Raw genomic sequence first — 141,074 nt, 5'->3', positions numbered from 1 at the left:
CTCTCTCTGCCCTCCTGCCACTCATGCTCTGTCTCTCTCTCAAAAATAATAAACATTAAAAAAATTTTTTAAGTGCTTTTATATATGGGTGAACACACACACACACACACACACACACCCCATTCTTATCTTCACAGCCACCTTCCATGGCACCTAAAGTTCACCTGGCATTATTTTATGTGGCTGGAGAAAGCTAAGGTCACACCTTGTTGGCAGCAGGGACAGTGGATACCATCTGGATGCGTGGGCAGTGACATAAAGTTTCTGGTCCCAAGGTACCCTGTGGGTTCTCAGGAAAGTAGTAGGCACTCTGTGCCCACCCCGTACCCAGACCTCAACACCCCCCCACCCCGGCCTCACCCCCCCCCCGCCCAATACCTAGGGCTCATCCTGCAGGTGGCGTGGGTGCCGTTGTTCCCTTGGCACCACCTGGCAGCCTCTTCACCTGGCCAGCCTCAGTGAGGAGCTGTGCCTGTTTCTTGCCTGCCCCGGGTCTCCCGGCTCCGGCGGATTCCCCTGTCACCTTCAATCAGGGTTCGCGTGTTAGACTGTGGGTTTGGAAAAGGGCTTCCCTTCCTCCTCTCCTGCCCCCCTACCCATGGCGGTCACCTTCCCCTGAGGCCAGGGACGCAGCAGCCTCATAGTGGCCCTGGCTAGGCTAGGTCGTTGGCGGCAGTGGGAGGGCTATTGGAGAGGGCGTGTGTATGCATGTGTGTTTCCATTTTCAGCCTCAGGTGACTGGAGGGGGTGGGGTGGGGGTGCTCCTGGAGTGGGATCCCATCCTCCTGGGGTGGGCTGGCCCCTCCCAGCTCAGGCCCAGCCAGCTCAGTTGCATCCCAGAGGCAGAAAAGACTAAGACAGACAGAGGGATGCTGGACGGAAGAAAGATGCCCCAGAAGGAAAACCAGAGCGGGAGGGTGGAGCTGGGCTTCGGCACCGGCGTCAAAGGAAGAAGGCCCGGATGTGGGGTGGGAGCTCCGGGAAGGAGGGAGCCGGGGCGGCAGAGCAAGCACAGTGAAGGATCCAGAGCCACGGAGGGGGGACCCGGGAAGGGGTGGGCCCCTTATTTCTGCCATCACCCCCCCCCCAGGTCTCCCGCTGCGCTTCCCCAGCCGAGAGAAGGCCCCTCTGCTCCTCCAACATGATCTGTAATTTCCGGCAGACATTTGAGGTCCCTGACATCTGCATAATGTGGGCCAGTCTCTTAGCAACGGGGAACAGCTGTCTGGCATTTCCAAGATTAAACTGTAACTATACACGGTCTTTGCCAGGGGGAGGGGGAGGGGGAAGGGGATAAACACTGCCTCCTGGCATTTTCAAACTCATTTAGCTTTTATTCATTTCCTGCCTCCAGTAAAGAGGCCAGGGATTCAGGCTGGGCCAGGCTGTTACTGCCCCTGACTCTGCTGCTGCTGAGATGGCACATTGCGCTTCACCCAGATCTGTTTGCTTGCAGGAGAGGAGAGGGAGAGGGGACAGCACTGGCCCTTTTGGTTTTTATTGTATGTAATTTTTCTAGGTGCAGTGATCCTGGCACACACCTTATAGGTGCAGCTCGGGAAGAAAAGCTGTGTGGTCTAGCGGTCAAAGTCCCCGAGGCAGCTCTAACCTGGTTTAATTCCATTTAGCTCCATTGCTAATAGCTGTGTGACCTTGGGCCAGATCCCTTTACCTGTCTACACCTCCATCTCTCCATCTGTAAAAGGAGATAATTCTATCACCCTGAGGGGTGCTGTGAAGATAAAATGAGCACTCAGGTAATAGATCCAGGATTAATAATCGTGCCTCTCTGTTCCTCTGCTCATGTCCCTGCCCTGGTTCTCTGTGTTGGCGACCTCAGGCTCTGCTATCAGGGCAAAGGCAAGACGCCATCCATTTCTCTGGGAGCCACCACCTTGAACTCTGAGGCCCCAGGCAACGACACTTCTGTCCCGTAGGAATTAAGCAGAGCTCAGCAGTCCCCAGCGGGGCCCTCTCTGCCACGGGGCAGAACATGTCCTATACCTTGACCCGCTCAGGCCTAGGCAGCCCCCCTGTCCCATCCCCTCCACTGCCAGCTCCTGCCATTTGGCTGTAGCTCCTGAACTCGTGAATGCGGTGTTTTGGTTTTGCAGCAAGAAGGAAAAAAAAAAAAAAAAGGGCGGGTGTGGGGAGGGACGGGACGGGGAGAGGGAGGAGGAGGGAAAAACCCTTTAGCCGCCTGTGCTGGCCAGTTCCAGGAATGTGTTCTCGGACATCAGTGCCAAAGCAGTGACCCAGGCGAGGCGGCCAGGCCGGGAGAGGGAGCGGCCGGCTCAGGGGCGAGAGCTCTCCTCCTCCCACGGCAGCCTCTGCTGACTCATGACTGCCCCAGCTGGCAGAAGCCTTTCCTGGGGATGGCTGTTGCTAAGATTCCTGGGAGATGACTGATTGCTTCTCCTTGAGCTTGGTGAAAACATGTTTGTAGACTGCACACAAACACATACGTATACTCCTGTGGGCCCGCACGCCTAGCCTGGATACCTGCACACGCATGTTTGTGTGTCCAAATGCGCGCATCACATGGGACACCGACACATGCTCACAGCTCCGTCGCCCTCGTGACCCTCAGGTTCTAGTGCATGCACACGTGTGTGGACCAGCACTGACCCCGAAGAGGGGCGGAGACGCTCCTGGTCTCCAAAGGCTGAGTAACTCAGGCAGTGGGAAGCTGCCAGTGTCTGGGCCTGCTTTAATCTGAAGGAACTTTCAGGTTGCCTTGAAACATTCTTGGCCTCTGTCCCTCCTCCCCTCCCTCGGTTTCTCGGTTTCCTTCATTCTGCTGTAATGATCTAATCTTGCCTTCTCCCTGGGCCTGCCAGGTTTTTGATGTCTGGTGATCCAGGCACTCAGCTGGAAGCTGGAGTCCTCTAGAGCTGGATTCCTGGCCTGGACGTGACACCCCTGGGGGGCTTCTAGGGAGCCTCAGTGCCTCCGTGGAGGCCTCCGTTCCCCTGGCGAGAGGGGGCTGCCGTGAGGACTCACGGATGTGAAGTGCTGGGCCTTTCTCTGGGCTCTGTGCTGATGTGATTCAGGAAATGTCAGCTCCCCCTGTGTCCCAGGTCTAGAGTCTTGGCTGGGGTGGACCTGACTGCTCGGTGCTCAGCATGCAGCCCTGGAGGCCTGGCCTCTAGATGCCAGCACCATGTGTGACCTTGGACACACTGGGCTCTTGCTGCCTTGGTTTCCCCACCCGCTGGGCTGAAATCGGACTCCTTGCTGAGTCTGCCCGGGTTTTACTGCGACGGGGCTTGGCAAGAGCTTGGGCACCCGGCGAGGTTGTTTGTCACGGGTTCTTGAAGAGGCAGAGGGGCAGATGGCCCCATGCCAGCGCAGAGCCCATACTCCTCTCGCCAGCTCCGCCAGGCTCAGGCTCAAGTGTGGCTGCTTTAAATGCACCCACCCCAGGGGCTGGTCCCATGAGCACTCTCTGCTGTGTTCCAGTGGCGGTTGCTAAGGAAGGCCCGGTACCTGGCCTCAAGGGATACGCTGTGGCCAGCCTGGCTTCAGCGGGCTCGGCAAGGCTCACACCAGCTACAAGAAAAATATCCATCTGTGCTGAGGGCCCTCAGTCCTAAAATGAAGACAAGGCCGGCTCCATGGTTCCTGCTGGTTTTGACACGCAAGGATGTGGGGCGGGGGTGGAAATTAGGAGACTAGAGCAAATGACAAAAATAAAAACGAGCTGCACAAAGAGACAACTCTTTGTGTGGATGTCAACAGCCTAATGTAAGCTCTGACCGCAGGAACTCTCTAGAATGTCTATTTTGTATACTGCCACAAAAGTTCAGCAAAACTCAACAACCCCAAGGCAGAGAATGTGCAGCATCGTGTTCTGAGGACGCCAGCCTCCCTACTTGGGGCACAGCAGTCTGCTGGCCAGCCCCTCCGCTCCACCCATGCCCCCCAGCTCCGGCCACAGGACAAAGTGTCACCAACAGCCTGCCTGCTGTCCTTGTTTTCACCAGGAGGTGGTTAGAGCTTCTGCGTGTGTTGCCTGCCAGTCAGGTTTGGGAACTACAAAGTACATCAGTGAAAAAAGGAAGCACAGGATGGTGAACTCTGGGTTCCAGCGCTGTTTCTGAGCAGAAGTGGGCTTGCTGTAATCCTGCTGACCAGCACGCAAGTGGAGAATGGTCATCGTGATGCACCTCGATTCAGCTTTTCCTCCACGCGAAGCACCTTTCCAAGTGTGTTGCATTTATCCATCCATCTACCTTCACAACAGCCCATGAGGGAGGCAGTGTCACTGTCCCTATTTTCCAGATGGGGAAACCGAGGTGCAGCGATGTTAAGAAGCATCTGGGAAGTCATGGGGTCAGGATTCCAGCCATAGAAATTTGTCTCCAGAGCCCAGCCCTTAACCACTTTCCTCCATTGTCTCCACTGATTATCACGCTCCGGGTTGGCCTCGGTGAGTGACATCAGCTGTCACCACCTTCCCCGCTATTGCCACAGAGTCAGCAGAGACAAGTGTTCTGATATTCCTGTTCCAACACTGGTCCGCCTCTGCCCTCTGGTGAGCTCACGTGTCATTCAAGACAAGCCTCACGGCCAGTTTTATTAACTTGTTCACTTCTGAGTGACCCAAGGCATCACATTTGACCCCTTGGACCTTTTCTTCTCCCCCTCTGTACAAGGAGAAAGGGGCTTATGAAACCTCCCCATTCCTCTTCTTCTCTGACACAGTTCTTAGAAATTTCTTTCTTCCAGGGCTTGTAAGCACAAAGTCACAGATGCTACCTGGTCACACATGCACACATACATATGTACACACATCATACACACAGCATACACACACAAGTGCAAAATCTTGAATAACGTTGTAGACGCTCTATGGAAATTGAGCAGGGCTGCCGGGAGTCTGGCATGTTGCATTTTTCACGGTAGGAATGATCAGGGGCAGCTATGAGCAAACATTTAACAGTTGGGGTTCTCACACATTTGTGCAGTTATCAGCGGGCTTTCACAGCCATTGTTGTGTGGGATGCACGTGCATGTGTGTTCTTGTTCATAAGTCTTGTATCCTTGCCTTTGGCCTGGACTGTAATTAACGCCCATGGGAACAGGGTGTTTTCTGGTGTCTCCCCTATATTGCCCAGTGCAGAGACGCTTCTAGCAGGTGATCAGTTTGTACACGTGCATTGACGAGTAAAGCAAAGACACTGGATGACTTATACTAACGGGACTTAGGGGGTGAGGTGCACCCCCCATCCCTGTGGTACCGTGGGTAGCGGCCGCCCAGACCAAACCCACAAGCTCCTGTCTAAGCCTGCTCCTCGCTCAGCGGTCCCACCCACAACTGCTGATTCTGGGAAAGGTATGCCCGCACCCCCTGCTTCTCTTGTGTCTCTGTCTGTGCCTGACTCTCCTTTTCCATCTTCTACATGGAGCTTTGCAGGTTCTCCCTGAACTACTGCCTTTTCTCAGCCCCTTCACCCCTTTTGATTTTCCTCTCCGGGGAGGAGCCAGATGCAGGCATCTGAGCAGCTGCTGGAGAGAGAAGGACTTGGAGCTGGAGGGACTGGCCTCCCAGCACCACTTCATTTGGACTGTCCTTCCCCTGAGACCCAGCTGCACACCAGGAGTGCCGGGACCCGCGCTGGACCTCTGGGGAGCTGCAGGGTGAGCCCTCAACTGTCCTCAGGTGGGGCGGGCCTGAGGAAAGTCTCTCCACAGCCACGTCTGGGGTCTGCTGTGCACGGAGCTGCAGGGTTTAGGGCTAGAACAGGTGAGTTCCCTCCCTGGGCCTGACAAGGATGGGAAGGAAGCCAGTGTTCAGTACCTGCTGGTTTCCGGGTGACATACCTTCTGGGCTCAGGTTAGGCTGGAAATGACCAGTCTGAACCTCCTAGTCCTGCCTGACCTTGAACCAACTTTGTTGATGAGGGAGGGGCCGGGGCTGGAGCTGATGAAATACCTCCTCGGTCACCGGGCATGGTGGGTTTGCACAGCTCACTGACCCCTTCTGTGGATGGGGCTGGGTGGTGGGAGGGTGTAGCCTGAGGCAGGGCCCCAGGAAGCTGAGCTGAGCTCCTGCAGAGGAGCATGGTAAGGGTGGAGGGGGCCTCGGGGCCCACCCTGTGGCATGCTGGGATGAGAAAGCAAGACTCAGCAGATCGGTCAAGACTTATTCTTTTTTCTCATCCTCACCTCATTTCAGGCCATGGGTGGAGACCTTTGCTGTCCCCAGGCTTGTAGACCAGGACACATGCCTTCCAGGGGTGCTTCTGCTGGCCCTGAGGCTAGGGGGACAGAGCCACTGCTAGGGGGACAGGCCTCCTGCCTTGGCTTCCCAGTCCCCCAGGGTCGGTGCTGGAGAAAAAAACCTCAGCCTGCAGCCTGCTGGCTACACAGCGACACCTGGTGGGCCTTGGGTGTGGTCACAAGAAGATGCCAGAGCCCCCCTTGCAGGCCAAACCCCTGGTTCCAGCATCGCACTGGGCATGTGAGGGGACCAAGCTGCTAGGCTGTTGTCCCAGGCCAATGCCCCAGGGGGCTAACCCCCATTACCACCCCCGGCCCAAAGTCTGGGACGCTGGGGACCACCGGACCCCAGGAGATGAGCCTTGGCAGGATTCAATGCCCCATCACACAAGGACTTTTGGGGGTCTGGCCAAATGGTGAAACCATGGTGCTAGGTCACCAGGGTTGGGTGGGGTTTGGTTGGATGAGAACGGGCTAGGAGGGACTGGGCCCAGGATGGGTCCTCAGCTCCAGTGCCTGGGGACATTTGGAGGTGCAAAGCAGATTCTGCTGCTCTCCTCAGGGCTGAGTCAGAATCCTTGCCAGGCCCTGACCTGGGCTTACAACACGCCAACGGGGACATGCTAGGTGAACCGGTTCTGCACAATTCCCCTGACGGCACCATCCACATGGGGGGCCCCAAGCCTCTGTGTTTTTAGAACCGGACGATGACCAGGAAGGGTTCTGAGCAGCATTGTCACCCACTTCTCACTTTTCGTGATGTGACTCAGGCAAGGTCACCCAACTGAGCGGAAAACAGGCTTGGAGGGCACGCAGTGACAGGTCGCTTCCTGTGGACTGTGCGAAGTGGGGGACCTAGGTCCGCTCCAGAGCACAGCGTTGCCAGGCATCTAGATGCTGAGCTGAAAGGCCACGGCTTCCTTCCCGCAGATTCTCGCGGGTGATGGTGCACAGTATTTTCCCGATCTCTTTTCTCGGTTTCTCAGTGTTGACAGCTACTGGCTTTGGATTTTGGGGCTGGAATTCAGTTTCCTTTTATTTATTCATTTTTTCTTTTTTTTAAAGGTGCTTCTAAAATGTTTTTGAAAGTTTATTCATTTATTTGGCGGGGGAGGGAGGGGCAGAGGGAGAGAGAGGGGGAGAGAATCCCAAGCAGGATCCGCACCGTCAGGAACCCAGATGTTGCAGGAATACCACCCAGTGTCTCGCAGACCCCGTGGTTGGAGCTGGTTTCCCCAGTCAGCAGGTTGAGGCAGTAGAAAGCTTAATTCCAACCTGCCAGGCATCACCCTGGGCTGGCAGGCTGTTCTAAGCCCCAGGCTCCTGTAATTCAGTGCCAGGGGATGCAGACCCCTACGATGGGGTTGAGTATGAATGTAGAACCCCTGCTGATGTGTGCCACACCCCGGAGAACCCCTGCTCCCCATCCCTCCAACCTTGCTGTAGGCTGTGTATTATAGATTCCACTTGCCTATTGCCTGGGGTGCTATATCCTGGGCCAAGGACGTTCTGTTTCAAGGCTGCAGTCAAAGGTCAAATTTGAGCTTGAAAAATGTGCATGGTGGTGTTGGCCATGGATTAGGTTAGGAGAGCTCTCCTCCGAGGCTGAAGCTAAAAGACTGTCAAAGAAGGTGGCAGGAGAGATATGCCGGGGGTATGGGGTATGCCCTGGGCTGGAGGTATAAATTGGTAGATTCTACCCCTCCAATGTGCTCAGTACCTCCCCTCACAGCCTTACCGCTGAAGCGTTGTATCAGTTAAGACTACTTCAGTTGTAAGTTACAGCATTCCAAACCAAACTAGGAAAAAAAGGAAATTATTAACACATTTGGGCATCCAGCCTTCAGGCACAGTTCGATCCAGGGGTTCAAACAGTGTCATCAGGGACTTATCTCTCTCTTGGCTCTCAGCTTTGTCTCATTCTGTGTCCTGGATTTATTCTGCAGAGGGGCTTTCTTCCTGTGTCAGGAATGTGACAGCCAGTAACCTTAGATTCACATTTTTCCAACCTAATAAGTCTCTAGAAACATCTTTTCTGTCTTTCATATCCCAGGAAGGACTCTTAACTGACTTGCTTGGGAGCATGTCCATTAATGAACCCATCCACATAGGGTCCTCTGACTTGGTGGCTTTGGACACTCTCTGACCCTCACATCCCTGGAAGGGGGGGCGGGGGGAGGGCACCATGATGGACAGCTGCATCAGCACCACCTGGGGGAAGGGGGCGGGGAAATGAGTTGAGTATGCAAAGCCACAGCTACTCTTCTCAGAGGGACCTGCCCAGGGGGCTTTCCTCTTCAAATCCGAATGTCAGTGCAGGAGTGTTAAACTTCTCAAGTCCACCCTGGTTCACTTGACAAAGGAGAGAGCTGAGGCCAAGGTAAATGCCTTGCTCAAAGTCATCCTGTGTTCTGCAGAGGCATGACGTCGTTTCTGGTTCCATCTCTAATTATTCTAGTCAAGAGCCAAGTGCAGTGGCCAAAAGGGTTGTCTGAGAATCCCCTCTTCTTCCAGAGACTTAGAGGAGAGCCAGGGGATGAGGACAGTATAGTGGGAGGCTCCTTAGCTCCTTATCCATCAGCCCAAGGGCTTTGTCTCCCCTACTCTTCAGGCTTCTCAGGGTTATAAGGCAGGAGCCCCCCACCCCAAGGAGACGGTCACTGGGCATCAGGACACGAGAAGGTAGGCCTGGGAGGCTGGCTAGGAATGCGGGGAGAGTACAAAACAGAGAGGTGGGTCTCAGTGTGTGGGGGTGAGTCATCTGAGGGTCTAAAAGTCAGGCTAACCTAGGGGATGGAGGCACCTTGGGAAAGCCTGGTGAATTCTGGTCAACACGGGACCCTCAAGCAGAAACATTTTCAGCTGTCATCTTAAGAGAGGACGTGAAGTCCAGTGTGTGTGTGTGTGTGTGTGTGTGGCGGGGGGGGGGGGGGCGGGAACCAGGAAGGAAGGCATCTTCTTCCTCCTTCTGGCCACATGATCAAAGCTCTCTCTTTATTCATGGTCACATGGCCACCCCAAACCGCTTGCACATGTCCTCCTTGTGACCCTCTGCCTGCTGCTGTCACGTCATCCACACCCCTCCCCACAGAACACTGGCCGGCTTTTCTCTAGCCCCTGAAGTTCTACCCCATAGCTCCGGACCTGGCTTGGGTTGTGTCTTCTGTAGGCTAGTGGCCCTCAACTTCAATTTTGCCCCCCAGGGGACATTTGACAAGGTGGGGAGATGTTTTGGTTGTCACCCCCGTCAGGGGGCTGCTATTGACATCTAATGGATAGAAGCCAGGGACGCTGACCCTCTTACACTGCACAGGACAGTCCCCACAACAAAGAATTATCCAGCCCGTCACAGGAATCGTGCTGAGGTTGAAAAGCCCTGCATGTTGGAGTGTCTGGGGCAGTGCTACCCAGCTTTGCTCCTGTCTCCTCAGGCTGAGCCTCCGCCCCAAGCAAAGCCAATGTGTGCTGGTTTAACTCCCAGCTCCCCTGCTCACTGGCTGTGTAATCCTGTGCAACTAACTCAATCTCTCTGGGCCTCTGTTTCTCATCTGTATAAAATAGGGCTAATAACAGTATCCACCTCATAGTGTTATGAAGATATCTTTAGATGGCTTTATACACCCGCCCCCCCCCCCTCCCCCCCCCCCCACACACAGAATTTAGAAAGGTGCTTCACTCAGAGAAAGCACTCACTGTATGTCAGCAATTATTCTAATCAGTGGTCGTTAGGATTGAATCTCCCTTTGGGAAAGTTTTGGAAATTTGTGTGTGCCTTTGGTGGGGAGAGGTCTTCTACTATAGTCATGCCTGAGTATTTGCATATGGAAATATGTGTTGCTTTATTATAAACTATTTTTTAAGTTTATGTATTTATTTTGAGAGAGACGGGGCACGGCGGAGAGGCAGAAACAGGGAAAGACAGAATCCCAAGCAGGTTCCACGTTGCTAGCACAGGGCCCGACATGGGGCTCGAACCCACAAACCATGAGATCATGACCTGAGCCATGACCAAGAGTCAGACGCTTAACCAACTGAGCCACTCAGGTGCCCCTATTAAAAACTATGTTTTTTCTTTATAATACAGTTCAGGTGTTAGATTGATTAAAAAATATTATGTCTATAGGTTGGTTAACAAGTTGACTTTCAGATTTTTAAATTATTACACAATATTTTAAAATAACTTTTAAAAGGAGCGTTGTTGGGGCTCATGGGGGCTGAGAGACACAGTTCTAGATAATTGAATCATAGTGCCTCTCTTGCTATTAAAAAATTTTTTTAAGTTTATCTTGAGAGAGAGAGAGAGAGAGAGCATTAGCGGGGGGGGGGGGAAGGACACAGAAAGAGAGAGAGAGAGAGAGAGAGAGAGAGAGAGAATCCCAAGCAGGCTCTGCACTGTGAGTGCAGACAGAGCCTGATGCAGGGCTTGAACTCACGAACTGTGAGATCATGACCTGAGCCGAAATCAAGAGTCGGACGATTAACTGACTGAGCCACGCAGGCACCCCTACTTCTGCTATTTTTGAGTGAGGGCACGCCCACCAACTGAAAGCTTGGCATAAATGCACACATTTAAGCAATTTTTACCAGCTCTCCCCACCCTTGTACCCACATCCAGGATAGATCCAGTCCAATTCTGCCCTCTCCCACCCTCGCCAGTGCCCAGCTGCCTGGAGCCCCCAGCACTGCCAGTATGGGCCCAGAAGGGTAGAGCTCAGAGCCGGGATACTCACAGTCGGGGCAGGCACCCAGCCTCGCCTGCCAGCTGCCTGATCTAGAGAAAGTCTGATGTTTTCCAAGGAAGGGTGTTGCTTCCCACCACACCCTCTGGCAGGCTCAGCCTAGGGATTCTACAGCTCAGTTCTGGTCTTGACTAGAGCCCCTTCCTCCCCTCCCCGCCCCCCCCTCCCCCGCAGCCTGGGCTCTTTCCATCAGATCTGTCCTTGTTACAAAGTGATCGTTGTAAGAAAAAATGGACAAAGTCACAGAACAGAAATCACACCTACTCCTGTTATCCCAAGAAAGCCCTTGCTAATCTTTTAATTTTCTCTTGGAAATCATGCTTCTGCATTGTATTTTATTTTTTACCACATGCTATTTTGTAACCTGATTTTTTTTACCCCACCCAACTATACATCGTGAACATCTTTCCGGGTCATGAAGTATTCTACTACCAAGAAATGTCAATGAGGGCCCTGTATTCTATAAATAAACCATTATTTATTTAACTAGTTTATTGATTGCTGGAAATTTTGTACCTCGTTTTGACCTTGTTTGAATCCTGGCGCTGCCACTTAGTATCTGTGTGATATCAGGAAAGTCATCTCCTCTTGCTGAGCCCCGGTTTGCTCGCACATCCACTGAGTCGTCAAACGCCCCAGTGCCCTTGGGCGTTGCTTTGAAGACCCCCAAGTTGTTGTGTGATGAAGTGCTTGGCACAGTGCCTGGGACGCGTCCCCAGGAGTGCTTCCTCGATGTGAAATCTTCATCCCTTTCTCTGCTGCGCTTTCTTCTGCTTGTTCGGGAGCTCCATGTGCCTTGGCCACCGTGAAAGATGGCCTTCTCGTGACTATCATTCTCAGGGGAGGAGGCCGTCTGCCTGCTCTGGCTGAAGGAACGAGCTCATCATGGACTCTGGACTGGAAACTAGCAACCAGTGGGGATTGGACTACCAACCAGGCCAACGTCTTCCATGGCTGAGTCTGGATTTCCAAGCAGATCTCTTAGGGCAGAGCCTTTGGAAATTCCCATGATGTAAATTTCCTGGGCTAGCAAGAATGACTCACTACCCACCTCTTCCAAGGTGAGGGGCAGGTCTGCTCAGGTCCCTGGGCACCTGCCAGGCTGTGTGCTCCCACCTTGATGTCCAGAGATGTGACACTCTTGGACAGCAGCCATGGTCCAGGAACCTCACACACCTGCCCCAGGCCACTCTAACCCTGTGTGAAGGTCTGACCGGGCCTGCCTTGAACCAGCTTGGGGGGCCACGTTTCTCCACAGCCAGGCGTCCCCAGGACCTAGCCACTGGTATGACTAATCACAGTGCCCATTTCTACTGCAAAAGGAAATGCCCAGGCCCACACCCCTGACTACAAAAACAGCCTCTCAGCAGAGATATTTGCTTCCAACAACGAGAATGCAGGCCCTAAATAACCCCAAATAGAAAACTTAGGCACAGGCCCTGTGCACGTGCATGCGCGCGCAACACACACACACAACACACACACACTTCTTCACATCCCTCCAATATTCTCACACCCATGTGCACACACACACAACCACCCAATGCAGGTGCCGGACAGCAGTTTATGTAACTTAGCTTGGGCTTGGTCATGATGTTCGGAGGTAAAAGTGGGAAGAATAGGGACTTGAGACCCCAGATGCCAGACTGCAGTACTTAGAAGACGCATGCACTGCAAACAGGAAATGAGACGGCACGCCCACCGTGGCGCCCCATTTGTCCGACCACGTACGGTGCTCTGACTGGGGTAAGAGGTCCTTATCTCCTCTCGACCCACATGGAAAGTAAGCACAGGAGGTCAAAGCGCTGGGAGAGGTGAGGAAGGGGTTGAGAGAGAGGCCCTGGGCAGGGAGGCAAGTTGACCTCAAGGAGGAAACAGGATTGCAGACGATCCTGGAAGTGTTGAGAGGATCTCATCAGAAAAGGTGGGAACCTTCATCCCCCCCCAACAAGCCCCAAACCTTGGGGGTTTCAGTGCAGAAGAGGGAATCAGTGTAGAAACTTTTACAGTGGAGTTTAAGGCAACCAATACTTAGGGAGGTAACAAAAATTCCTTGTGTTCCACCTTCCCAGGGGAAGCACTGTCCCCCACTGGGGGCACAGCCACCCCCACTTTTTCCTGAGACAAGACCTTCTTAAACGGGTTGGGCAGCACCACTCTGCCGCTTCTTGGGGGAGTTTCCGACAGGGAAGATCTGGGCCAGTGGCTCGCTGTGGCCGGGGTAACCGCTCACCACCATGAACTCCGCACCCTTGGGGCGCCTGGGTGGCTCCGTTGGTTCAGCGACCAACTCTTGACTCTTGATTTCCGCTCAGGTCCTAATCTCAGGTTCATGGGTTTGAGCCCCACCTTGGGCTCCACACTGACAGTGCAGAGCCTGCTTGGGATTCTCTCTCGCTCAAAATAAATAAATAAACTTAAACAAACAAACAATGCACCCTTAAGGGTCACAGACAGTTCTTGGTCTCTGCCCCTTGACTCACTGGCCTCAGCTGTTGCACTTTTTCAGTTCATGTGAATATTTTACCTGTTTCTCTGTCTCCTGTACTACTGTGGTCCTCCACCTGGGTGGCCTTGTCTCTGAGAGAGACATGTGGCAATGTCAGAGACCTTTTTTGGTTGACACAGGTGGAGGGGGTCCTTCTGGCCTCTAGTGGGTGGAGGGATGCCGGCAATGTCCTGCACTGCACAGGACAGCTCCCGGTGACAAAGAAATAACTGGCCCCGAACATCATTAGTGCTAAGGTGGAGACACTAGCTTATCAGTTCCAGTCGGATCATTGTGTTTCCTCTGCCAGCATCTCCCCCATTTCTACTGTGGAATTTTTAGTCCACTGTGGGTTGGGGAACTGGTTAACCAAGCTTGCTAGGACCCGTTCTGAAATGAGAATAAAGAGGTGTGGTATTCAACCCCATGGACTTCTCATGAGTCAAGTGCATGAACTTTGTGAACCTGACTTGGGCTGGACTGGGCCTTTGGAACCAAACATAGGACTCAGTGGCTCTAGCAAAGGCAGGGAGGTGCCAGGGACAGGGGTCCTGGGCCTTCGAAAGGGGGGTCCGTAACACACAGAACAGACCTGGCTTTCTCTCTCTGGAAGGTTGGCTTCCTCCCACCTGGTTGGACCTTGGCTCGCTTCTCTTTGGCTTCTGCTCCCCAATGTTCCAATCCACGGCCATCCCCCATGTTTCACTCTGCTCTACAACTTGGCTCCTCCTGGCCCTCGTCCTGCAGCCAGGCAGAGAACAATGGGCCCTCTTTCTTTCTTTTGGGTTTTCCACAGTGTCCTGCATAGGCAAGAGGGTCACACTTGTGACCTCTGGGTAAGTGACATTTTACCGTATTTGGTTTGGGAACGTACCACATGTATAACGTGCCAACACTCTGTTCTTGGCTCAGGCTTGCTAATTCCAGATTTTTTAGGACTTTGGTTGCAAGGAATGGAAATGAACTCTGGCTGGGCTAAGCTAAACAGGAAATCTATTGGAAAGACCCAAAAGGTATCTCAAGAATTCCAGGGCAGGCCTGCCACTGGGCTTCAGGGATGCACTCAACCCAGAGACAGGGCATTGTGGGGGACACGGAGAGTCCTTCCTCCCCTCTCTACCTTCTGCTTCCTGCTCCTCTCTCCCCATGCACAGCCCTGCTTTCTGGAAGTACAGAACTTGGGGTAGAGAATATCCAATAAAAACAGTAGCTGAATCTATGTGTCCTCCACCCAGAAGCAACCAGCTTGGCTGGAACCTCGTGGTCTTGATCCCTGATCTCTGGGGAAGGACTTTGATTGTGGGTGTGCAAATAATATACTAGATATCCATGGTGACATACACATCAATGGCCAAGGCAGGATACTGAAAAACAGCTTGTCAGAGATGCGGGGGAGCTCCTGTTTGGGGTCTGGGCCGGGTTGAAATGAAAGCAGAGATACCAGTAGTGCGTGTCGGGGATGGGGAGGGTCTGGCCTCGTTCTGTTCAGTCTAACACACTTGTAGGAGAAATGGCCGTAGCTGCAATTCCCAAGGAGCTCCCCCTCTGCCGAGGGAGTCAGACAGACGCACAGACCAGGAACGACAATACCGAGTTGGGATGTCCACAATAGTGGTATAGACAGAGTGCCCTGTGCATGCCAGGACAAAGAGACAGCTAACTCTGCCAAGTCAGGTTAGCTCAGGAAGAGCAATGTTTGAGCTGAGCCTTGAAGGATGGAGTGAAGAAGGACACGCCTGAGCTTGTCGAAAGCCCCAGGAGGCCTGGGGACTGGGTGACTTCAAAACAACATCCTTGGGAGGATGTTTTCTCCTTTCCCCACACTCCCCTCCCTTTTCAGCCCCTGGATGAGGGTCCTCTTGCTGCTGTCACAAATTACCCCCTTAGTGGCTTAACACAACACAAACTTATTTTCTTACGGTTTGGAGGCCAGAAGTCCGAAATGAGTCTTACGAAGTTCAAAGCAAGGGGGAGAATCCATTTGGCTCGGGGAGTTTCCTTGCCTTTCCAGCTTCTAGAGGCCTCCTGCGTTCCTTGTCTCATGGTCCCCTTCTTCCAACTTCAAAGCACATGACTCCTGCTTCTCCTGATCCCACCTCCATCCTGCTTTTGACCTTCCTGTCTCCCTCTTATAAGGACCCTTGCAGTTATGGGGCCCACCGGGATCATCTAGGATTTCTCATCTCAAGACTCTTAACTTAATCTCACCAGCAGAATGCCTTTTGCTGTGCAAGGGAACATTCCCAGGTTCCGAGAATTAGGATGCAGACATCTTGGGAGTGTTGGTGGGGGCACCATTCGGCCTACCACAGCCTCCTTCACCGCCTTTCTCCTCCCTGCTGGAGGCAGAGGCACCAATCTGATTGGAGACTGTGACACTCCTGGGGTGGGTGCCTGCTCCCAGCGTTCCAGGTTCTCCAGCTGTGATTGGAGAGTCCATTAGGGTTGTGCAGGGTCAAGATTTCAGGGGGCGGGGAGTTGGAGGCCCCGCCAGCTCTGTGTTAGTAAAGCCAACCTTGTGGGCAGGTCCGTGCTTAGCTCCTTCTGGTTTCTTCTTGATGGTCCAAGAGCCCAAGGGAAGAAGTGAGTGCCGAGCTCCCCATGCCTGCCACAGTAGTGGCTGTTGGCTAGGCGGTACGAGAAATACGGTGCCCCGAGCAAGACACAATGGACTTTGTGTTCCATCCTGGGCCTACAATTTATTTACCTTATTATTTATTTTTAAGAAAAGATTATTTGTAAGTAATCTCTTACACCCACGGTAGGGCTCAAACTCACAACCCCAAGATTAAGAATTGCAAGCTCTCCCAACTGAGCCAGCCAGGCGCCCCTATTTATCTTATTTTTTTTTTTAAGTAACCTCTACACCCAATGTAGGGCTTGAACTCATGACCTGGAGATCAAGAGTCTCATGCTCTACCGACTGAACTAGCCACGTGCCCCTCTAATGTCTCTTTTAAATTTTTTTTTAATGTTTATTTATTTTTGACAGAGAGAGAGAGAGAGAGAGAGAGAGAGACAGAGAGACAGGGGAGGAGCAGAGAGAGAGGGAGTCACAGAATCCGAAGCAGGCTCCAGGCTCTGAGCTGTCAGCACAGAGCCCGAGGCGGGGCTCAAACTCACAGACTGTGAGATCATGACCTGAGCCAAAGTTGGATGCTCAACCGACTAAGCCACCCAGGCGCCCCCTTCTTTAAAAAAAAATTTTTTTTAATGTTTATTTATCTAATGTCTCTTTTAAAAGGTAGCCCCAGTTACCTGGGTGGCTCAGTCAGTTAAGCATCTGACTTTGGTTCAGGTCATGATCTCACGGTTTGTTGAGTTCAAGCCCTGAGTCAGGCTCTCTGTTGACAGCTTGGAGCCTGTTTGAGATTCTGTATCTCCCCCTCTTTCTGCCCCTCCCCTACTCACACTCTGTCTCTGTCTCTGTCTCTCTCTCAAAAAAATAAACATTAAAGAAATAAAAATAAAAGGTAGCTTCGGGGTAGGGGGAGCGGCTGGCTGGCTCAGTCGGTAGAGCGTGAGACTCTTAATCTCTAGGTCATAAGTTCGAGGCCCATGTTGGGTGTAGAGATTACTTTAAAAACTGAAAACATTAGAAGAGACATTAGAGCAGATCTTAGAAGCGTGTTCAGGAGGAAAGGACTAGAAACATGTCATGTGATGAGCAATCACAGGAAGTAAGAGAGTAATTAACATTTGGTGAGTGTCTAAATGTTAAGGTACTTCGCACGGAGGTGCTTTAATCACTCCAGAAACCCTTGAGAAAAGCACACTTATCCTCTTTAAACAAATGAGCAAAGAGGAGCTCAAACAGCTTAAGAACATCTCCTAAAGTGACCCCACTAAGGAAGTAGTGGGGCTGGACTTGGAGTTGGGGGCCTGTCTGACCACCCCTCCCAAGTCGAGACCTGAGCTTCTCCATACAAGAATTTGGTCTAGAGAAAGCTTTTGAAGCAACTGCTGTTGTCTGCCCTGTGACCATTCTCCCTTTTTTCTTTACCAATAGCGCTTGGCATCATTTTATTTTTATTTGAGGCAGCGATGTTCAGATGGAAGCAAATAAACAGAAGACGTCCTCTGCTCCGGTGCAACTTGTGGAGCCCATGTGACACAATTCTGGCCTGTAGGACACGAACAGAAGTCTGCTGGGTCTTTCTGGGAAGGTTTTGTTTCCTTGTTGCTTTTCTTTTTCTTCCTGCTTGGAGTGTAGACTGGAGTCTGGAGGTGCAGGAGCCACGTTGCAACCATGAGGCAACCCCAAGGATAAAAGGTACCTATCATGGACGGTGGAGCAGATAGGTAGAAAGGAATGGGGACACTGAGGTGGTCATGGAGCTGTCGCCCCAGCTCTGGGCCACCCACCCAGCCCTACTGTAATGCAAAGAGCTCTCTCCCTCTGCATTTGGTTAAGCCGCCTTAGTCTGGTTTGTTTCCGTGCAGCTGAACTCAATCCCTACTAGTAAAAAGGGAGATGCCAACTCTCTTTGAACACCTGAAGGACTGTCTTTGGAAGTGGGCTTGGACTTTTCCTCTGTTGCTAGTGACTGCAGAAGGTTTCGGGAAACAGAAACCGGCTTGGGCAGATGGAGGAAGAACCTTCCAGCTCTGCTCTTGGTTCTTGGCTCAATGGAAAAGTTGACAGTGAGTCAGGGGCAGTCCGCACCCAGGGGAGAGTCTGAGCAGAAACTGGATGACCCTAAGTGGGGCCAGATGCGGAAACAACGTTTGGATCAGATAACAGGCAAATCGCTGACGTCTACATATCTGAACATGTGACAGGGTCTGTCAACACATGACCCTCCTAATAATGAGTCTGCAGGATTGTATATATGCACATGTAAGGGAATAAGCTTCCCCTGATAAAACAATTCCCGGTACAGGGGTAGCCCTGGAGGGAGAATCACAGTGGTTGGGATGGTGGCTGGCTTAGATAACCTGGTTATTCTGATTTTGTATTTTCCCTTGGGGGTCTCCCTCTTCTGTCATGTTATTATCTCCCAGGGGGTCTAGCACTCAAAATCTCCGCAGTTACAAGTGGCATAAAGTCCCCCAAAGGATTATTGACCCAATTAAAAAGTCTTAGGGGTTGTGGTTTTCAGGCATGGCTGGATCGGGGTGCCCCGATGCTGTCATCAGGAACTTTTTTCCTTTCCTCTCTCAGTGCCGCTTTTCCCTGAGTGGGCTTCATTCTGAGGCAGTTTCTCACCTGGCAGTGGCCAGATGGCAATGTCACACTTGCGTCACAGCAACCCCAGCAGCGAAACAGTCTTTTTTCTCCAATCATTCAGCAAAAATGCTGACGAGGGCTGTCGTTGGCTCAGCGAGGTCACATGCCCTCTCTTGGCCAATCATGGAAGTCAAGGACACACAGTGCTGCCACTGATTATGTCAGAGTCATGTGCTCCTCGACGGAGTCTGGTGAGATGTCTGCCCTACCTCCACTGAAGGGAGGGAAGGAGGGGGTCCCACCCTGAAGAAGGTCCATCCGTGCTGGTCAGGGTAAAGCAACAGATATCTCTCTAGTGTAGGCATGCAGCCTCCCTTTCACAGTCTGGCTGAAGGCTAGTCCCTGATCTTGGTGTCCATGCACGTGGTCAAAACTGTCCAAGTCTTTCTCTAAGGGAGAAAAGGAGGACCAGTCAAAGACTCATTAGGAAGCATAAACGCAGCCTGGCTCACCAGGTAAAAGTTTATGACTTCAATATCCAGCTCAGCTGGGACCTGGATGCTGTTTGCAGGAACTTCTACCGGCTTTTTCTGCCTTCAGTTCTCCACCTGCCATTGCAAGGCACTGGTAGAACTTCCCCAAATGAAGACGCTAGGCTTTTCGACACGTGGATTTGATGTGACTCAGCCAAGAAGACTTCTAACCCTGCTGCCCACTTAAACCTCGCTCTTGGGGTTCTGGAGACCACCGCCTCTCCAGCCCCTTCACGGAAAAGGAAAGAGGTGCTGCCTTGACTCCCTCATCAGCAGGCCATTCTGGTATGTATGTATGTATTTTTATTGCTTTAATCAGAGTAATAGGTTTTTAAAAATCAAATACACTAGGGGACTTATAACGAAACCTCCAGAGGCAACTATCTTTATTATTTTTTTTTAATTTTTATTTTTTTAACTTAAAAAAAATTTTTTTTCAGTAATTTTTATGCCCAGTGTGGGATTTGAACTCAAAACTCCAAGATCAGGAGTTGCACATTCTGCTGCCCGAGCCAGCCAGGTGCCCCTACATTTCACTTTTTCAGTAATTTGTTATGCTATTTACCTCCAGATTTCTAAATGTACTGTATATTTTTATTTTATTTATTTTTTGATGTCTTTTTTTACACTTTATTTTAGACATAGAGAGTGTGAGTGGGGAAGAGGGGTAGAGAGAGAGAGGGAAAGAGAGAAAGAGAGAAAGAGAGAGGGAGAGAGAGAGAGAATCCTAAGCAGGCTTCACACTCAGTGCAGAGCCCGATGTGGAGCTCTATTTCATGATTGTGAGATCATGACCTGAGCCAAAACCAAGAGTCAGATGCTCAACAGACTGAGCTACCTAGGCTCCCCTAAAGATGTTATATATAATATATAACATTTAATATGTATTAGATATTTTTGTATATTTAGATATTTATAATATTTTAGATATTATCAGTTGACTTTCTATAGTGGAATCTTAGGATTTAGGTCTCTAACTACACACCCTACTCCTCAGCCTAACACCCTGTTCTCTGACATTTTTGCTGAAACCACTATTTAGTGTTTACATTATTACGTGTAAAACTAGTTCACAGCTGAGCCCTGTAGTGCACCATGATTATATTTCCTCTCTTATGCAACTTGGAGTTACTAGATTTGCCTCTTTCTTTCTTTTTGTCTGCTTGGTTAGCTGTTTGGGGTTTTTTTCTTTTTTTTTTTTTTTTTCCTCTCTCTGGGAGCTCTGTCCTGCTTCAAGCTGAACTAGCTAACTCTGCCATCATCCTAGAATGCTCCTTCCCTCCATCATCCTGGGGATCCTTTATTCCTTTCTCTTTTTGGTGGCACAAATCCTTCCTTTCTTCCTGAAAAAGTGTGCCTTAGAAGTAAATATTTTGAGGCCTTGCATGTCTGAAACCTTTGCGTTCTCACCTCACACTGACTGATAGCAGTTGGGCTGGATATAGAATTGTGGGCTGGACACAGTTTTTTCCTCAGCACCTTGAAAGCATTGTTCGTTGTGACTGTTCCAGTGTCACAGTGGCGAGGGCCGATGCAAATGTTTATTGAATGAGTGAGTGACCCCGGGAGTGCTTGTCACATTCAGGTTGGTGAAGCTATAGACCTTGACACCCTGACTTAGCACGTGTTGCTCTGCTCTCATCATTGTCCACCCCTGGCTTCCGTGTTTTGTGAGGGGCAGGGCTCTCACCCTAACTGTTCTCTGGAGGGATAAGTCCAAAAGGTTCTATGGCTGGACTCTGGGAAGCTTTCAGCCTGGTTAGTGCTGGTTCCGTTCCCCGAGCTGCTACAGAGGTCTACTACGTTCAAACACTCCCGGAGACCGCTGGTTGCCTGCCAGCCTCTTCCTTTTTGCAGGTGGAGGCAGTTCAGGCCGCCCCTGCATGTGAAGGGTCCTGTGGCCGAGGCGGCTCCTGCCAACTGGCTCCTGACTCATCACAGTTCCCTGCACCTGTGAGCCAGCCCATAAGAATAACTCTCAAGACACTTCTCCTCTCTGTTTCCACTGCCCCTGCTGTGGCTCAGGCCGTGACATCTCTCTCCTGGAGTACTCCTATAGTCTCCTAAACACGCCCTATGGTCTCTTCAAAACATGTCCACGAATCTTTGACGCTCTTCCTTCCGAAAGGCGGAGGCTGACTCCTCTCCCCTTGAGTATAGGCTGGACTTATGGACTTACTTCTAACAATGGAATTACCCTCCAAGCCACGGCCAAAGTAATCTATCTAAAATGAAAATCTGAGCAAGTACTTAACATTTTTTCAACTTGAAGTATAGGTGAGGAGGTGACATATGATATTAAGTTAGTTTCAGGTGTACAATGTGTAGTGATGCAGCACATGTACATTACAAGATGCTCATCACAATAAGTATCTGACAATATTATTGACTATATTCCCTGTGCTGTGCTGTGCTGTGCTGTACTTCTTAATCCCCTGCACCCGCTTAGCCTATGATCAAGTAGTTTTCCTTCTAAAATTCTGCTGCTGTGCCTACTCACAACTCTCAAGGAGAAATCCTAACTCCTTTGCTTCGCACTCAAGGCCCCCTCTATCCCACCTGGTCTCTTGGCCTCACTCCAGGGCTTTGTTCCAGCAACACTTCTCACGCTCCCACGCGGAACTCGTGGCACTGCCCTAACCGGGCCATGCATATGTCTTTGGGCCCCTGTCCATGTTGTTCTCTCTGCCTGGACTGACCCACATTTCCCTCTTTCTCGAACTAACCAGCTAACTAACTAGCGTCCCAACAAATTAACTAACAAGAGTAGCTTGGGTGCTGGTCGATCGTGAGCCCTACCGACCCTTGGCACCACTGATCCTTCACCTCCTGGGATTTGAACTAACAACATAAACCAAAGGGGGAGGGTGGCGAGAGTACGTAGCAATGGATTCCTGCTCAGAAACCCTTTGTGACTTGTCCTTGAGATAACCAGGAGATACTGGTTGGTTTGGGCATGCTCACGCACTATCCTGTAATTGCTCTCAAGTCAGCGCATGTCTGTGCATCTGACTTCCTTATGACAAGCTCCATGGTGAAACCCATTTATTTTACCCCTTCTTCCTCTGCTGTGCCCATTCTACCCTCTCTTCCCGGTTGGCGCCTGGTACCCAGGGTGTGCCTACCTGGTGAATGTAGAGGGAGAGCTGGGTGAGGAAGGCTGTGTGGCTTGCTGACTCCGGAAGGAGAGCCACCCTCTCTGTTCCCCTCCCGGTCGCACACAGCCTCATTGCCCCACTGTCAGGTTAGGTCAGGTTGCCTAGAAGCAGTGAGGTGGGGATTCTTGCACACGTGAGTTTTTGAGGGAGGGCTCTCAGGTGACTGCCAGGGGAGTGAGGGGAGCAGGAGGGGGCAGGGAAGATCTTGGCATCTTGGTGTGTTCGGCTGAGGTACGGCCTCAGCTGTTTTTTGGGGGAGCTCTGGAGTAGGAGCAGCGCCACGAAATCGGTCACATCGTGAGGCAAGGAGACTGGCCTTTTGTGTCCCAGTATTGGTCAGTCATTGCCTCAGTCAGGAAACAACCAGCATTTCAGGCTGTGCAGCTCCAGTAGGCCGGGGGCAATTCTCAGAAGAAGGGGTCAGCTGTGAGCATCTCACCCCCACAGTGCTTGGGGGTGGGGGGGCCAGCCTGGCGCAGGGATCTGGGTCACTATGCCCAGCAACTTGGGTGCACAGCTCCCGGCCTGAAGGTGCCTCTCTGGGCCCACCGGCACCCAAGATTTAGGCTGCCGGAAGCCTGCGGCTGAGTTGGGGGCTCAAAACAGGCCTCTAGTTTGCCCAAGGAACTGCTTACAAAAGAAGGCTTTGTAGTGGACTGAATAATGTCCCCATCACATTCTCGTCCACCTGGAACCCCAGTATATGAAATAGGGTCTTCGCCGATGTTTTAAGTTAAGGTATAATTTATATAAGGTATAATCTGTCCCAGATTTGGGATGGGCCCTAAATCCAATGGTGAGTGTCCTTATACGAAGGGAAGACACACAGAGACACACAGGAAAGAACCACGTGACAGCAAAGGTGGAGATTGGAGCGATGTGCCTACAAGGCAAGGAACGCTAGGAACCACCAGAAGCTGGAAGAGGCAAGGAAAGATGCCCTCCTGGGGCCTTTAGGAGGAGTATGGCCCTGCCAGCATCTTGGTTTTGGACTTTTGGCTTCTTGAGCTGCGAAAGAATAAATTTCTGTTGTCTTGAGCCATGCGGTTTGCAGTCATGGGATAGGCAGTCCTTGGGAACTCACCCAGGCCCTCAGGCCTGACGCAGGGGCGAATACAACACCCCAGGCTGGGAGTCTCCCTGCCACCAACTTTTGTGTAACCTGGGCAATCCTTTGCCTTCTCTGAGCCTCGCTTTCCTCACTTGTAGGCAATCTGCCAGTCCTAAATCTGGCGTGAGGGCGTGAGGTTCCCCCGAAATTCCCAGGCTGAGAAGTCTTAAAGACACCCCGATTCCCAAGTACCCTCCACTCACCCCTGGTCCGGGGTGCGGGCCCAGACCTGGGTCAGGTGACTCCAACACATCTGCTCTGCTCCCGAGGCCCCACGTGGGCATCCCTGGAAGAGCAGGTTTCTGAGGAAACTTCTAGCTCTAGGTCTGTGAGAAAAGACTGAGAAAAGCACACCAGAATGGGTAGCTGGGCTGCAGGATCTGTTGTTAAAAACGGAACAAACTCCCTAAGTGGCACATTTAACGTACTAAGCTGACGTGAGGGTTTCTAAGACTGAGATGGAAAACATCTGGGGCAGAGTTCTCCAGCTCTCTGTGGTCATGGGCCAATTGTTAAGTGCAGGAGGGCTGTGGTGCCTTCTCATGGGCGCGAAAACAACGCGGTAGATCTTCACTAAAGTGCCCGCAGATGCACGGGACACCCTGGAAAAGGCGGGGTGCGAGCAGTGGTCTCTGGAATGGGGTCCTGGGCTGGCGGGCTGCCCATAACCTTCCTATTGTTCCTCTCTACAGGTTTTGAATTTTTTACCCTCTGCATGTATAACTTAAAGAAAAAAAAAATCAGCATGCTTCAAAGCAAAAGGAAAATGCCCTGGTGCTTGCAAATAAACACGGAAGAAAGAGAAAGGAGTTTCTCGGCCTCCCTTTCCCCACGTGGCCAGCCCTCTCGGCAGTTCCCCTGTGAGTCTATCCATATATGTGCACCTGCCTCCTGCAGCGCCAGGTGCCCAGCAAGGCCAAGCGTTAAGGGTGGGAGGTAGGCTTGGCACCCCTGGAGCCGGGAGCTGGGAGTGCAAGATTCCACACACAGGCAGCCATGCGTGGGCAACAGAGGCTGAAAAGTAGCCACAAGAGGCAACACACGGAGGCCAGCTGGATGGGGCCCATGTTTCATTCCATAGCATAAAGCTTTGTACTCAAAAACTTTTTTAATTAGCGAAATTGCCAAATGAGTGGTGGAGACAGCAAGTCCTGTGGGCTCCAGGGGAGGACAGAGGGCTGTGAACGGACCCCGGGGAGCACTTGTCCAGGGGGAAATTCTGAGCTGGGCAGATCAGGGAGGGGAGGGAGGTGACCGGGTCAGGTATGTTGCTGGGTCCTGGGACTGGGCGTTTTGCCCCATTTGGGCACCCGCTCCCCAAGTGGCACATTTTAACGTACCGCGTTGACGTGAGGGTTTCTAAGACGAAGAAGGAAAAAACATCTGGAGCAGAGCTTCTCCAACTTTCTGTGGTCACGGGCCAATTGTTTTCCTAATGTGTATCAATGACGAGCCGTTTCTTTTGTAAAACATAACACAAAAGAATTGCTGGAAGAAAATGAAATGAACAAGGGACATAAAATACAAGCCAATTTTTTTTGAAGTAGGCTCCATGCCCAACGTGGGGCTTGAACTCACAACCCTGAGAGTGAGAGTCACATGCTCTACCGACTGAGCCAGCAGGCGCCCCCCGCCCCAATTTTTTTTATTAGATTCAACTGACATAAAACCGTTCTGTCGAATTGCTGTGACAGTATCTAAATGCTTGGGGACGGTTCTCGGACTTCTCTCATCCTGGATCTGAGCAAGCAGCGTGCACGGCGTGCCAGACCACGCTTCGAGCAGCCCTGCTCCAGAGAGAGAGAGAGCCTCAGCGAGCGAGGTGGCGAAAGCTTCAGAGAAGACGGCCAAAGAGTGGGGCTTTGAGAGCGCTCCTTCCCAACCGCCCCCAGCCCCTGCCCCTTCCGGGCTTCGCCCACATCCTGGTGTCTGATGCTCCTGCTGGGAGAAGCCCCTGGAGAATCAGGCAGGCCAAGCTGGGATGAGTGGTGTCCTGGCATGTTCATTCTTCAGGATGCCTACACATTGTGTTATTTAAGTACTTGTTCAACATTTGTTCGGAGGAGAGGCTGAGTCCTGCCTGGGGCGCAGGGGTAGGAGAAGGAGGCTGGCAGAGGCTTCAGTTTCTCCTGGACTCTCCTTGGCGCTTTGGTCCTGCCCCCAGGTCGTCGACCCCTCTTCCTCAGTGAATGCCCTGCCGGTGACCAGACTATCCTCTTTGGAAGGTGGCTCGGGATGGAGCATATTCCTTGGTGAAAGTCTCTCCCTGGCCCTAGGCAGCTTGTCCCAGTGGGGCCTGTGGTCTCCTGAGGCTCCTTCCTGGAGAGGTGCTGGAGAAGGCAGCCTGCTCAGTCGTGTTAGGACCCGTGATGTTTTAGCACCCAGAATGTGAGCCTCCTCCTGGTTTAGTATCTGGACAGCTGCCCAGCAGGCCTCCTTTAATGACTCTGTTAGGGGGTAGCTTATTAACCTGTTTCCCTGCCGTGATGGGGCAATGATAATAAGAATAAAAATAACTACCCTTGTCTGACTCTGAGCCAGGCACTGGGCTCAACACCTTACGTGCACTATCTTGTCTGTCTCACAACCCTGGGAGGGTGAGTGCTGCTCCCATTTTACAGATAAGCAAACTGTGGCTCCACTTTTAAGCAACCTGCCGAGGTCACACAGGTGGTGGCTGGGAGAGGCAGGTAAGGCCAAGTCTGTCTGACGCTGAGCCCCCATTCTGCACCAGGGCGTGCAGGCCTCCAATGAGTGGGGAGGAGAAGAACCAGAGTGGGATCTAGGTGTTGGTCTGAAAGGAGCTGGGCCAGCGCAGGCTACGGAAAGCTGAGCAGGGGCAGAACTGAGAGTGACGGTCACCTTCTCCATCTCCTTGGGAGAGGAAGCGGGCAGCCCCCAGCTCCCCCGCCGCAGTGCACACTTGACTCTGGGCTCAGGGGACACTGGCGGGTACTGACCTCTCCGCCTGGCTTCCACAGGAGGTTTTACACTCAGCCCTCTCGCGGGGCTATAAGGTGCCGGGCAAGCGCCAGCTTTAGGGTGATTTTACCCCAGGAATCCTCAGCCAGCCAGCTGCAAGATGAATAAACTTGGGGCTTTTGCATTTGTAAAAGGTTAAAAATAAAATGATTGGGGGATGTGATCAGGCAAGACCCCTTCCTTTGCCCCTTTTCCCAGCAACCCCCCGGAGAGAGAAGGTCTTCAGGTCAGAGGGAAAGAAAGCAGCTGCAGTGAGACAATGAACATCTGGGCTGGGTGTGGGCAGTAACACAACGATACAACGAACATCTGGGCGCTATGCCTGGCCCTTCTCACCTCTTCCCGGCTGCACTGAACCTCAGCAGGGCAGACGCTGGAGGCCCACTTATGTTTGGATAAAGAGCAGGGGGACAACCCCCCTGGTGTCCCCATGTTGCTCCGAAAGCAAAGGGACCTTCTTACAAGGTGAGAAGCTAAGATGTCTCCTGTGATTCTTTTCTGCAAGGTGCAGGGGATCCTTTCTGGTCACCGGGGAAGGAGAGAGTGACAAGTCCGTGGGGGAGCTGCAGTAATACGTCCCTCAATAACGCGCACCTCACGGGGCGCCTGGGTGGCTCAGTCGGTTAAGCGTCCGACTTTGACTCGGGTCACGATCTCTCTGTTTGTGAGTTCGAGCCCTGCGTTGGGCTCTGTGCTGACAGCTCAGAGCCTGGAGCCTGCTTTGGATTCTGTGTCTCCTCTCTCTCTGCCCCTCCTCTGCTCATGCTCTGTCTCTCTCTGTCTAAAAACTAAATAAAAACATTAAAAAAAATTAAAAAAAAAAAGAACCTTGTTAGACTCCACGTCACCTCCATACGTACAGACGATGGATGTTGCGTAGAATATAAAAGTCATGAAGCACGATTGACAAATGCCATGTGTGAACCCACCATGTCACTTGAGGACTATGCACAGCGTTTGCTCCTCACCGTGACCTGTGAGGTCAGTATGATTGCTCCCATTACAGACAACTCAATGAGTCAAGTTCGCAGGAACCAGCGAGGGGCTGAGTCAGGATTTACGCACTGTTGGTCTGATGCCAAAGCCTGTGCCCTTCCTCTTCCCTTGCTCGCTCTCTAGGGGTGAAAGTTTGCCCGCTCCGTCTGTGCCCTCATTTTCTGTAGGACTGTAGACTCACCCCTCCTGAGGTGTCTGTACCCTGCTGAATCACAGAGTTTGAAGGGGCTCCCGATGCTGAGCTGGGTCACCCAGGCTCTGGGTACCCTGTGGTGTCGAGGACGCAGAGGAGCCCTCAACGGTCTTGCTCTGTACCCCCTGAGCAGCCAAATGGCGATGTTGCAGCTGCCAAGAGCTGAAAACACCCACTTTGTCAGCCGTTTCCAGGTTTAGCACCAAAGCTGCTGGCCACAGGGAAAAGACTGGGGTTTGCATCGTCCATTGTTGGGTGACCTGGGCCAGGTGTCCAGAAGCTAAAGTTTGGTCCCCGTCATTTGATTTTCTCTCATTCCCTCCCCCACCCCATGCAAATGGGGTACCGATTGTTCCTGGCAAGCCAGGGGCTCAGTTCACTGAGGGAGGGAAGTCCCCTCCCAAGAGACCTGTTCTAAAGGGGGAGCGGGGTTCTTTTACCCTTGGCTCCCTGGCTGGCATTTAATGGGTACAGCATTGCTGAGACTGAAATACTTACATTCCAGTTGGTACATAGCTGCCCAAACCTCCCCGCCAAACCCCCCACCACTGTCCCAGTCACTCTCCCTGGGAACTCTGGGACATCTCCCAGATCCCACAACTACAGGGACATCTCTGGGGCCTCCAGGACCCTGACCCACTGCCAAGGACAGTGCCCTTCTGAGTGCTGAGGCTGTGCTGCTGGGGTCATTAAAATATTTGAATATCTCCCCTCGTGGGACCTATTGTCTCAGGGTTGAGGAAAGGCCATTTGAGGGAAGTTAGGGGTTCTGGGTTCAAGCTCTGTCTCCAGTAAGCCGCGTGACCTTGGACAACACAGTCTTTCCTCTCTGGGCCTCAGTTTCTTTACCTGTAAAATGAGGGCACTGGACCAGATGAGTCCTAAAGGCTTTGATAGAACCCTGTGATTCCTCCCTCTCTCTCCCAAGCAAGTGTTGGGGAGGGGGTGTAGAGAGGGAGGAAGGAGGGTGGCGGGGGTGGGGTGGGCGAGGGAGAGTGGCAAATCCCCACTTTCCTTGCCACCAAGCCTCATCTCCAAAAGTGACAGGACCTGCTGCCTTCCATGTCTTCAGGCTTTAAATCGAGGTGATCCCTGGTCTGGCAGTGTCTGAGCCCCTTTCTGTGACCCTTCCCCCTTCTGCCCTGCGCAGTTCACAGCAGCATGGGCCTCAGATCCTCTGTCTGCCTGCGGGCTTCCCCAGGCACAGCCAGGCAGGGCCGCTTCGCTCTGAGCAGCTCCCCTTCCTCATTGGCACCCCCCTGCCTCCAATCCTGGTCCTAGGCTCAGCCCTGCCGGTCCCAGCTCCAGAGGCCCAGTGAGGACACAGACTGTGTGCTCCCAAAGCGCAGGCTGAGGTGAGGGTGGGACCAGAGGGGAAGGGCTGGTGTGTGGCAGCTGGAGGGGAAGGGGTTGGAGGGGAGGAGGCAGCCCCTCCCCCCACCCTGCTGAGCTGGCCGTCCTGGGGCGCTGGCGGCAACGTCACTCCTAGCGCCCCCAGTCCCCGAGAGCAAGGCCAGCCAGGTGGTCCTGCCCCCACTTTTTCATCAAAGCCCCAAGTCCCACGGGCCAGGAGGCAAGGGGCTTTCCCATGGGAAGGGGTGGCAAATTATGTGGGCCATGTTGGGTTGCTGATCTGTGATTTGCACCTCGAGGGAAAGAGAGCCGTGACAGATGAATCCTTGTGGATGTGGGAGCTTTTCCGCCCTCTCCAAGGGAATACGGTTGGTCTGTGGATTAGCTGCACCACTTGGGTGCTGTAAAATGCAGATCTCCGGGCCCTCGGACCAAAGGGGAAGGGCTTATTCCTTCACTTTTCATAGGCTTCCCGCCCCTCTGATTCTGATGCACACTGAAGTTTGAGAACTTGGGAGAAAGCTAGTTGCACTCTAATAAGCTTTCCAAGCTTCTCCACTAGAACATCTAGATAGAGATTTTCTTTTTTTTTTTTTTTTTTTTTTTTTAAGAGGGGGCAGGGGCAGAGAGAGGGGGCGAGGAGGGAGAGAGAGAATCCCGAGCAGGGCTCCATGCTGTTAACACGGAGCCTGCCTCGGGGCTCTAACTCACGGAGATCATGACCTGAGCCGAAATCAAGAGTCAGAGGCTTAACTGACGGAGCCACCTAGGTGCCCCCAGAGATGTCTTTTTTTGCAACTACAACCTGGAATTCTCTAGCCCTGCAGAGTCTTCTGGGCCTGTTATCTCCTGCTTTCCTCTCAGCTCAGGGTGGACCCCAAATGCTCAGCAGCACTGCATTCGAACTGTGGCCTCCCCGCCCCAGTGCTGAGTCTAGCTCGGCCAGCCCGTTCCGGCTCCTCCTAGTCCTGTCCATGGACAGTCATGCCGTCCTCCACTACCACCCCACAGTGCTCTGCTTCTCACAGGGCTGGCCTCATGCCCACATTCCTTCGAAATTCCCATCTGGTGTTCTTCCATGGATGATTGTAAGCTGCCCGGAGGATGGATTCCTAATCCTGTGGGCATGTACCCGTGGGAGGTCCAAGGATGGTCTACAGAGGGTCAGCAGAACCCCTGAAATTGCAACATTGGGGAGGCTGCATTTTTCTGGGGCCACTTCATAGTTTTCATAAGAGTCTGTGTCCTAGAATATACTAAGAGACACTTTAAGGATGGGGACTTTTTTCTTTTAATGTTTATTTTTATTTATTTGTTTGTTTAGTTATGTTGTGAGAGAGAGAGAGCAAGCCAGGGAGGAACAGAGAGAGGGGGACAGAGGATCCAAAGAAGGCTCCACGCTGTCAGTGTAGCCCGACGTGAGGCTTGAACTCATGAACCGTGAGATCGAGACCTGAGCCGAAGTCAGATGCTTAACGGGCTGAGCCACCCAGGCGCCCCCAACAGGGACTTTATCTTGGACATCTTTGTGTTTCTTGAGGTGCCACTCACCATGGAGTTTTGCACAGGACGTGTGTAATCATGACATTCACTGGGTTGTTTCTGGTCAGGGGCGACGGGGAAATGCCATTACCATGGTTAAGAAGAGAGCAGTACTTTTCCTTTCCAAAATATCTTTACGTCCGTCATCTTGGGGAGTAAACATACGACGCGGGGCTTGGCAGCAGCAGCGTTTTCCCCGAGACGGGAAGGTGTGGGAATGGATGGACACGAAAGACGCCCCTCGGCAGGCCTCCCATTGAATTCGTGGAAAGAAAGAGAGGTCCGCCAGCCTTACCTCCAGTGCTCCGCGCTCGCTTTTCACCCTGCGCCAGAAGGATGCCATCCAGGAAACAAGACGTGGGAGAGACAAAAACATGGCCAGAGGAGGGTAAAGTGGAATCTGTCAGGCGGGCTTCCGCACGGGTTGTGTTGAGACAGGAGAGGATTATGAAATGTCTCAGATGCGGAAGGATCAAGGACAGGATCTCTTGTAGGGGGGGCACAGTCGGAGAGGAGTGAGTCTCGGGCAGGTGGCGGAGTTTGGTGAGGAGAGGGCACAGCCTTGGAGCCAGGCTGAGCTGACCCTGTGTAGCAGGGTCCCAGCTTCCGCTGAAGACCTGTCTGTGCAGGAAGGCCTTCTAGAAATCTGTTTGCAGGGCAGTGGAGGGGTCCGTGAGTTATGATTCATCTCCAGGGAGAGGGTCATGTCCCAAGTGCTAGGACCTAGAGGCATCCGGGGTGGGGGTAATACGAGGATTCCTGTCACACTTGAGCCATGTAGAAACTAGAGGCAGAAATGGAAGGGAATGTGGAAAATTATAGCGAGAAGAATTCTTATTAAAAATGGTTTGTGTCAGTGGGAGCGCAAGCAGCCCGGCTTTGGGGGCTTTTCCAGAGTGAGACACGGCAAGAACAGAGACATTCTCTCCCTGGAATTGGGTACATGGACAGGAGCATGATTGTAACTCCAGGTAGGGCAGTGTCCTTAAGAATAGGGATGGGGCGGGGCGCCTGGGTGGCGCAGTCGTTAAGCGTCCGACTTCAGCCAGGTCACGATCTCGCGGTCCGTGAGTTCGAGCCCCGCGTCGGGCTCTGGCTGATGGCTCGGAGCCTGGAGCCTGTTTCCGATTCTGTGTCTCCCTCTCTCTCTGCCCTCCCCCGTTCATGCTCTGTCTCTCTCTGTCCCAAAAATAAATAAACGTTGAAAAAAACATAAAAAAAAAAAAAAAAAAAGAATGGGGATGGGGCAAGTGTCACTGGTGCCCACACAGTTAACCCCCAGGTGCACCTGGTGATGAATTGGCCTGGTCTGTGAATGCACTCAAGATGCCCTGAATTTTCCAGAAGTTCCTGATAAGGATTAGGGGGCACTTTGCAGAGGCTTTGGGTCCTGGATTAGTGACTAGGGGTGAAGGTCAGGAAGATCTGGTGAGAGGTGGGAGTGGTCAGCAGGTGTGTGTGTGTGTGTGTGTGGTGTGCAGGGGAGGGGGGGCGTCTGATGTGCAGAGCTCATGGCTGGAGGTCTGGGACCAGGGGTCAGGCCTCAGGCAGGAGCAGAGGCCAAATCAGGAGATGTGCACGTTTAGGGGGAAGATCAGCTTAGGGGAAACTGAGTCAGGGAGCTAGTTGAGGTTTCTAAGCAGGTGGGTGGAGGTGGTGGAGGTCAGAGGACCAGGGGGCCGTAGAAGGCCAAGGATCTTCTGGTCAGGCAAGAACAACTGGCAGAGTTGTCGTCTGGGGTGAGCAGAGGACCGTGCTTTGTTTTCAGACCCTCAAAAGCCCTGCGGATGTGGAGGCCTGTCCAGAGGCGCCCTCCTCTTATTAAAGGAGGTGAGGAGTGAAGATTTGTGTCCTGCAGCTCTTGCAGATTTGAGAGATCAGGACATGAATCAAGGTGCTTAGCATTCTTTCAACAATGGAAGGAGCTCATACTGGGCCTCCAGGGACAGTTGACATTTGATCGGCATCCGTGGTAGCCGGCCTCACTACTGAGGCAAGGCAAGGGAGGGAAACACAACTCACTGTGTTGGTGACCAGAGCTGCAGCCGGGCCTGGGAAGCTCTGGCAAGGACCTGTCCAGATCCCCTTCTAGTTTGATAACACCCTACGTCTGAGAACCAGGCCTGGAATTGACACTGGGCGATGTGGGGGACGCAGCTTGGGTCCGGGGCAGAGTTACCACCATGGAAAGGGCTAGTATCAGTTGACCAAGGGCTTCCCTTGCAGCCAGGCCTGGCGCCAGGCCCCTCATGAGCCTTATTGAGGTTGTGTTCACAGTGACCCCAGGAAGGGGCCGTGCGCTCCTGCTTATAGGGAAGCCAGCTGCAGCTGGGGGTCAAGTGTTTGGCCCGAGCTCCCGAGGCCAGCGAGCGGCAAAGCTGAGATCTGAGTCCAGACCTCCGCTCGGCTTTGGGCCATTGCTGAGCTGTCCAGGGAGGGCCTCCAGGAAGCTGGCAGCAGAGGCCTCGCTCTGTCCTACCACGAGCTGCTGATGTCACCCGGCGTTTCAGTGCTTCTGCTTCCCTATCTGCGAAAATGGAGGGAAGCAGCCCGGGAGCCACAGCGCCAGCCTGAGCCGGGAGAAGGAAGGGGGCAGGAGGTGGTTGTGAGCCTTGAGAACCGGGACTGCTGCTGGGAAGCCCGGCCGGGACCCAAGTTTGAACAGATTAAGTTCATCTACCCTTCTGCCTAGGTTCTTGCCCCCTGACAAAAGCAAATCTTCACCGCCGATTACACCGAATCCCTCCCTTGCCCTTTTCTTGGGGTTTTACTCCAGGTGGGCCAAGCCCGAACTTCCCACAAGTGTGAAGGACAAAAACCTGATGTGAGGGAGGCCGCCCTCTCCAGGCCTCCTGGGACATCTTCGTGGGAGGGGATTAGCCGCCTGGGATCCCGGGAGATGCCAAGGAGGGAGTCTCGGTGGCCTCAGGGACAGAAGGTGGGGATGTTGAGGCAGGCCCTGCCCAGTCTCCTGGCCTCTGCCTAAGTTGGCCAGTCCCTGCCAGGGAGGGCAGACGGCACTGGGCCCAGCTTCTGACAGCCAGGCCAGGCTCCAGGCTGGGCCCTGGCAGATCCTGGAGGTTGAGCCTCCCTCTTTCCCCCTGCACAACACACACAGGGTTGGGCCCCCTCTCCACCCTCTTCTGGGAGCTTGGATTCTCCCCAGCCCTGGCCCAGGATGCAGGGCCACTCCCCTCCGGCCAGCTCTTTCCCGGCACCGTCTGACCCCAGACCAGCTGTGAGTGAGGTAGGGAGGCCGCAGGAGTCCCTGGCAGGCTTCTGGGGGATGGAAACTAGCAGTCTGCCTGGTCCAAGCAGGCTCGGGCGGGGGGCTGGGGGGGGGGGTGGAGGGGGTGGCGGGGGCAAGGCGAGCAGGCCCTGGCAGCATTCTGGAGGAATTTCTGAATTACTTCCTGGCTGGAGACCAGAGGCCAGAGCAGGCCTGGGCTGGTCCTGCTGGCTAAGGACCTAGAGGAGACTTTCTCCTGGTTCTGAGGCCTCACCACCTCCTGCCTCTTTGCCCCACTTCCCTCCGCCTGCCGCCTCAGAACTGAAGCCTCCTGCAATGGCGAGTTCCAGCTGAGGGGGGTCACCAGTGCTCCCCACTACTCATTTGTGCAAGAGGCAACCAGGGCCTAAGGAGGAGGGGCTTGTCCTCTCCTGGCCCCTGCCCTTCTTTCTTCTCGGACTTACGGGCAACCTGTTGAAGTCAGAGCCGTTCTCGATCTCTCCACTCTTCTGAAAACACATACTCCATCTGGCCAAGAGAGGAGGCCCTCTCTAGTTTCTGGATCTTCACTGTGTTGTTGCAGAGAGGATGGTGGGTTGGCTGTTCCCATGCTGACCTTCCACCTGGGAAAACTGAGGCAGCAAGGAGACTGGAGCCTCAGGATCCCATGCAGTCCCACCCACCTGAGACGACGAGGGAGGGCCGGCAGTGATAGCAGGGCTCAGGGGCTCCCCTTAGCTGCCCATGTGCGAGCCCCAGAGCTCTGGGTGGGAGGTCAGGTCCCCGTCAGTCAGCCGTCCTTCCCGAGGGGAGGGAGCAGAGGCCTGCAGGGCTGCTTTGCCAGCTCCAAACCAGGCCTCCACGTGGCCAAGTTGCTTCATTCTTTGTCACCTCTGCACAGTAGCCGGCTCAGCTACCAGCTGGCAGGGTGACTGCCCTTGGGGCCGTGGCGTCCCGAGCCAGGGGAGCGGTGGGACCTGGGTCCAGGAGTGTACTGACTCCGGAATACTGTTTTGACTCCAGGAGCTGAAGTTCGGCCAAGGTCAGGGAAAGCAGGCAGGCCCTGCCCGGGGACTGGAACCCACCCATTGGCTGCGTGACAATGCCCGGCCAGAGGGAAGGTGGGCCTGAAGGGAACAGAAACCAGCGCTGCTCCGCCCTGGCAGGCCCCGTGGGCGCAAGCCTCTGCAAGACCCCCTTTCTGCAGCCTCGTCCCCAGGTTTCCAGGCCTGCAATCAGCCTCCTGAAGTGGAGGCTGATTGTGGCCACCATTCCTCCCATCAGGAGGCACTTAGGGCCTGGTGACGGGCTTAGTGGCCCGTGGGTGGTGTCTCATTTATTCTCAGAGAAGCCACGGGAGGTGGGTCCTATTGTCCCAGTAATGAGAGTCTGATTAACTGAATGACTGGTGCCAGTCCCCACGGCTGCCATGCTGTCCCGGAGCACTACCATGGCGACGTTCGGGTGGCTGTTTGTTTCTGTGAGCCTCCCTGATTGTGGTTTCAGCTCCGTGTCACCCAGTGGAGCTGCTGTGTGAATTCAATCTGGCCGACTGTGATGATTAAGGCTGTCACCCTCCTGCCACACGCAGCACCCAGCACGTAGCAGGACCTCATAGATGGTAAGGGGAGGAAGGAAGAGAGGAAGGGAAGGAGGGAGGAAGGGGGCGGCTGAGTGAGGACTGCGGCATAGGCCAGCCTGACACAAAGCGTGCGCCCTAACCATTGGACGACACTACCTCGCTCTCACTGAGGGCTCCCTGCCAAGCTGACGTGGGTCCTTGTAGCAAACCCAAACGGGGCTCTGCACCCAGTCGAGGCTGGAAAGGGGGCAGGACTGACCTTGGCATCATGGAAGGAGCTTGGGGTGAGGAGGAATGACGCTTTGTCACCCTCGCCACCCCCGGTCAGGGTCCCTACCACTGAGCTCTTGGGAAGACCCCTTCTTCGTGGGAGACCCCATGGGCCAGCTGGTTCCTGGCTGACTTCTTGCCTCCCTAGCCCTGGGAGGCTGGGGTCTTGGCAGGTGGAAGAGTCTATCTCTGTGGGTGGGTAGGGGTGGGTGTCTGCAAGGAGGCCTGTTCTAGAAGAAACATCTGCGTTTACAGCATGTTTCCAATCTGGCCCCATGGAACGATTCAGTCCTCGGATTTCCCCATGCACTTGGAATTTCTGCTTTCGGAGTTGTGCTGGAGCCACAACCTCTGGGCCAATACTTCTGTCATCTCAGGCATCTGTGGGCGTTCACCCCAGACGTGTTTACACACGGGCACTGCCAGGCGGCTGGGATGCTGTGTCCCCCAGAGTGGCTCACAGGAAACCCAACAGCTGGGCTGAGAGCAGGGATCCCTTCACTCCGTCTTCCATTCTTTCAATGTATTCATCAGATATCGCTGAGCCCCTACTCTGTGCCAGGCATGTTGCTAACTACGCGTGGAGATCGCAGATGGGAACACAGTCCCGGCTTCCAGGGGCTCGCAGTCCAGCAGGAGAGGGCCGTGTGTCACCAGACAGTGGTCGCACAGTGATGCTGTGCACAGGAAGCACGGGGAGGGTGATCTGTGTCTCCTAGGATGCTTTGGTACAAGTAACAGGACTCAACTCAAAGAAGCCTAAGACAGAAAGACACTTATTGGTTCATTTCACAGGCGAGTGTGAGGCAGGGTTGCCTAGCAACTTAGTGATGTCATTGAAGTCGGGCGAGTCCCATCTTTCTGCCCTGCTGCCCTCAGCCTTTTTGGTGATGCCCCTCCAGTTCGCACGACGGATGCCACAATGTGAAGCATCACGTCCTCAACAGCCATGCCCAGGAGCAGAGTGGAAGGCAGGCTCTCTCGGTGCCTGTTCCTCTTATCAAAGAGGAAAGATTTTCCCAGAAGCCCCTAGTGGCCTGCCTTTCGCATCTCAGAACCCCATTGGGTCACATGGGCACAGCTCATTGCAAGGGAGGCTGGGAAAGCGAGGGCCAGGCATTGTCAGTTCTCACTAGAAGACAGGGAGGGGCACCTGCCTGCCCCCTGCTCCATTTAGTGTCAGTTTGTTGAGACTGCTACAAAGGAACAGTGTGGACTGGGTGGCGTATAAGCAACAGAAGTTCTCTCTCCACAGTTCTGCAGGCTGGAATAATGAGGTGCCACCGCGTTTGCGGTCTGAGGAGCTGGTCCCTGGTTTACAGATGGCCATCTCTGTGTCTTCACATGGTGGAGGGGCAAGGGAACGTTCTGGGAGTTTCTCTTATAAAGGCATTATTCCCATTCATGAGGGCTCTACCGTCGTGATCTAATCACACCCCAGAGGCTCATCTCCTAATGCTGCCACCTTGGGGTTTAAACACACGGATTTGGGGGAGCACAAACACTCCATCTACAGCGGGGTTCCTGTGTGCATCACAGATTCGGCAGCACCCTTGGCCTCTACCTCCTCGATGCACCCTTCCCCAAGCTATGACGGCCAAAAAACGTCTCCAGACGTTGCCAAATGTTCTTTCGGGGTGAGGGGGTGGGATCACCCCCGGTCGAGAACCATCGATCTAGTCTTCCTTAAGCCATGTTGAGAAGCTAGGGAAGGTTGGCCCTGACTGAACTGAGCTCTGAGAGGAGGGCTTCTGTAGCTGAGTGAAGGGTCCCCTCCCCCCTCCCTCCTCCTCTCCCCGACTCTCCTCCTCCTCACATTCCGGCAAATGCATGTTGATAAACCCTCACATTTGTATACAGCTTTACAGTTCATAATGTGCTCTCGTTTATTTCCTCTTACTTGTTCCTCGGGAGGGGGTGGGGGAGGGGTAGCGGGCAGCTACCCCAGCCGTGGAGACCATGAGGTTTACCACCTCTGGTCCCCTCCCAGCCCAAGAGTCTTTGGCTGGTGTGACAGCACCGAGCTAAGGACTCCTGCGGGGCCCCGATGGGAGATTTGATATTTAGGGCCCCCTCCTGTCCCTTTCTTCCCCTGTCGCTTTTGCCCTCAGCCTGTCCGAGCTCTCCTGTCCTGCCCACCCACCGACACTGTTCCTAGGAGAGGTTTTGGAGTGAGTCTTTGTGGCTTGGCCGCTTTCCCTGCACCCTGGCCCCCCCCCCCCCCATCTCTCTGCTCAGCCCCTCAGGGGCCTCCGCTGGTCTCCTGGCACTAAATGCCATCTCTACCACACCCAGTTCCCCCCAAGCATACACCCCTGTCCCGATGCTTCCCCCAGAGCCCATTCTTGGACCCGTGTGACTCCTCCCTGCACCATCTAATAACCCCTGAATTAATTGATTTTCCTTCTCCCCACCTCCAACACCCGAATCTGCTCCTTCAGAGACTTTTCTGTTTCAGCGATGAAGACTTCATTCTTCCAGGTGCTCGGGGCCCCAAACCTTGGGTCACCTTTGGCTCTCTTTCTGCACAGTCCACATCTTATCTGCTGGGGGAATCTTGTTGGCACCACCTTTAAATATACCCAAGGTTCTGCCACCCCATCGCCTCCACAGGTCCCCCTTCACCTCTGGGTTATTGTAATAGCCTCGCAAGTGACTCTCCTGATTCTGCCCTTGAGTCTCTAAAGTCAGTTTTTTTTTTTGATTTATTTATTTTTGAGAGAGAGAGAGAGAGACTGAGCACAAGCCGGGGAGGGACAGAGACAGAGGGAGACAGAATCTGAAGCAGGCTCCCTGCTGTGCTGACAGCTCAGAGCCAGACGCGGGGCTAGAACCCACAAAATGCAAGATCATGACCTGAGCTGAAGTTGGACACTCTCCAGGCGCCTCCCTAAAGTCTGTCTTCACGCAGCAGCGGCCCAAACACCCTTCCAAAAGATGTCTGAGTATGCCCTCTGCTGCCCAAACCCTGCAAGGGCGCCCTTCACCCAGACCCCGTGTTCTATCCTGGCCTTCAGGGCCCCACCTGGGCTGGCCCTTCCCTCTCACCTCACCCCTCACACCGAGCAGTCTCCTCCCCTCACTCAGCTCCAGCTGCACAGGCTCGTTCACTGGTCCTGCACAGCCGCTCCTGTCTTGGGGCCTTTGCTCTCCCTGGAAAGCTCTTCCTCCAGACGTCCTTCAAGTCACTGTTCAAATACCTCTTTTTACACCCCCAACAATGCACCTCCTGAACCTCCTTCCCTGGCTCCCCACCCTCATAGCTCTTATTATCTTCTAACTTACTGTATGACTCACTTATCGATTGTATTTATTGGTGGGCAGTCTCTTCTTGCTGGAATGTCATCAACTCCATGTAAGGGATGGCTTTTGTTTTTACTAACTGATGTATCCCAACATACCCACAGCAGCCGTGGACACCAGTTAAGCCCCTAATAAATGTGTTGAATTTACTTGAAGTCGTTTACACTTTAGTATAAATAAATGTACGTAATTTCCCCCACCCCATCCCTCAGACTTGCATTCCCCACTAATTTTTAAGAAAAGGTTATTTCCTGCCTCACAGGGCCCTTACGAAAGGCATTTTAGGGGCTGTGAGTTTTACAGTCTTGAAATAATGGCAAGTGGATTGAGAAACCACTGTGAAGCCAGGACTCAAGGAGAAGAGAGAGATCTCCCTGGTTCCTCAAAGGGCAGAGGGGACAGGCTCCAGGGTGTGGCAGAGAGGAAGGGACAGCGTCCTGCACACGTACCTGGTCATGGTGCGGCTTCAACTGGTTACTCCAAGGACTGTGGTGGGGAGAGAGGGGTTGGAGCTGAGTCTTTCTAGCCTGTTTTCATGGCAGGATGGGCTCAGGAGGCAAGCGGGACTCCCCATTCGCAAGGGTCTGGCCGCTGGCGGTGATGCAGGCAGAGGCGGAATCACCTCCACCCCTAAAGACGCTGAAAAGTCTGGAGCTGAGAAGACCGTCACTCAGTGAGACCCTCTACCAAGGCCTGGGCTGATGTTCAGGCCACTGTCAGCTTTTAGAAGATGTGTGGATTTCTCCCCAATTCCAAATAAACATCCACTTACTAACCTCATATTGTATTTGTAATTTTTTATTTCTTAAAGAGGTCCCCCAGATTGCAGAGCTCAGCCACCACAGAACCTGGACGACCCCTGGGTGGAGAAACTTGCTCTCCAGGCAGGTGGAGAGTTCCGGCCCATGCTCCTCCGGTATGACCAGTATCGCTGAAGCCGGTTGCACCGCTGTCCTTTTCGTCTGAATTTGATTTCCTGGAGCCAGTTTGGGGTCCTGCTTTCTTCTCTCTACTCTCCCCAGACCCCCCACCCGACCCCACCCGACCCCACCCGACCCCACCTTAGAGAGCGGAAGCTTTCGGAGGTGGAGGATTTGTGAGGTTGGAGCGCCCTCTGCTGGGAAATCGGAGGTTCAGCCAGGAGAGGTACAAGCCGAGAGTGACCCGGTTTGGCCTTTAGGATGCCTGAAAGTATCCTTTCTTGCTTTCATCCTTTCTGGGGGTTAGTACACAGGTAAGCTCCTCTTGTTGGGCACCGACCCCCTCTTGTTGGTCATGGACATATTAAAACATTTTTTAAAAGTTTATTTTTGAGAGAGAGAGAGCGAGAGCGAGCGAGCATGAGCGGGGAGGGGCAGAGAGCGTGCGAGACACAGAATCCAAAGCAGGCTCCAAGCTCTGAGCTGTCAGCACAGAGCCGGACAAGGGGCTCGAACTCACAAACCGCAAGATCATGACCTGTGAATCATGACCTGAGCTGAAGTCAGACGCTTAACCAACTGAGCCACCCGACGCCCCCTTTCCTGGACGTATTTGGGTACACGCACCATGTCTCCATAATTCAAATGTGAGCATACATTTGTACACACGTGCTCCTTTTCCATCATACCTTGGGCAGCATCTCTAGAGTGAGCTTTGGAGTCCACAGGTGAAGGGCTCAGTCCCCTACAGACTACTTCAGATGCCAGCTGCAATGGGGTCCCCTGGGATATCTGCACTTCTGATCTGCCAGCTACAACGGGGTGAGGGGGGTTCCCAGGACCCCCTCGGGTTTGATAACTCACTGGAACAATCCACAGAACTCGCGGAAAGTGCTATGATCATGAGTATAGTTTTATTAGAAAGGATCTGGCTCAGGGTCAGGCAAATGGAGGTGTGTGCAGGGCAAGCCCTGAAAGGGGGTGCAGAGGCTTCCATGCCCTCCCACCCCAGGACATCCAGGTGTTCACCTCCCGGGAAGCTCCCCTGAGTGGCGCTGTCCAGACTTTCCACTGGAGTTAACTCTAGGGAGGCAGGATTGCACACTGGCTGCGTGCTTGAACTCCATCTCTAACCACCTCTACTCCCAGGTTGGTCTTTCCCAGCTACCAGCATCCCTGAGCGATCTAAGGGCCCACTCAGCCCTCATTAGCATAACAAAGACAGTCTGGCCACTCAGGAAGTTCCAAGAGTTTTTATTATTTTTTTAGTTACTTTTTATTTATTTATTTTTTTTTTTAATTTTTTTTTTTTTAATTTTTTTTTTCAACGTTTATTTATTTTTGGGACAGAGAGAGACAGAGCATGAACGGGGGAGGGGCAGAGAGGAGGGAGACACAGAATGGGAAACAGGCTCCAGGCTCTGAGCCATCAGCCCAGAGCCCGACGCGGGGCTCGAACTCACGGACCGCGAGATCGTGACCTGGCTGAAGTCGGACGCTTAACCGACTGCGCCACCCAGGCGCCCCTTTAGTTACTTTTTAAAATGAGACTCTTGGGGCGCCTGGGTGGCGCAGTCGGTTAAGCGTCCGACTTCAGCCAGGTCACGATCTCGCGGTCCGTGAGTTCGAGCCCCGCGTCGGGCTCTGGGCTGATGGCTCAGAGCCTGGAGCCTGTTTCCCATTCTGTGTCTCCCTCTCTCTCTGCCCCTCCCCGTTCATGCTCTGTCTCTCTCTGTCCCAAAAATAAATAAACGTTGAAAAAAATAAAATAAAATAAAATGAGACTCTTTTCTTTTTGATAAATGTTTATTTATTTTGAGAGACAGAGAGAGAGAGCATCTCAAGCAGACTCCACGCTATCAGCACTCAGCCCCATGAGGGCTCTATCCACAATCCTGAGATCATGATCTGAGCTGAAATCAAGAGCCTGACGCTTGGCGCCCGGTTGGCTCAGTCAGTTAAGTGTCCAACTTCGACCCAGGTCATGATTTCGCAATTTGTGAGTTCGAGCCCCGTGTCAAGTTCTGTGCTGACAGCTCAGAGCCTGGAGCCTGCTTCGGATTCTGTGTCTCCCTCTCTCTCTGCCCCTCCTCTGCTCGCGTCTGTCTCTGTCTCTCTCTCTCAAAATAAATAAACATTACAAAAAAAAAAAAAAGAGCCAGACGCTTAACGGACTGAGCCATGCAGGTGGCCCCCAAGGGTTTTTAAGGCTTGGTAGCAGTCTGGGAGAAAAACGTGGTAGTTGATTTATACTACGACGCGTGTACACATACACACACACACACACACACACACACAGGAGTTTTGTCTTACTCATCCTGGCCACCATGGCAGCCAGCCGGTCAGCCCTCCTCCAGCTGATCCACAGACTCCCTAAGGTGGTGGCCAGACAGCAAAAGCAGTCTTCCCAGGGTCACCATGGACCCTCCTTAAAGGCACCACTGGGCCTCAAGGTGGGCCTCCCAGCCTCCTGGTCCCCCTCTCCCTCCAGGATGTCTGCTTCCTGAAGGAGAACTGTTCCCTTCCTGTAGTTCAAGGCCACTGGTCCGCAGCCAGGATTTAGGTCGCAGGCTTGCCTTGCCAATCATTGTTTTCTTTTGCTTAAAACAAAACAAATCAAAACAAAACCAATCCAGAGCCCCCGCTTGGCAAAGCAGCCTGGTCCCTCGAGGACACTGCAGCTGCCACTGTGGCCACACAGCAACCCTGCAGCTCACCCCGCCGAGCCGCGGGTTCTGTATCCTGGCCCATCCCACCAGTACTGATGTGGAAATGTCGGGGTTTGGAGCTGACGGCCAGGAAATAATTCTTGAGACGTCTTGGGTGCAAAAAGGTGGTTTTATTAAAGCACGGGGACAGGACCCGTGGGCAGAAAGAACTGTGCTGGGGTTGTGACGGGTGACTGAACATATTCCTTCAGGTTGGGAGGAGGTTAGGGATAGAGTAATTCTCCAAGGTATTTGGAAGCAAGGTTTCCAGGACTTTGAGGGGGCTAGCTGCTGTTAGGAAAAGGTCAGTTATTACTGTTTAGTAAACAGTCACGAGGCCCTTCAGATGTCTGTCAGTGGGCCATATGCTTGGAGGATGACGGTTAACATATATTTGGCGGGGGGGGGGGCGGGTAGAGATAAAGGAAGTTTCTAAAGGAATTTTTATATGTTAAAGTAGACTTAGAGGATTCTGGGAAGTAGGCTAAGATTGCCTTTTGCCTTTAGCAAAGTATCGCATTGAGGCAGCAGAGTTCCTGGCGAATGTCACTCTGCCTGTGTCAAGGACTTGTTGATGGGCTGTAGGTCGTAAGGGAACTTAAGTTTTCATTTGCCTGTGTTTCCCGCATCAGTCTCGCCACCGCTCTGAGGCCACGCATCCAGCTGCCGTGTTGCAGCTGTTAGAGAGAATTCACTGTGGCCTTTGGTTTTTGGGGATGCTAGCTCTGGATTCTCGTTCTGAGCGTCTGGTGGAGATGTGATCCTAGGTCCCGGCTGCAAGTCACAGCCACCCCTCCCCCGAGGTGAGGCATTCCCAGCCCAGGAAGGGGTTCGGACCTCAGCAGCCAAGAAAAATGCCAGCTCTTTACCGTGTCCCCTGCGTTGTCCACATGGCGCTGCTAGTCCCTGGTCCCCCTCCTCCCTCTAATTCCTAAGATTCTGGACGAATTCTTTTGATTTGATGCAAGCCTTAAACCAAACCCTGAGATGAGAATACTTCCCGTGATGTTTCAAAGGCCCAGTACTTAGATATTTCAAAGATGGCTGCTTGGTGTGGCCCCTCTTGTGCCCTGCAGGACCTAGGCCTCCCCTCCCCCCACTCTCGGAAAGGAAAGCCACTGTGATGAGGTCATCCTTCTAGGAAGCACTTATTGTATGCTCGGCCTTGGGTTTCACCCGCACAATCTCATTAAATTGTGGGGAGGGGAGACCATTATCATTTCTATTGACGGGTGAGGAAACGGAGATTCAGAAAGGTTGAGTGACTGGCTCAAAGTCACAGAGCTGCTAAGTGGGAAAGCCAGGCGCAATTCAAACCTCAAAATGTCCGGTGCCAGAACCCCGTTTGCTTAACTGCTTTATGACGCGGGTGCACAGAGCTTTCCATGTGCTTCCTTCTGTCTTCCCGTCCCACCTCCCCTGGCACAATTTCTGCTCAATACTGGGAGCAGGGACGGCCTGTCAACCTGACCTTCAGCAATCAGCCACACTAGAACAGTATCTTCCGCCTTTGCCTCCCTCCTGGCCTGCAGCTCGTGCTTGCTTATCAATCTAGTTCCTCACTCTGTTGTAGACACAGTGTAGACAGAGTAAGTGCATTTAAACTCCCCGGTCTGGATGTGGAGCTGCTGCACAGAAGCCGCAGGGGGCAGGGAAGCACAGTGGGTAAGACCCCAGGGAGCCAGAGCTATATTGTTAGGGCCTGAATCTCCGCCTCCCCACTTACTAGCAAGAAAGCTTGAGTGAGATGCTTAACTTCTCCATGCTTCCGTTTCCCCAACTGTAAAACAGGATAATAAAGTCTTCCTGCACCGGGTTTCTGTGAGGAACAAAAAGCTACCACATGACGCTCACCGAGTTAGGGCAGGTTAGGAGGGGCACAGCCAGGTGCTGATTCCCTCGCTTGCAGCCTGACCTCCTTCAGTGCTGGGCACGCAGTCCAATGCCTCTGGGTCATTTTGACCCGCTGGCCTCTCCTACTTTGCAAGATTCCTCTACCTCCACCTTGGGCTTGCAGCTCCCGCCCACCAGCCTCCAGACTGGGCAAGCTGATAGAGGATGAGTTCCTCGTGCAGTCCTATCCAAATGAAACACTGTCTCCTCTTGCGGCTTTGCCGGGCTCCAGGGTGGACTGACTGGGGGAGGGGACTGAATATTTACGGAGTTTTTACCCGCCCACCCCTGATTTTCTGCCTCACAGTACGGGTGCAAAGTTCCCTGTTAGAAACCGCAATTCACAACGAGGACATTGAGCGTTGGAGAGGTTTGCCCAAGTGTCAGGCTGCTGGACACTCCCGGGCTCAGATTTCATGTGTCGGGCTTTTGGGGGGGGGGTGGGCAGAAGTTTGGGAGATCACAGAAAGTACAAAGGCTGCAAAGCGTTCTGTAAGGATCTGGAAGCGGTGTGTTCACCAGGAATTTGAAGCTGACCTGACACCTAGTGGCCACTAGTCGGAATTACTCCAACTTTGGGAAGGTTCCCAGACTATCGCAGGCAGGTTTTGACTCTCGTCCTTCACTTTCTTGGGATTGGTAATGTTGAGGGTTGGCCTGGAGGATTGGGGGCGAGGGGGTGGATTTTAGCTTCCCTGTATCTCCATAATTTCCCCAAAGCTACCCAAACAAAACATAACATTTGATCAGAAAATTGCTGCCTTTCATTTTTATGCAAGAGATGCATTAAAAGCATCTGGAGAAAACTTTGCTGTTTTTATTGATCCATAACATAGTCCACAATTTTTGATACCCCCTGGCTTCATAATCTTCAGGGTTCCACCCAGACACCAGCAGCTGCTGGACAAGAGACTTGGGGGGGAAATTTATAGATATAATAAACCTAAATGACACGGCTCCTGATTTTAAGGGGATTCGATTTATTTGTGGAGTCAAAGACATCTACATACCCTGACAAGTATGAGAGATGTGAGTTTCAGCCCACGAACCCCTTAGTGCATTTCTTTATTTTCTTTTATTATCCTAATTTTGACTCTGAGCCCCTCTGTCACCCAATTAATGGAAATTCAACTTCGGGCTAAGACCTTGAATAAGGAAGGGAAAGGGGAAAATGCACTGCGGGGAGGGGTATAAATTATTTCAAATAATGATTCTGCCACACGGGCAGAGAGGCCTCAGCCTCCGCTCCAGCCCTGGTGAAGCAAAGGGAAAGCCAAAGGCAGTGACTGGATTCCGAGATGCCGTTTCAGCATGCGTCACACATCAGGGCTCTAAAGGGTCGGTTCCCGGTCACCCCCAAACTTTCCCACTTTTCCACCACTTGCCCCCCAAAATTGCCAGGTGAATGTGTTTGTTCACCCCATAGGTCTCTATTGAGCATCTCCTATGTGTCAGGCACTGTGTGGTGGTACAGCGATGTGTGATTCAGTCCCTGCCCTTGTGCATCCACAGAGACGACTGGCGGGGCTAATCAGAACCCGCCAGTTACCCATCCCCGCACCTGCTCAGCGCATGCTGTTCTTGACTATCCCTGCTCTTGTGCTCAGCAATTCGTGTCTCCTTAGCTTCCAAGGAATTTTAAAAAGAAATGTAGAACAGTAGATTCCCAGAACAGATTGGGAAGCCTTAATTTCGGCTGTCCTACTTTTTTCCGATGGAAGCGTAAGGCTCCATGCTCAGGTGGCGAGGTGGCGCCGGGCTATGACTACATGCCAGGTCTCTCTGTCTCCCATCCTGGGCTCTCTCCACATGACCCCTCAGCATTTGCTTCTAAAGCACCCCCCCCCCCCCCCCGTGCCCCACGTCCTTGTTCCTGAGCATCTGCTCCCTCTCCACTGCCTCCTGCGTCTCCAAAATCTCTCTCCTGGATACAGTTTACATTTACTAGGATGACTGCCTTTGTGCACTGATCTCCACCCCCCCCCCCCCCCCCCACTGCTCTTTTCCTGCTGCCTAGCAACGCCATTGCATTCCCAATTTGTCTTCCGGCTCCTACTAAGGCCATCAAGGATGCGCCCCCTGCTGGTCGCCAAAACCAAAGGCGCTGCTCCAGTTGCGGGGGGGGGGGGGGGGGGGGGGGGGGGGGGGGCACGCCACCTGCAGCCCAGAGACGTGGGGACCCAGGCAGACTTTATTGGCTCGCTCGCAGTCTGGCCTTGGTGTTTGTCTACGGAGGTTTCAGAACAGATCTTCACCTCCTGAATGCCACCAATCGACTTGCCAGGACCTCTCCGTCGCGGCGACTTCTTTTCAGACCAGACTTGTTGCTACCGCTTCTCTGTTTTTAGGAAACTGGTTTGAAAGGTAAGGGGATAATGCTGAGTGCCAATGCCGCCTGATTGAAGGGAGTGTTTAGGCAGACTCAAATCCAAGCAGGATCATTTGTAAACCCATCGCAGCAGGAGGGTTGAACATGGGTAAGTTTTGGTGTCGGCCCCGGGGAGGGGGCAGAAGAATCGGTTTTTGCCATTGGCAAGGAAGGGTTTAGCAGTCGACTGAAATTTAGAATGTGCACACCCTTTGGCCCAGCGATTGCCCTGGATCCGCTCCATCTTGTTAGAGAAACATGTGTGGGCAAACACCATCTACAAAAGGATGCTGGTTATAGTTATTTGTAGTAGCAAAACAATGGAAATAATTTAAATGTCCCTAACAATGAGATAAATAAGGAGACTTCTGTGCTATGAAATAGCACGCAGCAGTTAAAAAAGACTGAGATGGATCTAAATGCACAAACACGGAAAGATTGCCAAGACATACTGGAAGGCAGAGCAAATTCAGAGGAACGTGATAGCATGATTCTATTTAGGATAAACAAGAAACCGTGTGTTTGTCAGTGTGAGGGTACAATAATGTATAATAAAACATATGTGCACTCGGAGCCTAGCACATGCCAGGTAATGTTCTAAATGCTTTACAGGCATTAATCCATTTACTCCTCAAAAGCTCCGATGCCATGGGTACTATTATTAGCTCCACGGTACAGATGGGGAAATTGAAGCTTACGGAGATTGGGTAACTTGCACAGGAGTGGAGCTGGGCTTGGAACTCAGGCAGTCTGGCCTCAGAGCCCACGTTTTAAACCACGACACCACACACACTCACGTGTGCACGCACACATGCACACTCGATGGCAAGTATGGGAAAGGCACGGAAATGTGCACCGGGACTGTTCATGGGAGGCAGCATGTACCGTGGAGAAGAGATAAAAAAAGAACCTTCACTTTCTTCTTGCTATACTTCTGTGGATTTAGAATTTTTACAAGTAGATATTATTTGTAACAAAAATGAAAATAAAAAATTCACGCAACAATAAAAATGACCGCTCTGCTCTTCAATGAGAATAGAGCTGAGGGACAATTTGAGGTGCCCACGAGAGACTGCCCCCTCAGTTCCCAAGACACGGGGACCCAGACCCCAGTATTGCCTCTTGATGGCCACTTGACCTCATCTGCAAAGCTGAAGGGTTTGCTGGACCTGGAACCTGGTCTCTTGGCCTCTGCCTGGGCACTTCCCACCAGCTTCCCAAGGACACCAAGCACCACTTTAGGGGGGGCAGGTGGGGAGTTTCAGGACAGAGACGTGGTGTGGGGGACGTGCAAGCCTGAGACATCTTCAGAACGAGCCCTCTTGCTGGGTGACATGTGCCAGCCTCTTAGGCACATTGTCCCTACTCTATCCTTACAAAGCCGCTTGGGTGCTGTGGTTACACCCCATTCTAAAGACTTGGAGACTAAGAGCCCTGTGAAGAGCTGCCCCTCCCTAGAAGCAAGGTGTGCAGATGGGTCCGGCTGCCTTTCCTATCTTTGCCCTGGCTTCTCCCCGTGGCAAGTATTGAAGAGGGCACAGAACAGAGGTACAGGGTGGGGAGGCTCGGGGGGCAGGACCAGGGGGGTCTGATAGAGCTCCCTAAGGACTGGTGTCTAAGACAAGAGGTTGCTGGGTCAGTTGGGAGCCTTCATCCTTCACTGCGTACGGGTGATGACAGAACCGGCACCTGGGCCACATATGGGTCGTGACAGTGCCGGGCACCTGGGCCACATATGGGCGACGACAGCGTCAGGCACCTGGGCAGGTTTGGGGCCCCACAGAGTACTTGGCCCGAGGTAGGGGCTCACAGGTGTTCTTACAGTTCTTACTGTTACACAGGCCCTTTCCTGTCTCTTTTTTTTTTTTATTTTTTTATTTTTTATTTTTGGGACAGAGAGAGACAGAGCATGAACGGGGAGGGGCAGAGAGAGAGGGAGACACAGAATCGGAAACAGGCTCCAGGCTCTGAGCCATCAGCCCAGAGCCCGACGCGGGGCTCGAACTCCCGGACCGCGAGATCGTGACCTGGCTGAAGTCGGACGCTTAACCGACTGCGCCACCCAGCGCCCCCTGTCTCTTTAAGGAATTGAGCCCAAGTCACAACGGCATCATCCCCTAGGCCACAGCAGAGCTGAGTGGCTGCAGTCTCCCAGCCACATGAGGCTCACGCTTCTGCACTTGCTTCTTGCCCGAGTAATCCTCCTCTTTGAGCTACCCAGGCACCTGCCACAGACCTCTCACCACGCCAGGGCCTACCCACGTGCTCTGTTACGTCCCCTCCTACTTGGCTTTGACACTGTGTCCCCAGAATCTGGTCCCACAGCCAACAGCACACGGTTGAGGCTGCAGCTCTGCTGGGAGGGTGAATTGGAAGTTGAGGAGGAGGGCAGACAGTGGGGCCAGCCTCGGAAGCCAGGGAGGGCGCGGCCAGCTGCTTCAGGGGAGGCTGTACCTGATCAAATGTAGACACCACCGGGACGCCTTATAGAGAACTGGGGGCCTGCCTGGGGCAGAAGCAGGATAAGATGGGCGCTGGGCCTAGACTGACCTGAAGTTCACCATGCCTCTTCTCAGCCAGCTTCTTTATCAGCTCCCTGACTTGGTACGGGTTCATAGGGACCTTGTCCTGCTGAAGAAGTGGATGGAACATGCAAAGTCAATGGAGCTCTCTGCCTACCCCTTCCCAGGCCTAAACACACACACACACACACACACACACACACACACACACCCCACACTGCTGTTGCCACTAGGGTTCAGCACACCTGTATCATAGCTTTCCGGAAGTCACCCACAGACATCATCATTCTTCCATTAGGGTTCAAGCTCTTGAAGAAGTCTATGACCGTGATTTGGTGCTGGTCTGCATAGCTCTGAGAGAAACCGGAGACACCAGAAGCAAATACTGACTTTGTAACATCTATTAACAACACCCCACCCCATCCCCACCCTCCACTGCCACCTTCCGCCAAAAGGTTGCCCAGGCTCCCAGACCTGGCAGGCCCAAGGAGGTGAACTTGAATAGAGACCTAGAGAAAGAGTAGGAATGAGTACGACACTGAGGACAGGAAGAAGGGTGTTCCAGGCAGAGGAACCTGCACGTGCACAGGCCTGGAGCTGAGTGAGAGCTAGTGCAGAGAAACAGGGGGAAATCTTGTGGGGCTGTATTTCCGGGAACCAGGGGGGGATGGGTAGGTGGAGAGGGTGGGGCTACAGAAGACCTCCCTGTGGTGGCAGCGTCACCACCTTTATTTTAGTCCCTTGGGCTTGACGTTTTGGAGTTATCATTGGCTCGCTCCTATCATCACAGGCCTCCCTTCTCCCAGCACACACACACACACACACACACACACACACACGCATACTTGCCCACATGCACCATGTGCCCAGCCATTTACCAAATCCTGGAGCTTCTCCATTAGGGGATCCCCTACATCTGTCCCTCCACTTCCACTGCTATCCTCAGGCAAGGCACCATTCTAGAATACTAGTTAGCACACGGAGAATACTACCATAGTGCCTTCATTAGCATTCCCACTCTCATATTTACCCCCTTCAGTTTATTTCCCTCCCCATTGCCTGAAAGGTTACTGTTTGGTCCTACCGGATTCACCTTACCCACCGCTCAGCAACTGTAGCTGGCTCCCGCTCCCTGTGGAATCCAACCCCAGCCCTGAGACTAGAATCTGAGGACTGCCACATCTAGCCCCAGCCTCTCTGGGTAGCCTTGACTTCCAGGCTTTGCAGGAGCCTGGAACCACACGGTCCTGCTGGAGCCACATGGTTCTGTCCCCATCTCCCAAGCACACTGTGTGCACCCTGCTCTGCTCCTCTGCTAGTGGGAACCCTCTCCCCAGAACTCCCTCCCTGTCACTGTCACTGACCTGAATTCTTTCTTGCTCTTCAAGACCCTTCCCCAGGACGTGTCCCTTTCTGTTTGCCTAATCCCACAGTGGCCTCTAATCTGGATTCAGATGGTATTTGTTGCCTTGGTCACTCATTTATTATTTATCGTATGATGCTTTCTATGAGAAGTTACTGCATCTGTCCCATCTTTGCAACCAGATTGTTGCCTGTCCCTTCTCCCCAGAGGGGAAGGACTGTGTTTTACATCGCATATCTGGCTCAGTTTCTAATTGAGATTCCTATGAGATCCCTAGAGATTTCTATGCTGTTTTAAGCAGGGGTGGGGCTCCCGCTTTCCATCCGAGATCTCCATTCCTATTCCCTGCATCTTTCCTCCCCTTGCAAAACAGGTTTCCCCTCGGTTCCATCTGATGTCATCTGACTTGTGAAGGTACTCAATACCCCCCCTTGCCTTCTAGAACTTTCCACACAACAATAATTGCCATGCAGAGCTCTTCTGTTTAGTCCTGGAAACTGAGGCACAGAGCAGACCAACCAAGGGGCAGGAGGTAGCCCCAGCGGCACACGTCCTCTAGAATCTACATCTGCATGGGTATCACCCCGGGTAGCAAGCAGTCTGTATCCAGCTTCCCCGTCAACTCTGCCTTCAGTGAGAGCCAGGCATGGGAACACCAGCCTGGGCTGGGCGCTACTCTGTGAGGTGGTCAGACCAGAGGAGCTCCCTGGCAGCTCTAAAATTGTCTGGGTTTTCATTTCCATGGTTTTACCTGCCTCCTGTGATCTAAGACTAGAGCCAGGGGCAGGTCACCACTAGATATAAAGGATCTGAGGGTCCCACTTTAGCTGGAGCCACCAAACCGCTGTCTTCACCACAGGGGTGTCTTGGCATCCTTACTGGCTATTGGAAAGAGCTGGCATTTGTTGGGCGCTTATTATTGGCCAGGCATTGCTCTAAGCACTTCTTGTGTGTTATAGAATTGAATCTTCACAGCAGCCCTCCCGGGGTGAGTCCTATCGTTATGCCCATCTTCCAGGTGAAGAGACTGGGGCACAGAGAGCACAGCGACTTGCCTTCAGCCGCACATTAACAGGTGGAGGAGCCTGGCTGGTGGAAACCATCCCGTTCCAAGCCCCTCCCTCTTCACCCAGATCCCAGATCCCCTCTTCCTGCTGAGGGGACCCAACATCCACAGGGAATTTCCATGTCTGAGACATTCCTTGTCAGAGAGGACTGTGCAGACACTTCGGGGAGGGGAGACGCTGGTCCTTGGGGTCTCTGAGAGGAAAGCAAGGGCTCACCTGGATCAGTTTCATGGGGTTTGTCCACAAGAGCAGCTCTTTCTTGGCAGAGAGGCCTTGCACCGCCTTGTACGTCACGTCCAGCTGGGGGTGGATGGCACACACCCCATCCAATATTTTTACGAACTGCTCAGACACCAGCACATTCTGAGGAGGGGAGAGAGGGGACCCATCGTGAGGAAGGCATCGCCCGCTGTTGTAACATCTCTACCCCCACGCCCATCCCCCACCCCCCTGCAGACCAGCCGCCCCATCCAAGCCAAAGGCAGAGAGGTTTTTTTTTTTTTTTTTCGTTTTTTGTTTTTTGTTTGTTTGTTTTGTTTGGTCTTTTCCAGCTTGTTCTGCAGTGCTGCTTCTAGACTGGGAGAGTTCATCTTTCCTAGGGCTTGTGATTTGACTTGTAAAGTTTGCACATGAGTGTGATCAGATGTCCTGGTTGAGTGCCAGCAGCCTGTGTCACACACGGTCAGCTCGGCTCTGCTCTTAGATGGCGAGCATCGGTGTCTGCATGTGACAGATGAGACACAGCTATGGGGTTAGGAGACTGGTCCTGAGGCAAATGTCCTAAAATGTCCATTTCTACACCAGTGTTGGTCTTGGGAGCATGTGCCCCGGACGAGGATCCCTCATTCCAACCACCCTGTCCTGGCTCAAAACCCATTGGGAACTCCCCTTTTGGAAGTGCCCTCAGAGCTGGGTTGTAGGCCACAGGAGAAGACATGGTCTATGAAGCAGTGTTTGACCAAACTGGGCCTTCACTGGTTCAGTCAGCCTGCTTCACTCCTCAGATGTGGTTCTGACCATCTTCTGCCACTTCAAATAATGAAACTCATGCTAAAGGGCTGACGGCTTCCCCCATCCTGATTTGTAGATATTCTAGAGAAAGTTCTAGAAGCAGTGAAGGAATTCCAACGCTGTTTAGAGTTACATCAGGAGAGATGAAAAGAGAAAGAAAAGTCTAATTCAGACCTGTCTGTCCTGGTAGGCTTGTAAAATGCCAGTGTGATCCCAGCTTGTGGGTTTCTGTGCCATCTGGGGCCTCAACAGCACCATTTCTAACGTTCCCTCAGACACCAAGAGAGTGACTCCATGCCTTCCAACCTGCCCTGGGGACGGGGGGAAGGAGGGAGAGCAAATGCCAACAAAATCTGGACACATAACTGAGACCCAGAGGCAGGGTGGGGTGGGAGCTAAGGCAGCCTCAGGGGTACAAGGTCAGAGCTGTAGGATGAGCGTAGAGAGAAGCCCCCTAAGGAGAAACCGACTGAACCAGGGGACAGACTGAAAAGAAAAGCAGGTATGTTTTTCTAATGTTTTATAATCTGTGGCAAACCTAAGTCCAAATTTTACTTATTAAGTTCCAAGGTGTTTGGGTTTAAATATTCAAAATATCATCACTGATATAATTGTAAGGCATTAAAATCTTGGCAAAGCGTCATATTTGTGTGGCTTTAAAATAACACAACAAGACTTTAACACTGCACTAGAGTAGGAGGCAGAAGCCTCGGCTTTACTCTTTGTTGTGCTTTTCACTTGCTGTGTATTCCTGGGCAAGTGATCCAACCTCTCTGTTTCAGTTTCCCTGTATGTAAAATGGGAAAATGAGGGAAAGTTCTCGTTATGGGTTGAATTGTGTTCCCATCAAAAACATGCTGAAGTCCTGGGGCGCTTGGGTGGCTCAGTCGGTTAAGCGTCCGACTTCGGCTCAGGTCATGATCTTGTGGTCTGTGAGTTTGAGCCCCGCGTCGGGCTCTGTGCTGACAGCTCAGAGCCTGGAGCCTGCTTCGGATTCTGGGTCTCCCTCTCTCTCTGTCCCTCCCCTGCTCATGCTCTGTCTCTCTCTCTCTCAAAATAATTAAAGATTAAAAAAAAAAAAAAAGATGTTGAAGTCCTAACCCTTGGAAACCTGTGAATGTGACCTTATTAGGAAATAGGGTCTTTTCAGATGATCAAGTTAAGATGAGGTCATTAAGGTGGGCCCTAATCCAATATGACTGTGTCCTTATAAAAAGGGGCATTTGAATACAGAGACAGACATGCACGCGGGGAGAGCGCCATTTGAAGCTAAAGACAGAAATCAAGACGATGCTCCCACCAAGCCGAGGAACACCACAGATTGCCACCAAACCACCAGGAGCTGGCAGGAGCACAGCACGCATTCTTCCTCGTGGTCCTCTGAAGGAACCAGTTCTACCACGACCTTGATCTTGGGCTTTGGTTTACAGGACGGTGAGACAATACATTTGCGTGGTTTGAACAGCTCTAGGACATGGGTGCACTCTACCTGCCTCCCAGAGAAGGATCAAATGAGCCGAAGCCTACAAAATCCCTTTGGGGGAAACCGTATAAAGTGGCGGGCGGGTCTAGGATATTGTTTTTACCAGCTACCACCTCTCTGAGGATTCAGGCAAGAATACCTGGTCCAGTGAAGTCACCTCCTCAGGCCTTCCTCCTCCACCAGGGGGCCTTACCCTCAAATCTACTCAGTCAGCCAAGTCACGAAATAAGAATACAAGTTATTACATGTTTTAGGACTCAGATTCTAAAAGTTCTGTGATTCTGGGGGCGTCTAGGTGGCTCAGTCAGTTAAGCATCCAACTCCGGCTCAAGTCACAATCTTACGGTTCATGAGTTTGAGTCCCGCATTGGGCTCTGTGCTGTCAGTAAGCAGCCTGGGATTCTCTCTCTCCCTCTCCCTCTGCCCCTCCCCCACTTGCACGTGCTCATGCATGCTCTCTAAATCAATCAATCAATCAATACCAAAAAAGTTAAAAGTTCTATGATTCTGGAACCATTCTGGGGCCCAGGGCTGTACATCAGCAAAGGTGGCAGTGAACAAATTCTGTTCTGGGGGCCTCTCACCTTTGATTCTGGTGTTTCTGCTCTTAGACCCATCGGGATCTGGTAAATGATTTCACACCACAATGTTATCAACCGAACGGCTACTCCTATTAAAAGGACCCCAAGAGAAGGCCAAGTCGTACTCCAGAAGAGTGACCTTTTCATGGAGTATTTGTGTGAGGGCCCATGAGGGGACAGAGCTGTTGGCACTTGCCAACATAGCGTGGCCGTGGTACCTGGCATGCTCCCTGGTGCAAGCAACCACGATCTAATCACTTACAGAAATGTCAATCTCCTCCATCTTGGATTTGGGGTTCCTCTTGATGGACAGGATAAGTAACGTAGCCCCATCCATACTCACAGGGTTCAGGAAAAGCTGTGGGAGGAGGGGCGAGACAGAAGGAGGATGAGCTGGCTATAGGAGAGCCTGGCTCAGAGTGTGGCTTCCATTTCTTCCCATCAAATCGTAATCTCTATCTTCCACCCAGACTCCTCTGTAGGCATCTGTCTCCCTGTCTGTTTGTCCAGTCATCCATCCACCTACCCATCTCACTGCTCATCCATCCATCCATCCATCCATCCAGCATTTAGGAGGCCTGCCATGTGCCAGTTGCTGGGTTGAGTGCTAAGGGATGCACAGGCAGATGTGACAAGGTCTCTGCCCTCATGTAGCTTACACTCTACAGGGGGACACAGGCAAACAAGCACATGGTATCAGACGTGTGGGGAGGGCAGTGACAGAGAGGTACACACTGGTACTGCAGAAGCAAGGAAAGGGGCATCTGGTACAGTGGAGGGGACACTGGAGCTAAGCCTTGCGGGACTAATAGGGATTATTCTGGTCTGAAGAAGCAGGGCTAGGACCAGAGGAGGGAATGAGATGCACCAAAGAAGGCAAAGGGGAGGCAAGTGCAAAGGTGCAGAGGTGTTTGGGCAATAGCAAACATTTCATGAGCAGGAGCAGAAAGAACGAGGCCAAAGAACAGGGCTGGGCCAGATCACAGGGACCATGTGGACTTAGCTAAGCACTCAGGGCATTATTCCAATGGGGCTGGGAGCCAATGAAGCTTGGTGTGGTGGTTCACAGCAAGGAACATAGACCCCAGTGGCTCTGCTTACTAGCTTTCTGGCCTTGGGTTATTTCCCTGGCCACTGGGCACCGATCACTTAGGGCTACTCTGAGGATCCAATAAATCAATTCAAGCAAAGTATTCAAGAGAGTGCTTGGTACATAGTAAGCAGCAAACGAATGTTAGTTAATACTGTTGAAGGCTTTCCACCGGGTGGCTTCTTGATGAGGCAGCCAAAACTTAGCTTCTAGAATCCTTTGCTTGACTCCCTTCCCTGGGAACATCATTATTTTTCCAAGAGTAGGGAAAGGAGGGTGGCACTTGATGTGTTTAAAACTTTTTTCTTGGGGTGCGAGCCTGGCTCAGTCAGTAGAGCGTGTGACTCTTGATCTTGGGGTTATGAGTTCAAGCCCCACATTGGGCATGGAGCCTATTTAAAAAATAAAAATAAATCAGTAAAATTTTTTTCTTTCATTTTAAAACATTTACAAATTTTTTTTTAAATTTTTTTTTCAACGTTTTTTTATTTATTTTTGGGACAGAGAGAAACAGAGCATGAACGGGGGAGGGGCAGAGAGAGAGGGAGACACAGAATCGGAAACAGGCTCCAGGCTCTGAGCCATCAGCCCAGAGCCTGATGCGGGGCTCGAACTCACGGACCGTGAGATCGTGACCTGGCTGAAGTCGGACGCTTAACCGACTGCGCCACCCAGGCGCCCCAAAACATTTACAAATTTTAAGTATATTTAAACACGGGACAACGTGTTTAAACATTTAAACGATGATGCATGGTCATTATAGAAAAAATCCAAAAAGAGGTAGAAAAAAATGTTAAAGTCACCAGTACCACCACCAATTAGAGAAAATCCCTATTGCCATTTTGTTGAGGCAACCTTTCAATCTTGGAAGATGCAGGTTCTCTGCACTTTCCTTGGCTTCACGGTTCCACGGAGGCTGAGCCACTGGCAGGCTGCATCAGTCTCTCTTTGAGTTACTCCTCCTCCTGCTCTGGTCAGGCCTCGTTCCCAGCTCTCACTGTCACTAGACAGTCACCATGCTCCCTCCAGTGCTGGCAGTCTGACTTCCTTTTCACAGCTCTAAGGTGCTTGTCCTCTCGGATGGCAGCTCATTGTTGCTGATTTCTTCCTTTCTTTTTTTTTTAATTTTTAAATGTTTTATTTATTTTTGAGAGAGAGAGAGAGCGAGCGAGCATAAGTGGGGGAAAGGCAGAGAGAGAGAGAGAGAGAGAGAGAGAGAGAGAGAGAATCTGAAGCAGGCTCCAGGCTCCGAGCTGTCAGCACAGAGCCTGACGCGGGGCTCAAACTTGTAAACCACCATGAGCCGAAGCCAGATGCTTAACCGACTGGGCTACCCAGACGCCCAATCGCTGATTTCTAACTCCCGTCCTTCTCCACCAGCACCCCCACACCTGTGGTCCTCCCGCATTGCCCCCACATCTTGAGGAATTTGAACTGCAGCGGGGAAGCCTGGCAAGGCTGACTTCCTTGCCTCTCGAGCTACATCACCCGAGCAAGTCACAGAGCCTCAGCTTTCTCATCTGACAGGGGAGCTAGTGGAGCGCACGTCGGAGGGTCGGGCTGTGAGCCAGCAGCAAACCACCTGCCCCTGGCAGGAGCCCCAGAAAGGGAACCGGTAGTGGAAGTCCTCATCTTTCTTCTGTTTTCCAACCACCCAGGAGCTGCCATGTTATACATTAGCGTCTATAAGCCAATCAACTTAAAATGAAAGGTGGATCCACTCATTCACTTAGCTGACATTCATCAGGCATCTCCTATAGGCCCAGCACTAAGCTAGGCCCGGGGGAATAGTAATGGGCAGGACCAAACACAGTGTTCGCTCTCAGGAAGCTCTCATACCAGTGGAGATGACCAGTCAACTAGTCACTGAAATGAGAGTATAGGAAGAATCTTGAAGAAACCCCCGAGGCCGTGGCTGGACAACAAGGGAGAACATGGGGTAAACTGAGGCTGGAGAAGCACACCGGGGTGAGAGAACTGGATTTGCACCACAGGAGGCCACGAGTGGGGAGTCTAAGCTGGAGGGGACTAGATGGGAGGGGGGGTGGAAGTCAGACTTATGCTCAAACACACACTCTGGCTTCAGGGTGAAGCAGAGTCTGGAGGAGACCCAGGGAGAAGGAAGACTGGTTAGGAGTTGACATCATGCACCTGGTGACAGCAGAGGGTGACATTAGGTTTACAGGAGAGAGACAGTCAAGAACCTACGCACATGTGAAACATAAGGTGAATTTTCCCAATGATTCTCTCCAGCAATATGCAACTCCATCACTCTGCTCTCCCCACCCTCCCCCCACAGATACACACATACACACACACAGATGCGTGGACGCACAAGGACACAGGGACACGCACTGATACACACACATGGGCACAAGGATGCACAGACACACATGGATGCACACACACAGATGAACACACATAAACACGTGGATGCACACACACAGATGCATGGGTGTGCACGCACAGATATATACATGGATGCAGGCACACAAGCGTGGACACGTGGGTGCCATGGAAACACGGACGCACACAGAAGCATGGGCGTGCACACATGCACACGGACACACACACAAAGTGGCCCATCCCCAGCTTAAGTAAAGACTTTACCTTCAGAACTTTGAGGCTCTCATTGAACTCCAGTCCTTTGCTGATTTTGATGACTCCTTCGTTGCTGATGTCATTGCTGCTGACGTCTATGTAGACCAGGGAGTTGTTGAGCCTGAGGACCTCTCCCAGGGCCGTAGCCCCCTCATTCCCAAAGCCGTTCATAGAGAGATCCAGTTTCTGCAGGGTTACATTAGCCTCCGGGGAGGAAAAAGAACAGCACCAGCATCAAGGTTGCATGTGACTCACCCAGCCAAGAGGCCCTGGTTTCTCTCCCCTGCTGCCATCCAGACTGGGTGCTCAGTGGTCCCCAGGAGGGAGAGCTCAGTCAGATCCCTCCCAGTGGGGGGAGTCAGAGTCTGGTCATTCTTTACCCCTTAATTAAACTGCCCTCTTGAAGTATCCCCAAAGATGACACCAAGACCCCAGCAAGGTGAATCTGCTGAAGTAGGATTTATCCTAAAGAAGAAGGCACATCCAGGAATTGGGGAGGGATGCTAACAACGTGAAAGCACTTGATGAGAGCTCAGTGTGTACTCATCAGGGGGGTCATGAGGAAGAGGTTCAAGATGGGGGATGCGAAACCCTGACCATCCTCACTGGTTTCAACACACCACTGCCAGAGAGAGACTTACCCGGAGACCATTGCACAAGGCCACAGCTCCCCGTGTGGAACTGATTCCAGCTCAGATCCAGTGACTGGAGTCCTATATTGAGGGCTAGAGGAGGGAGGGAATCATCTCAGCATGCCCCAAATCCCAGAGAACCCACTCTCAGAGTTGACAGATAGCCATGACATTGGGGAATAAGGACTACTCAATACTCACTCAAAGTAAACGCTGGGGCAATAATTTTTCCATTATTCATTTAAACCCCAAATTGTAAGATGATTCCCAGTGTTGGCAGTAATGTAGTCAAATAATCATACTCCTGTATCGCAGGGGGCAAGCAAATTGCCACAATTTGGCAAATGTGAGGTGGTCACAGATATTTTGCTATCAGACTGTGTGTGCCCCCTCACACAGCAATATCACCCTGAGGCTCTTCCTAAGGAGACAGTGCAGGATATGAGAAGAGTGATTTATCAGGTGTTTATCATGGCATTACTTATAAAAGTAACATTCATGACTCACAGGGGAAGGGTAAAGTACAGAATAAACATCCATTTGGTAGAATGTTGTGCAACCATTACACTAGGAAGAGAGAGCATGGAGAACAGGGGTTGTATTTAGGAGGGAGGCTGTGGTGGGCAGGGCATATGACCCCACGTGATGTGTTTTTCCTGGAGAACTTCAGGAGCAGAGGTGGCTCCAGAAAGCTTTCGGGACACTATCACTTGTAAGTGCTGCAGCATCAGGCTTGTCTAGAAGCTGACTTGCACAGACGTTTTAACTTGCATAGAACTTTTTAACTTAAAATATTTTTCCTTATGTGCTGCGGAGGGTTGGGGAAAACATCATGTGGAAACACATCATCATCGTTATTTTTATTAGGGAGGGCGGATATGCTGAGGACACTGTTGGAAAGACGCTGAAGCACTCCTGAAGTTTTACTGGGTGGGAGGCATGGCCTTCAACCCTCAGGCCCAGGACGATGTCTTACTCTATTTTCTTCTCCATGGTCAGTGCCCTGTGTGCTGGTTGTGGGTCTCTTGTGTCAACAACCAGGAGCTACTTTGCATAAAGTGAACACAGTATCTTATTTTGAGAACAAACTTTCTCCCGCCTTCATCCTCTCCCTCATTCTCTCTCTCCCTTTATAATGTTTTTTTTTTTTTGTTTTTGAGAGAGAGAGAGAGAGTGTGTGTGCAAACTGGGGAGGGGAAGAGAGAGAGGGAGACACAGAATCCGAAGCAAGCTCCAGGCTCTGGACTGTCAGCACAGAGCCCAATGCGGGGCTTGAACTCAGGAACCGACTTCAGCTCAGGTCATGATCTTGCCGTTTGTGAACTGGAGCCCATCGGGCTCTGTGCTGCCAGCGGGGAGCCTGCTTCAGACCCCGTCTGCTCCTCCCCAGCTTGCCCGGGGCATGCTCAAACGTGCGCACGCGCTCTCTCTCTCTCTCTCTCTCTCTCTAACAATAAACTTTAGAAAAAGGTGTTTTAAAATTTAGATTTTTTTTTTTTAAGCTTTATTTTTAAGTAATCTCTACACAACATGGGGATTGAATTTACAACACCCGAGATCAAGAACTGCAGGTTTCAACTGAGCCAGCCGGGCATCCCTGAAATTTAGTTTTAGAATATTTTAAAAATCAGTTTTCAGATGGACTCAAATTGCCCCATAATGCTTGCAGACCTTGCTCCTTCCCTCAACCTGCCGGCCCTGAACCCTCTCTCCAGGAAGGTGCTGTTCATACATCACTGAGGGGGCGGCAGCAGAGAGATGGGAGAGCTCCCCCCTCCCGACAGGACAGACCCCCCGCCCCCGCATGCTCGCTCCTTCTCCTCGCTCTATTAGCGCTGCGCCCTGCCTGTCGGTTCCAGTCTCCGTGGCCGCCAGCCTTTTCAAGGATTCTGCTCCTGCCACCATCTCCTCTTCCTTCCCCAGACGCGTATCTTCCTTCCTTCCTATCAGCATCTTCCATCCTTGGGAACCTTCCCGCTCTCAAATCACCCATCTTTCTGGCGCAGCCTCGTCTCTGTGGGGCTTCTGCAGGTGCCCACGTTGCCTTTCACTTCTTGGCGTCCCATTTTCAACTCCACCCCCTGGGGGCGGGTCTCCACACTCACGGCACTTGTCAAGGTCACCAATATCTCCATGTTGACGAGTCCTGTGGTCGCTTTTCGACCTCATCTTATTTAACCACTAAGCAACACTTGACCCCGCCGAAGATTTCCCCCTTTTTGAAAGAATCCCTTACTTGGCTCCTGGATACTTCACCTTCCCCTCCTTGACTGACCACTCCTGCTCAGGTTCCTCCTCCCCGCCTCTGGTACACCTAAAGTGTCAGAGTGACCCAGGCAGCGATGGGACGGCTGCCTTCTCAACTCTATCACACTCCTTGCCAGGATCTCATCTCGCCCTGTGGTTTTAAATGCATTAGAATGCCTATAACTCCCAAGATGCGTGATCTCCAGTCCTGACCTGCTCACCAAGCTCTAAACCCATATAACAATCAGGTGTCTCCAGGTAGATGTCAAACAGGCAACACCAACATCACATGGCCAAAATGGGAATTTTGGCTCCTGACTCATGTCCCTCCATACCTGTTACTCCCTGAGTTTTCCCTCCAACCAGTTCCTGAAACAAAATAACCAGGCATCCATCTTTCTCCCTTTCCTTCGTTCGCACATCAGCAAGTGGGTTTGGCTTTACTTCCAAAGTAAGTCTGGATCCATTCACTCCTCTCTATTACTACCTCCTCCCTCAGCTCCAGCTATTGTCCTGTCTTGCCTGGACTACGGCATTAGCCTCCTACTGGCCTCCCTTCTTCCATTTTTTTTAAGTGTCATTAACATACAATGTTATGTTACTTTCAGGTGTACAATGTATTGATTCAACAATTCTATACACAGCATTTACCCACTGTAAGTGTATCACCATCTGTCGCCAAACAATGCTATTACAGTAGTGTTGACAATATTCTCTATGTTACACTTTTCATCTCCATGAACTGGAAGTTTGTACCTCTTAATCTGCTTTGCCTATTTCACCCATGCCCCCCCTTCCTCGCCCCCCCCCCGCCCCCCTGCTGCTCCTGGCAGCCACCAGTTTGTTCTCTGTATTTAAGAGTCTGGTTGTCTTCAGTTGTGTTCTTCATAAAACTGCGTAAAACGTCACAAAACAGTTCCTTAGAGGAACTGCAAATCAAGCCATGTCACTCCCCTGCATTAACGTCCTTCAATGGCTTCGCAGCACATGGAGAATAAAATCCAGATTTCATGCACCTCATGGCCCACAAAGCCTGACCTTAGCGGCTGCAGGCCACCTTGGTGACCTCCTCCTTCCATTCCCTTCCCCTGCTCTGCTGCAGCCACAGGGTTCTAAACCACCCCCCCCCCCCCAGTCTGTTCTTTCCCTCCTGGAATGCTGTGCTTCTGGAACTTAGCATGGCTGACTCTTCTTTGATATTCAGGTTTCAGCAAAAAGCCACCTTCCCTGTAGGGCTTTTTCTCACTCCTCCACCTAAAGTAGCATCTCCTTTGCTCATAATGACCCCCCCCCCACTAATTTCCCCAGGAATGAACACTTAGGTTCTTTCTTTCCTTTCTTTTTTTCTTTCTTTCTTTCTTTCTTTCTTTCTTTCTTTCTTTCTTTCTTTTTTTCTTTTTTAAAATTTATAAACAAATCTGCAGTGAACCTCCTCGGACATCTCTCTCTGCATACGTGTGAGAGCTTCTCCGAGACATGCACAGGTGAATTGCTATATCAAAGAATACATTTTTAATTTCACTAAATACTGTCAAACTAATCTCCAAGGTGCCTTTACCTAGCAGCCTTCAGAGAGTTCTTATTTCTCCCTTGTGTTTACTTCACTGGATGTTCTCTCACTTGTAATTTCTGCAGCTTCGGTAGATGACAAGGGGAATCTTTTGTTTGTTTTTGCATTCCTCTAATTACTAAAGAGCTTAGGAATTTGGCTTTCTGTTTTCACTGTCCATAGGCCTTGACCATTGTTTTATTGGGAGTATTTATCATTGTCATGGACTCTGTAGGATCTTTTATCAATATTCTAAAGACAAATTTTTTATATTATACAAATACTGCAACTATCTATTTTCTGTCACTTATCTTTTAACATTGCCCAATCTTTTATCATAAATAAGTTTAAAACTTATTGTTGTCAAGTAAATGAATCATTTTTGTTACAGTTTATGCCCACTGTGCATATTTAATAATCCTTTGCTCCTTGAGGTCAGCAAGTATGTTTTTCTAGTCATTTTATAGTTTTTAAAAAATGTTTTATTTGTTTAGTTATTTGAGAGAGACCATGAGTGGCAAAGGGGCAGAACGACGAGGGGGACAGAGGATCTGATGTGGGCTCTGCACTGACATGCCGACAGCAGTGAGCCTGACGCGGGGCTCAAACTCATCAACTGTGAGATCATAACCTGAGCCACAACTGAGCCACCCAGGCACCCCTGTTTTTCTAATCATTTTAAAGTTTTACTTCCCGCATCTAGGTGCTCGCTCCACTTTAAATGTATTTGGGGTGTGGTTTACATCACTTTTTATAACCAGAACGTTCAATAACAATAAAAACCAGGAGATGCAGCTCTGACAGGTGACTGTCTGCCGAGTGCCCTCTCCTAGGCTGGCCCCTTGCCCCCGTGGGGACTCACCCAGCATCTGCCCCGGTGTTCTCCTCCCTTATCAGAGAACTCGTTGTGGCTGAGATCCAGTGTCTTAATTCGGTAATTGGCCTGGAGAGAGAAACGGTGCAGAGAGAGGTGATTTTTGTCTTTTATGTGACCGCAAATACCTCTCTTATCTCAGGGCATTGTGATGGAGGGCTCCCACACACCAAAAATCGGGTGGACTAGAGTTTTTAGACTGAAGATGACTTCTTGTGCATTTTTTTGTTTAACCGTCGGTGACTGCTAGGAGGGTCTAGTCCCATCCAAACAGCCCTCCCTCTGCTGCGCTTTGGTCAGGATCGGCAGAGTTCAGCCACTCACCAGCTCCCTAAACATTCAAGTGACCTCACTTCTCTATACCAAGAGCCACCCTCCAGATCCCCCACATCTCCCAGGGCCATTCCCCACAGGGCTGGGTTGCTCCTGCCCCCTTGTTACTTACCGAGAAGGCTTGGCAGAACAACTCTGCGGATTCGTCCTTGAAGTTATTTCCTGTAGTGAAGGTGGGTGTTTGCAATGCTGTCCAGACTAGGGCTCCCTCACCCTCCTGCATTCTAGCCCTGCCAGTCTCTCCCCTTTGCAACCATCAGCCACAGGAAAGGTGGCAAGTGCTTAAAGCAAATATATGGACACGGAAGAAAACAAGAGAAAAGAGCGCAACTATTTGCCATCCCCTTTAACACCCCTTCCTTTCTCTGCCATGATAGCTCGGGGAGTTCCAGAAGTCAGTACAGCATGCCCTGTGCCCCCACTGGCAGCATCGACCCCTAGCTTAGCGCCTAAATTCTGTAACATTATTAAAAATACGAATCCAGCGGCAGGGCCATGACCAGAGAGGCACAAGTGAGGCACTCCCTCTGTGTGCAAAATCTAAGCTCTGTAATCACAGGGAGTAACGTCTTAATATTTGTAAAAGTCAAAACTAATGCAAGACATCTATGATCAACAAAATTGTATTTTTTTAATGTTCACTTATTTATCTTGAGAGAGAGTGTGTGTGTGACCAGGGGAGGGGCAGAGAGAAAGGGAGAGAAAGAATCCCACGCAGGCTCTGAGCTACCAGCACAGAGCCCGCCAACGTGGGGGCTCAAAGCTACTAACCGTGAGATCATGACTTGAGGTGAAATCAAGAGTCAGATGCTTAACTGACTGAGCCACCCAGGCGCCCCTCAAAATTTTTAAATTTTAAATAAAGGCAGGATCTGACCCTGTACTTGAATGGTTAGGCCTCACTCACCTCACCAATAACCTGTCCCTGTTGGATCCTATTTTATATTTAAAGTGTGGATATTTTGTTCACCACAGGCATTTTTCGCATTATTTTTGACTTTGACAAATATTGCAACAGGATATTATTTACTTAGTTACTGACTTTTTTGAGCCCCTTGAGTTCTGTGATCGAGGTGTGTGCCTTCCTCATCTTACTCTCACCCCAGCCCTGCTGAATAGTTTAAAAGATTTCTGGAAAATATATGCGATTTCTGGGAAATAAATGATATAGAGACTTATCCCCAAATTTCTTCTTTAAACCCTTAATAATCTTTGTATCTCTAGCACCTAAATAGTGCCTGGCACATGATAGGTGCTCCGTAAATGTTCCTGAATGAATGAATGAGTCCACCTAGACACAAATGCTTCTTGGTTGTATTTGTACCAGTGCAATAAAACGAGATGATAAGCTAGTCAATGTGTAAAATTAGGTTATTAGCTATTCAAATTGTTGTGTCTACATCAGTGGTTACAAATAGTACGGAGCTGGCAGTAACAGAGTCATTTGGGAAGTCTGATAAAATACAGATTCCCAAACCCCTCCCTTTCAAGATTCTGATTCAGCAGTCTGGGATAGGGCTGGGTAATTTGTATTTTTACAGAGCTTTCTGTATTATTTAATGTTATATTAGAGGTGTTAGCCAATGCGACTAGAAAAATCATTAGGAGCTGCAGCTATTGGAAAGAAGAGACAAAACTCCCATAATTTACAGACATGATCGCCTGCCTAAATAATCCAAGAAAATTAACTGACAGAATGTTAGAACGAATAAGATAATTCAATAAAGTCACTGGACATAGGATCAACGTACAGAAATTAATAGCTGCCAGACATATCAGTAATAACCACTTAGAATATATGATAGAAAAAACATTCTGTTCACACAGGAATAAAATGATAAAACACCTGGGCCTGATATGAAATGTGCAGGATTTCTAATGGAATAAAAGCATAGGACTTTATTGAGGAAGATAAAAAAAAGACTTGAAGAAACAGAGGTAAACCCAGTGCTTGAAATTTGGACCCAAGCGCTGACCTCAACATCCACACATTTAATCATTCTGATTCACAGATAACTTGCTGATAGCCAAAACGGACGTAGTACAGGGAAACAGAAAACAGTTCATTGTAGAACTGTAACCTGGTACCATCTTCTTTTTTTTTTTTTTTTCAAATGTTTATTTATTTTGAGGAAAAGGGTGAGCGGGGAAGGGGCAGAGAGAGAGAGAGAGAGAGAGAGAGAGAGAGAGAGAAAGGGAGAGAGTCTCCCAAGCAGGCTCCTTGCTATCAGCACAGAGCCTCATGCAGGGCTCCATCCCACGAAACACGAGATCATGACCTGAGCCGAAATCAAGAGTCAGATGCGTAACTGACTGAGCCACCCAGGCGCCCCTAGGCCGTTTTTTTTTTTTTTTTTAATGCTTATTTATTTTTGAGACAGAGAGAGACAGCGCATGAATGGGGGAGGGTCAGAGAGAGAGGGAGACACAGAACCCGAAGCAGGCTTCAGGCTCTGAGCTGTCAGCACAGATCCCGACGCAGGGCTCGAACCCATGGACCGTGAGATCATGACCTGAGCCGAAGTTGGACGCTTAGCGGACTGAGCCACCCAGGTGCCCCCCTAGGCTGTTTTTAAAAGTTATCTCTACACCCAACGTGGGGCTCAAACTCAACCCTGAGATCAAGAGTCACACATTCTCCTGACTGAGGCAGCTAGGCGCCCCTGGCACGGTCTTCTTGAGGGGAGATTTGGAAATTCTTTTTCAACTTCAGAAAAATAGGTGTATCTTTTTATATTCCGTAATTTTGCTCTTGGGTGTCTATCTAGAAATACTAGAACATATGTCCAAAAGTTGCATGTACAAGAAAGTTCTTTAAAAATTATTTGAAAGATTGAAAAACTGGAAATGTGCCCCTTCCATACACACACAAATGGAGAGAGGTTAGATAAACTATGCTATATCCATCCCACGGAATACTATCCAGCTGTTCCAGAGAATGAGATAAATCTATTTGCTATAGAAATAGGAGATATATTTAGAGTGAAAAAGAGGAAATTGGAGAAGAGAACCTGATATGTCATATAACATTTATATTAAAAATTACACAAACTCTATTTTTGCATTTTCTCTCTGGATACTTTTAAGATCTTTTTATTTTAGATGTTTTTTCTATGATATATTCAGGGGTGGACTTCTTTTTATTTACCTTATGAAGGACTCACTAGGATTCCTGCATCTGAGAATTCAGCAATTCAGGACATGTCAGCTATTGTTTGCTTAGATATCACTGCTCATCCATTCTCTTCTTCTGGAACTCCAATGAGCTCTGTTGGGTCTCTCTCTCTCTCTCATATATATATATATATATAGAGAGAGAGAGAGAGAGAGAGATGTCTATATACATCTCTATATAGATATAGATAGATAGATGCAGAGATTACTTAAAAATAAAATCTTTTAATATAATTTTTGAAAGATTTTATTTTTAAGTAATCTCTGCATCCAATGTGGGGCTCAAAGTCACCACCCCAAGATCAAGAGTCATATGGTCTACCATCTGAGCCAGCCAGGAGTCCCTCATCCTTTTATATATTTTTTTATCTTTTATGTCCTCTATATCTTAAAAAAAATTTTTTTTAACGTTTATTTATTTTTGAGAGAGACAAGAGACAGAATGCGAGTGGGTTAGGGGCAGAGAGAGAGGGAGACACAGAATCCGAAGCAGGCTCCAGGCTCTGAGCTGTCAGCACAGAGCCCGACTCAGGGCTTGAACTCGAGCTGAGAGATCATCACCTGAGCCGAAGTCACTTAACCGACTGAGCCACCCAGGCACCCCCTATCTTTATCTTTCTGTACTGCAAAGGATTTTCAAGGTCATTAATTTTATTCACCCGATTCTAATTTGCTGTTAAATGTATCCATTGAGTCTCTAGTTTGAATGATTATATACTTGCCATTTCCAGAAATTCTATTTTGGGGAGGTCTTTTAAAAAACAGTATTTTGGGGCGCCTGGGTGGCGCAGTCGGTTAAGCGTCCGACTTCAGCCAGGTCACGATCTCGCGGTCCGGGAGTTCGAGCCCCGCGTCAGGCTCTGGGCTGATGGCTCAGAGCCTGGAGCCTGTTTCCGATTCTGTGTCTCCCTCTCTCTCTGCCCCTCCCCCGTTCATGCTCTGTCTCTCTCTCTGTCCGAAAAATAAATAAACGTTGAAAAAAAAAAAAAAAAACAAAACAAAACAAAAAAAAACAGTATTTTGTTCTTGTGTGTTTTTATTTTTATGTTCTTAATCATATTAAACATAGTTTACTGTTGGGGTCGAGATATCTGTTTGCTTGCAGTTTTAGTTAATTAATAGTGCTTCTATGCAGTTGGAAGATAAATTATACGGTCACCAAATGTACAGTTTATTTCTGATAATTCTATTTTCTGCAGTCCTTGAGGGTCTGATGCTGCTGCTTGTTAGAATCTGGCTGCTCTCACGGTGTTTTGTGTCCTTGTTTTGCAATTTTGGACTCTGAGCTCATCTTCATGGGAGCTTTATCTGTGGGAATCCCAAGCAGCCTGCAGCCTGGGTCAAGGGTCATTCCTCCAATGAGGTTTTCTGTTTGTGTCTGTTGCATGCCCCAGGGTATTACCCGTATAGGACGACTTAGGTTAATTTCTTAGGGGTTCCAGGACCCTGAAGACAGTATAAACTCAAACCACAAACCTGGGTTCTCAAGTGACTTTTTTTTTTTTCTGTGAGAGAGACAGATAACAGACTAATTAAAAAGTGAGTGTACAATAAGGGGCCAGGGGGCAATAAATGCTGTTAAGAAAAAACAAGTAATGGAAACAGGATAGTGATGGTGATGGAGGAGAGGGGAGGGAAGTCCCCTCAGGAGATGACATTTGAGCAGGAGCACGGATAAAGCAACAGAGTGAGCCATGCAGTTATCTGGGGTAGAGACTTTCAAGCAGAGGCAGGCATGCTGCTGAGTGAATCAGAAGTTTCTTGTTTGGGAAAGCCAGCAAGCCAGTGTGGCCACGGGGAGGGGGAAAGGATGACTGGAAGGGTTTAGCGGGTGTGGACACAGTTTTCTGATCTCAGAACTCGGAGGGGCCTGGTCTGGCTCACTTAGACCCTGGATTCTCCCTGCCCTTCCCCTTCTCTTCTTTTCATCCCTTTGTCCTCTCCCACCTCTTCCGAGGGCTCACCTGAAAGCTGGAGGTTCAAGAGCGAAGAGGTATTTCTCTGAAGAAATTCTGAGATGGTGCTGGCCCCCTTCAAGCCAAGATCATTGTTGGAAATATTCTAAAAGGCAAGAACACATTCATGTGTGTAAAAATCCCACCCAAGGGCCCTTACTAACGAATGGTGCCAGTGTGAGCCTTACTTGAGGCCTGCACCAGGGAGTAGGGCTGGGTGGGGAGAGGGGCAGGAGAGGAGGAGCAGGATGGATTAGGAAGAGCAAAGGAGCAGAGGACCATGGGAACTCAGCCCTCCTAATGCCTGGCTGGAGGGCCCCTCCCACTGGTCTCAGTTTTTCTGAAGTTGGCTTTGGTGACTCCCCACCTCGCCAGTTCAGCTCTAGCACTTTAGATAAGCACACTGTACATTTCTTTTTTGAAATCCAAGAGAGCTTTGTTTAGTTTGGTGTAAGGCAATTGAAAAATTAGCTTTGAGTAATTCATTGTTATAAATTCCATTCATTGATTGGTGAAGCATGAATGAATCTGCTGGGGATACGCAGGGATACAAATGGACACATTCCTTTCAGGCGAGTGGGAGGGACGTTCATATAAACCAGCCATTATTATCATAATTGTTTCTCCCCTCTCTTTTTCCCCTTTCTTTTTTTTTTTTTTGTGGTAAAAATAGACATAACACAACATTTACCATCTTAGCCGTTTTTAAGGGTATAGCTCCGTGGTCTCAAGTATATTCACCTGGTTGTGCAACTATCACCATCATCTATCTCCAGGCACATTGTGTTTGATGAAAGTATTTCGTGTCTTTATTTTAGGTTCACTTTAGAGTGACTCTGCAGAAATAAGGGCTTATAAGGTGCAGACAGAATTGGTTTCTTAGGGTTCCTGGGACCACAGGGAACACAGCTCCCCTCCCAACCCTCCCCGCGGCCAGCCTCGGATGTGTGGCCCTCCTCTGAGGAGTCACATCTGGAGGAGAGGGCCTCCAGGCTGCAGAAAGCCGGAGGCTGGCCAGGGCTTGGGCAGGGGCCTCTGGCCCATGTCGGGTGTGTTCCGAGAGCCCAGGTGGTAGGGATCGGCAGAGCAGAGCACAGTACCAAGTCTTGCAGATAGTAGTTCTCTTGCAGCATCTGCACCAGGCTCAAGGTGCCCTCCTCCATGATACAGTTGTCTGCCAGCTCCAGGGTGACAACACTCGTGTTGGACTTCAGCCGCCACAAGAGGAGGGGGAGAAAGACAGAGGTAGTCGGCGACCTAGTCAGTTCCCTGCCCTTTCCCAGAACCCGTCCTCTCTCTTGACCATCCCAGCCTTTTCAGAGGGTACGGAGAGGCAGGCTAGCAATTCTGGAGAAAGCACAGGGATGATCCATTCCGCTGAGTTTTGCCAGCACAATATGCTTATTCTGGGCACCTCCACCAAAGGGGGCTCTGCAGGGGAATTTAGAAAGGGGACATTAAAACGATGAAATCCTGGGGCGCCCGGGTGGCTCAGTCAGTCAAGCCTCCAACTTCAGCTAAGGTCATGATCTCAGGGTTCATGAGTTTGAGCCCCACATCGGGCTCTGGGCTGACAGTGTGGAGCCTGGAGCCTGCTTCAGATTCTGTGTCTCCCTCTCTCTCTGCCCCTCCTCCGCTAGTACTCTCTCTCTCTCAAAGATGATAAACACTAAAAAAAATTTTTTTTAAGTAAAAAAAAACAATCCCTAAAAAAACAATGAAATCCCACAGGGATGAGCTAAACAGACTGTAGCTCTTTCTCAGGGAGGAGAGAAGCTGTGACCTACTCTGACATTAAGGAGAAGTTGATGCCTTTAATAAAGGTATTTAAACATAAGGCATTTACTGTGCCTGTTTCTTTCACAGGTCTTTCTTCTAGTTTAGGCTCTGGCTTATCTGGTACTTTCTTTCAGTCAGGACGTTGTCCCAAGGCTGTTTGGAAGGACCTGGATTTCAGTCTTAAGTATCCATATCCAAGCTAGTCAGCACTCCCACAGGCAGCAAGGAGAGAGGAAGCGACGTGCAGCATGAGGGCCCGGGGTCAGCTCTAGTCAGGACTGTTATTCTTCCCTTCCCCACCTCAGTTCCGGTGCAGAAAGGTATGAAGAATAGACACATCTTTGGATTTGGGTATTCTCAAAGTGCACCAAGCGGCAGGAGAGGCAGCCACCGGGAAGGAGTCCTAGCCCCCCCACAAAGAGCAAATGTGACAGCTCGGATAACACAGCGCCTAACAGTCCACCCAGGGCCTTCACCAAGTGCCTTCTGGCCTCAGCTCTCCGAGGTGGGAAAAATTCCATTGTGTGCAGAGGCAAGGGTCAAGGCTCAGGGGGCCAGGTGTCAGTTAGTGCCCAGCATCGGGGGCCGGACGACCAGTTGCATAGTCACCCTGGGGACTAGCGCAGTGTGTGGGGCAGCGGGCAGAGCCCGCACCAGGCCTGTCCACATTCACGTCACACAGGCCAGTGGCCGCTGGTTGTTCTTTGTGCCAGTTTCTGGAGAAACAAGGATGAGCAGAGGACATCCCTGCACCCCGCCAAGCACGAGGGCGTCGAGGCAGGCAGGTGAGAGATGGACGGGAAGCATGAGATATGAGCACTACCATCAGCGTGCTTTTAAGCCGAGCCAGGGAAACACAACGTGTGCAAAGTTAAACAGTACAAAAGATAAATAACAGTTCAGTCCCCCAGCATGTCACAGTGATTAATTGTCAAATTAGTGACACAGAGAATCAGGGAAAAAGAAACTCCCCCCCAAACAGAAACTGTTGTCACTAAGAGGCAAGCAGCCCAAGTCCCGAGAGAATTGCATTATCCGTTTTTTTCGTGAAACTCATGCAGTAATGGTGCATTCCTAACACCTCATTAATCAGTCTTTCAACACTCAATAAATTTCAAGATGTCTTTGTTCTTTCTGTGCTCTTCCCCTCTTTCCTCCCTCCTCCAGAAAGCAGCACGATCTCGTATTTCACGTGGCCTCTTAATGGGCATGTGCCAAATGCAAATGCTATGATATTTCCCAAAATGAATGAGTGCTTTTTTTTTTTTAAATCAAACTTTCTCTTTACCGTCCTAAATGAACAAACAGTGTTGTGCTGACATACAGTTGTTACATGATCTGTTTTTCTGGGATGGAAGCTGGTTTGTATACAATCAATTATAATTATATAAGGCTATGATGAATTCAAGGTCAAGTCCTTGGTTGCTCATGCCAGGCTGAGAGAGAGAGAGAGAGAGAGAGAGAGGACATTATTCCTATGCAAAAACATGAGTTATTTTACAGTGTGATCTTTTTAAGAATTGCAACATTGCAAAATGGGGCGCCTGGGTGGCTCAGTCGGTTACGCGTCCGACTTCGGCTCAGGTCATGATCTCACGGTCCATGAGTTCGAGCCCCACGTCGGGATCTGTGCTGACAGCTCAGAGCCTGGAGCCTGCTTCCGATTCTGTGTCTCCTTCTCTCTCTGACCCTCCCCCGTTCATGCTCTGTCTCTCTCTGTCTCAAAAATAAATAAACATTAAACAAAACAAAAATAAAGTGGCTGCACTATTTAAAAAAAAAAAAGAATTGCAACATTGCAAAAGGCAAACTTTGAATAGAACAGCTCAGTAGTGAACACCTTTATAGCAAAGGTGAGCTTTGGAATTGAGATCCAGGCTGGCATTTTGTATCATGCACCAGCATTAGTGACAAGCCGAGCCACTTACCTGTGGCTGCTGCCTTTACTTCCTGAATCAGAAAGAGCATAGACTTCCAAAGCCAAGGTCCCTAGCAGCACCCTTCCCAGGAGCCAGTGGGGCATCCATGCCTATTACGTAAATCGACTGGCAGTCAAGCAGAGCCTAGGGCAGGGCGGGCATAAAGCTTGCAATTTAGGATCCCATGGGGGGTCTCTCTGAGTCTTGAGCCCACTACTCTGTCAACCCCCACCTCTACCCATCATCAAGGGCCCCCATTAGCATGCTCACCACCAGGGCTATGGCAATAGCCTTGGTACCACTGGGTCCCAGCCCATGGTGGTTGAGGTTCACGTAGGACTCCTCCATGTTCCGGATAAAGTAGGAGACGGGCACTACACCCACCAGTTTGCAGGCCTCCAGGTACAGCTCCCTTTGTCCGGTGGTGAAAAGTTTCTCCGTATCTACACAAAAAAATGGAGGAAGTGGGGTTTTTCTTCCATCTTTGCCTCATTTCTCCTCTAACCCTGGGCCAAGTACGCTTCTGCCCGGTGTCCCCTCTGCCTGAGGATGTCCCTGTGGGTGTGTGTGGTGGAGGGCAGCTCTAATCGGAAGACGGCCAGAGGCGGGAGGGGGAGACCCAAACTCCAGAAAGCCCCAAATCTCCCTCTGAGTAAGAGATAAGGCCCCTGGTTTTAGGCCCCAAGCCTTCCCAGGAGAGGGAGCAGCGTGCCCACACCTTCCCGTGTTGCCCACATCCAGGACTGATTATCAAGGATGCATAAAGGCCAGCTCTCTTGTCCACCTTGGGATGGCTCTGAAAGGCCAAACCGAAAGCTGATTTGTGACGGCTGAAGGAACCTCTATTTGTTTCAGTTTCACTACCACTATTGAACTGAGAGCCACAAATAAAGCCTTACTAAAGATTTAGAGAGGTTCCAACTTTCAAAACCCCAAGTGGGACTGAGTGGGTTTCTCAAGGTGGCAAATCACTGCAAGATGGAGAGACCTCCCCAAATCACGTGGAAACAAACAAACTTGTATTTGAATTGATACTCCTCTTTCAAAGACTTGTATGTCATTTTTCCTGACAAAAAGGACTATTGTGTCTACTTTACCAATGACAAATCTAGCCGCAAATCACACACAGCTCATCGGTGCTAACACCAGCTACCAGAATTGGGGACTTTATCTCTCCGTTCCAAGCTCTTGGGGCCTTTGTTCCTTGGACTTTAGATGGGCCTGGCTCATGGTCAATGGCCCTCCCTGGATTCCATATGCCCTCACAGCTGTGTCCTCATTAAGTGGGTCCCTTCAACAGCTGGGCCTCCCGTGGCTAGCTGGGGTCTAAGCGTGCATCTGTGATCCCTTTGGATGCCAGGGCCTTTAGCCAACCCACCTCGGACATTTTACGAGGCAGACAACGTGAGCTTTGTTGGTGAACAGACAACTTTACGAGGAGGCTCACTCTGCAGGCACAGCTTCTAACTGGCCTTCTCTTTGGGATGGTTGTAGGGTAGGCTCTCTCAAGCTCGGCGCTGCTGACATTTTGAGTTGGGTCATTCTCTGTCACAAGGGGCTGTCTTGAGCGGTGAAGGATATTTAGCAGGATTCCTGGCCTCTGCCAGTGAGATGCCAGTAGCATCCCCTCCCCCCCCCCCCAGGGTTGCCAAATGTCACCTGGGGTGCAAAATCGCCTCCAAGTGAGGACCGCTGTCGCATAAGCAAAACTGCACGTGGCAGGTGCCCAACTTCTGCCTTCTCTCCCTCTTCTGTAGCCTCACTGCCAGCTTGCTGTTCCACCGGGGGCTCACGTCTCAGGCCAGCTCAGAGAAGCCCTCCGGCCCCATTCCCAGCTCCTCGGCAGCAGGGGGCACCAGCTGCTAGAGCAGCTGGGCCCTGAGTTTCTGCCCCAGCACAGCCTAGCTGCCTGTAGAGATTCTTCTTTGCCAAGGCAGGCGGTAGGTAACCCCCACCTTTGTCCTCGACACTAATTCTGCTCTGTTTCACTCTGCTGACCCTTTCTAGCTGTAGTCGCTATGGTTATATTTTAGAGGCAGCTGGCAACCGTGTTATCTCTTGTGGGGAGCTGGGGGGGGCAGGTGGGGGGAAGACGCGACAGAAGCAGGAGTCTGGGACAAAACATCCAGTTTCTATCTGCCACCCCCCCCCCCCCCCCCCCCCCCCACCAACCAGGTAAAGGTCCGGGTTGAAACCAACATCAGCACACTAGCAGCAGCCTGGACGTGGAAAAGAAGTCAGAAAAAGCAACGAGATGAGGGCGGGGGCAGGGAGGAGGCATATGGGGAGGGGAAGTTGTACGCTGGCCACGGTAGGGAGGTTTATGAACGGACTGACCCAGCCGCCAGAACACAGGAGACGAAGGCAGTGGGCTAGCCTCAGCCTGGAAGTTCCGGGCTGACCTTTCAGGTGGGGCGAGCCATGTGCTCACCTTGCTTCACAGGTGTTCTCGGCACTTCCCTCCCTGGGGAAATGGAGAGGGCGAAGAGGGTGGAGGCATTGTTTGCAATAACAGCTCAGCCGGCCCTCTTCCTCCCCACCCCCACAGGGCACACTTGGCTTTGTCCAGAGCAAACTCTCAAGTAGGGGAACCAAGAAGTCTAATGTGAGTAAAGAGAAAAGTCACCGGGTTGCAAGGGGGGCCACAGACGGTCCAGCGGCCCCACAACACCGAGCACGAAGGCAGATCAGCAGAGCAGCGTGAACAGGGGATCAGCAAACATTGGCAGCTCTCTGTGGCCTTGGGCAACTCACACAATCTCCTTAAGCCTCAGTCTCCTCCTCTTTAAAAGGAGGGTAATGATGACAACCTCCTGGGATTATTGCAAAGAGGACATAAGATGCCACACGTGGAAACATTTAGAAAACCGGAAATCCCTGTGTAAGTACTGGTTCCACTTTCAACAAGCTGATGCGACCGCTGTGCTCAGCAGGTAGGCCACGAGCACGGGGCAGCTGCTGCCACCAGGCCAGCCTCGAAGAGGACGTGGCATAGGACTGCCCCAGAGGTTGCTGCCACGTTCCTTCTGTGGGGTGGCCCACTGGGCAGAGCCACGGCCGATCCGGGAGAGCTGAGGTCTCCAGCTTCTGAGGAAGGAGGCGCACCCCCACCCTGTCCACTAAGCGCCCACGGTCACCTTCGATCTCCAGGTCTGTTTCTGAGCTCTCCCCGCCTGGCTTCTCTTTTTCTACAGCCACAGTGGCCTCAGCCTCACAGTAGACGGTCTCGTCACTGTTCCGGGCTGCTGGCTCGGTTTCAGGTTCATCTAGAAGAAAAACTCATCTCCTTGATTCTGGAAATGAAACCTGAGGGCCTCTCAGGTGTGAAGTCTACCTGTGGCTTCTCCCCCCACCCCCACCCCCTTCCTTTGCCAGCTAGGTCCTGGAGGACCTCCCCCCACCAGCCAAGGAACTGCGATGTGCATTCAGTCCCGTCAGGGACTCCATTCTACAAGCCCTCCTTCTCGGACGCAGGGCCACCGCCTGATCGTCTGTAGAGTCTTGTGCTAAACACCCCCTCATGTCCTCTGCAGACTCCCTGCTCATTCCCTGCTTTGGGCCCATCTCAGAGATTGGCTCTTTGCCACTATTTTCCTTCTTGTCGGCTTGGGTGGGGTTCAGGGCCTGCTTTACTCTTTCAGGGAGAGGATGTGTGTGGATGCCTAGGCTGCCTCATTGGCAGGCACAAACGATGTTGCAGAAGGCGAGGGGCAGGGCAGAGTGGGTGACTTGGGACATCCGTAAAATGCAAGGGAACACAAGCAGTCCCAAGGAGAAAGAAGGATAATTTGATTCCTAAGAATTTGACCTAGCTTCTCTTCCTTCCAATCCAACATTTATTTTAGGATCATGAAGAAGGAAGAGCTCAGGGGGTGCCCGGGTGGCTCAGTCGGTTAAGCATCTGACTTCGGCTCAAGTCATGATCTCACGGTTCATGAGTTTGAGTCCCGCATCTGGTTCACTACTGTCAGCGCAGAGCCTGCTTGGGATCCTCTGTTGCCCTCTCTCTGCCCCTCCTTGGCTTGCACTCTCTCTCAAAAATAAATAAACATTAAAACAAAAAAGAAGGAAGAGCTTTCAAAATCTTGCTGGGGTTGAAACTAATTGCTATGATTAAATACACGTGTCCTAAGCTTCCCTTATAGCAGTCCCGATACTTTGCTGGACCTGAGTTTTCTGCGGCTGGACCACTGATCTGGGACTAGGATGAGTTCCTGAAAGCCACACATAGGAGTCTAGAGCTACTCCTCCCACATCCACAGGATGCAGTGTTTGGGGGAGCCATGCTCTACCAGCAGGTAACCCATCAAAACTTAGCCAATCTACTCTATGGGTGGACTGAGCATTTGTGGCAGGGGTCCCCAGTTTTAACCACCCAAGTTCTCAGATGGCGGGCTTCCTAATAAGTTCATGCAGATGTTTTCTTAGTCCTTCTCTGTACACCAAGCTCCAGGAATTATTTCCGAGACTGTAAGACAAGGTCTGTGTGATAAGGGGTGGAAGTAATAGTGGCCCAGCAGTTAGAAGATATACAGCAGCTTAGCCATCAAATGCAGCCATCAAAAAGTTATGACTTTCTGAGTCTCAATATTCTCATTAGACACACAATTTTGGAATTCCATCCAACCAGTAGAATGCTATTATGTGTTTAACTGGCTCTCCGGAAAAAAAAAAAAAAAAATCCTTGATTTGTAAAGTTAGCTAATTCAGGTGGGGTAACTATTCCCAGCATGGCTGATTTCAAACTACCAGCATGATGTCAGACAGCTCACAAAGCGGAAATTAAAGTTGGCCAGAGCTACTACGACCCAATTCCAGCATAGCATTGCCTCCAACTGTCTCATTCCCTGTTTGGGAGGCCCTGAGGCCAAGTTGACGTAACACATCATCCCAATTCTAGAGGATCCCGGGTGAGGAGGGAAGGGGGCTTCAGGGTCCCTGTGATCACTGGGTGTTATACTGAGACAGCCCAGAAGGGCCCGAGTGGTGATAGATGGGATGCCTGTTCACCTTTTGTCTCAGGCTCAAGAGGTTCATCATTGTCCATGGTGCCAGGGCCCTCTCGGGGGCCACTGTCCACTTCTTGTCACCTTTCTGCTGCTTCCCTAAGAAGCACACCCGTCCATTCACTTCTGCCTCAAACTTCGTGCACCCTGCCCTCACACAGACAAATCCCAGGGGGGCTGTAGTTATTCTTCCTCCCCAGCAAGCCTGGAGAGAGTGGGCTTTGGTGGGAAGAGGACATGCGTGGATTTGACCCCAACTCTGTCTGGGAGAAGCAGCTAATTGCTGAGATCATCAGGGAGAGTGGTATGGCTCTATTCCCGGGAGCCCTGTCAAAAGGATGCCCACCCTCCTGCGACTTTGTGACTTAAGAGCCACTTTAATGTCACCTCTTCAACATTCCATGACCTCATGCAGCCATTGTGATCCACATGGGTGGACCTGGCAACAGCCAGCCTCCCGCCCTCTTGGTGGCCCTGGCAGTCCTCTTTCCTCATATGTCCACTGGGGCCGAGCCCGGGCTCGGCTGTGAGTGGGCAGGTGTTGTGGGGAGGCTTCTTGGTGGTGGCGTTTCCCTCTGAGTCAGGAACAAATCCAAGCCCCTTAATCAGGTGACTGTGAAGACGCACCACCATGTTCTTCTCTCAAGGTGGTTGTGCTTCAGGTACGAAATATTTCAGTGATGGGTGAAGTCAGTTTTCTTCTACCCTGTTCTCATTCCTTTTTTCTTTCCCCCTTGGGAGAGTATCCTCACGTTGGAGCAGAAGATCAAAAGCAAAGCACGACAAACATATGCTCTATCACTACAATTTGTTGCAGCCGAAGTACTGTTCAATCCAAACTACTGGGCTGCCTAACTTGAAACCACTCAACCATCATTCCCGCGCTTGGCTGTTTTCACATGTCTTGGAGTTGAAGTTCACTTGCAGTTTACTATCAAGAGAATCTGGAGGCGTGTTTGTTCCTTCTTGATAAGCTTCCAGCACAACGGTCAGGTCAGTGACTGGAGGGCTTGGGGACACGGAAATCCCTCTTTGCCACTCAGAAGAATGAGGAACATCTGGGAATTTGTGTAGGGAGAACATAGTTAGAGGCTTGGACCAAAAGAAACGTACATCTGACACGTTACTCATTCCTTCAGGCATTTGTTCTGAAAACTATTTATAGAGCATCTATTATGTAAAAGGCACCATGCTAGGCACCACTGTGGGGAGGGAATGCAGACATGATTATGGCTTGGACCCTTCAAGGCATGTATGATACAAGATAGAAATTGACACAGCTACTCCTAGGGTATGAGGGTTGTGGGCAAATATTTTTGGCAGAGCTCCTGTTCACATAAAGAACTGGAGTCACCCCAAATCAGCATGGCCACACCAGTCTAGGGGTCCCATCTCATGTAGTTCCTTGAAAGAAACACCAAATAGACCAGGGGGACTAGTCAACTCCCACGATGATTTGGTAAGCATGAGTCCTGGAGACTCTTTGGGCATCTGGTCTACACCATGCTGGCGAAGAGGATAGAAAATGTCCTTAAAGGAGAAAAATGGGGACGGGAAAGTATGTAGATCCTGGTCTAAACTCTAGGTGCTCTGCCTAAACAGCACCATGTGGTCTCAGGCCCCAAGGGCAAATTAGAAAATTTGGAGGAAAGCACTCTAGCCACCAGGCAGAGGCACCAGGCAGTACTGGAAATTGATAAGGATCATGAGGGAGATTTGCTGGGAGTTCAAGGGAAAGTGAGGTTTCTTCACGCTGCGGAGCATTTGTGGGCTCTGGACAAGTAGAGTCCTGGCAAAAGGCATTTCTAGGAAGGCAGAATAAAGGAAGGAAACAGAGCCCAAGGTGGGTTTGGAGGAGTATAGGGTGCAAAGAGTAGTGGGAAAAAGAGGCACAAAAGGAACACGAGCTATTTCATAAATAGATTCAAATGCAGTGAAAAGTCAATAGAAAGCCACTAAAGATTTTTGAACAGGAGCATGATTTAATCAGGGCTTCTCTTTATAATGATGGGCAGCAATTATTTCCTTATTTGGGGAAGAGTTCATTCTGGAGAAATAAAAATGTTCAGGAACCACAATTTAAAAATTGTGTATCTTTTTAGAAATCATGAAATGTAATACCTTCAGCTTCTTTTCATGTGTTATTTTGAAAGTTTATTATTATTATATCCTGTTTTAATTCAAGTTCTAACTTTGAAATATTTTGGATTATAGCAGAGTTACAAAAATAGTAGAGTTCCCGTATACTCTTCATCCAGCTTTCCCTTGTGTTAACATCTTGCACAGAAACATTACCAAAACTGAGGAATTAACAGTGCTACAATGCTATTGACTACATTACAGACCATTTTTATATTTTATCAGTTTTTTCACTAACGTCCATTCTTTGTTCCAGGATCCAATCCAGGATCCCACACTGTGTTATCACGTCTCTCCCAAAGTATGACATTTCTTTAGTATTTGCCTCTCATGACCTTGACCCCTTATAGAAAGTACTGGTCAGATATTTTGTGTAATGTCCCTCAATTTGCGCTTGTCTGATGTTTTCTCATGATTACTGGGAAGGGTGCCAAAGTTGATGTGCCCTTCTCAGTGTGTATCAGGGACACATGATATCAATATGTATCACATCGATCTCTTGGTCAGGGTGGTATCTGCTGGGTTTATCTACTGTAAAGTTCTTTTCCCCTTTGTAATTAATACATATTTTGGAGAAGATATTTTATGCAAATATCTTATTTCTGCTTAAAATTTTTGCTCAATAATTTTAATATCATAAAATTAAAAAAAATTTTTAAACATTTAAAAAAATGTTTATTTATTTTGAGGTGGGGAGAGGCAGAGAGAGAAAGAGAGAGAGAGAGAGAGAGAGAGAGAGAGAGAGAGAGGAGGGAGAGAATCCCAAGCAGGCTCCATGCAGACAGTGTGAAGCCTGACATGGGGCTCCCATCTCATGAAACTGAGATCATGACCTGAGCCGAAATCAAGAGTCGGATGCTTAACCAACTGAGCCACCAGGGCACCCCAGCACCCATGGATTTTATTGAGATCTTGCCTCAACAAGTACTATTGTCGTGTTCTAATGGTGATTTTCTGTTCCTACCATCCTTCTTTGTTAATTGGAATTTTGTAAGAAAGAGTGGTCCCTTTCCCTCATTTATTTATTTGGTTGTTTATATTAATAGGGATCATGGATGCTTATTTTATTATTCGGGTTACAATACAATACTATCATTATTTTGCTGTTCACATTCCAACTTTGGCTATGGGAGCACATTTAGGCTGGCCCCGGTGCCCTTTTGACATGCTCTTTGCCTTTCATTTTTATTTGTTTTCATACCACAGGCATCAAGCACTTTTCCCAGGAGAGTGAAAACCTAGATGTGGGTGCTGGCATGCTCATCAGCGTTAAGTTCTTTTTTTTTTTTTCAACGTTTTTTATTTATTTTTGGGAAAGAGAGAGACAGAGCATGAACGGGGGAGGGGCAGAGAGAGAGGGAGACACAGAATCGGAAACAGGCTCCAGGCTCCGAGCCATCAGCCCAGAGCCTGACGCGGGGCTCGAACTCACGGACCGCGAGATCGTGACCTGGCTGAAGTCGGACGCCTAACCGACTGCGCCACCCAGGCGCCCCATCAGCGTTAAGTTCTTACTGCTTCTAGTCCTTTTCAGTGGGTAGAGCGAGGAAATGGGTGCTAGCATGTATGTATGGGTACTGACCTGCGTATAACACACATCTGTATTTATTTCCATACCCATCTATCTATATGTATGTGAAACAGAAGCCACGGATACGCCAATACCTCTGCTTGTAAGCCAGCACCACAGGAGACATTCATGTCTTCCCCCAGTGTGTATTTGTCATTTCTTTCTCGTCAAGAAACCCGGCTCTTGTTTTCTACCATATACTTACTTATTTGCTCATCTCTAGTATACATATAAAATAGTTTCAGGATTGGTAAACCATAACAGGGGAAACAAATTTACCAACTAGAATACAGTGTTTATTATGTAGGGGTTTTTGTGTTTTGTGAGTGTGTGTTCATCCTTACGTATCCAGTTAAGACACTTGCCCTGCCCCCCGAATTATCTAGGTCTACTCTTTCTTCCTAGCCCCTTCTTTGTGGTTATTTGATGCATTTGTGACATAGGTGCACTTGTCACAGCCTGCGTTTCATCTTTCTCTGCTTATCTTGGTTGATTTTACTTGATTTACATACAGCAACATCCACTTCGTGCAGCACGGTTCTGTAGGTTTCAACAAATGCAGAGAATCATGTGTTTACTACCATGCTTCCACTCGAAACAGTTCCATCACCCCCAACTTTCCCTCATGCTGCCCCTTTATGATTAAGCCCTTCCCCCAACCTAACCCCCAGCAATCATTGTTCCGTTTCCAACATCATGGTTTTACCTTTTCCGGAGTCATATAAATGAAATCATACAATGTGTAGTTTTGGGGGTGGCTTCTTTCATTTAAGATTTATCCTTATTGTTGCATGAAGCTGTAGCTTGTTGTTCCTTTTTATTGCGGAGTAATATTCCACTGTAGGATGTCCCACACTTATCCATTCACCTGCTAGCTCTGCATCTTTTCCCTTTCTTGGTGATTATGAACAAAGCAGCTATAAACCATCACATACAGGTTTTTGTGTGAACGTAAGATTTCATTCCTCTTGAGTATTAAATACCCAGGAGTGGCATTGTCACGTGTATATAGCAGGTGTATGTTTAACCTTGAAACCACCATGTTGTTACCCGAAGTCCAAAGGGGGTGTACCGATTTGAATTCTCAGTAGGAAGATATGGTAGCATCAGTTGCTCGACATTCTCGCTAACACTTGATTATGTTTTTGGGTTTTTTTGCCATTCATATATCTTCTTTATCGTTTGTTCAGATCTTTTGCCCACTTTAAGTTGGGTGGTTTATTTTCCGATGGAGTTTTGAGAGTCCTTGATATATTCTGGGCAGAAGTCCTTTGTCAGAAATGTGGTTTCGCTTCTTATCCTTAACAGTGTCTTTCACAGCGAACACACTTCAATTTTGATAAAGTCAAATAATTTTGATAATTTTTCAGAATCCATAATCAAAGCATTTTCAAAATTTATCAAAATTATCAATTTTTTTTCTTTTATGGATCATGTTTTTGGTGTCATAGCTAAACTTTCTGCCCACCCCAAGTTGGTGTAGATTTCCTCCTGTGTTGCATCATAGAAGCTTTACAGTTTTAGTGTTTACATTTAGGTCTGGGATCCACTAAAATTTATGGTAACATAAAATGTATCATTTTAACCCTTTTAAAGGACACAATTCAGTGGCATTAAGTACATTAACAATGTTGTATAACCATCACCATTTGTTGTTTTTTCTCCATTTAATTGCCTTTCTACCACTGTCAAAAGTCTGTTGACTCTATGTATCCTTTGGTGTTATTTGTGGGGCTAGCATTTCAGACTGTATAACCAGCATGTTACATTCCATCTAATCAAAATGCTGTACTTTTAAACTACTAATTTGTGAGATGAGCCCCTGAGGCGCTCGGAGGTAGGCATAGGCATTTAGGGGGCGGCAGGTAAACTAACTCCACAGTTAATCCACAGAGCAGGGACAAAAGAGAGTCCCTGGGGAGGAGGGGAGCTGTGATTTTGACTTGGAATGAGTCAAAGAGAATGTCACCCTGGGTGAGGTATGGCCAGTTACTAAGAGAATGAAAATTTCTTCCTTTATAGCCAATTTTATTGCTACAACACTTCCACTAGTGGGGAACACTGCAGAGGGACCCTTTACTATCCTATAAGCTACCATTTATATGGCACTTGTAAGTGACCACACTGTTCTGTAGAGTTTACATTTAAATTGTCTATTATTATGCTATTATGAGATACTATGTTTAAAATTTTTTTTAATGTTTATTTTTTGAGAGAGAGAGAGAGAAAGAGAGGCAGAGTGCCAGTGGGAGAGGGGCATATGAGATACTATTTTTTAAACTTTTATTTATTTATTTTGAGGGGGGAGGGGCAGAGAGAGAGGGAGAGAGAGAACCCCAAGGCTTGGCACAGAGCCTGATGCGGGGCTTGACACCATGGCTCAGACCTGAGCCAAAATCAGGAATCAGATGCTCAACCAACTGGGCCACCCAGGTACCCTGAGATACTATTTTTTATTACCATTTTACAGAGGAGGAAACTGAGCACAGAGAGGCTAAGTAAGTAGCCCAAGATCACACAGCTAAAAAGTGGCAGAACTGGGATATAGATGAAGTCTGGCTGCAAAGCCCATGCTGCCTCTCTGCACTGACCCCCTTGCTGTTAATTTAACATGACAAGGTTGTTCTCCATTCAGGACAGCTGCTGTTCATGGTTTAGAAGGGTCTGGGTGCGGGTGATATATTTCAAGAATTGTCAAACTATAGTAGAGTATATATAGAGGACCAACTCTGGACCACTGCTTGTTTTGTAAATAAAGTTTTCTAAAAATACAGTCACTATCACTCATTTAGGTATATCTGTTGCTGCCTTCATGCAGTCACATGGCAAAGTCAAGCAGTTGCTACAGAGACCCGTGGCCTGCAAAGCCAAAAATATTTCCTATCTGGTCCTTTAAGGAAAAGTTTGCCATTGTATTTGATAGCCACTAGCATAAGATCATAAGATAATGAAGGTTCCAGCTCTCCAAGGAAAGAATGGAGGGAAAAGAATCCAAGAAAGTTGGCAGAAACCATGTTAGAAGGCAAGATGAGGAAGCACATGGTCACCTGGGTAGCTCAGTCAGTTGGGCAACTGACTCTTGGTTTTGGCCCGGGTCATGATCTCACGGTTCATGGGATCGAGCCCCACGGTGGGCTCTGTGCTGACAGCATGGAGCCTGCTTAGGATTCTCTCTTTCTCCCTCTTTCTCTCTCTCCCTCTCTCTCTCTCTCTCTCTCTCTCTCCCCCCTCCTCTCTTTGCCCCTCAAAATAAATAAACAAACATATTTTAAAAATTAGGAAGCACAACCAAAGAAAGAAACAGACGCCATTATTATTAGATGTAATAAGATCCCATTTTATGCAAGGGTTTTTCAAAACAATGATAGTTGTTGGGGAGCCTGGGTGGCTCAGTCGGTTGAGCGTCCGACTTCGGCTCAGGTCACGATCTCACGGTTCCTGAGTTCGAGCCCCATGTCAGGCTCTGGGCTGACGGCTCAGACCCTGGAGCCTGCTTCCGGTTCTGTGTCTCCCTCTCTCTCTGCCCCTCCCCCATTCATGCTCTGTCTCTCTCTGTCTCAAAAATAAATAAACATTAAAAAATTTTTTTTTAAAAAAAGAAAAAAAAGTGGCTGCAGGGATGAAGTGGACTTACTGAATAAATATAAAGAAGGCCAAAACACTCGGACTCGGAACAGCTCGGATATGAGAGTAAAAGGGAAAATAAAAAGCCTGAGGCCAGGGTAATTTGGTAGATGACTGTGCCATTCAGAGCCAAGAGGACAGAAGAGCTGAGGGGACAGAGGGGCAGTCATTTTTGGAGAATGGTGGGGAAAGGTGCTGAATGCAATTTGGGGTGTGTTGAATCTCTAAGGTGCCTCCGGGCCATCTATTGGAGAGGCCGATAGGCAAAAGGATTTATGAGTCTGTGGCCCAGGGAAAGGATTAAAAATGTAGATATGTGAGTTGTTGGTAGGTATGTGAATAGTATCTGAAGCCATTGGAAGGGTGAACATTTCTCAAGGAGGGATTTTAAAGTAAGAAGAGGAAAGAGACCAAGGGTGAAATCCTGGGAACACCATCATTGAAAGGGGGGTGTTCAGAGGAACAGAAATAAAAGACACTAGGACAAATGTCCATAGTGTCAGAAGGAAAACAAAAATGTCAAAGAAACCAACAGGAGAGAATCTTACAAGAGGCGGGGAGTTAGGCAAGATTACAGAACATTCAAGAAATAATAAAGCCTGGAGGGTGCCCATTATATGTGGCCACAAGGAAGGCACTGGGAAATCTGGTGGGGAGTTTCAGTGGAGTGATGAGGACAGAAGCCCGACTGCAGTGGGATGAAGATGAGATGAATGAGAGATGAGGAAGTATGGATATCAGGAGAGGACAACTCAAGAAGCCTGGCTATGAAGGAGACGTGGGGAGATGGAGGGATGGCTGGAGGAGGACTTGGGCTGGGGGAGAGTTCTGTATAGGAGATCCGAAGCATGGTTAAATGCTGATGGGAAGGAGTCCAGGAAAAAAAGGAGAGTGGTGAGCAGAAGGAGCATAATCTCTGAAGAAGCAGGAGGAGAGGATCCTATGAAAGATGGAATGGCCAGCCATCGTGTTGGGAGGGAAGGAAGGCAGTTAGAGTTGCCTGTCAGTGAGTTGGTGTGGCAACAAGCAGTAGAGAATTTTCACTTGGTGGCTCTAGTTTTTCTCTAAAGTTGGTAGGGAGACGATCTCCAGAGAACAAGAAGGGACATCATAGGACAACAAGTACGAGAAGAATGGTCATCGTGGAAAGGGAGAGAAACCTAGTTAAGAGCACAGGATTGCTGGGGAGGGTTGTGGGCTGAAGTGAGGTTGGAGGCCAGCGCACTAGGAGCTCCAGTCCAAGGGGCTGGTAATTTTATTCACCAGTGCTCAGCAGCCCAGATGTAAGAGCCAAGAAGGAGAATGGTTTTACTTGACCTAGGAGTAATCAAAGAACAATGGGCAAGAGAGATGATACTGGGAAGACAGTGATTTAAAAGATGGCTCATGGTGGGGGGGGGGGCACCTGGGTGGCTCAGTCAGTTAAGTGTCAGTTCGGCTCAGGTCATGATCTCACAGTTTGTGAGTTCAAGCTCTGTGTTGGGCTCTGGGCTGACAGCTTGGATCTTGGGGCTTGCTTCGGATTCTGTGTTTCCCTCTCTCTCTCTCCCTGCCCTTCCCCTGTTCACACTTGTGCCTCTCTCTCTCTCAAAAATAAATAAACATTAAAAAAAAAAAAAAGATGGCTCATGGGGATTCCATGTTGGATAGAGAAAGAAATAGTGATTGAGGGAAAGTGTGAGGACAGAATAGAGAACCCGAGGGTTTGATGGAGTTAGAGAACTGCTGAAGTAGAAGCAAAAGTGGGCCATGAGGTGATCTGTCAGAGTGGGTGTGTGAATTTATGATTTCGGAGGCAGGGCAGTACCCCGTAATGATACTCCAAGGGTATGTGATGTACAGTGGGAATGAAGCCACCGAGGAGGTGGTGACAGTGAGCTTCTAGGGCTTGGGATGGCTCATCCACATTGGGCATAGGAGGATTTGAGGTAGGAAAAACGGAGTCTAAGGCTAGAGTCTGCAATGAAAGAGGAGGAGGGTGCTGGAGGTCAAGAAAAGACAGGATGAGGCTGGGGTAACACTGATGAGTGCTTGATAAACATCTAATGGATACATGAATGTGTGAACGAGTGAATGAGTGAATGTATCAATTCAGACTAATCTGGCACATTCTGGGAATATCTAGCCATAAATCCCAAGATCCAGGAGGAAACACTAGGCTAACAGAAGCCAAGGTAGGAGAAGTGTACGGGTGTCAGGTTATCCTAAGATTTGAATGGAGGCAGTTCTTTTCAGCGTATCCCATCTGAGAGGCTGTTGAGCCCTCTAGACCCGCGCAGGTTCAATACGATATCTACAAGCCCCTTGTAGCCACAGAGCACTTGAATTGTGGCTAATCTAAACTGAGTTGTGCTATCACATATACTGGATTTCAAAGACTTAGTACAAAAAAAGAAGAAAAAAAAAGAACATAAGCTGCCTTATTTTAAAATATTGATGATGTTGAAATGCTGATTTTTTGGATAAATGGGGTTAAATAAAACATACTATTAAAAATTAATTTCACCGTTTTTTTTGTTGTTTTTTTGTTTGTTTTGTTGTGCTTTTTATATGAGGCTACTAAAATTTTCCAATTACATATGCGGCTCACATTATATTTCTCTTGGGCACCTTTGCTCTAGGCCTTGCTCAGTAGCCTCTGCAATCCTGAAAGGAAGCTTCATGACTGCCTGTGTAATGTACACGTTCGACCAATAAATTAATAAGGGCAGCCATCTTGAACTTCCACACATACCTGCTGGCATAAGTGAAATTTGAACCCGCAAGAACTTAAGTTTCTTGCATACAGAAAATTTCCCTGTAAAAGAACATTTTATATCCCTCAAAGTATTGCAAAACCTTCCACTCGCCCTATTCGTTAGGTTCTGCGTCCTTGAAACCACCCAGTGGTTTATCATTGCCTCCACTGTTATCACAGTTGGGATGAATCGAGGGACTCATCCGGTCTCTCTTCTTGGAATATTTCTGACATGATGAAGCTGCAAATTGTAGTACCACACTACAGTTTGGAAGGCCCTTATTTCTGCCAGAGATTGTAGAAGGTGACCCTACATTAGTAGTAGCCAGAGCTGGTTTGCGCTTACGTTAAAAACATGCATATAATGGTAAACACTAAGAGCTTACCCTGGGTTGGGCACAGCGAGGAAACTGAGGTTTCAAGAGGTTCAGTAACACGAGAGGTTCCACAGGTAGGAACTGGCAAAGCCATGGTCTGAACTCAGGTGGCCTCACTCCAAAACATGTGATGCTCGCAACCCCCTACCCTTTCCAACATAGCTGAAAGTGGATTAGGAAACAAAAAGAGATCAGTCTTGCTTACTTGGCCTCGGGAAAAGCCTCTGAAAGAATATGGCATGAGCTGGCCTGACACATTTTGCTCACACATGCATTGAACAGCACAGTTGAGGATTAGGTCCTTTAGCAGAGGTTCCCAAACTGTATACCAGAATAACCTGGTCAGTGTCCATGGCCCCATTCCAGACTTGTTAAATCAGAACCCTGGGAGTAGGGCCTAGGAGTTTGTACTTTTAAAACATTTCCAAGTGGATAAGGGAACCCTCATTTCACAAAATGAAACACAGTCCCTAGGTAAGTACCTTGATTTGGGATCTGATTTACAACTTGGACTTCTCGGTAACCACTGGGACAAAACAGAAGGAAGGTACAAGGAAGGTTTATTTAAGCCACATAAAAGGAGTGGGCCTGGCTTTGGAGGCTCTTTAGATAGAGCTAATATTTGTGCACTAGTTTTTAAGAGGCTTCTCAACCTTCAGATGGCCCCGGGGGTCCTGCTTCTTCTCAGGCAAAGGCGTGAGTGCTGTTACTTGAAGCCAGACTGACTCTCTCCTTCTTCTTCCTTTTAGCCTTTCAGTGTTATGATGTACCCAGCTGGTCCTGGATCTGGTGACTCTCCAGAGGGCTTCTCCGAGCAACCGAGGCTCCAGTCACAAATCGGAAATCACACAGCTCAGACACTAGGTACCGAACCTGGGAGTATTACACAGTCCTTCCTTCAGAGTGCGGCTGAGGCAGACTGAGGGTGAGGGATGGGGGAGAGAAACTCAGAGGTCTTTGGGTAAGCGCACAATGGACGGAAGACCTGGCCTTCATTTAGTGACATATGCTTTGTTTGGTCAACAAAGATTTGGTCCCTACTATGTGCCTGGCATCGTTGGAGGCACTAGAGAGATATACCCCAATGAAAACTAACCAACAAACCAGACTTGGTCCCTGCCTTGTGGAATTTTTTTCCCCACCTTTCTTGAACCCTTTACCAATGGGATACCCCTCCCCCCCTTTTTTTCCCCAGATTGGGTAAAAAAAGGGCCCATTTTGAATAGGATGGGAGAGGAGACAAATGTGTAGACTTTGTGACCTAGAATCTGAGCTGTAAGACAGTAGAGTCAGGAAAAGTAAACAAATTGGGGAAGAACTGGCTCTCTTTTCTGGGATGAGAAGAGATTATAGAAGTCAGGGCTGTGTGAGGCTTTAGACTAAGAAAATTCTGCCCTTCATTTTACAGATGAGAAAACTGAGCGGCAGAGAGGTTATAGTGTACCCGAGGTGGGCCCCCTAGCTCCGTGGCAAAAGTAGCTGTGAAAACTGTGGCCTTAGAATGGATACTATGGGAGCCTCCAATGAGGTGCTTAATTTTCAAACTGGGCTCCTGGATGGCTTCCGGGAGGTAGGCCGGGCCCGTTGCCACGGAGACAGACTCGCCGACCTCGCGGTCCCACACGTGGCTCTGCGCTCCCAATAAAGTTGTTGTTGAATCGCAGCGGTACCACGTGAGCCGCCCCGGGGGCGGGGCCGGGGGCGGGGCCGAGCTGAGAGAGACCCGGCAGGCGGCCGTGAGGAGGGGAGGCGGGCGCGGGCGCGGGCGCGAGCGCGAGCGCGAGCGCGAGCGCGGCGGCCGGCCATGATCGCGTCGTGCCTGTGTTACCTGCTGCTGCCGGCCGCGCGCCTCTTCCGTGCCCTCTCAGGTACCGGCCCCGCGTCCTGGCAGGCGGGCGCCAGGCCCGGGCCCACGTCGGCAGGGCCCCGCGGGGCCTGGGGCCGGCGTGCGGCGCGTCGGGCGTCACGACCACTTTCCCCCCCGGCCGAGGTGTGGGGAGGCGGCCCCCGGTGCCTCTCCTGGACCCCACGAGGCCCGGGCCTGGCCGACGAGCCTCGCGGGCGGTCCCCCTCACGCCTGTGGCCTGGTGGCGTCGCGCCACGGTTAACGTGGGAAGAGGCCGGCGAAGGGGCAGGGGCCCGCCGAGGCACGGCCCTGGGAGGGGTCGGCGAGGGTTGGCGACTCGGGGCGAGGCGAACGCCCGAACTCCCTGGGGGCGGGGGGTGTGAGCCCAAGACCCAAACGCACCTGCCTTCCCCTGGGTTACTCCACACTCACCTTTCACAGCCGCTTCTCCGCTCTCCAGCCGAGTGTCTGGTTGAAAACCCAGTGCTCGCAACCCGGAGACCATTTAACCCCCAGATTTGAAGCGGTCTCCCGTGGGTTTGGGTTTAGAGAGTCCGTGCGGTGGAGCCAGCGCCCAGAGAGAAGAGAGTTATTCCGTCACTTTTCCGTGATCTGCCCGCGCTCCCGTTCCTGGTCTTTGAAATTCCTGAGGCTCTTAGGAGACCGTCCGTCCCTGTGACAGATCCCACAGAACTCCCAGAATGTTCTCCAGCAATTTAGAGGGCGGGACAGACCAAGAACTACTTTCTTAGACATAGCGGTTCAGCTGCATTCTGTGCTTGTCGTTACCGGAACTTTACGCAACGTGTGTATGTAAAATAGCCACGCAGGTATTTATTTGTGTGTGTCTGTCGCTAGAATGCAAGCCGCAGGAGGGCAGGGCCATGTCTGTCCCGCTCCCTGTAGCTCTAGCGCTAGCACACTGTCCAGAATATAGTAGGCACTCAACTAAGCAGTATTTGTGTGTCTGTACTTCTGAGGAATGAGAAGCTCCGCGGAAGTAATTGTTTTCAGAGAATTAAAGCAGATTCCTTTACCCATGGTGCTGCCATTTCTGGAGCCCTTCCGATGTCCCGTGACAGCCTTAGTGACATATACTTGTCCACAGGTTTATAGACCAGTAGAGTTTAGAGAGATCACAGGAGGGGCCACTCCCTCCCTCCCTCCCCCATAGAAGTAGTGCCACTTCTTTCAACTTTGTGTATTGGTTCCTACAGAAGGTTTTCTTTCTATGCTTCCCATTCCCTTCCTCCCTCCCTCCCTTATAAAACGATTCTGTTGAAAAACCAACGGACGCCGCGCCACCACCACCAAAAATCTGCTAAATTTGAAAACGAATACTTTCACACTTGTAAACAAGAGAAACTCTTCCATCTGGTATGCAGAGGATGTTTCCAGGGGCAGGGGATTAGCAAATCCCTGAGGTTAAAGCCAGCAGCACAGCCTGTGGATTTAAAACAGGGTTTCCCAATCTCAGCATTATGGACATTTGGGCCTGGGCTGTCCTTTGCACTCTAGGATGTTCAGCAGTATCCTTCTCCTCTGACCTCTAGATGCCAGTAGCATCCCCACAGTTGTGACAGCCACTGTGTTTCCAGATAATATCAAATGTCCCCTGAGGGCAAAATTACCCACTGGTTGAAAACCACTGGTTTAGAGGGCCATAAATCAACATAGACTATAAATAAGATAGTATCTTTCAACATTTGAACCATTTTGAAGTTTTTCTTGCCTTTTAAAAAATAGAGCTGATAAAATGAATCTCTGGTGATTGAGGGTGAGTGTCGTGCATGTCACTTGTCCTGTGTTGTAAATAAGTGATTTAGTGAGTGTGGGTGTTTGCTCGCACCAAAATACTGTGCTTGGAGTTTGGGGGCTCTAATTTTAGAGTTTTCCCACCTGCTTTCTTGCCTGTTGGCTGTCATTTGTGGCTGCCGTAGCAGAGAGATGACAGCTGTCTCTTGCTGTCAGTTGTTGGCGTCTTCTGATTTACAGCCTCTGGTGTGTTATGGAATGGGAAAGCTGATAATGAAGTTTGTGAAGATTGATGAATAGAATACATAGCTTTGAGACAAAGAGCAAGGGCCTTTGCTAGGAAGTAAATTGTATAGATTTTGAGACACTCTTTTTGTCTACTTTAGGACTTTTTCTTTTGGAATGTATTTGTAGGTTAGAGGATTTATAAAACTGGAAAGGCTCTTGGAGATTATCTAGTTCAAACTTCCCCTGTCTCCACTTTATAGGCAAGAATGAGTTCATCTCACCAGAGGCATTGTCCAAGGTCACATGGTTTGTTAATTTCATTGCTAGGTCGTAACCCACGGTTCTGATTCAGGGTCAAGTGCTGGTTCCAATGTAATATGGCCCTTAGAACCAGAGAGTTCTGGTTCTGATGTTTAATAGGAGTCTTAACCTCCAGATAAAAGGGATGTGGTTCCATGTGACCATCTTTGCCCTAGATTATGTGGGATAGCTGTTCTTTCATTCATACAGTGAATATTTTTAGATCCCTACCATATACATTAGTTAATATGTACGAAGCACTTAGAATAGCACCCAGCATGTAGTAAGCACTTCATGCTAATGATGAGGTGTTCCAGGTATTAAAATGGGCAGGCTCAGTGATGGTACAACTATGAGCAAGGTGGATATGATTCTTGCTTGTATGGGACTTACATTCTAGTTGGGAGAAGAGTATGGGTTGGGTGATGTTGTCATCTTATAACATGGTATTTTGCCTTGCTTCTTAGATGCTTTCTTCACATGCCGAAAAAATGCCCTCCTGGCGAAGAGCTCGTCCACCCAGGTAGAAGGCAGCTTTGCCATGGCCCCTCGGGGGCCCGACCAGGAGGAGTGTGAGGGCCTGCTACAGCAGTGGCGAGAAGAAGGGTCGAGCCAGGCGCTCTCAACTTTGAGTGAGGGTCCCCTTGTAGATAAAGGACTAGCCCAGAGCAGCCTGGCGCTTCTGATGGATAATCCTGGAGAACAGGATGCTGTGTCAGAGGACAAGTGGTCCAGCAGGCAGCTGAGTGATCTACGGGCAGCAGAGAACCTGGAGGAGCCTTTCCCTGAGGTGCTAGGAGAGGAGCCACTGCCAGAGGTCGAGGGCCCAGTGTGGACGGCTGTCCCCATGCAGACCGGCCCCCAGTATGCAGACTGTGCTGCCCTCCCAATGGGTGCCCTGGCTGCAGAGCAGTGGGAAGAGGACCCTGCAGTGGTGGCCTGGAGCATAGCACCTGAGCCTATGCCCCAGGAAGAGGCTCTCATCTGGCCTTTTGAGGGCCTGGGGCAGTTGCAGCCTCCCCCAATGGAAATCCCATATCATGGTGAGTCTGACAACTGGCTGAGTGAGCCAGGGTAGCAGCTTGTCTCCAATCTGGGCAGAGCCATTGCTAAAGAAAAGACTCTCTGGTGGGGAGCTCTGTCTCTGCATTCTGATCTTACAGTGTCAAATCTAGAGGGGCCTTAGAGATCGTCTCATTCAGCCCCATGGTCTTTCAGATGAAATAACCATGATGCAGAGAGGTAGCAGGACATGCCTGAAGTCACATGGCTAGATGCAGAAGCGAAAGCACTGCATCTGATTCTGATTCTCCATGACGCTGTTTCTAGGAGTAGTGGTGGAGAGATCTCAGGGCCTGTACTCTGCCTCAACCAGAATTTTATCTTCTAGTTTTACCTACATATTTGGCTTCCATTAAAATTTGAAGAATGAGTTCTGTGGCTCAAGTGGGTTGAGCCCACTTGCATCTCCATGCTCTAGGGGAGATGGGGAACATGTGGTTTACAGCTCCACAGGCTTTTTCAAGTATAAAGGTTAGAAAACACCCAAGGCTAAGATTACTCTCGAAATGTCTTTAACCTCAGGTGACTATTAAACACATTGATCCGAGGGATCCTCCACAGAGACCCATGGATTTATCAGAAGTGAGAAATTGTCAGCCTTCATTTATTGAACATGTACTAGGTGCCAGGTACTATGCTAGGTACTGGGGATCCACGCTGAACAGGCCAAGATTGTCTCTGGCTTTATGGAGCTTGCTGTCTAGTCTGGAAATGTCCATAGAGTACTGCTCAAATAGCCAGAGAGAGGGATGGGTGACAGGAAAGATGACAAAAAGGAACTTCAGACACAGTATCTCTGAGTCAGGAGTGGAGATGGTGGGGCCTGTGGATAACATGTACTTCTTGTGGACTTCTCCCCAACCCCTTTGCAGAAATCTTGTGGCGAGAATGGGAGGATTTCTCTACTCAGCCAGATGCTCAGGGCCTGGAGGCGGGGGATGGCCCTCAGTTCCAGTTCACTCTAATGTCCTATAACATCCTGGCCCAGGACCTGATGCAGCAGAGCTCAGAGCTCTACCTGCATTGCCACCCAGACATCCTCAATTGGAACTATCGCTTTGCGAATCTCATGCAGGAATTCCAGCACTGGGACCCTGATGTGAGTGATGAAGGGGGGAAGGTGCCGTCTTGTATTTGCTCTGGACCTGGGGCTATTTCCCAAGTGCTCTTAAAAAATGAGTTTACAGTTTATATGTGTATAGGGTCAGAGTTCTGCCTAGGGCTGGAGCCTTCTTGCCTGGAATAAATGAGTTTTTGGCAGGTGTTCAGAAGACTCCGTGGGTACGCACTTTCCAACACCTTTATGCAGGGAGGGAGACTTGAGGGATTCAAGGAACAGGAAAACCCAGCACATGCTTCGGGTCTACTCAGCTTAAGTCTAGGCTTTTCCTTGCTGGGGGTGGCTGTATGGGAAGAGTTGGCCCTGCGGGAAGCTTCAGTGTGACCCTGCCTGAGACCAACAGCAGCTTTCCACCTGCCCTCAGTCCCTGCTCCTGGGGTGGGAGTCACTCTCCAGCACTCTTGGTACTCTGGAGTGATTGGTTTCCTTGTCACTTTTCCAGATCCTGTGTCTCCAGGAAGTCCAGGAGGATCATTACTGGGAGCAGCTGGAGCCTTCTCTGCGAATGATGGGTAATGCTGGCGTGTTCACCAGTCTTGCTTCCTATGGCCCTGTCTGTTCTCTCCTGAAGGCACCATCTTTTTCTTTTGCTTCAGTAAATCCTCATTCTCACCCGTGCACTAGCTCCTCCTTTGTATGGGTGAGAAAGAAAGAGTTCTGTAGTTTTAAAGCAATTCTGGCATTAATTGCCTTGAATTAATTAATTGACATGAATTGCCTTTAATCCTTGAAGTAACCAACCCTGTGAGGTTGAGTATTTTATCCCTGTTTTACAGTGAGGAAACTGAGGTTCTGTAAATTTGTGTGACTTGCTCAAGGTCACCATGCTACAAAGCTAGTAGGTTGTGCAGCTAGGACTCCCAATTTGTTTGACTCTAGAATCCATGCTTTTCCTGTCGAGTTCTGTGTCTTCATACCCTTCTGTCCTACTTCCCCTTTAGCCACTCAGTCATCTGCTTACCACTGTAAGGGAACCTCTGCAGAACCAAGGAGTTGGCAAGGACAGGAACTCCCCTTATGGAGCAGCGGGAGCAGTGCCTTAGGCATACACGCCTCGGCTACTGCCACTGCTTGGAGGGATTCAGGCTTCAAGGACTCTGACCCATCTCCTTGGCCGGGTGTTCCTTGCAGGTTTTACCTGTTTCTACAAGAGGAGGACCGGATGTAAGACAGATGGCTGTGCTGTCTGCTACAAGCCCACGAGATTCCGTCTGCTCTGTGCCAGCCCTGTGGAGTACTTTCGGCCTGGCTTGGAGCTCCTCAATCGGGACAACGTGGGCTTAGTGTTGCTGTTGCAGCCACTAGTCCCAGAAGGCCTGGGGCAAGTCTCGGTGGCCCCTCTCTGTGTGGCAAATACCCATGTCTTATACAACCCACGCCGGGGTGATGTCAAGCTGGCCCAGATGGCCATTCTCTTGGCAGAAGTGGACAAAGTGGCCAGGTTGTCAGATGGCAGCCATTGCCCCATCATCTTGTGTGGGGACCTGAATTCTGTTCCTGATTCACCTCTCTACAACTTCATCAGGGATGGGGAGCTCCAGTACCATGGGATGCCAGCCTGGAAGGTGAAATGGGGGAAACCACTTTGGGGGTGGGAATATGGCCAAGGGAGAGATTCAGGTGTTGGCAACTAGTGCTGCTTCTGTGGCAGGGACCTCAGTTACACCCGTTCTGGCTCCCTCCTGCTTTTTCTTGTTCTGTTGAATAGTTTTTGTTCTGAAACCTGAAAGTTAGAAATTCCTGGGTGCCTTTGGCGTCTTGAAATCCCTTCAATTTTTATCATTGATTTGTAGTTAAGATGTAATACACAAGTACATCCTTGCAAGAATTCAAACATAAAATAAGACCAAACCCACCTTTATTACCTACGTTCCTTACCTTTCCCCTTAGAGTGAAGTAGTAACTGTATGAAGTTTGGTGGTTGTCTTCCAGAACATTCTGTATGTATTTACGGTGATATCTATGTTCCTGTGATATTGTAATTATAGTTTACGCTTATTAGGTACTAACTGGATTCCAGGTGCTATTTTAAGCATTTTACATGTATTAACTCACTCAACTTTCACAATTTCTGTCATCGCTTAACATTTTTTAAGTGAGGAAACTAAGGCGTAGAGAAGTTAGGCAGTTGCTGGCTCTAGATTATGCAGGTAGGTAGTGGTGGAGCCAGGATCTGTAACCAGGATCTGCAAGCCCTAGAGCTCTTGCCCCACCAGTGCTACGCTGTGATTGCTTCTAACTGCTGATATTTGATCTATTGTGTGTATGTGTGTACTCTATGTTTCGTTTTGTAGTTTGGTTTTTTTCACTCAGCAACGTATATATGGATCTATCTTATTCCTTTTAAATGCTGAATGTTGGTAGCATAGGTATCTTATAGTTTTATCATGTGTATTTAGCCTTGCTGATAGACCTTCAGCTTGTACTGATTTCTTTATATGTCCCTTAATCTCCCTGGTCCTCTGTCTTGTCCTTGCTGTCCATCTTATTGCTTAACTTTTGGCAGGGCACAAAAATGGCTGAATTGTTATTAAGCACTTTGGACTTTTATTTTAATGAGGTTACTCAAGTGCTAGCAATATCCTGGTTCTCATGTATGCAGAGAAAGGCTTTATCCTGCTGGAAAGCTGCCATGGTCAAGGAGCTCAAGAGAATGGGAAAAATAATTTAAGTGCCTACCATGTGACTGTCACCATTAGGCATAGTGATTAAGAGCACTCGTTTTGAAGCCAGTCAGTCCTGAGTTCCAGACCCTGCTCTGCTACCCTGTGCAAGTTACTTAACTTCCTTAAGCCCCATGCACCTCATCCATATGCTAGGGAAACAATGGGAGCTACTTCAGAGGGGTTTTTTGTTGTTGTTTGATGGATCAGATACAATAATGCACAGTAAAGTATTTTCCAGTTCCTGCTTCAAAGGAAGCGGTTAACAATCAGTTATTATTATCAAGATCATTAATTGTATGTGGTATTACTGTCCCATTTTATAGTAGAGGATATTGAACCCAAGGGAGTTAACTGACTTGCCCAAAGTCACACAGAAAGTGGCCATTAGATTCCAGGTCTGTTTTACTTGAGGTGGCATATTGAAAATTTATGTCCTTCAAGGCCAGAGAGATTGTTTCTATCACTGCTCTTGCCTCCCCACTTAGCTAGTGTCTTGCACATACTTGGCATTCAAATATTTGTTGTTGTCAAATGAAATAAAGGGAATTTTGCTACACACGTTGGAGATATGCAGATGACTGATGTTGCCGAATGTGTTTCCCTACTGCGTTCTGTCCGTTCCCAGGCTGCTCATTGGCTTTGACCGAGGATGGTGACATAGATACGGTAAAGTGCTTTGGTGCATTTCCCATTTGGTTTGACCCTGTGGTTTCCTCATGATAGGCTTAAGATGCTAGACCTTGATCCAGAAGATCCAAAGATAAGGATAAACCTTTTCCCACTGCAGATTAAAGCCCCTGAAAGTTGATATTCTCCGTGGAGACTCAGGTAGATTTTTCTGAGGTGAAATTTAGGAGACTATATGTTCATACACGTTCTATTCTCTTTCACGCACATACCTCATTCTCTTGCCCCTTGTTTCTGCCTCATGGACAATTCAGTGTTTCTAGTTAAAAAAAACAAAAAGGGTTTTACTCTCTCTCCCTCAAAACAAACAAACAAATAAATAAAACGGGGCACCTGGGTGACTCAGTCAGTTAAGCATCCGACTCTTGATTTCAGCTCAGGTCATCATCTCACAGTTTGTGGGATCAAGCCCCGCACTGGGCTCTGTGCCAGTAGCACAGAGCCTGCTTGGGATTCTCTCTCTCTCTCTCTCTCTCTCTCTCTCTCTCTCTCTCTCTCTTTTTTTCTCTCTTTCTCTGCCCCTCCCCTGCCTGCACACAGGCGTGCTCTCTAAATAAATAAATAAATAAATAAATAAATAAATAAATAAGGTTTTAATTAGCTCCTTATTTTTAACCTTACCCAGAGACTTACATGTTTTGCTTATATTATGTATATAGTGCGTGATTGTGTGTGTGCGTGTGTTTGTCTGCATGTCCCAAATCATGGGCTATTTTCTTTTTCCATCTTGGTGTCCTCATTCCCACCTGCTCTTTCCTTATAGGTATCTGGACAGGAAGACTTCTCCCATCAGCTTTACCAGAGGAAGCTACAAGCCCCACTATGGCCCAGCTCCCTGGGTATTACTGATTGCTGTCAGTATATCACTTTCTGTCACCCCAAGAGATCAGGTGAGCATATACCACATTTTTTAAATTTATTTATTTTGAGAGAGACCGAGAGAGAGCAAGCAGGGGAGGGGCAGAGAGAGGGAGAGACAGCATCCCAAGCAGGTTCTGCACTGTCAGTGCAGAGCCTGACACAGGGCTTGAACCCACAAACCCTGAGATCATGACCTGAGCTGAGATCAAGAGTTGGAGGCTTAACCAACGGAGCCATCCAGGTACCCCCATGGACCCCATTCTTGGTTGGCTGTGCCTCTGTGCCCATTTTGGAAGAAAGCTAGTATTTCAGTGACAAGAGAAAATGTAATTCCTTCAATTCTGTTAGCAAATTCCTTTGTTTTTCTCACTGTCCTCATGATCTCCCAGTGAAATGGACAACTTTAAATCCTATCTGTTGGAGATTCAGCTTGTCTTCAGAGCCAGGCTTCCCCTGTGTCCCTACACTGGAAGCTTCTTGGTATTAAGGAGGTTTCAGCATGTGGCTTGTCTTCCTTTCTCTCACTGTATGGCTTTTCCTGGTTTACAGAGAGACTACAGTATAGCCGAGACTTCCTGCTGCGATTCCGTTTCTGTGATGTCGCCTGTCAGCGACCAGTGGGACTGGTTCTTATGGAAGGAGTGACAGATACTAAGCCAGGTGATGTAGGAACTAAGCTTGTTTTCTTGGTCTTCTTTCCTCTTCACCCCTGATATTTGTCAGTTATGTGGTTCCTTAGTCTTTTTGTAAGTGTAATTGTTAGAGGTAAGCTTGTGGTGATAAACATGCTTAGAAGGAAGGTCCATGGAGTTCTTTGGCCATATGCACGTATGGGTGTGCAGTGCAGTGAGAACATAGGCCAAGAATCAAGAGACCTGAGTTCCAGTCATCTTTGAGACCTTAAATGAGCCATGTAACCTTTTTAGGCTTAAGTTGCTAATAACTAGCATGTGTTCGGCATAGAGGAGGGAAGGTACACATGACAGGGCTTTCAGAATCATAAGGTGACAGTAGTCCTGCTTGTAATAAAAAGTTACTCCTACTGAGAACTTCCAGATCAAATATGGCAGAGTATACTTGACATTCTCCTCTTCTCGTCTCTGAAACCATTCCAAAGCAACAAGGAGAATGGAAAAAAGCAATATAAACTCTATCGTTGAGAAAGAAGTTTTGAAGGTATTTGAAACCATGGATCACAGCACAGGTGGAATAGCTGCAGAAAGCACTGGAGATCGTGCAGGGGTGCTGGAGGGAGTGTGGAGGGACTTATCTGGGGACTGTATGCATCTCACAAGGAATCAGCACAGTGCATTTCTCCAAGGTGAGGAGTGTACCTTAAGCCACAAAACTAAAATCCCTTGTTTCATCAGCAAGAATAAGTTGCACAGGTTGTGACAGGAGATTTTCTGAACCCGTTTTGGTCTTAAGAGGCGCTGGAGAAAAGCCTGATCAAGGAATCAAGCCCTATTTGCATTAAGCAGTTTGAGTGGCAGGGGGGAGATGAGATACTTACAGAGCTGCATATCGCTTTTGGAGGGAGAAATCAAGATTAAAAGGACTCATATATTCATATATGGCCCTGTGTCATCAGGAATATTCCTTTTCCTTGGAGTGCCTACACAGTTCTTCCCTTAGAGAAACTATACAGATAGCTGGTATAGAAAAACCTCGACTTATTCAAAGCTGGGCTGCCTAAAAGGAGCCAGCATGAGATCTGTGCTAGAATACTGCAAGAAAGAAAAGCAGAAGGAACCGGAAAAATAAAAGGCAGATAAAGAATGCTTACCTCAGAGATAAAAATTGTTGCCATGAAGCATGTGAAAAATTATGAACATTGTCCCGTGAATAAAAAAGTGAAACAATTGCCTTTATAAAATAAGAGTACAAAAACAATTGCCTTTATAGAATAAGTTCATGCAAATGGCAGGGCATCGGAAGATGAAACAGAAGCTGCAGAACTCAGGAAAGAAGTAGAATAAAAAATTTTAAAAATCACATAAAATGAAGACAAAATTGGGTGTAGCATAAGAAGCAATAGGAAGAGATACTGCTGAAAACAAGAGACAGAGGCCATGAAAGAAAAAGCAAAATAAAAAGAAGTAAAAAGATAAAAGAGACTGGAGAGAAATGACAGTAGTGAAGGATGAGGAAATTCTCAGCATACACATAATTGAAGTTCACAAGAAAGTCTGTATAATGGCATATAAGAAATATATAAAGGTATGATTCAAGGAAGATTTTCCCCAAATTAAAAGATTTGAATCTTCAAACTGAGAGGATGTACCAATTTTCAGTAAAAAATGAAATAGAATCAACAATAAGACATCCTTGTGAAGTTATTGGAAGCCAGAGATAAAAGAATCCTTTGGGCAATTGAACCAAAAAGATTGGGCTACTCTTAAAGGTAAAAATAACCAGGTTGGCTTCAGACTTCTTAACATTATCATTCAACTCTAGAAGACAGGAGAACAAGACTTCAAGGAAAGAAGGTGTGGCTCAAGAATTTCATACTCAACCAAAAGCGTTTCTTGACCGAACGGCTACAATAACCTAAGACAGCCAAGCGATGACTGGAAAAACTATAGAAGGACTGGTGATAAAGCAATGAATTTATTTTTTCTTGTAGGAATTTAATTTGAATTGGCATTTTGCACAGAGTAATGAACATTTCAGTGGCTCAGTTTTTTTTTTAATTGCAAAGCTAAATCAATTCTCTAACTGTAGCGTTAGCGAAAACAATACTGACGGCCCTCGTGCATTAAGCAGCTAGCATGTGCCATGTGCCAGTGTCTTAGAATTACAAAAACCTAAAGTTAAACAGTAGTAGGATACCACATTTCAGGTTACGAGTAGATGATTAAAAACAAAATGGGGGTCCTGGGTGGCTCAGTTGGTTAAGCATCCGACTTCGGCTCAGGTCATGATCTTGCGGTTTGTGAGTTCGAGCTCTGCATCAGGTTGTGTGCTGACAGCTCGGAGCCTGGAGTCTGCTTCAGATTCTGTGTCTCCCTCTCCGTCTTCCCTCCCCCACTCATACTCTGTCTCTCTCTCAAAAATAAATAAACATTAAAAATAAAAATGAAACAGGTCTACCCTGGCTCAGTTCATGGAGCATGTGACTCCTGATCTCGGAGCTGTGAGTTCGAGCCCCATATCAGGTGTAGAGATTACTTAAATAAATAAACAAACAAAATTTAAAACAAAACAAAATAATACTATACTTAAAGCAAGTATTTTTTTTTTTTTTAAATTTTTTTTTTTTTTTTACGTTTATTTATTTTTGAGACAGGGAGAGACAGAGCATGAACAGGGGAGGGTCAGAGAGAGGGAGACACAGAATCTGAAACAGGCTCCAGGCTCTGAGCTGTCAGCACAGAGCCCGACGCGGGGCTCGAACTCACAGAGTGCAAGATCGTGACCTGAGCCGAAGTTGGCCGCTCAACCGACTGAGCCACCCAGGCGCCCCAAAGCAAGTATTTTTTACTTCATGTTTTTGTTGGCCATTTGTATGTCTTCTTTGGAAAAATGTTTATCTGATGAATGTCTTTTAAAGACTCCAAATCTAAAAATCTACCACCTTTTTTAGACCGTGACTAGAAAGACTTAAGTGCAATAAGGAGATGATAATATGTGATCTTTTTTTTAGAAGATGTATTAGATGTGCTAACAAATAATATTTCTAGTCTAATACTAGAGTCATGCAACCCACTAGTGCACATCAAAACTTGCTGACTTGACTGTGATGCTGATTTCAAGGGGCAGCACGTGAGTTGCAAAAGAAGCTGCAATGCTAGGTAATTATAGTACCTTCCTGTAGGCTGACGTTGCATTGCCCTGGAGCATTGTACGTTGCCCAAGCTGTGTAATAAAAACATGTGGTTCTCTCCCCAACTCCCTTTTTGGGGGAATAATTCATAAAGAGGGAATCTAAAGTTCAAGTCCTCTGCTTGTAAACATTTTAAGTTATTAATGATTTCTTCTTTCCAGTATGGCCTTAAAGACACTGAAAAGGGGTTACTGTGTTTTTTTTTCTTGTGAGCACTTGCCCATTTCCATTGAACTCTGGACCTTCGGGTCTTTTTATAGATAAGAACAAAGCATGTACCCAATAAAGTGCATTATAGGAAAAAATAATTGCTAACAGATTATTTTTGTAACCACTATTTACAAACTGACCAGATGGCCACAGACCAAAGGCTGTCTGATCAGTTTTCTAACCAGGGAAGTTCTGAATCCAGCTTCTTCACTCGCTTCTCCACATGCCTGGACACAATTTATCTTTTTCCCAAGTACTTGCAGAAGAACATACTTGTTTGGCTGCTACTTTGCTGACTGGGTCAGGAAGCCACTGCAGCTCAGGTAGAGGCAGCTGTGGCCCATGTGGTCAAATGGCCTAGTGGGGCATGGAGAGGCCTCTAGTCTTGTGTGACTGCCAGAACGCTGCTGTTTGTACCCAGTGCTGCATGGACAGAGCCTGGTGTTGAGAGAAACCATTTTTAGTATCCTGCTGGTCACTGAGATTTTTCTGGTATGTTGTAATGGTAAAAGATGTGACTCAAAATGAAGATCTTAGCGTTACGAATATTTATGCTCTGAATAACATTACATTAACAATCACAAAGTGAAACTGCAGACGTTAACAAGGAACAATAGTCAGAAAATAACTAATGGTAAAAGGTTTTAAATAATCTCAGCCTACAACAGGACAATTAGATAAAAGGTAAGAATATGGAAGTCTTGGGGCTCCTGGGTGGCTGACTCAGTTAAGCATCCGGCTTTGGCTCAGGTCATGATCTCATGGCTCGTGAGTTCAAGCCCCGCATCAGGCTCTGTGCTAACAACTCAGAGCCTGGAGCCCACTTCAGATTCTGTGTTTCCCTCTCTCTCTGCCCCTTGCCTGCTCATGCTCTGTTTCTCTCTCCTTCAAAAATAAATAAACATTAAAAAAATTTTTTAAGAATATGGAAGTCTTCAGTACATGTATTATGGTATATCTGATTGGTACATATCAAACTCTGAATATTGAAAGTAAAGCAAAGACATCTTTTTAAGTATTCATGGAAAATTCTTAAGAATTAGACCACCATTGGGGCACCTGGGTGGCTCAGTCAGTTAAGCATCCAACTTTGGCTCAGATCATGATCTCACGGCCTGTCAGTTTGAGCCCCATGTTCAGGGCTCTGTGCTGACAGCTCAGAGCCTGGAGCCTGCTTTAGATTCTGTGTCTCCCCTTCTCTCTGCCCCTCCCCCACTCACGCTCTGTCTCTCTGTCTTTCAAAAATGAATAAACGTTTAAAGAAAAAAAAGACCATCATTAAAACCTCAGTAAATCTCAAACAGTAGAAGTTGTACAGCCTTTCTCTGATCACACATTCAGTAAAGATAGAAATTAAAAACAAAACATTATCATCTGGAGATTTGGAAATTTTCAAGCAACTTTTGAATCAAAGGTGAAATTTAAGAAAAATTGCAGAATATCTAGAAAATAATAATAACAAAAGTGCCATATTTGTGGAGTATGGCTAAAACAGCGTTCAATGGAAAGTTCGTAGAATTCTGTAGAATATTTAGAATCACAGAATTATATTAATAGAGAAGAAAAAAGTATGTAAATTACATTCAACTCAAGAAGTGAGAAAAAAGAACAAAGAGAGCAGAAGATAAATGGGAGCAATTTAGATAACAAAAATAGTGGAATAAAATCTAGGAGTTAGTTGTTTGGGCAAAAATCAGCTGTCAATTAGGTGAGTCCATTAGCTAACCTATTTTCAAAGGGCAGGGAAAGGAGCAAGTGAAGGTATCCAGATGCAGAAAAATTAATAGGATTACAAGGGGGTTCTTGGCCCAGCTAAGTGCAAAAGAAATTAAAACTTACAGGCATATATTAATTTGAGAAAATGTAATTTAGTAAAACTGATTACAGAGAAGAAAGAGAATCTAGGGAAGAAATACATAAAATTCTCAGAGATGCAGTCCCATGAAAACACTAGGCTCAGATTGATAGAATATTATCAAATCTTCAAAGAATTTGTAAAATCGTTATTATTTAAATTATTACAGTGCACAGAGGAAGAAAGGGACCAATTATTTTTATGCAACAAGTATTTGACACCGACACCTGACCATTACACACAACCATAGACGCTAATATTCTCCACTTATGAAAACTGATGCAAAAAATTTTAAATAGATCACGAGACAATCTAGCAGCGCAGTGAAAGAGCAGTATACTGTGACCAGATGGAGTTTATCAGAAATATAAAGATTATTTGACATTGAGAAATCTATTAATATAACATACTAATATATATGAAATCTATTAAAACATGAAATGTGTGTCATCCTATAGATGTCAAAGAGACTGTTAAAATTCAACATCTATTCTAGATTATTTTTAAATTATTTTTTATGTTTATTTTTGAGAGAGAGAGAGAGCAGGGGAGGGGCAGAGAGAGAGGGGGACAAAGGATCTAAAGTGGGCTCTGTGCTGACAGCAGCCCAACACGGGACTCGAACTCATGAACTGCAAGGTCATGACCTGAGCCTAAGTTGGACTCAACCGACTGAGCCACCCAGGCACCCCTATTCTAAATTCTTTTTAAAAGACCACCCCCCCCCCCGCCCTAAAATTAAGGAAAAACCAGATACAGGCATACTTTGTTTTATTGTGCTTCACTTTAAAGAGCTTCACTATTGCTCTTTTGCAGACATTGTGTTCTTTTTACAATTTGAAGGTTTGTGACAAACTTGAAATGAGCAAGTCTATCAGCACCATTTTTCCAACACCCATTTGCTCACTTTGTGTCTGTGTCACATTTTGATAGTTTCTGCAATATTTCAAGCTTTTTCATTATTACTATATTTGTTATGGTAATCTGTGATCAATGATCTTTGATGTTATTATTGGAGTTGTTTTGGAGGGTCAAGAACCACTCCCATATAAGATGCCAAACTTAATTGATAAATGTTTTGTGTGTTCTGACTGCTCTACTGACCAGCCATTTCCCTGTCCTTCTCCCTCTCCTTAGGCCTCCCTGTTCCCTGAGACACAACAATAGTGAAGTTAGGCCAGTTAGTAACCCTACAATGGCCTTTAAATGCTCAAGTGAAAGGAAGAATCATATGTCTCTTACTAAATCAAAAGCTAGAAATGATTAAACTTAGTGAGGAAGGCATGTTAAAAGCTGAGACAGGCAAAAGCTAGGCATCTTGCCTCAAATAGTTAGCCAAGTTGTGAATGCTAAGGAAAAGTCCTTGAAGGAAATGAAAAAGTGCTACTCCAGGGAACATGTGAATGATAAGAAAGCACAGCAGCCTTCCTACTGATACAGATGAAAAAAAGTATTAATGGTCTGGATAGAAAATCAACCTGGCCACATTTCCTTAAGCCAAAGCCTAGTCCAGAGGAAGGCCCTAACTTTCTCCAATTCTGTGAAGGTTGAGTGGTGAGGAAAATAACAAAAGCAGAGTTTGAAGCTAGCAGGGGTTGGTTCTTGAGGTTTAAGGAAAGAAGCCGTCTCCATCACATGAAAGTGCAAGATGAAGCCTGCAGTTCTTGAGAAGATCCAGCTAAGATAGTTAATGAGGGTGGCTACACTTACAGATTTTCAATGTAGACAAAACAGCCTTCTATTGGAAGAAGATGCCATCTGGAACTTTCATAGCTAGAGAGGAGAAATCACTGCCTGGCTTCAAAGCTTCAAAGAACAGACTGCCTTATTAGGGGCTAACACAGCTGGTGACTTTAAGTTAAAGCCAGTGCTCGTTTACCAGTCCAAAAATCCTAGAACCCTTAAGAATTATGCTAAATCAACTCTGCCTGTGCTCTATAAGTGGCACAACAAAGCCTGGATGACAGCACATCTGTTTACAATGTGATGCACTAAATATTTTAAGCCCACTGTTGAGAGCTACTGCTCAGAAAAAATGATTCTTTTCAAAATATTACTGCTCACTGACAATGCATGTGGTCACCCAAGACTCTGATGGAACTGCACAGCAAGATTAATGTTGTTTTCGTGCCTGCCAACACAGGATCCATTGTGAAGCTTATAGATCAAGGAATGATTTCAGCTTTCAAGTTTTATTATTGAAGAAATATACTTTGTAAAACTGTAGCTGCCATAGCTAGTGATTCCTCTGATGGATCTGGGCCAAGTAAACTGAAACCTTTTAGAAAGGATTCCTTTACACTAAGAACATTTGTGATTCATTAGAAGAGGTCAGAATACTAACATTAATTAACAGAGCTTGGAAGTTGATTCCAGCCCTCAGGGATGATTTTGAGGGGTTTGAGACTTCAGTGGAGGAAGTCACTACAGATGGGGTGGAAACAGCAGGAAAACTAGAATTAGAAAGAAGTGGACCCTGAAGGGGCGCCTGGGTGGCTCAGCCGGTTAAGTGTTTGACTTCAGCTCAGGTCATGATCTCACGGTTTGTGAGTTCAAACCCCGCATCGGGCTCTGTGCTAACAGCTCAGAGCGTGGAGCCTGCTTTGGATTCTGTGTCTCGTTTCCCTGTGTCCCTCCCCATCTTGTGCTCGTGCTCTCTCTTGCTCTCTCTTGCTCTCTCTCTCAAAAGTAAGTAAATAAACATTAAGAAAAATTAAAAAAAGAAGTGGAGCTTGAAGATAGGACTGAATTGCTGCAATCTCATGATCAAACTTTTAACTTAGGAGTTGCTTCTTATGGATGAGCAAAGAAAGTGGTTTCTTGAGATGGAATCTACTCCTGGTGAAGATGCTGTGAAGATTGTTGACATCACAAGATTTAGAATATTCCTTGAACTTAGTTGATAAAGCAGCAGGAGGGTGTGAGAGTGTTGACTCCAGTGTTGAAAGAAGTTCTGTGGGAACAAGTTCTATCAAACAGCATCACATGCTACAGAGAAATCGTTTGTAGCCACCACCCTGATCAGTCATTAGCCATTGACATTGAGGCAAGACCCTCCACCAGCAAGAAGATTATGACTTGCTGAAAGCTCATGTGATCATTAGCAGTTTTTAGCAATAGAATATTTTTTAATTAAGGTATGTACATTGGTTTTTTTAGACATAATGCTGTTGCACATTTAAAATACAGTACAGTATAAACATAACTTTTATTTGCACTCTATTGTGGTGGTCTGGAACTGAACCCGCCATATCTTTGAGGTATGCCTATAATATCTTTGAGGTATGCCTGTAATCTCTTACACTATTAAAATAATCTTGGTCAGTCGGAGTGTGTGGCGGCAGCCTGCACCGCAGAGGTCAGGAGCAGGAGGAGGGAATGGAGCCACTGCAGGCCTGAAAATTAAAAACGATACCAAAACCAAACCACAGCATTTATCTCAGCTCCAAAAATCAGCGTCTTGCTTAAAAGAAGACAACTGTAGTAGCATCCCTGTCAGAGTCAGGAGTAAGACAAGGATGGTCACTGTCATTATTCAACTGTGTTCAGAGATTCCAGCCAACAGAATTAGAAAATAGGGGTGTCTGGGTGGCTCAGTTGGTTAAGTGTACGACTCTTGATTTCAGCTCAGGTCATGATCTCGCTGTTTGTCAGTGCAGAGCCTGCTTGGGATTCTCTCTCTCCCTATCTCTCGGCCCCTCCCTTGCTTGTGCGTGCACGCACTCTTTCAAAAATAAACTTAGAGTAAGATTTATTTAATACCCTTTTTACAGCTTTGTTGTATTGAAATTCATATACCGTAAAATCTACCCATTTAAGGTGTATATCTCAGTGGCTTTATTCAGAATTGTGTGACCATCTTGACAGTCTAATTGTAGAACATTTTCATCACTCGTGAAAGGAACCCCTATATCTGTGAGCTGTCATTTTCCACTCTTCTTCCCCTTGTGAAAAATTAATTGAACATGGCCATATGGGTGTCTGGACACTCCATTCTATTCCATTCATCTATGTCTATCCTTATGCCAGTACCACACTGTGTTGATGATTTTGGCTTTGTATAAGTTTGAAATAGGGAAGTGTACATCCTATAACTTTGTCATCTTCCAGATTATTTTGTCTATTCTGGGTCCTTTTCATTTCTATATGAATTTTAGGGTAGGTATGTCAATTTTTGCACAGAAGCTAGCTGGGATTTTGATAGATTTCTACAAATCTGTAGGTTAGTTTGGGAAGTATGGCATTTAAATAATGTCTGATGACCAGTGAATATGAATGTCTTTCCATTTATTTAGATCTTTCATTCCTTCCCATGTTTTGTAGTTTCCAGTGTGTAAGTCTTAACACTTTTGTGAAATTTAGTACTATCTATCATATTCATTTTGATATCGTAAGTAAATAGAAATGTTTTCTTTATTTCATTTTTGGATTTTTACTGCTAATGTATAGAAGTGCAATTTTTGTATATTGAGCTTGTATGTTGCAGTCTTGAGAACTCATTTATTCGAATAGTTTTTTAGTGGATTTCTGAGTATTTCCTGTGTATAAGATTAAGTCATCGTGCACACAGAAACAGCATTACTGCTTCCATTTTAATCTGGATGCCTTTTATTTCTTCTTTCCCATGATTGCCCTGGCTAGGCCTCGTTAATGTTGAGTGGTGAAAGTGGACATCCTTGTCCTGTTCCTGACCGTAGAGGTAGAGCTTTCAATCTTTCACTATTAAGTGTGATGTGAGCCCTGGAGTTTTTGTGGGTTCCCTTTATCTAGTTGGAGATGTTCTCTTCTGTGCCTAGTTTTTTATGTGTGTTTTTTTTTTTTTTCATAAAGGGTGTTGAATTTTGCCAAATGTTTTTTTCTGTGTGTGCTCAGATGGAAATGTGGTTTTTGTCCTTCAGTATTCTATTAATATGATATATTACATTAATTGATTTTCAGATGTTAAACCAACTTTACATTCCTAAGATAAATTGTAACTGGTCATAGTATGTAATCATTTTTATATTTTGCTGGATTTGGTTTGTTAATATAATGTTCTTTTGGTGCTCTGAAACTTAATTTCCAACGTTGGGAAGATGGGAGTTTCCTCCCACATCAACAATTCAATTCTATTCTGACACCATCTGCCCAGAGAGCATCAGATTCCACAGGTTAAATAAAGGCTCAGTCCTGGAAGACTGCCCCCTTCCCCAACTTCAGACACCAGTCACAAGCCCAGCCTGTGTTTCTGACAAACTATAGGTTCCAACAACCCCCTCCATGGACTTCAGATGCCAGTCATACGTCCAGGATGTTACCTGTACTTGCTGACCAACTGACTATTATAAATCAGAGGTTTCCATGACCCTCTCCTTCCTCGGCTTTAATTAATTTGCTGTAATGGCTCACAGAACTCAGAGAAACATTTTACTCACTAGATTACCGGTTTATTATAAAAGGATAAAAGTCAGGAACAGCCAGCCAGATGGAAGAGATGCATAGGGCAAGGTATTTGGGAAGCTTCCATGCCCTCTCTAGGCATGCCATTGTCTCCAAATCTCCATGGTATTCACCAGCCTGGAAGCTCTCTGACAAACTTTATTATGTAGGCAGGGTTGATTAGATCATTGGCCATTGGTGATTCAAACTCCAGCCCCGCTCCCTTCAGGGAATTGGGACAGAGAGTTCCCAGAGGTTCAGGGAATTGGGACAGAGAGTTCCAACCCTCTAATAACAGGTTGGTTTTTCTGGTAACCAGCTCCCATCTTCCAGTGCTTTCCAAAAGTCACCTCATAATATAACAAAAGACACCTTTATCACGCTCATCTCAGGATATTCTAAGGGTTTGGGGAGCCATGCGCCAGGAACTGTGGATGTGGCCGAATAAATATTTCTTATAAATCACAGTATCACAGTCATTGAGGAATTTTGCATGTACATTCACAGGGGATATTCTGTAGTTTTCTTTGTGATGTCTTTGTCTAATTTTGATTAACTGAGTAACACCTTATAGCATCAGTTGGGAAGTATCCCATCTTGTTTTTTGCAAGTGTTTGTGAAGGATTTGTATTACTTCTTTAAATGTTTGGCAGAATTCATTAGCGAAGTCATCTAGTCCTAGACTTTTCTTCGTGGGAAGTTTTAAAATTACTAATTCAATTTCTTTCCTTACAAGCTATTCAGATATTCTATTTTTTCTTGAATCAGTTTACATAGTTTGTGTCTTTTTAGAAATTTGTCCATTTCATCTGAGTTTTCTCATTTGTTGGTTATAAGCAGTTGTTTACAGTATTCTCATGATTTAAAGATTTCTATAAGATTGGTAGCAGTGGCCCTTCTTTCATTCCTGGTTTTTGTAATGAGTCTTTTTTTTCTTGGTCATTCTAGCTAAGGGTTTGTCAGTTTTATTGATCCTTGTATCCTTTTGTCTTAATCAGTTTGGGCTATTATAACAAAATACCACAGCCTGGATGGTTTATAAACAATAGAAATTTATTTCTCACAATTCTGAAGGCTCCAAGTACAAGATCAGGGTGCTAGCATGGTCTAGTTCTGGTGAGGGCCCTCTTCTGGGTTGCTGAGTGCTAACTTCTTGTGTCCTTACATGGTGGAAAGCAGGTGAGGGAACTCTCTGGGATTCCTTTTATAGGAGCATTAGTTCCATGCATGAGGGCTCCACCCTCATGACCTAATTACCTCCAAAAGGCCCACTTCCAAATACCATCTCATTGGGGATTAGGACTGCAACATACTTTGGGGAGATACAAACATTCAGTCTGTAACACCTATTAATGTCAGTAGGCTCTGTAATAATATCCCCTCTTTCTTAACTGATGTTGGATATGTATCTTTTTTCTTTATGTGTGTGTACAGATTTATGTGTATTTAAGAGTTTATACATACATGTTATATGGTATGTGCACATATGTGTATGAGCACATACGTGTATATACACATAACAGATGGTGTGTGATAGAAAATCTCTGAAGGAATATACCAGGAATTTGGTAACATTGGTTGCTTCTCGAGAGGGAGATTGGCAGGAGTCCCAGAGTGGGAGGGAAACTTTTCACTGATATTTTTCTCTACATTTTGATTTTTATACCATGTTACTCTATTACCTATTCTAAAGAATAAATTGAAATAAATTATTTGAAGAGGTGCTGAGCCAAGGAAGAAATGTCTGTGTTCAAGGCCTCTGTCTGCCTTCCTGTGGTTCTTGACTTTGGTCCATTGTTACTTTCTCCCATCACCTTCTATTTCTCCTTTTCCCTTTTGGAGTCCGGTCAAGGATCTGAGAAAGATTTCAGGGTGCAAGGTTCTGACCCTTCTTAACTGTATGTGAAGAATAAAACCTTTTTTCTCTGGTCTTCTACAGAGCGACCTGCCGGCTGGGCTGAGTCTGTCCTTGAGGAAGACACATTGGAGCCTGAGCCTGTCTTGCCCAGGTGATCTTCCTTCCAGTTCCCCTCAGCTTGCTTATTAGCCCCTGAGTGTATGAGATTCTCATTGGCTCTCCTGAGGCTGATTGAGGGGGACACTTTTTGCTGAGCTCTCTCTTTTCCTAAGATGTGCTAAGCTTTGGAGGCGCTGGTGTGCAGAGGCCAGAGGTGACTCACTTAAGTTCTTGCAGACAAAGAGCCCATGCACTTTTCCTGAGGGAGTAAGGCTTCACAGAAAAATTTGCTGCTCTCCCCCCGCCCCCCACCACCCCCCTTCCCCGGACAGGGGCACATTAGGTATACATACTTTACCAGGTAATAAGAGGAGAGTTGGGGGGTGGGGTGAGGAAAGTCAGGGGGACTGAGTATAAATGTGTCTGTTTCTAGGCTAATTTTAGCTAAGACCATCTGCCTCTTATTAGCATGGGAAGTAATTTGCTGAGATGGAGTTATTTGGGATCGTCCCTTAAAAAACTTTATAAAACCCACAGAGAAAGTGACTTTGAGAAACGTTCAATGTTTGTTGACCGACATCTTCTCCTTCATCCCTGTAGGACTGTAGGTACCATCCAGCACTGTCTTCACCTGACCTCGGTATATACTCATTTCCTGCCCCAGCATGGCCGCCCAGAGGTCACCACAATGCCCTTGGGTCTTGGAACAACAGTGGATTACATCTTCTTCTCAGCTGAGTCCTGTGAGAATAGGAACAGAACTGGTAAGCCTGGTGGGTCCTGGGTTCATAGAAGCCACCCTCAGAAGTCCCTGGGAACAGCTGATAGTAGGTCAGGCGTTTGGTCACATGGCTTGGGCTACTGGGACCTGACTCGCAAAGTAGCAGATTTCATACCTAACCTGGCACTGGTCGTCCTCATCATAATTCCCTTAGACCATTTGCCTGCATTTTCTTTTTGCAGCATTAGAGAGAGGTGGGCAGACCAGCCCCACCTCTATTTAAGAGGTAAAAATAGAGCACCAGGAAGTAAGTGGATTTTGGACAAGGCAGCCATTTAGTGAGGGGCTTGGTTAAGTTAGAGATCCTATTTCTTGTTTCTTCCCCTGATAACCAGCAGACAGTGCAGCAGTCTGTCAGCCCCATGCCTATCTTATTTAAAGCAAGTCTTTTAAATGTTGGAATTGGTTGCCTATGTTGAAAAATCAGATTTTATGTAGAAAATCTAGATTTCCAACTTTTCTTGGAAAATCTGAAGATTTGGTAAATGCTGAGCCTGGGCATACGTTCTCCATTTGCCGCAGTTTCCCTGAACCCACCTTGTTTAATTCATTGATGTATCACAGAGTATCTGAGAAAGTGAGGCCTCAGCCACAGGCAGCAGGGGAAGTGAGGGAGGGTGAGGCATCAAGGGGATGCAGCCTCCCTGTGTAGCTCCCACAGGCCCCAGCCACCCCCATGCAGTGACCTGTGGCTGCTTTCTCCACTGGCTTCTGCTTTGTGCCCCAGATCGCAGGCTGTGTCAAGATGGGACTCTCAAACTTCTGGGCCGTCTCTCCCTCCTCTCTGAAGAGATTCTCTGGGCTGCCAACGGCTTACCCAACCCCTTCTGCTCTTCAGACCACCTCTGCCTGCTGGCCAGCTTTGGGATGCAAGTCATCGCCCCATGACGGGGCTCCCAGGGGAAGAGAGCTTCTCTTCCGGAAGAGTTCACTGGATCAGAGACTGTGGAAATACCCCATACTTTTGGAAACTTAGATCCAAGAAACTTCCGTCCCCTCCCCTCCCTTCCCCTACCCTGTTACCTTTTTCCTATGGTTAGATTTTCTCCAGGCCTGTCCACGTTCTCTGCCTGTGGTCCCTGCCCACCCCAACCTCTTCCTAATCCTGTGCCACATACTCAGTGGCCCTGGGAGAGGCCGAAGGGGAGATCCCCCTTCCTTCCATGTATCCAGTGCTCCCCCTTGATTTTTAATTACCAGGGTTGCGGGAGCTATTGATCTCATTGGTTATTTGCTTTCAGGCCATTTCTTGATGGTATCTTCGAACCCAGTGTTCTTCCTGCCTTCCTGACCTCTGGGCCCAGCCCTCTTGCCAGGCCCATACACATGTGAGATGTGCGTAGTGTGCATGTGTGTCCTCTCGGGGTGGGACTGCTCTGTACAGCGTGCCTGCCTCTGATCAGCCCACTTTCCACACGGGGGCTGTCAGCCTAGGGGCAGGTCGAGAGCATGACCTGGCTGCTGTGTGTTGCCAGGCAGCAGCAGGAGCATGGGCCCTTCTCCCCTTTTATCTTGTGTGTCTCATTAGGCATTCACATCATGCCAACCAGGGCATCCTCATCATCTGGGCTCTGGGAAAGAATGGGCCACACAGCCTGGAGCAGCGGATTCAGGGATGTGCCGCCTGCCCCAGCTGCCTCCGAGCCTCCAACCCAGAGCTCCCCAAAGGCCTGGCATGCTTTCTCTAGGGCTTGTCCCTTTCCCCAGGCTGCTGTGAGAAAGGCAAAAGTTTGAACCCCTGTATGGAGTCAGTGGGCTGGAATAGTAGTTTGAGGTTTAAAAGGATGAGAAAGAACCTTCAAGAAACTCTTGTCTTGCTGGATTCTGCCCCCTGCGGAACTGGGGCAAGGGTGGGAGTCCTGGTAGGGGAAAGAGCAGGCAGGCTGTGCAGCTGCCTCAGCTGGGACCCAAGACCTCAGGGACTTGTTCTCTTCCTCTGCATACCTCAGAAGCAGTTTTCTGTTCCTTTCCTCCCACCTCTTTTTACCTCCTTCCCTCCCCCATTCCTTTCCATTTTGTTCTAGAAAAGCCAGGTATTCAGCTCAGGCCAAACCCTCTCTGCAGAAGGTGGCCTTGGGCAGAGCCTGTCCAAGAAGTCAAGGTGGCAGTGTTTTAGGGTTTGTTCCTGCTGGCAAGACCTCAGCTGCTCATTGCCAGTGTTGCCCCTCTAGCACAGGGCTACCCTGGCCCATTCATGGCCTTGCCCTGCCCCCCCTGTGTCACCTGCATGCCTTAATCTTTCATAGCTGGGGTACAGCCTAGGTGTTACCGGGCCAGCTGGTCCTCCCAGAGTAGCTGCTGGTCCTTGCAGACTGGCCTTGCTGTTGCCCTGCTTGGCCTTCAGAATGGGACTGAAGGGGGTACCTGAGTGGCTAGAGTTAGGGACAGTTAGCCAGAGGTTCTCTCCCTTTTTTTTTTTTTTTTTTTTTGAAAGCCAAAGACCCAGCTTGAATTCTGCTGCTGTGTTCATGGTTATAAGCTTTCTGTGCCTAGGTACTGGGGAATTTATCTGTGCATGTATATTTCTGAACATTGTTTCCTGGGTACTGGGCATGTGCCTGTCTGAGCCCCAGGCCCACTTGTCCACACCCCACCCATCGTTCACTCTGTCTCTCCCCGGGTGCCTCCTGAGATGGTCTTAAGTCAGTGCCCTATTGGTTGTCAGGACTATGGCCTATCACTGTTCTCTTCTGCCAGGAAATGCGGTTTAAACGGCTCAAGATGGCAGAGGGCAGGAGTTTTATATATTATCTTTTCCTTGTTTTCTTATTTGTTTCTGTTTTGGAATTGAAGTGAGGGTTTTAAGTGGTCATTTAAGCTCTCTTTTCCAAATAAAGGTTTACCATTTCCCCCCTGCTGTTGGTCATTTGTTAGGATCCTGAAGGGCAGGGGAGGATGGGGGAGAAGGTCTGGAGAGTGAGGTGGCCAAGAGGAAGAGACATCCTGGGCTGGGCTCTCAGGTCCTGAATCTCAACTGGAGAAAGGTGTAATCGTCCTGTGATAACTGACACGTATTCCCGCTGCTTTGAGGCCTGGGAGAGCAGGGCTTGAAGAAACCTCGTGCCCTGCCTTTTGTTGGGGTCTAGCTCTCTTCTCCCTCCTCACCAAGCTAGAGAACAGCTCTTTCAGCTTCTTTTGTTCCCATTCCATCTGCTACTACCATACCCCTGGTCCACATGCATTTCAGGAGGGTCTGTGCCGAACGTGGGGTGAGAAGTATTTTCTTGGTCAAAGCCACGGCCGCTGTGTGAGGCACGACGTGTGTGGCAGTTGCTACTTGCTGAGTGTCTGTTTCTGGTCATCTCTTTTGCACTGTGGAACCAGAGCTGGACTGTGGGCCATCTGTTGCTGGAAAGGTTTCCTTCCCGGGCCTCACTCTGCTGGTACTTTCGTTTTCCTCCAGCTCCTCTTGTGCAGCAGGTCCATGAAGCCCACATGGCCACGTGAAACCCTGAAACCAGGTGTGGCTTCCTGCCTTACCTCAATGGAATTCCAGACCCCACACCTCTGAATCAGCCTGAGCATCTGAATTATTTAAAGTTACCTGGTGCTTCTGTTGAACCGCCCAGGTTGGGATCCAGTCGAAAGAAAACAGCCAGGGATAAGGAACACTACTTGTCACGTTGGCCTGATCATTTGGTGACTGTGGGTAAGTTAAGCCCTTGTGTTTCAAAATCTTGGTGAAATGGGAATTAAAGTAATAATCCTGGGAAGCTTGTGAGGAATTGTCGGCTCTGGAATAGTGGTGTTGGGCTTTGGCAAGCAAGGGACTAAGACTTGCAGAGTGTCACTGGCAGGAGCTGAGGGTGGGTAGTTCTCCCCGATCTGGCTGCGTGGTTTGCCCAGAGGCGAGGAGTTCTTTCACAGCTCCAGGCTTTGAGGTGCATGCCCAGAGACCCTTTCCAGCCTGGAGGGTTTCCTGAGTCGCGTAACATTTGCACAGACTTTTAGTAAGTTTAAGCAGTGCTTCCACACCCACTGTCCACAGACGATAGTACCACGCGGTGGCAGGTGCAGCTGTTCCTACGTTACCTTATTTACATCTGAGGAAACTGAATTCCCAAATTCCTTGACTCCCCAAACTCCTCAGAACCACAGCCTTTCCTGGGGTAGGAGAGACAGGTTATCTTGTACGGCGGACACATGGGGGTGAAGGAGAAATGATCGACCAGCCTGCTGCTGCTGCTGCTGCTGGTTTTTGTCTTTAAATCTTTTCTCTCCAGTTCTTGCCCTGGTGTAGCAACTAATTGAAGGGTTACTTTTGATTGGTTATGTAATGTGTAGTGTGGCCTCCCTTTTCCTAGGAGTTGGAGGGGCCCACCTCCTCTAGTTTCCACCCAAGGAGAGTGGACCTGCGGCCCCAACACTTCCAGACTCATCCTGGTATGCCTTTCCCCTCTGTTTCTTCCCTCCTGAGCAAATGCATGAAAACAAAATTGTTCCAGGCAGGGACCAGCCAGAGAGAGCCTGGTAGGGTGTAGATGTAGCCCCACTTAGGAGAATGGGAACTGAATGTGTTTCTAAGGGGATTCTGCCTCCTGCCCCATCCCTCCTCAGTTCCTCTGCCCCCGAGGCCTCACACAGCTGTGGAGAGAAGAGTGGCATCTCTACACTTAAATTTAAATTCTGGGAGGTTGTCTTTCCCATGACCAAGCCCTTTCTTGTTGGGACTTAGAGGAAGTGCACATCCCCAGAGAGCTGTTCCTTCAGCCGACCTGAGGTGGCCCATCTCCACCACCTGCCAAGCCTCAGCAGTGGGTCCTCTAACCCACTTGGCAAACACTGAAGACTATCTGGGCCAGTTGGCTTGGGCCTTGGTATGATCACCTCTTGTCACCGTTGCCCTCCACAGTAGCAGTCAAGAGGTCAGATCCTGGTAGATGGGGATGACAGGGCTTTCAACCTCTTCGTGTTCAGGGCTCCAAGAAGTGCCACCTGCATCCAAAAGTCCAACACAAATTAGTCATGGGCCTAAATGAGGCTGGGACCTGCTGAGAGCCTGAAAGAAACAGGGCAGCAGGAAATGAGGTAACCCCCCAGCCCCCGTAAGCTGGGCCCTGATCCTCCTGGAAGTCCGCGATGACATTTACCTCTATGTCAATTCTAAGCAGTGTCCACAGTGAGCCTGTTGGACTCATGACAGACTGGCTCCAGCACCGACCCAGCAGCCCTCATTTGTACATGAGCAATCCACGGGCTCTCTGTGTATTAGCCCGTGTCGCTGAAGTCTATCCACAGGTCCTTTACTTGGTATCTTAGGTGGACATGAGTGTGTACGTTATAATGTTGCCTTTGGGTAAAGGTGTACAATCCATGTTATTCACAGATTCTGGTTACCTCTGTTGAAAGGTCTTTATTTGGTATCCTTTAAATTGGACTTAAATGAACCCTTAAGTAACAAAATAGCCTCTGTTGGATGGTCTACAGTCTAAGATGTTCATGGATTGAGCAGACTGCTTCTTCTCTTCCCAGGTGCCATGCCTCACCACCATGCCACTGAAAGTGAGGGAGCCCTGTTGTGCTAAACTACACTTCTAGCTAAGACTTGATGGGGATTGGCTGGGATGAGGAGGGGTAAATGCCCTACCTCTTCTTTCAAGTCCAGGCTTTACTCTCAGCCAAATGAGAGGGTAGGGAGAGGAAGGGTACAGGTGAAAAGTAAGGCTGTGGAGTCTAAAGCTATTTCTGTGCAAGTCTGGTTGCAACTGTTCGGAAGGGGCCCAGAGCTGGAGGGAGCAGGGACGATGAGTGGAATCAGAGGTGTTTTCCAAGGCTGTGGCTTTAGCCACCATTGATTTTGCAGCGAAATTGTGGGCGATGGTGCTGAGAAGGGACTTCAGATCCCTGTTGCTGTGGTTTCCTGAAATAACCTTCCCTCCTAGGGGAATACTCATCCTTCCTCCTCTGTTTCCGGGGGACTGCTGGGGACCTGTTAGGGACTGGGATAGGAGGAGCAGGTGCTGGCCTGCGGGGCTCAAGCCGGCTGTGTGAGGGAGAAGGGTTCATTTACAGCCAGTGGGAAAGATCTCCCAGGGTAGGATCAACAAGAGTGGAGCGACTTCAGGCTCAGGGTGACAGTCTGGGACCTCAGGAGTCACCCTGACTTCAGAGGCCTTAAGGGTTCCTGTTGGCTAGTTTCGGGCTCCCCTCACCTCTGGTCAGGTTTTTTTCTGGAACCACCAAGGCTGACACTGGTGGGTGGCCAGGCTCCAGGCCTGGCTCCCAGGGGAAAGGAGACAAGGCTTCCATGTGGTTTCTGCCCAGCCCGTGCAACCGGAGCTGGGAGCCTTTATTCATTTCAGGAAAAAATTGAGCACAGCAATGAGAGGGGTGTAAAAGTGAGAGGGGAGAGAACAATACTGACACGGGAAGAGCAGGAAGGACAAAGTCTGGTCCCACAGGCAGCCCAACACAAAGCTTAAGGGAGGGGAATCTCCCATCACCAGGCCCCTGAGGCCAAGCACACCAGAGAAAGGGGAACTTGGGACCCAGGAACACCAGGATGTGGCACGGAGGTCAACACTGTTGAGCGTGCAGCTAGCACCACAGCAGCCCTGTGCGGCCTGGGGCAGGACCCCTCCAGCCCCACACTCCAGAGGCCCTCCCACCCTTCAGCTGGTTTCTCAGCAGGAACAAGTGGAGATTGCAGCACAGGGTGCTCTGGCACAAAGAATGCAGTCAGTGTGCCAGCCCAGCTTTGCGCCTTCCCGTACTTTGAGGCCAGAGGGTGGGCCTGGGGATGTTACATCAAAGCCAAAAAGCTACTCAGGCAGGGGACCCAGGGTGCACACAGATACATGGGCCTCTGGGCACGCTGCTGACCAGAACTGGACCCTAGCTCGGAGCCAGGAGGTCAAGTCCAAGATGGAAGGAATGGGGCGTGTGCTGGCAGACAGGGTCAGAAATCAGACACAGCCAACCTCTGGGCCCCTTCTGCTCCTTGGAACCCTGGCCCTAGGCTTCATGGTACCTGGGCTGGGGGGCTGCTACCCTCCCCACTTGGCCACACCCAGGAAGGATGGGGTCTGGCATGAGGGGAACATGACTGTGTTGAGGCCATGGGAGGGAGAGGACTGGCAGTTAAGGTGGGCAGGAAGGTGCTCTAAACACTGTTTCCCAGTGTTCTGAGCTGGCACTGAGCACAAGGAGCCGGGCTTTGGGGAGCGGTCATCGCCACCCCGACCCACCTTCATTAAGCAGCTTTCTCTGACCTCACCTTGGGCCCTCCTCAGCCAGCAGCTCCCACCCCTAGGGGCAGAGGAGCCCCCACTGGGTGATGGAAGGCAGTCCTGAGTCAGGAGCCAGACCCCTGTTCCTCACAGGAAGTAGATGAGGTGAAACCAAGGATGGTGACTAAGGCCCCAAAGTCCCTGCCTCTGCCTCCCCAGAAACTGCAGTCAGGCCAGCCCCAGGGAGCAGAGCCTGTGTAAACATGCTCAGGAGGGGAGGAGGGGTTGCTACATATGAGAAAATGTTAAAAATAAATTAAAAAGCACCGCTGTATCCTGTGGTGGCCTCCACAGGCCCAAGGTCTCAGCGAGGAAGGGGGCTCCTGGGGGTTATCAGCTCAGGGTGATCAGCTCCCTCTTGCGGGCAGCAACAGGGGTGGGCCTCATTTCACTCTGTCTCCCCAGAGGGCTCTGGGGAAGGAGCCTGTGGATTGAGCAACTCCCCCCCCCCCCCCCCCCCCCCCCCCCCCCCCGTCTCCCTGACCCTAATCCCCTCTCCCCTCTCTTCTCTCGAGCCCTGGGGTCCACAGGTCCACAGGTCCTGAGTCCCTCCCCTGTTGCTAAGTGGCTTGCAGGAGGCACCCACACATAGACCTAGAAAAGGCCTCATTCATTTTCGGCTGCACGCCTCCCAGAGTGAGCCATCCCTGCCTCTGGTCGATGTGGAAACATGGGGACCACCACCCCACTCCCTAAAAACAGGGATGGGATGGGATGGTGAGTCAGGGGTCATGACGGCCCTTGAATTGGTCTGGCTGGGGACTACAGTCCAGGGGCAGGTTAGGTCCCTCCCCAGGGCCCAGTGACCCCTGAATAACCCAAGGGACTGCCCAGCTGGCCCTCCTGCTGGGCCTGGCTCTGGGCCAGAAGCTGCTGGTGTGGAGAGCTGCCAGCCCCTGGGGCTTCCCCGACAGCACTCGCATCAGCAAAGGCATCCTGTCTCCCTCCCTCCCTCTTTCTCTGCTTCTCAGGCCCCATCCATCTCCCTGGCAGGCTGGGTGGGAACTGTGCCATCTCTACTCCACCCCCACTGGTGACCCTGGTGGGTCTCTGGTCGGCAAGGAGCGTGAAGAGGACAAACCTGGGCCAGTTGCCCTCCCCGGGAGAAGCTTCAGCGGCGAGGACGCTGCCCTGGCCCAGCTTGCTCTGGGAAGCCTCAAACTGTTCTGAAAGCATCTCACTGGACTTCTCCCCAGCGCAAACTCTACCTCAGAGATTACAAACTGGCATTCTCTTTCATGGTGGGTTTTTACATTTTCTGAACTGATTGCCAACATTTAAAAATCAGGATATTTCATATAAAAAATTCAGAGTTCTGGCTTCTGGAAAAAAAATCAGACAATCTGGTAATGCAGGGCCCACATTCTGAGAATAGCTGAGCAAGAGTTGCTGCTTGAAAGGGATATGCCCTCTCTCATTTGCCACAGTGCCCACCCAGCCCTGCTGCCCTTTTAATCCCCCGTCTGGCCCCGTGGGCATCTGAGGTTTTGGTCCTCCTTTTTCCAGGGCCTAGCCCCTGGCTGAACCCCAGCCATTTCAGTGCAATGAAACCTTGATGGTCCTCTCATCCTGCTACCCCTTCCATAACCTGAACCCTCTCTACAGCTTTCTGACAAGTAGCCATCCAGACTTTGCTTGGATACTTCCAGCAACAGAGAACTCACTATTCCCCAAGCAGCCCGATTCTAAACTCTCCCCCACATCCTTTTCTCACTTACGCTCCTCATTTCTCAGTCTTTACTCCTCTGTGGTGTCAGCCGCACCCTTGCCCTACCACGTCCTTGTTGTTTGAGCCTCCAGAACCTTCCCCCAACCCTGCCAACTTCCTTCCACCTCTCACTTGCCTGCCAGGTATCTCACACTTGCCAGGCAGACTGTGTAGTCTCCAGCTATTCAGATTCTTCCCTGACAAGCCACATGCAACAAATCTGATCATCACTGGTACCCCCAAACCTAGACAGGTTGCTAAATGAGGGGAGACAGGCACGAGGCACAAGCATCCTGATCTGGTCTTTGTTTTCACAGCAAGGACTGAGGTAATAGAAAGGGGGGAGTAGCAGTGCCTCTCACCCCCACCCTTGGGGACAGGACTGCCAGGGGATAGCCCCGGGCCCAAGTGTCTTACTCTGTCCCCAGCCATGCTTCCTGGACCCACTGGGTCTGCTCAGTCCCTACAGTCATGCTGAGCCCAGGGCAACTCTGGGCCTTTGGCGAGGCTCAGCCCCTCTGCAGGGAGCCCCCTGGGCTTCAGCAACAGACAGAGCTGGGCTAAGTAAGGAGACTAGGTAGGAGCTGGGCCTGGGATTTCCTCCCCCAGTGGTCTCTCCTGGGCTCTCCTGCAGCCCACACAGCACTGTCCATGGGCCACAAGCACACAGGGCTGTCCTGGGCCATGGACTCTGCTCTTGGGGCAGATGTGGCCTTGTGCCAAGCTCCTGATATTGGCCACACAGACCTTTCCCAGGATGATTTCTACCCTGCTTCCCGTTCCCTGGCTCAAGATTCTGCCAGGGCAGACAGAACTGGAGGAACACCTCCGTCCCTCCCCCTTCCCCACCCCCATCCTGCCACAGGCTTAGGGGGCTGGGAAATTTCCCACAGGTAGGATGGACTCAAATCCCAGAGGGACACCAGCAGAGCCAGCAACCCCCTCCTTGCTCAGCCTTGTGGCACTTAGATGTCCTAAGCACTGGCCTTCCAGCCACCGGCAGATCCATTAGTTTTGTTTTCCCCAAATCCCTTAAACTTCAGTTACTGGGTTAAAAACTCCAAAGAAAATACTAACTGCTTCTTGGCCCAAAGTTAGGGGGCTTGGCCCAGCGGGAGGGGCAGCAGCTTGGGTGGCTGAGCTGGGACAGGCTCTTCCTGCTGCCTCCCACCCTGCCCGGTCACCAGCCCCTCCCTCCCCACGAATGAGGCTGGTTCTGGCAGACGGATCCCAGCCAGCAGTGGTGAGGCTGGGCACTGCCACGTGCCTCACACCCGAATCTGGTACCCGTTGAGGTCCGGCATGGCTTTGGGCTCAGAAGGCTTCTTCTCGCCCGATGGCCTGCAGGGTAAAGAGAATGGAGAAAGGGTGAGGGGCTTGGCAGGGAGGTGGGGGAGGAGGGAACAAGCAGTGGCTGCTCCTGGTCACTCCCCCTCCCTTCTTCAAGGTGCCCCAAATGCAGCAGTAAAGTCCACGTGGAAGTGTGTTTCTGGAACCCTGTCCTGCCTGTGCTGTCCTGAGTGTGGTCCCTCCACTCTCTTGCAGGCTCTTGCTCTTTGCTGGAGGTCCCCTAGTCCGCGGTTGGCTGTAACAGCTGAACTGTGTGCCTCTCTGCGTGGGGAATCTGTTCTCTACAAAAGCTGCCTAGGTCCAAGCGGATGACACTGCATATCAGAGGCCTGCTTGTGCCCCTTAATCATCCCCGAGCTGTGGCTCCTGAATGACAATGATACTAAATCAAGAGCCAGACCCACATGTAGGGGACACACCAGAGGAGGCGGCCTGGTATTTTAATGGGATGTTTCTCGCAGGGGCAAAGTCACCATCAACGTGGCCTGCTAGCCGCAATCTGATGTTAACCTCTCCGAACCACTGGGAGAGTTCCCTGTCTGACAGGGGCCCACCCCTCCCACACGAGCTATCTTAGACCCTCTGTGTGGGTCCTCTTGCTCTGGCAAGAGCATGGAGTAGCCAGTGGGCCAGTGAGTGGCATTTTCTCCGGGGAAACGGGACAGCACTTCTACCAGGAGGTAGCAACACAAACGCCTAAACCCACCAAACCTACATCGCCTGCCTCTGGCGGGGGCCAAAAAAGGAAGGGCAGGAAAAGGGTGAGAAAACGTGGGGATCTAGAAGATGAGAGGGAAAAGCCTTCTTCAGGCTCCCCCAGGTCCCTCACCAGCATCCCCCCACCCCCCCCAGGCACAACCCCATCCCTCACCGCCTTTCGCTGCGGCTGTTCCTGCGGTGGGGGCTGGACTGGCCCCTCTGTGGGGAGGAAACGTCCTTCTTCCGGTCCTTGGTGGGGGAGGGAGGGCCAGTCCCTTTGCCAATCTTGGTGTGGAGGAAGAAACAAAGTCTCACTTAAGGCTTCCCTAGAGCCCCTCCTGCCTTGTCCAAGCCAAAAGCCCTGAGACTGCCCTGTCTGCAGGGTCATCCCGAACCTGTTTCCCAGGAACTAAAGCTGCCGGGCAGAGCTTCCTCTGCAGGACAGCCTGCACTTACGGGCAAGTCACCGAGCTTTGTGCTGTTGTAAGAAGCCCTCAGGAAAAGGGCTATTTACCCATGCCAGACAAACGTGACAGCTGGGGAAGCAGCCTATGTCCGAGCTCTGGGCGGGATCTACCAGCCCCAAGGGGAACATTGGCTATCTCAAGACCAGCAGAAGCTCAGACTGGCGGCTATGTACGATAAAGGAAAAAATGAGAAAAGCGACCGAATCCCCTTTTACACAGCATGGTCAGCTTGACCGGAATTCTCAAAACACAGCGTGGGGGTGCTAGAGGGGGACAAATAACTTGGGGAGTCCTGAGCGCCAAATAGATTGGGAATCACAGTGCTAAAGAATAGGGAACTCTTGGCTTCAACTCTAGGTCCAGCCCGCTTTGAAGCCCAGTACTACTCCAGCAGCAGAAGCCAGGGTGCTGGGCAACTGGTGATATGCAGGGGAGGGCCAGCCCCCGAGAGCCAAGCAAGGTCACCGCAGCTGGCTTCTACCCTGGGGAAAGGTGTGGTCACCGCAAAAGGTCAGGCCTGAGGCCTGGCAAGGCGGGGCCAGCTGAGATCTGACACGCCCTGCCGGGGCACCTGTGACATGCCTGCATTCCCTATTTCTAGACTGAGCTCCTGTCCCACCTCCTCACCACCTGTAAGGAAGCTACTGGGCGACGTGCACTTCAGTTTCGTGCCCTGAAAACAGAGCTCCCACCTGCCACCAGCCGGCCTCCTGGGTTCAATAGTGAACAAGCAATGGGGAGGGGCTGAACCCAGGAGAGCCCAGGCAGGCTCCAGGGGAGGTACCCTGGTCCAGGGGGACCCAAAAAGAGACCACCATCTGTTCACTGTAAGGCTGGGTGGGGGCAAGCTTCTCAGCAGCTTGGCCCACCTGCTGGGGTACTACCCCCCCCCCCCCCCCCCCCCCCCGTTCATTGCAGGTAGGAAAGAGGGAGAAGGAACAAGCATCCTCATCATCTTCCCATGGCATGACTTCTTCCTTTTTCTGACTTCCTCCCAGTCCTTTATTGAATGTGGGGGTTGGGTACTCAAGAGTCAGGACACAAGACTGATGGAGGCTGCTTGCACCTGGCCCTACTTTCCCTCCCGACAGCCCATGGCTTCCCAGCCAACGGCTCCACGGAGGGTCTTACCCCTGCCCTCTCCCCAGGTTCTGGACTTGCCCTCTGCCCACAGCCAGCTCACCCGCTGCCTCCTTCCAGGGCCTTCCCCGGCCCGCTGTCAACAACAAGGAGCAACGGTAGCCGGTTCACCCCTATCACGCCCTGGAGCCTCACGCCACCTCTGCTGGGGTTGGGGGCCGAGGTGAGGGGATTGGTGGCATTCCCTGGAGAAGCGGCGGTGGCCCTTCCACTCCCACAGCCGGGCGGTAGGTGGGCGCCGGCACTGACCTTGAGCCGCATGTCGCGGGCGTGGCGCTCCAGCTCCTTGCGGAAGTCCTCGCGGCCCAGCCTGTCCACGTCCAGCACGGAGTGCTTCCACTCGATCTGCTCCACGCTGTGCGGGTCGTGGGACACGCACTGGCCCAGCTTCACCTTCTTGAGCACGTGCCAGCAGCGGCCGTAGGCAGCCTCGTAGTCCAGCACGAGCTCGCTGAGCGTGCGGAAGGCCGGCGGCTTGTACATCAGGTCCTCGCGCCGGCTCATGCCCAGCGCCCCATAGCGGCCTCCGAAGTTCACCCCCAGCACGATGTGGCGGAAGTAGTTCCCTGAGAAGTAGGTCTTGAAGCTGATGGGGAAGCGCTCCAGGGTGGGCATGCTGTTGGTGAGGTAACTGCGCCCGCCAGCCCGGCTAAGGAAACAGCGGCGAGAGGTGCGGGGTCGGCGCACCCCGCGGGGCCCCTCCACCCTGGCTCCTGGGGGACACCCCGTGTCTGGCCCGAATCCACAGCCCGCCCCCGCCCCCTGCACCCCGCCTGGAGCTGAGCATGCAGCAGGTGCCCAATAAAGTCACCGGCTGGGCAAGGCGCCCAGCGATTAATGGCCGCTGTCATGATGTCAAGCGGGGCTCACAAAGTATGAATAGCTAACTCCAGACTGCAGGGCTCTCCAGGGTCCCCATGGCCGAAGGAGGAACGAGAGGGGCCCCCCACCCGCACCCTCCTTCCACCAGTCACACACATTTCCCCTCGCCCGCCCCTACATTCGCTCTCAGACACACTCTCCCGTTTTCTCTGTCACACATACATCCCTCCAGACGCAGACACTTCTCTTTCCCTCGCTGCCCCCACGCCCTGCCAAAGGACACACATGCCTACCCACCAAAACCCCCGTCGGCCTGGCCTAGGAGGCCGGCACCGCCCGGACCAGCTGCCCACTCCGACCTCGTATCCCGCCTGCCCTGCCCGTGCAGTCAGTCGCTCCATCCACCTGGATTTCCCACTGAGCACCTTCTGCGCCAGCTCCTCCCTTCCACCGCAGGGCTGTTCCCCTTGTGCCTTGGCCTGCTCCTGTCACACCTCAGGCTTAGCTGTCGTGGCTGACCTCCCCTTCTAATCCAAGTCAGCTCTCCTGTTTCTTTTCTCCAGGACACTCCCCCCCCCCCCCCCCCCCCACACACACACACACTTGGTAATGATTTTGCTTCTTTGTTTGCTTGCTTGTGTTTGTCTCCCCTGCCGGAATGCAAACTTCTGAGAGCTGAGACCTTGTGTGACCATGTTCCCTGATGCCTGTCTGGGGACCAGCACGGAGCCAGGCACCTAACAGTTACTCAATAAACTCTTCTTGAACACATGAGAAGAAGAAGATGAACGGATAAAAGCTTGGAGCAGATACCCCAAACAGACACTGTACCAAGGGTCCTATTCGCAGTGACTTGTTCAGTTGTCCTAACAACTTTGTGAGACAGACACTACCGTCGTGCCCTTTTGCAGAGGGGGCTCCAAGGCTCAGAGACGTTAAGGAATGAGCTTGGGGTCACACGGTGGGAAGCTGCGGAGCTAGGGTTCAAGTCCAGGTCGGCCTGACCCTAAAGTCTATGCTGTCAGTCACTACCGTGCTTCCTGAGCCCAACTCCTTGCAAATGTCTGAGGACACATAGATGAACAAGGCACAACAGGCTCAGGGAGCAGCGAGGAAGAGACACGGGAACAAACTCAGTATAGCGTCCACCGTGTGCACAACAAACGAGGAGACAGTGGCAGTTCTGTGGGGATGCTGAGGGGCTCCAGTCCAGATGGGAGCTGCTCTTGTCATCTTCCTGTCCAAGAGCCACGAGGTAACCTCTGAGAGGCCTCTGGGACCACATAATCCTGCCTGGACCAGCTTTCCGTGAGCACTGTGGGGAGGAAGCCGTCTCTCTCTGTCTCTGTCTCCACTTTGGTGTGCGTGGCCCCTGAAGAAGAGGATGTGGGAGCATGACAGAGGCACTGGCAGTGGCCTGAATCAGTTCTTAGGCACATCCCGACAAAGAACCCTTCAGACAGGGCAAAGCTTGTCAGGAGTGAGCTCCTGGGGCCTCTGCGGGAGGGGACTGAGGAGGTGGGCCTGTAGTTCCTTTGTACAATTTAAGGTAGGTATGTCCATGAGGGGTGGGGGGAGTGCCCCCCTCAGATGACAATCCTCCTCAGGGGAGCTGTGTTCCTGGCCTGACCACCGTGTTCTCCTCCTCAATCTGTACCAGGGAGTGGACCCCTTGTTCTGTTAGGCAGCTTCCCCGCTGCCCTCTCTGTAGCACTAAGCCAGGCACCTACATCGGGGCCCGGGGACGGTGGGGAGGCAGACAGAATGTTTAAGAGCGGGTAGGTACTATGGAAAGGGGGAGATGGGAGGGGTGGGCAGAGGTGAATCAACATTAGCCTTGAACTGGTAAGACTGAGTGATTGGGCACATGGGATTCATTATATTGTTCTGTCTGTACAAGCTTAAATTTTTCTGTAATAAAACAAAACAAAAGGCCAGAGCTGAGGCATGGACTCCTAGAACACAGAACTGGCCACGAACACCAGTCTCCCTCCTGCTCTGATCAGGGGGTTGTCTGTCCCACCTAGATACCCGATGACCCAGCTATAGGCCTCAGTTCTGCCCTTTGGATGGGGGTGACCAAGAAACTTTTTTTTTTTTAAGCCAGTTCTATTTCAAAGACCCCATCTAACATCTCTACAAATCAACATGTCCTGCAAATGCCAACATTTGGGCATTCAAATGGCTTCTCCCAGACTGTCTGGTTCTCAGAAATGGCACAAGAGCCTTTGTGAGACAGTGTGCCTTGATTTGGGGTTCAGAGAACACAGTAATGGTGTCCAGAGGACTCAGAAAAGAGCTGCCCGGTGGGCCTGGAAAGTTAGCAACTGAGTCGTTGGGGACTGAGCTCCCCCTCGAGCTCCTTCACTTTGGGACCAAGTTCATGACTGCTGGGAGGGCTCTGAAGCTCATCCAGCCCTCCTCTTCCAGAGGAGGAAGCTGAGGCTCAGAAGGGCTAAGCCCACCTGCCCCTAGTCTCCAAGGGCCAAGGAAGGATACATTCCTAGGATCACGGCTTCCAGGCATTTGATTGGCAGAGCCTCTTTGGTCATCTCCTTGGCCAGGTCCATCAGCCTGCGGGGAGGGAGGCAGAACACTGAGGACAGATTCTCCAGTCTGGCAGGGGGTGGTCAGAAGGAGGAAGCAAGTCTAGAAGTGCGACAGGACTGACAGCTCCCTCCCTTCCAGCTCGGGCCCAGCACCTGCCCACCCCTCCAAGTCTGTCCTGAGCCTAAAAGGGGAGAAAAGAGGCAGCCACTGAAAATAAAGAAGGAGTCCCCTTCCTTCTCTCCTCCCCTCCCCTCCTTTCACTTCCTTCTCCCACCCCAGACTCCGGCTCCAAAGACTTCTGGGAGAGGGGAGCATGAATGGGGGTTGTGCCTTGGTAGGCAGATCGTTGACACCCACCAGGCTGGGAGCCTTCTATGAAGACGGTGTTGCAGGGGCCGGTGGGAAAGCATACCAAGGATGCTGGGGACGTTGGCATTGCTCTTGTCCCTTCCGGAGCACAGTGAACACCCCTGACTCAACCATGGCTTCTCCAAAGAGCTTGTAATTGATTACAACTGCTCCCCCACAGCTGGCCAGCTGCCCAGGGCAGAGACACAGGATCTCAGGCAGTTAACTGCCCAGCGACTCCCTGGTCTGCTCCTGAACTTGCAATTCAGGCCACTTCAAGACAGCCTATCCCTGAGGCTGTTTCCTTCCTCCTCGCCAAATGCTGCTCTCAGGCCTGGGAATGCAGCCCGGCCACTGACTTTGCTCAGGAGGGTGTTGGATTCCTACATCCCACCATCCCACCGAGGCTGGAGCTGGGCTCCCAGCACACGGCAACCACGGGACAACAAGAGCAAAGCTTCTGTGTTAGGGAGGCTGGATTCTACCCAGGGGTTTGGAGAGGGGGTAACGAAACAGTTTAGCAAACAAACCATTTTAAGTAGTTTTCGTAAGAAAGCAAACATGGACAGACTATATGTGAAGATGTAAAATTCAAGTTAATTTCTGAAACACGGGATTTTAAGCCTGCACGCAGCTTTCGACTGAGCCCCCAGACCCAGCTGTGGCGATCACTCTTCACTCTGCTCTGCCCTTAGGGCTTCTCTGGGGTGAAACCAGCTAGAGGTCTGCATGGGGTGAAGGAAGGGCAACAGAGAGATGCAAGCTTCTCTCCCAGGGGTCCCTGCTTCTCAGACCCTGGGCCTTGTACTAAATGACTAGGATGGAGTCCAGCAAGGCAAGTGGGGCAACATACAGGTGCCCTGCAACGGGGAGGATGCAGGCAGTTGCAGAGAAAGGAGAGAACGGGAGGGCTGGCTCTCTCCTGTCAGGCTCAATTCTTATTAAAGAAAAAAAAAAAAAAAGGCGGCTCACGTACGGACATCTACCTGGGACCACCCTCTGTCATCACCAAGGAAAACTGGGGGGGGGGGCTGCCCATCACCCCACATAGCTCAGCACAGATGTTGGGGTTTCCATCAAGGAGGCCCTGGATATTCATCTCGGCCAGAGGGTCCCCCTGTACGACAACCTTAGAGCCCCACAGTGGTACTTGCCCCTACTGGCTGGCTCCCCTGGGAAGTGTCCCTCCCTGCCTCATAAGCTTCCGCCCAGAGGCTCTCCCCAGGGGCTCCAGCCCACCTGGGGGCACTATTAGCCTGGATGCAGAGGGGCAGGGTGTTCCCCAAACTTACCCTGTCAGAGGTCTGCTCTTCTTAATTTCAAAGAACTGTGTCCCTGTGTGATTGTACCTGCAGGTGCCAGTTAAGGGCTTCCTAGCTTGTTCTGGGAGAGCTGTGCCCTTCTGTCCCCACCCATCCCCAAGTTCTGGGGCCCAGCACTCCTGGGGTGCAGGCTGGGTAAGAACCCCACAAAGTGCTTCCACAAGGTACCTTGGAGGATGCTGAAGACTGGAACATCTGAGAGCAGAGGAGAGCACCTGAGGGGAGACTGAGCAGTGGACAGCCCTCTGCAGCACACTCCCATTTTCCAACCAGCCGAGAAGCAGCGTGAACAGAGACCGGGCTGGAGCAGGGGTCCAACGCAACCAAAGTGCTGGGCGGTGCTCCTGAGCCAAAGGCATCCCCTCTTTGGGCCACAGCTTCCCCACTGGGAAATGGAAGGACCGGACCCAATTTCCATTAACGAGCTTGTCTTTTCTCCTGCTCAGGACCCATGCCTGGTCCTTCCATCCCTGTCACATGTGCAGCTAGAAGGGCCTAGGGAGAGGACTCAGGACACACAGCTCTGAGCAGGCACAGGGGGATGGAGAGGCCCAGAGCAGGGACCCTGGGGAACCAGGCTCAGAGGGGCCAGGTCTTTCCATGCTAGGCAGCTGGCCTCCTACCGGGGGAGAGAAAGGCAAAGAACTAGGAGAATGTTCCAAGATGTGGAAGGTACCTCCTGGAGTGTCAAATCCTTGTTCTCCTCCATCTGCACCCCACTTATTGCTTATGAAACAGCTTTTAAACAGCCCCGCGGGAGCGGCTCCTTTCTCCTACTGGGTCTGGATGGATAGCAGAGGAGGGTCTGTGCTGGCGGCCCGAGACATGGCCATCCCACCAGCGGGTCGCTCAGAAGACATTGCCCTGTCATGCAGAGGAGGAGGAGTGGGGGCGGGGGGTGGGTAGGGAGGCCCGAGTGGGTCTGGCATTCATCAGATAAAACCCTCCAGCAGTCAGGCTGTGCTGGCACCATGAGATGGACACAGAGGTCACCTGTGAGTGGCACTCTTGGGAGCTGTGGGATCCGGCTGCTCTGCTGATGCCTCTCCAGCCCTGTCTGAAAAAAGCCCCACTTGGGTGTTTGGACCAGCATGCCAGCCAGATGGTGGCCATGACCCTGAACCAGGGAGGATACTGCAGCTCCCTGATGTAGCGCTGCACAGCTTCCAGGCGCTCAGGGACGGGCGTGGAGGGCTGGAACGTAGGCACACTCGGTATGGGAATCTAGGGACCGAGAAAGAGCGCTGGTCATTACAGGGAGGCTCACCCCGGAGCTTCCAGCCACCCGACACCCAGGATTAGCCCCCAGAGAAGCCACCACCCAGAGATGGCCTCCCCCTTCCGTCCTATCCCGAGCCTCTGTCCTTGGCAACTCCTGCCAGAGACTCCGGTCAGGCCCCCACCATGGCCATTTCTCTCCTTCCTGGCACTTGACGGCATTCCTCATTTGGAGCTTCTGTCCAGGTTTGAATTTTATGCTTCTGTAATAATTTTAGAAAAACATAGGTTGCCTCACCAGCTGTTTTGAATTGTAACAACTTCAAGTTGTTAACAATTTGAATTCATCAACTTCAAGGCTTAACAAGAATGTCAATATTGGGGTTAAGTTCATTTGCATTCGGGATTTGCTCTGGTTCAAGTGCTGGATCAAAACTAATTTACCTGGTGTCCCCTTCCCTCCCTGCCCTGCCTGGGCTAGGGTGCCCCTCCCGTGGGGGGGGGGTGAGTGCGCCCCAGGATCACAGCACATGGGAAGGCACAGGCCCTCCAGCTGCGAGCTGGGCTGCTGAGGAGGTCAGCGCTGCCCGGCGGGAGGGACATGTTTCGGGACAGGTCTTGCCATGGATCTGCTTGCCATGGCCTGGCTGCTTTGGCCATGTTCCCCCTTCCACACCCTGTTTCCTGCCAGCTCCACGTCTGCAAGCAACATGAGCAACCAGGTAACTGGGCTCTCCTCCTCACCAGAAGTGACTTTCCAGTGCCCGGCCCAGGAAGCGGGGAGGTGGGGGGGGGGGTGCCAGGCAGGCACCTCCTGATGGCCAGAACCCGTGGGCTGCCCGGCTGCCAGGACTCAGGTCAGGAGCCGCAGACCCGCAGCCAGGCAGTCTCCAGGAAAGAGGCACTGCACAGCTGTGTGCCCCAGGCCACAGGCCCCCTTCTCAGGCCCGGGGAGCCTGCAGTTTGGCCGCATCAAGCCAGTGAGGCTGAGGTGGCCCAGAAAGGCACCAGCTGGGGGCCCTCTGGGGCTACAGAACTCCTCCAGGCGGAAGCAGCAGACTTCCAGGAATAAGGCCCACCTGTCGGGGCTCCCCCTTGGCCACCAGGATATCCTGCTGGGAGGTGGCCTCAGGCTCCTCACAGAGAGGTCTCTCTCGCTCCCCCTGAGGCCTCCACCCAGCCGCCCCCTCAGTTCACATGGAGCCCACCCGGCAGGCTGGGGCCGCTGAGGGTGTCAGTCTGCATGGATAGGGGTTATGTGCGAGGGAAAGGGCAAAGCAGGCGCCCTGTGTGAACTTGGGGCAGGGCTGGGGTGGGGGAGGTTCTCCCTGCAGTGAGAAGCTGAGCCCACAGGGCACAGCCTTTAAAACGACGGGGCTACAATGTCTGGGGCCCTCATGTGGAGGGAGGCGACACACCAGTGACCACTGCACACTCACGTCTGGGGTGCCGCTGATGACTGGGACACAGGACAAGCTATGACAGACCCCTACTGGCTCTAAAGGGTAAAGATGCAGGAGGGAAGGCCCGGCTGGGCGTGTCCGGAGCACAGTTCTGCATGAACTTCCTGTCCCTTCCTTGCCGGTCCCCTTCTTCCTGTCTGGGCAGTCCCGAGCAGCTGACCCCTCTCTCTGGAGGAAGCTATTTCCCCTTTTCACATTACACTGCTGCCCAAACCGATGCCACCGCTTACAGTCGCCAGGGGGATAAAAGCCCCAGGACGGGGCAGCGGTGGGGGGGGGGCTCTCCCTCTTCCTGACCACTCTGCCAGATGAGCTCCAGAACTCTCTGAGGGCCTAGCCCAGCCTCCCCCTGTGTCAGCATATGGGTTAGTAGGGAGGTGGAAGAGGAACTGGAAAAATTCCTTCACACTGCGCTGTGAACAGCATGGCGCCTGACCTCCTCAGCTGGAAGGTCCCTGAGAGGCAAACGGGTCATCCCCTTCTCAAGTGAGGCCTTCTGGGGACTTGCAGGAGCTCTGGATAGAGACGGAAAATACGCCCTCCCTTGGGACACTCCAAACAAGGAGGGAGCTACGTTCACCAGAGCCGGCCCTGGGTCAGGGTATCACCTGCCATCCTGACGGAGAACCTAGGGACTTGTCACTCTGGGACAAGGAAATGACTCCAAGAGAGGCAAAGAAAAAGACGTGGGATTCACAAGCAGGGCCTCAAAGGCTGCCACCACTGAGGCTTAGCTGGAAGGAGCCGTCTGGCCAGCTGCATGACTCACGTTACCTTGTGTGCATCAGTGCAAGACCCCATCCTTCTGAATGTTCACGCACACACTCATTCGCTCAAAACGAATAAGCAGGATTCTGTACATCCAAACGGCCAGGTCCGCTTTAGGACTGGGAGCCCGGATTTGCCCCCCCCCCCGGCCCCCACCTACAAACCGGGAGCCAGGAGGGGTCAAGGGGTGGGGTTAAGTGGGCTACGTGGCAGTGAGTGAGATCTACTACCCAGATCTCTCCGGGGACAACTCCTTCCCCACTACCAAGGCCAAGGATTATCCCTAAAGTCCTGGATTCTATAAGACAGTCTTTCTGGTGGAGGCCGTGTCAGCCCTGCGCAATGAGAATGCTTGGGGGAGGTGCAACAGCCCGCAGATGGATGTGGGGGCAAGAGGCAGGACAGCCTGGAGGTCGATAGAGCCGGCTCTGGAACCAGACCATCACTATCCAAATCCCAGCTCTGCCATCCGCTGTCTGGCATCTAGTTCCTTAACATCCCTCTGTGCCTCAGACGCCTCGTTTGTGAAATGGGCAGCATAAGAGAAACAATTTCATAGCATAAATGAGATGCTATGTGCTGAGGCCTTAGAACAGGGGCTGGCGCGCAGTGAAGGCTCAATTCCTGCTCGGTGTCGTTACAGTGTGTGCCAAAGCGATTGGTCAGCACAGGCCGAGGCCGCCGGCAGGGTTACCTTTTTGGAGGAGGTGTCCAAATTCCCATTCTGCAGGAGCTCCGTGGCCAGAGCCACAGTCAGAAGACCTTCAGCAGCTGGGTCTGGGATGAGTGGCCACTGAGCTTTTAAAGGTGGTGACAGCTTGGAACATCAAGGAGAGATTCTTATGAAAGAACACAAACTATTCCTGGACCTGAGATCCTTTTAGAAATGGCTGTCCTTCAACAAACTGTATCATCCTCTTAAAGGATGTTCCCCTAAAGCACCTGTGGGGTGACCACTGCACCCTCAGTCCTTGCTCCATTGGCTGGGTACACATGACATGCTCACCTGTTTCACGTGCCTGGCTTCATCAACTCCTCCCCAAGTCCCTCAGACACCGGTATTGCTATTATCCCCATTTTACAGCCGAGGACACTGAGGCACAAGGAGGTCACATGCCTTCCTCACAAAAACAGCTATGCGAGAACTAGGATTTGAATGTGGATTTTTCTGCCAAGCTCTTTTTATCACACGACACTGCAGGGCTCCCAGACTGAACTGCCCGCAGGGGCAGAGGCAGGGGCAAGCAGCACACAGGGGAAGGCAGGCGGCGAGGCGGTGGTGGGGACTGTGGCCAATTGGAGGAGGGGGGACCCCTCCTCAGCTCCAGCTGCCAGCTGCTATGTGGGATCATAGATTCTGTTCCCAGATCTTCTCATTTTCTGAAAAGATGCCCAAAATCTGGATCTTTATGTGAAATCTCCCAATTATACATTTTGGCTCGAGTGATCTTTTAAAACATGATGCTCTCCCAACAAAACAGCTCTTGGGCCCACCATGATGTGACCTTTGTGGAGAATGCCAAGGGCATGGCCACGCGGGGAGGGGCCAGCCTAGTGGTCGTCCTGTCTGCCGCTGACACTCTGGGATCCAGCCACCGGTGCCTCCCAGACTCCACTTTTCTACCCTGGGCTGAGGTCCAAAAGGAACCTCGTACAGACATGTAGGTCCTCTGCCTGTGACATCAGTCCCGTGGTTTGACGGTCAGTTTAGAATTTTTCCAGTCTGCTCTCAAGACTCCTTCCACTCCCACCACACTCCTGTCAGTCTTGGCATCTCCAAACCCCCACCACCCAGATACTGGCTTCATTTCTTCATGGGTGTCTTTCCTATATGTGATGGCTAAAGATGACAAGAGGACATTACAGACCGGTGGCTCATGAATCCGTTGACTTATTTTAGTCTTCAGGAGTGGTAACAATTTTGCAGGGAACCCTTCACACTCTTGCACAGCCCGATTTAAATATAAGCAAGGTGGCGGGAGAGCTGTCTGCTAATCACCAGCTTGCTGCTGTGGGAGAGGCGTGTGGCTCTGGCCCTAGGGCTACAGATGCCGAGTGAAGTCTAGCCTCCCGGCTTCCTGAGGAAAGATTTGAAAAAAGAGGGAATGGACATCCAGTAACAACTACTGGCTTGAGACTTTACCGTTGGTGAAATGCTTTAACGCATAGTCTCTCATTTAACTTGGACCACAATCCCCTCCATTGCACAGATGAGAAAACTGGCTCCAATGGGCTGAGGGCCTGCTTGAGTTCACACAGACAGGTGGGCGATCAAAACCAACATCCATATTCTTTGGCACGGTGCTTCCTTTCCAGGAATTTATCCCAAGGAAATAACCAAGGATGGACCCCCAAATTTATGTTTTAGAATTTTCACCGCAGTGTTCATCTTAAGAATAAAATATTAGACACCATGTCCAATCATGGGGGACTAGCTCAATAAATTCCAAGTTTATACATAGGACAATTACATAGCCATCTTACTTCCCTTGGAAATACTGGGTTGTTGTTCAGCCTTCAACCTCTGAATTCTCTTTTCCAAGAAGACAATTTCTGATGGCTCTACCGATAACTTGGTAGAAATGAAACAAAACAGGCCATCTCCATGTCTACTCCACATTAACTGCCACTCTCCCGAGCCCCCTTACTTTCCAACTGAGCCGGCAAGACTAAGCGCTGGGCTCTGACCTTTGCCCAAAGGGCTTTTCTTTGGACATTTCAGGTCTCTGCACCTGAGAGTGTTTCTTTAGTCTTAACCGTAATATTATAAGACCAAAAATCGTGCGCCTGAAAGTCTCAAGCACTCCTTCATTCGGCAAACACACGCAAGTGCCTGTGTTGTGCCAGCCACACAGAAAGCCCTGGAAAGACAAAGATGAACGAGACACAGCCTCAGTCTTCATGGGTGATGCAACTGAAGGGCAGCCATCATGGAGCCAGCCCTCCACCGAAAGGTTACCTCACTTCACTCGTTTCCACAGACCTTTTTCTAACTGCCCTGAATCTAGCGTCCAGCAGAGCAGAGGGCATGGAACTTCAAAACCTGAGGCTGAGTCCTGGCTCTGCCACTTACTAGCTGTGGGATCCTGAGTTTTCAGTTTTTCCATCTGTAAAATGGGGCCCCAAACCACACTTGTTTCACAAGGCTGTTGGAGAACTCAGTGGGATAGGGCATGAAAATATTTTCTCAACATCTGAAGCCCTGTGTCCTCCTAGTCATTTATTACGTGCCTGCCCACAGTTCACCGGCTTAGCAAATAAGATGTAAAGCCACATTAGTGTACTTGTTAATCTGCTGCCTTGCCCATAAAACATGGGTATTTAAAAAGGGATGGAAGAGGCGCCTGGGTGGCTCAGTCGGTTAAGTGTCTGACTCTGGATTTTGGCTCAGGTCATGATCTCACAGTTTGTGAGATCGAGCCCTGTGTCATCTCTGCACTGACAGCATGGAGGCTGCTTGGGATTCTCTCTCTCCCTCTCTCTATGCCCGGCCTCCCTTGCTCATGCTCTCTCAATAAATAACTACTTTTTAAAAGTAAAAAAAAAAAAAAAAAAAAAAAAAGGGATGGAAGAAAGCCTCCTGGAAACAGGGCATGTGGATCTCACAGAACCTCAAAGGCAGTTGAGAGAAAGTTCTTCTGGACAGGCACAACCTATTTGTATTTTTAAAGTGCAACTATGCCAGTGGTCCCCTACCCCACCAAGGAAAAGTGTGATTTGGCTCTCTCAGCCCCAACATCGCTAAAACCCGATATACCACTCCCCCCAACACACGTACACGATGCTTACCTTGGGCAGGTCTGTGGCCCCTCGGATCCTCTGGGCCACCTTCTCTCCATCGGGGTGGATCTTGGCCACGTGCTTCCACATCCTTTCCCAGGTGGCTTCGTCCACAGGCAGCCCACCCCGGTTGACAAAGAAGGGGATGCCTCCGTCTCGCAGGTCCTCTTCCCCTTCCTCCTCTGGCTCATCATCTCTCTGGGCTGAGGCCCCTTCACTGGTCTCCAGGCGTCTGACCCCAGAGGGGGCTGCAGCGGCAGTGGGGGCAGCACCGCTGCTGCCACCCCCGACCACCTTCTTCCCCCCTGGCATCCCCGAATCCTTGATGGGGGTAGGAGTATGTATCAGGAGGCAGGAAAAATAGGTGGCTCACAGGAGGCCTCCCACACACCAGCTGCAGAGATAACACATGGCCAAACAGAGGGCAAGGCGCCTTTAAGAAACCAGGGCGTGGCTCCTGTACAATAAAATACTACTCAATAAGAAAAAAAAAATCAGTGCCTCAACGTGAAGTAGGGGGTAGAGAGGTGGCGGTCCGGGGTCAGCCTTAAAGGCTTTGTTCTTTTTGTAAAACGGGATAAAGAGAACACACCCCAACTTGGCAGCCATCACAGAGCTCCCCCATTTGACAGCGAGAACAATGACGGGCAGCAGTCTGGGCTTGCAGAGTAAAGTCGGAGGGAAACTGAGGCCAGACAGCTCACACCTGCGGCCACAGAGGGTCAATGCACCGGGTCCAGGCCAACCGGGTGCCCCAAGTCGTAGTTTTGGAGAACAATTTCGTCTCCAAAATCTCGCACGCTCACAGCAGCGCGCGCTCCGGGGGGTACCGAGAGGACTCCGCGCCGCATCAGCTCGGAGCCGGGACCCCCGGACAAGAGGGTGACGAGGGGGCGCGATTTCTCTGACGCGACGAGCCTGGGAGCCAAGACTCACAGCTGGCTGGGCGCGGGGAGGGGGCGCACGCCGACGCGCTCATTCCACGCCCGCGGCCAACTCCCCGCACAAAGTGGGCTTTGTCTCGGCCCCCGTCCCCTCGCCCCCGGGAAGCAGCAGCTCAGCTCCCAGAAGGGGGAAGGGCGCGGCGGGGGGCGCCAAGGCCCAGCCGGTCCCGAGCCGGGCGGGTCTCAGCGGGCGGACAGCGGGCACCCGGCGCCGCGCAGCGCCAGCCGAGCCATCGCGGGGCGCGGGTCCCGCTCCGGGGCCGGGGGCTCAGCGGGGCCGACTCGGGCGGCGCGCAGGGGCCAGGCTGAGGTTACCGAGCGGCGGGCTCCGGCCGCGCGGTCGCAGCCTCCGAGTGGCTGCGGCATGGGCGGTGGCGCGGCCGGGCCGGGCGAAGGATGCTCCGCGGCGGTCCTCTCGCGCTCCGGCTGCCCGGGCTGAGTGGGAGGAGGAAGGACCGCCGGACGGGGAGGGAGAGCTCGGAGGCTCGCGCGGCCACAGCCCGCGGAGGGAGCTGGAGGCGAGTGACAAAGCCTCGGCAAGCGCGGGCTGCGCTAGTCCCGCCGAGCGGGAGGTCCACGCTGAGCTGCTCCGCGAGGCTCAGGCCGCCGCCTCCGCCGCCCCAGGGCCCAGCTGCCGCCAGCCGCGCGCGTCCCCTGCCCGCCCGCCGCCCACCCGGCTCGACTCCGGCCCGCGCCGCGCATGCGCTCCGTCCCCCCCTTAAAGGGCCAGCGCGTTCCCGGCGGGCCCTCCGCCTTCCGCCGCCAGCCCTGCGCCCCAAGTTATCTCTAGGATGCAGGGTGTCGTCCGCGCCGCTCTCACCTCTCTCTCAGGGCGCGGCGAAGCCGGCGACGAGCTGCGGAGGAAGCTCACAACGTGCCACACGGAGCTCAAACTGCGTGGAGATTCCGGCCTCTGGAGGCCCGCGGTCGGGAATTTCCGAAAGGAAGCACCTCGCAGGGGCCCTCAGGGGGTAGAAGTGAGAGTTCTGGCCTGGAGGACAGGGTCTCATTTCCTGTGGGACATCCTACAGGTCGCTTCCCTCCGTGGGCCTCAGTTTCCCCATCTGGCAGCCGAGCTCGTCACACCGGGTGAGCGCAGAGCCCTGGCGTGCGGGTTCCTTAACGGAGGCCATCTGGGGGTTAGTGTCACGACTTCTGGAAGCGAAAGGGTTAAAAGCCACCCTGTTGCACCCCAAGACCTGCATCAGTGGGAGCGGGGTGCGCGGGGTTCGCCCCCTCGTCGACCTCCCCGGACCTGGCGATGGGGGCCCCTGCGCCCCCCTGCAGGGGGGTTGCCGCGCCCGGGGTCTTGGGACGGCGACCCATGCATGGAGTGAGTTGACAGTCGGTAGGGTCCTGCCGGCCCAGAGGAAGGGGACACCACAGCCCATTGCTGTGTGCGGGCCCAGGACGGTGGAGACCCAAGACACGCTTCTCCCCCCCCCCCACCCGGCGCCCCCCAACAGAGCAGCAGCGCGGAAAGGAAAAGGCGCAAAGGGGGAGCAGAAGGAAAGAATTCGCTGAAAGACAGCCATGTGCGCTTTAAGACTTCTCTCCTGTCTCCCACCAGGAGTTAGTATGAATGGCAAAGCAGCTTCCTGGGCCCTGGCCCGCCTGCCCGCAGATTCAGATTGCTTAGGTCTCCGAGTCTGCTGCATTTCTCACCGTGCCCCTTTCCGCCAAGCTGAAGTTTCCACACCTGGGCTGGGACAGAGAAGGCCTTGGGGAACGCGAAGGTGGTCAGTGGTTCCCCGTCTGTTTTCTCTAAAGTCCCCGGTGTCTGAATTTCCTAGGTCCCCTCCGGTAGCTCCCTCTTGCTGCCTCCAGGGTCAGCAACCAAGGGTGATGAGTGATGGGAAGGGTCACAGGACTTCGAGAAAGCTCGTAAATGGGAGTTCCTCTTAGCTTACAGAGGCTGGAAGACCCCAAGCATGTGAAACCACCAGGGACCAACAACTGTAACCTACTCATCCTCTAGATGGGGAGATTGAGTCTCAGAGAGTGACTTCCTCAAACCCACGCAGCTAACAATTGCAACTGACGCTTTACTTCTTCAGACACTTAACGTTCGCCCTGCACTTTGCCGCTCCTGCTAGCTAAGTTGTGGTAGTTTAAAAATGTTTGCCAAGTTCTTTACTGCTTCTCCTTTCAACAGATGTTGTCTAGGGGCACCTGGGTGGTTCAGTCCGTTGAGCATCCAACTTCGGCTTAGGTCATGATCTCAGGATTCGTGGATTCAAGCCCTGCATCAGGCTCGCTGCTGTCAGCGAGGAGAGCACTTCGGATCCTCTGGCCCCC

The 141,074-nt window shown here is 50.4% G+C and overlaps 3 protein-coding genes and 1 non-coding gene across 7 annotated transcripts; 1 reads left to right on the top strand and 3 right to left on the bottom strand.

The window, feature by feature from the left end:
• Positions 1-24,977: 24,977 nt before the first annotated feature.
• On the bottom strand, positions 24,978-25,051 carry TRNAE-CUC. The gene has a single exon. It is a non-coding gene; the product is annotated as a tRNA-Glu (tRNA).
• A 19,392-nt stretch (positions 25,052-44,443) lies between these two features.
• On the bottom strand, positions 44,444-90,744 carry LRRC74A (leucine rich repeat containing 74A). The gene is given in 17 exon segments (XM_030319644.1): positions 44,444-45,292; positions 49,314-49,331; positions 49,333-49,394; positions 49,531-49,638; positions 51,932-52,078; positions 55,053-55,148; positions 58,491-58,685; positions 59,123-59,156; positions 59,158-59,227; positions 63,768-63,852; positions 64,229-64,278; positions 69,255-69,351; positions 70,346-70,453; positions 73,214-73,386; positions 76,081-76,209; positions 77,954-79,007; positions 90,675-90,744. Coding segments are annotated over 16 exon segments (1,536 nt in total). The 5' UTR covers positions 77,991-79,007; positions 90,675-90,744; the 3' UTR covers positions 44,444-45,165.
• On the top strand, positions 90,164-115,818 carry ANGEL1 (angel homolog 1). Its single transcript, XM_030319638.1, has 10 exons — positions 90,164-90,264; positions 92,993-93,568; positions 94,460-94,686; positions 95,150-95,219; positions 95,839-96,272; positions 98,824-98,950; positions 99,471-99,581; positions 112,170-112,239; positions 112,788-112,951; positions 113,696-115,818. The coding sequence occupies exons 1-10, from the start codon at positions 90,201-90,203 to the stop codon at positions 113,854-113,856; spliced, it is 2,004 nt and encodes a 667-aa protein (XP_030175498.1). The 5' UTR covers positions 90,164-90,200; the 3' UTR covers positions 113,857-115,818.
• A 3,398-nt stretch (positions 115,819-119,216) lies between these two features.
• On the bottom strand, positions 119,217-139,429 carry VASH1 (vasohibin 1). 4 transcript variants are annotated; one of them, XM_030319640.1, is made up of 8 exons: positions 137,842-139,429; positions 134,747-134,869; positions 131,739-131,827; positions 130,574-130,633; positions 128,883-128,957; positions 125,811-126,192; positions 124,127-124,239; positions 119,217-123,246 (listed from the first exon to the last, which is right to left on the bottom strand). In XM_030319640.1, the coding sequence occupies exons 1-8, from the start codon at positions 138,142-138,144 to the stop codon at positions 123,174-123,176; spliced, it is 1,218 nt and encodes a 405-aa protein (XP_030175500.1). In that variant the 5' UTR covers positions 138,145-139,429; the 3' UTR covers positions 119,217-123,173. The 4 variants fall into 4 exon arrangements, with proteins under 4 accessions (XP_030175500.1, XP_030175501.1, XP_030175502.1 ...); XM_030319641.1 differs by having other exon boundaries at positions 130,574-130,630; positions 137,842-139,427; XM_030319642.1 differs by lacking the exon at positions 134,747-134,869 and having other exon boundaries at positions 137,842-139,425.
• Between the last annotated feature and the right edge of the window lie 1,645 nt (positions 139,430-141,074).

This window comes from Lynx canadensis, chromosome B3, assembly GCF_007474595.2.
Source record: "Lynx canadensis isolate LIC74 chromosome B3, mLynCan4.pri.v2, whole genome shotgun sequence".
NCBI classification, from domain to species: Eukaryota; Metazoa; Chordata; class Mammalia; order Carnivora; family Felidae; genus Lynx; species Lynx canadensis.
The sequence above is the reverse complement of the archived record's forward strand: the minus strand, read 5'-3'. Positions and strand labels throughout refer to the sequence as shown.

Excerpts from the sequence above, each read along its gene's own strand:
- ANGEL1 (XM_030319638.1), top strand. The coding sequence starts at position 90,201 with ATGATCGCGTCGTGCCTGTGTTACCTGCTGCTGCCGGCCGCGCGCCTC. Across the intron at positions 95,220-95,838 it reads GCCTTCTCTGCGAATGATGG|GTTTTACCTGTTTCTACAAG; the intron begins GTAATGCTGGCG and ends TGTTCCTTGCAG. Across the intron at positions 112,952-113,695 it reads TGAGAATAGGAACAGAACTG|ATCGCAGGCTGTGTCAAGAT; the intron begins GTAAGCCTGGTG and ends TTTGTGCCCCAG.
- VASH1 (XM_030319640.1), bottom strand. The coding sequence starts at position 138,144 with ATGCCAGGGGGGAAGAAGGTGGTCGGGGGTGGCAGCAGCGGTGCTGCC. Across the intron at positions 124,240-125,810 it reads CCCGCGACATGCGGCTCAAG|ATTGGCAAAGGGACTGGCCC; the intron begins GTCAGTGCCGGC and ends CTCCACACCAAG. Across the intron at positions 123,247-124,126 it reads AACAGCCGCAGCGAAAGGCG|GCCATCGGGCGAGAAGAAGC; the intron begins GTGAGGGATGGG and ends TTTACCCTGCAG.